Source organism: Simochromis diagramma, unplaced genomic scaffold, assembly GCF_900408965.1.
Source record: "Simochromis diagramma unplaced genomic scaffold, fSimDia1.1 OVJJ01000321.1, whole genome shotgun sequence".
Taxonomy (NCBI): Eukaryota; Metazoa; Chordata; class Actinopteri; order Cichliformes; family Cichlidae; genus Simochromis; species Simochromis diagramma.
This window is the reverse complement of record NW_024386772.1, coordinates 1,549,881-1,694,059: the sequence shown is the minus strand read 5'-3', so window position 1 is coordinate 1,694,059 and position 144,179 is coordinate 1,549,881. Positions and strand designations below refer to the sequence as shown.

The 144,179-nt window shown below is 41.9% G+C and overlaps 5 protein-coding genes across 6 annotated transcripts; 1 reads left to right on the top strand and 4 right to left on the bottom strand.

The window, feature by feature from the left end:
* Nucleotides 1-25,703: 25,703 nt before the first annotated feature.
* Nucleotides 25,704-96,879, bottom strand: tmem104 (transmembrane protein 104). Of its 2 annotated transcripts, none has more exons than XM_040042264.1 (10): nt 96,596-96,879; nt 95,885-95,958; nt 93,892-94,013; nt 91,641-91,722; nt 86,056-86,152; nt 85,135-85,215; nt 75,183-75,282; nt 72,859-72,955; nt 38,885-38,978; nt 25,704-26,643 (listed from the first exon to the last, which is right to left on the bottom strand). In XM_040042264.1, the coding sequence occupies exons 2-10, from the start codon at nt 95,927-95,929 to the stop codon at nt 25,880-25,882; spliced, it is 1,482 nt and encodes a 493-aa protein (XP_039898198.1). In that variant the 5' UTR covers nt 95,930-95,958; nt 96,596-96,879; the 3' UTR covers nt 25,704-25,879. The 2 variants fall into 2 exon arrangements, with proteins under 2 accessions (XP_039898198.1, XP_039898188.1); XM_040042254.1 differs by having other exon boundaries at nt 86,056-86,155; nt 96,596-96,878.
* Nucleotides 96,880-106,273: 9,394 nt separating this feature from the next.
* LOC120740116 (5-hydroxytryptamine receptor 3A-like) lies at nt 106,274-113,057 on the bottom strand. The gene is made up of 8 exons (XM_040042241.1): nt 112,450-113,057; nt 110,769-110,813; nt 110,491-110,600; nt 107,833-108,005; nt 107,608-107,753; nt 107,316-107,526; nt 107,072-107,221; nt 106,274-106,685 (listed from the first exon to the last, which is right to left on the bottom strand). The coding sequence occupies exons 1-8, from the start codon at nt 112,552-112,554 to the stop codon at nt 106,423-106,425; spliced, it is 1,203 nt and encodes a 400-aa protein (XP_039898175.1). The 5' UTR covers nt 112,555-113,057; the 3' UTR covers nt 106,274-106,422.
* A 2,291-nt stretch (nt 113,058-115,348) lies between these two features.
* Nucleotides 115,349-124,384, bottom strand: LOC120740106 (5-hydroxytryptamine receptor 3C-like). The gene is made up of 8 exons (XM_040042229.1): nt 122,929-124,384; nt 122,627-122,793; nt 121,990-122,320; nt 117,954-118,126; nt 117,707-117,861; nt 117,409-117,619; nt 117,023-117,178; nt 115,349-116,759 (listed from the first exon to the last, which is right to left on the bottom strand). The coding sequence occupies exons 3-8, from the start codon at nt 122,031-122,033 to the stop codon at nt 116,497-116,499; spliced, it is 1,002 nt and encodes a 333-aa protein (XP_039898163.1). The 5' UTR covers nt 122,034-122,320; nt 122,627-122,793; nt 122,929-124,384; the 3' UTR covers nt 115,349-116,496.
* Nucleotides 124,385-125,790: 1,406 nt separating this feature from the next.
* Nucleotides 125,791-133,744, bottom strand: tsen54 (TSEN54 tRNA splicing endonuclease subunit). Its single transcript, XM_040042145.1, has 12 exons — nt 133,626-133,744; nt 131,812-131,970; nt 131,156-131,219; nt 130,974-131,057; nt 130,786-130,884; nt 130,658-130,710; nt 130,381-130,506; nt 129,505-129,940; nt 129,291-129,426; nt 129,149-129,209; nt 127,969-128,082; nt 125,791-127,240 (listed from the first exon to the last, which is right to left on the bottom strand). The coding sequence occupies exons 1-12, from the start codon at nt 133,739-133,741 to the stop codon at nt 127,090-127,092; spliced, it is 1,599 nt and encodes a 532-aa protein (XP_039898079.1). The 5' UTR covers nt 133,742-133,744; the 3' UTR covers nt 125,791-127,089.
* Nucleotides 133,745-141,806: 8,062 nt separating this feature from the next.
* LOC120740086 (pentraxin fusion protein-like) lies at nt 141,807-143,697 on the top strand. The gene is made up of 4 exons (XM_040042207.1): nt 141,807-141,864; nt 141,986-142,051; nt 142,854-143,061; nt 143,158-143,697. Exons 2-4 carry the CDS (start codon nt 142,000-142,002, stop codon nt 143,561-143,563), a joined length of 666 nt encoding a protein of 221 aa, XP_039898141.1. The 5' UTR covers nt 141,807-141,864; nt 141,986-141,999; the 3' UTR covers nt 143,564-143,697.
* The last annotated feature ends 482 nt before the right edge of the window (nt 143,698-144,179 follow it).

The window sequence follows — 144,179 nt, the reverse complement described above, 5'->3', positions numbered from 1 at the left end:
TAGATTTCTGCACAAGTTCATCGGATCAGCGGGACGTTGGATGAGGAAGCAGAGCAGGTCGTTTGGTGGTTCGATCCCTGTTTCAAAGTATCATCGGACATAATAACGAACCCTGAGTTACTCCTGATATGTTCATGTAGTGTGAATGGGTCTCTCACAGAGGACGAGACGAGGGAAGTAAAACTAAAGCACAGGAAACCAGAAACTATCAAAATAAAAGTGGAACTAACTCAGAGATACAGACTAAGACAAACGAAAAGTTAAACACGGAGACAAGACTGACCTCACGAAAACGACACAAACACAGAGAAACAACGAAGTGAACTAATGAACTTAAAATCATCCACAACTAAACTAGAAAAACAAAAATAACAGAACTAGACTAAAAAAACAAAAACCCCGAAAAAAATTACAGAACTCAAAAACCCCACAACCCGGGAACTCTGATGGTTTATGTTTCCTAAAAATATGAAAAAAGATTTCATTTCTATCTTGAATATTTAATTTGTTCGCAGATGTCAAACTGTATCTGTTCTTTGAATTCTTGTGTTTTAATGATGCAAATAGATTAATACTCACTTTTAATTATTACATAAACTTAGGGTAAAAAACTGGGTTTACAAGAAATCATCACAGTTTTATTAAAAGTGGCCAAAGATGGAAAGTTGTCATCAGAGTGGGCGGAGCAATCCAAATATCGGTTGTATTGTTGCTAATGCTGACTGATACTGGCGCGATAGGATCGCTACATGTTTTATCTTCTACGTTTACTATGCAGATCGGTGATTCTGATACCTCAGCTGCTTGTGTTAGCTGTCAGGTCTCTTTCACTTACAGCCTACAGCACATTCAAACAGCAGACAGATTCATTTACAGTCCAGGTCTCCAGAAATAAACTATTTCAGAAGACATGAAAATCTGACGTTCTGTTGTGTTAACTAATTATTGTGGAAAGTAGAAATCACAGTGGTGGTGATGATGATTGGTCGGTGCTGGTATCAGCAGTAATGGCGCTGTGCTCACTAGGTATCAGATCGATAACTACAGGCCGGGTCGCCTCCACAGGGGTGTGTGTCTGTACTGAGCAGAGGCTCAGAAACTATTCAACAAACTAAGCTTTGAGAGATTTTTGCAGACAGTGAAGTTAACGTAAGAAACTTTGGAAATATTTGAAAGCCTGGATCTTCTTGTTTGCGTCATCATTTAGCAGCCAAAGTTCTCGGTCGGCATCTTCGGCTGACTTTTCGTCATTTGTTCAATAGACCAGCAAAAAATAAAAATGGTGTAAATAGGCGTGACCTTTACCCTTTCTTCTTTTTTAAAATGTTTTTGTTTTATACCTCTCTGTTATCTAAATATCATAATCACAGAGGTGACCATTGGGTTAATTCTCACACTCGTCAGCGTATCCTGATTAAACATCCTTGCTGACAAGTCATTTGGGTGAGAACAAAATTGGAGGCTGAGGCTGGCATTAGCGGACCGAAGTCTTAGAGAGATGATGGCGGGGCGGGATGGGTGAGATGAGAAACAAAGCACCTGGAGACTAATTAGATATGACATCCAAAGCCTGCTATCAATTTGTACCCTGCGCACACGAGCCCGGCCAGGACCGACCTCGACCAAGGGCGAGGCGGCGAGGTGAGAAAAGGAGAAGGAAGAAAAGCTCATTGAAGTGTAGAAGAGGAGGGACATTAATTACAGAGCAGCTCTACTCGGCTTTCTATGGGAAGTTAACTCTCCAAACTGAGGCAAAGCATGTTCAACATGGACTTTGAAAATAACAAAAGTAGTGCTGACATTATTAATTGATTAATCAGCAAGTCTGAGAGCTGATCGATCATCTTTTCAAACACTATTTGATCTGTGCCTAAATGTTTAGATGATCAAAAAATGTATACTCTTGTGTTTCGCACTCTGTGTCATTAATCAGCCGTTTTTCAGCAGATCATTAACATTTTGTCTCCTTCTTCTTCTGTGGTGTCTGATACCCACAGGGGGCAAATTAAAGGCCTGAGGTCGTTCGCTGTGGGAGCTGCTGCTGTTGTCCTGGCACACTCTGTCTTTGTCTTCAGGAGGAAGTGCGTGCTTTGCAGCCCAGTTCAAATGTAAAGGCACTACTTTTCACTTTTTAGCCAAATCTCAGCGTTGTTCGGACACGAGGCGAAGTCATCTCTAAGTTTGTCTCAACTTTTATCTGAAAACTTTAAATCTGTTTAAATCGAGAATAAAAAGTAGACCAACGATTTACAGCACCTGTCACACCACTCCTCTGAATTCCTCCGTTCACATTAATAAAATTGTGCATTCGGCTGAAAATGAGGCATATTATATATTTCTAAAGTGCTGACAATTTCATCCACACTTTTGTGACTTCAGGACTTGAAGATTGTAACTCATCCCTGAACATCGGCCTGACTCACCTGCAGATGCTTCAAACCTCTGCAGACTTTCTAACAAGGACGAAGTGCAGCACTTCACTCCAGTGCTGAGCCTCTCTCCGCTGGCAGCGAGTACGACCCAGAATTCAACATCAAATTTTGCTTTTTACTTATCAGTTTCTAAACGGTGGCGCTCCCGTCTGTATTTCACATTTTTGTCTGTATATTATCTAAAATCTCTTATTCTGGATAACCACCAGCTACTGATGTGCCTGGAGCTGTGCTGAAGAAGACACGCTGAACACTTTCCAAACTTTCCCAAGACACCAATTTTATCTTCACCCATGAGCTGGCACTTGCCTTCATTTCATTACCAGGGGATCGGTGTTGGCTTAATAACATCAGGCCTGAAATGTGCCCCTTTAACCCAAATCAAGGCAGCGCTGGGGCACGATACAGTCCATCTACTTTCCTAACAACATTTGGGATGGCATTCTCAGGAGGCTCCACTTATCTTCTGCGTGTGCATATCAGTCATTAGTTCAGCCTAAAATAGTCTGCAGGGGCCACATTAAAGAGGAATCGTTGGAAATGTAGCCTGAAGTTAACCTCAGGGAGTGAAAAGTCTCTGCAGAATCAGAGCGGCTGTTCCTCAACTGTTAGAGGTAGCTGGAGTCATGCTACCCATAACGCACCACATCTCATGGTTGAATAATGATCCCGGATGTTTGTACACACAGTGAGGTGCGTTTTTTGTAATGGCCAGCAGGGGGCGACTCCCCTGACAGGTAAAAGAATTCCTAATTGTCGGCAGGACGATCAGAAAATGACCCCACTTCTCGTTTAGTTAAAGACGTGATTAAACACACTCCTTGTCTTGAAATGTTCAATTATGGTCTCATGAAGAGCAAAGTAAAAGTCAGATTCAGTTTACTGTTATTGCAATGAAGGCAGCAAAACAACAGAATCACTGTGGGACCCACTGACGTGCAAAACTTAAAAATTAGTACAAAATGCAAATCATTTATATGATTGCACATAAAAATAAATATGTACAAAGATAAGAAAACTATAAAACACAGTTTAGACGTGCAGTTAACGATCATATGTGCAGTTTAACGATGTGACATTATCACACTTTTTTCTCATATTCAGGGTGACAAATACTGCAGATTTTAATGCTTCTGGCATCCTTTGACGCTGCTGCATTGACACATCAGATCATGACTGTGGTAAGACTTGTTTCACTCATATATCTTCACATATGAATGCTCCATGTCTCACTAAACCACTGGGTACATTTAAGCTTTTTTTTTTACAGTATGCAGGGTTAGTGTTGTTGGAGCATATGTGAACCCAAACCATGACCTTCTGTTGCACAAATCCAAGATTCTTTGGTGTCTAAGTCTTACAAACCATTGAGTAAAAGTAAAAACGAGAGAAAATGCAAAAAAACCCATAAAAATCACAAAGATGTGACACAAGCTCCTGACTCACAGATGTGTGTCCTTTCAGTGCCATCCCGTCTACCTTGAAGACAGTGCTCGGGTCCTTTGGCATGATTATTGTCACCATGTGCAACAAACTCACAATCTCCCTTTGAAAGGGTTTTTTTGATGAGCAGGTCTGCAACTCCCAGTAAGTTTCCATCTTCAAAGCAACTCTAAATAAGGACAAGATAAAAAGATAATAATAAAATAGATAATAAATAAATACTTTTCTGTAGCGTAATTTTATTGTTTGTCTGTTACTTTTTCACTGTAGTGTAGGATGCATGGCTGTGGGGGAAGTCTTTATCAGCAGCCAAAGATCTAAAATGTTAAAAGTCCAAAATCTATGCCCTCCTGCATGTTTTCTAAAATCCAGTATTCCAGGTTGGAGTCTTTGCTGGGCCGGTTCTGCCCCCACGGGCCTTATGTTTGACACCCATGACCTGGAGGTTGAGTGTCTTGCACAGTCAAACTCTGGGCGACGGGCTAATTACTGCACAGGGTCACCAAATGCTAAAAAATTCAATGCATTTACCCTGTTTATACTCTAGTGACTCTCAGCATCAAGTGTTTCCATAGACAGTGAGTGAAAGTCCAGACACCGCTGTGTGATTCCTGTGACGCCTCTGGGATGAGATCATGTCACAAAGCATGCACACTGGACACAGCAGATATCAAAGTTTGCATTAATAAATATTCAGAAGTAAAACAGAGCAGCAGAGAGGCACACGGACATGAGTCCCTGCTCCTCCAGTGTTTCCTGTCACATCACGGAGTGTGATGGAGCTAAACTGTGGCTGCGGAGCTAACCCAGAGAAACACGCTCATTCCCAACAAACCCAAATCAGAATGTGCGCACACGTGCACTTCTGGCCACAATTCAGGATGCGGCGGCGACAGATGGCTCCAGATGAAGGCGGCTGGGCAGGGTACAGTATGTCATCAATTCATTTGGACTGTGTCCTGAATCCCAAATGATGCTCCTGTACAATTTCAAAGATGCAGCAACAGATTGGAGCTGTGAGGGAGGAAAAAATAGTTTAATTGGGAGCGCTAACATGCAAATTCCTTGTAGCATCAAAGGCAGCAGCAGTTATTACAAACCTGTCTTTTCAGAGTATCTGTCAGGTATTACTGAGCGAATCAATCCAGACTTTGAGGAAGAAGTTCAATCTGACCCTGCAGCCAGAGGCGCAGCGATGATCTGTGAATAGACGCTTTTAACCTAACTGAACTTCACGACGACCAAATGAAAAGGTAATCAGCAGACACACAGAGTTTGTCTCCACTACGCTCTGCTGTCCTTGTGAGTTTTGTGATTAAGATTGCGAATCAGTCCGTGCCCTGTCAGCCGAGGCAGACGCGACCCGAGGCCATGGATTTGCAGCGTGGAGCAGATCGGTCACCGGGGGACTGCTGGAAAGTCTAAACTTGTACGACCGATACGCCGCAGAACATCTTAATCTTCTCTGAGAGCGGCGAGACGCCGGGATAAGCTGCATGATCTCGGGAATCTTCTCGGCTCAGTCGAGCATCCGGGCACACTCATGCATAAATCCACGTCTTAATACACAAACAAACTGTCTGAGGGAGCTTGATGCTGCTGGGTAAACTGGGTCACTGCACCAGTGGAACTACGACGACATGAGGTGAAGAACAGCAGAACATGAATGGATGGAAGCATGAATGAAGATTTGAGACATGCAGCGATGGCCCGGCTTTCGGGACAACGAATCAGGGCGTGTTTATGAAAAAGCAGGGGGGTTACAGAGTAGGCGTGGCCAAGAACACGCCACAGTTCAGATCGTCTCTGCTAAAAACTGCTCGGCTGTAGCTGCGATATCCTCTCTCACCACCACACGATCCTCGAAAAGAACTTTTATGTTTACGGTTGATGACTGACAGGCTGTCAACAGCAGACGTGCTGCCTGGAAAAGCCCGAGAAGATAAAACTGATATCAGAGAATATCAGACGACCCCTTTTTTGAGCAAGCACTTGGTGACAGTGGGAAGGAAAAACCTCCCGTTTAACAGGAAGAAACATTTGGTAGAACCAGGCTCAGGGAGGGGCGGGGCCATCTGCTGTGACCCAGCTTTAGTCTGTTTCTGCCACTTTTTAGTTTTATTTATTGTCTATTTTATTTCTGTGTTTCATATTTTACTGTCTATTGTTTTGTTTAATATGTTTTGTATGTTATTGCTGTCTTTTTACTAGAATGGGCCATGCTCCTCTTTTTTAAAGTGCTCTATAAATGGAGCGGGATTGGAACGTGGCCCACTTGTGTTAGAAGAAGCAGTGAGAGGTATGAGAGGGCATATCCACACTGTCATAAATCCAGCTGTTATGTAATGTGACACAAGCAGCCGTGTACATGACTGTGTGTTCGACGTCAGTGTGAAACTCGAGGGTTTTTTCCGTCAGCGCCGTGGCCTCGTGTCAAACCCGCTCGCTGTCCCACTGCGGCTGTTTCAGCATCATTGCTCTGCAGGGTTTAAGCTCCTGTCACTTTCACCATTTTGTATTCTGATGGCGAGTCCTAATGAGGATTATGGAGGTGACTCCGTGACCCCTCCCCAACCCCGCCGTCCACCCACGTCAATCCTAACTATGTCAATTAATCCTCGGCGGGCCGGCCCCTCCTGGAAAGAAGGGCAGTCGCTCACAATGCAGAAGTATCTCTGACCTTAGATTTACAGAGGAAACTGCCAGAAACAGCCGCTCAGGCAGGAACATGATACGCTTACATGATTCTGATGTTTTTTAAAGACTTTGTATGAGGTAAACTTATTTGAAATACATCTATACGGGAACATTAAGTAGGATTTGGGAATGAGTCTTCAGACTGAAAGGATCGGAAGAGGCTCACCGATCATTCTCACTGCAGGTTGAGCAGATTTATCGTGACATTTCTGCTGAAGCGAATGATCCATAAGGATGTATCGTTGTTTGATCCTCACAGAAACATATTTATTCATCCATCTGTACCACTGTTCACAGCCCAGGTCACAAACCTCTGGATCCCCTCCACCTCCAGATTTTCCAGGAAAGCACCGATGCTTCCCGAACCAGGCGAGAGACACGACCCCTCAGGTGTGTCCTGGGGTCTGATCCCAGTGAGACAAAAGACGTCCCATATGTCTGAACCACACATACACTGTATATTAAAGATGGACATGGCTTCTGGGTCTCAAAGGTGAAACTAATGAGGAAGCACGTTAGCAGGAGGTGACTCCCAGCGGGTGATCCTGTGGGAAAATGATCCTCTCATGCCGTGATGTGTGACTTCAGCAAACACTCTCCTGATGAGTTTGTGGTCAAACTTTCATTGTCTTATATCTTATTCGTTTATTTTAAATACTGCGTGCTCCTCCATCACTACGCCTCACTCTGAGGGAGAGTGGCCCTTTGGAAAAATCAGGTGAGTCATGAATCAGGCAGAAGTCAAGAGCGAGCCGAGGTGGTCCAATCACTAGCTGCCAAAAAGACTCAGACTCAGCCGCTGTGCCGGTAAATCCTGTCAGTCCACATCAGCTGATAGATCAGCTGATGCCCTGCCACTCATCCTTAGATATTCTCATATAGTGTGTACAATTTATTTTACAAATACCATCTAAACTAGAGTAAAACTAGTAAAACACTGGATCATTTTTTTAAAATTTGGAAACAAATTGTTGCAGCAACTGAGCTGAGCGTGCAACACCGTCAATATCTGGGCACCACTTTCAATCGCCCGGTGGGAGGCGACCTGTCTCCAACCTCAGAGCGACCGCAGTCGCTCTCAGACAGTCTGGCTGGTGTGGAAGTCACTGACTGTGGTTCTGAGCACTGGCTTTAAACGATGCAGTGTTAGGACATTAAATATTATCTTGGAGTTTATGTAGAATTTTACAGTAAACCACATGAACTGTTGAAGATTTGCCCTGTTTTTATGTCATGTAACATGGACACAGCAGCTGGAAAATGACCTTTTCATGACTCCAGAGGACAGTAATGGATTAGAGGCATTTGAATAAAAAGCTGAATGTGAAGTAGGAAACAGGGAGGTTGGTAAAATACCCCTAAATTTAAATTTCTAGCAGCATTGTTTTTTTTCACAATCCAATTATCTGAAAGCTCCTTTCACATTGATATTAAAGACACAACCCTCCCCACAGCTTTGTGCTCCTAATAGCTGATTTTTGTGGTTCGACACACAATTTCGAGGAAAACACTGGGAATGATGATTAGCAGTCACCTCTGCTGCCCCCAGGAGGGCAGCTAAATATTTAATAATTAACTCCGTTAACCTTCCCGTGGGTTTTCCACAGGTGTGGCGCCGATTTCACCCCCATGAACGCGCCGAGTCGTGGACGAGAATTTTAACGAGCTGATTCACGACAGAAACAAACCGGGATGTGCAGAACGTCCCGTGTACGCAGCGGCAGCTTTGATGGAGTGATTTTATGGGTGATTAACAGAAATTACATCCCTCCTGTTAACAGTAAGAACAACTCTTGTGCATTAACTGCATCTTCGCCCTGATTAATTCAAGATTTATAAGCACACAGGGGCCAAATGTTTTTCTTGGCCACTTTTAAGTGTCACCATAAATTGTCGATCCATGCAGGGAAGCACATAAAGTGTTTCCAAGACAGGCGAGGAGAAGCGGCTTCTGTTTTCTTATTTTAATTTTTTATGAAAAAGGAAAAGAACAACACTGCTGCACGCACTAATTATGAGCCCCCACCACCTCCGCCACTATTAAGGGCTTCACTTTGGTACAGTGGGAGGATGCGGTGAAGTGTCATCCATCTTTATATACAGACTTTGATTAGCAGACAGGCGCCTAGAATAACTAGGCTGTCCTCCCTCAGACGAGCAGATTATTATGGCCTACACTCGCCTTTTCAAAGTTAAGCAATCGTTAGCGGCGAGCATGGAGCATATCTGCTGCTGTCCTCGGCTTTAGAGGAAGCCTGGAAAACTGTTTCACATGCATTTAAACCCAAAGTCAAACAGTTTACAGCTTGACTGATACGCAGCAGGATTTCTAAACGTCTGATATTCTAATATGAGCAATAACTTGCTTTTTTTCTCTTTCAGACACAGGAAACAAACATAAATATGTATTAAATGCAGTTATTTGTCTACTCCAGGGGTGGGCAACTCCAGGCCGCGAGTGCCGGTGTCCTGTAGGTTTTAGATCTCACCCTGGGTCAACACACCTGAATCACATGATTAGTTCATTACTGGAGAACATTAAGACATGTTGAGGAGGTAATTTAGCCTTTTAAATCAAATGTGTTGGATCAAGGGCACATCTAAAACCTGCAGGACAAACCATCCTACTTTAGCAAAACGTCCCACCGTAAGTAGTTTATGCACATTTCTGCTGTCACACAGTAATTCCAGCACAAACTTAAGTAGGTATGACAGTTTGCCACTTAACTTTGCCCGTTAAACTATGCTTGTAGGTCACATTCACAAAGGCAGGACGGTTTGCCACTTAATTTCGTCACGTGCGCATGCGCAGAAACAACGGGTAGGATGGATTCCCAGAATCAAGGCTGCTCAAAGTAGCAGAGTGACCTCTGGTGGACAACCTATGCCACGCCAGCACACATAAGACTGAAGGGTGTTTCTTCAGGACTGGTAGATTTGGTGCCCGAAACAAACCAAATGAGTGAATGGGAACACATGTTTCAGTGCCAGATGCTTGTATTAAACATGGTCAGAGCTTCAAGTAATGAGGTCAGTGCATGTAGACGTAATCCCTGCGAGCCAGTGGTCAGCAGACTGCTCCAAATGCTCAGAGAGGTGTTTATACTTTTTGAATGTGTAAATCATTGTTAGTGCATATCCCTAATATGGACATTAAGCCCCACCCCCTTGCTCTTTAAACCTCCAGTTTATGAAGGACAGCCAATCAGGAGAAAGATGGTTTAAAAGAGGAGTGGTAAAAACAAGAGCACCAGTAACCTCTATGTAAAACGTGTAGTAGTTGCCACGTCTGGCTTCAGAGTTTAAACCATGATTTTTAAGGCAGAAGACACATTTCAGCTGAGTTAAAACCTCAACATTTGTTTTTGAGATGTTTCATAGATAGCAGAAGCAGCAGTTTGCAGGTACATATGTATGTGACATATGCAGGGATGTAATTCAGTGAGTCTGGCATGTAGCGCGCATCGCAGCATCGTGATGGATGACGAGGCTTCAGACAGCTTGGAGGGATGAAGCAGAGTCTTATCTCTCACATCAGACTCACAGCTTGCCTGGAAAACACACCATCTCTGTGTCATCCCACTGACAGAGACTAATGCTGCTCTTTCTTCTCATGCAAATTCACAAAATGTGCAAAGAGAGAAGACACAAACTGCGGCCTCTGCAGGGGTTAAGGGATGTTTGATTGCAACATGATTGCCTTCAAGTCTTCATGAGCCAGTTATGTAAAATAAAAACTACTGTGCAACAATCCCTCCCAGTCTAGCACTGGCCTCGAGAAGTTAGTTTAGTTTGAACTATATGAATAGTTCAGTGAGTGTTATGCCATGAAACCACGAAGAAGCTAAAATGTTGCGCCTCTTAATCGCACCTTTTTGAAGCCAAAGATTTCCATAAAATTACTGCTGTTTGCTGCCAGCTTGGTTTTTCTGTCACAGTGGGAGGAAAATGCCTCAGACACTATTTAACCCAAGCTCCACTTAAACTCTACAATGGCATAAAAACTGTCCAGTTTATCTTTTTGGAAAAGTTGCAAAGAATTTAGGACGTTAGCATATCTGCAACATTTTAGAGGCAATTTAGCACAGATGGGATATTCAGTCTCAGCCAAGACTGGATGAAGCCAGGCGGCACCTTATCCGCCCTGATGGTAGTTTTACTCTTTGTTTTACTACTCAGCAAATCTGACAAAAGACCCTGAACACAGCCTCAAGCCAGCTGCTTTATTTGGAAGACGAGAAGGAAGAGTTGGATGTCCTTTTCTGGACTGAGGTGTTTAGACAGCGTAACCTGCAGCGTGTGCTGATTAAATAAATGAATGTGCGAGTCCACACTGAAGCTGGGTAGAAGCTAATGCGAGTCCTTAAAATAATCAGTTAATTTTACATTTTTAGGGATTAGTATGTGTATATAAATCACCATCAGACATCTTTACTTACGTCACATGCACAGACTGTATATAAGAGATGGATGTAGCCACTGTGACGTCACCCACTGGTTTGCTCAGGCTTCAGTTCTGAAGCTTCAGCATGCTGAACAAGTGCAGTGCACAGATACCTGCTCAGTAACATCCAAACTTCTTGGATGGTACTTTAGCCCAACTAACCTCACAGAAACCAGATTATTTGTCAGATGTAATTTAAAAGTGCTTGAAAACCAACAGCACCGACATGGTCCAGAGCTCCAGTTCAGGGACTCTAAATAGCTGAGGTGAAGCGTAGCAGGCAGTGGCCATGTTGGAATTCAAACAGACCACGCCCCTAATAATGCAAATAACTGTCCTTTAATCAAATTCAAACAGGAGAATTATGCTAAAGATCTCAGAGGAACGAATAAACGTGTTGATTTCTACTGTGGAGTTTGACATTTAAACATGGGAGTCTATGGCAGCTGCACATACACAGTGGCTTTACCATTGCTGCTTGGGTACAAAGCATCTTGACCTCTCAGGTTACCTGTGCTAAGCTTCCTTAGTGTTCCCAGTATTACAACCAAGCACGACAAAGCAGCTTTAAGTTGACCCTAAATTCCTAAAACCTTCAGCTCATCAACTTCATTGTTTTCTGCATCTTTCCATTAAATTTACCGCCATGCTTTTATGAAGCACCTTGAATTGCCAAGTGTGTGAGTGGTGCATCACTCAAGTCACATCACTTGAGCCTATAGCGATCAGAGTGCAGAGGAAGTGGAGCGAGAAGGGCTTGTGTATTAGCACGTGTCAAATACTGTGTGTACATACGTGCAGAACTGGAATATATCTGCCTTATGTGACAGTCGAGTGTGGAACATACAGCCCAAAGTGCTCCAGCAATGCTGCAAAAGCAGTAACAGAAAGAGCATCGAGCTGTTGTTAGCTAATGTTGGAGCACATCACAGTGAGTTCTGGGCTTCCAAATAACTGGCAGGTTCACAAAGAAAGAGGCTGCAGAATGCTTTTCCAGGTTAAACTTTAGAAGAAAATACCCTAAAATCCCTAAGAAAACTGAGTTCCTGCCAAAACACGGGCCGTTTGCTTTTGTTCCCCAGACGGTGGGACAGTGAGAGAGTATATGAGCAGCAGGTACAAACATGGCAGCTCTGTCTCAGCGCCCTTTAACCGCTGAGGCTGGGTACACACAGGCCGGCAGCGCTGCCATCAGCGTCTGCAAACAGGCAGGAAGTGAAAGAAGCTGGGAACGTGAAGAGAAACACCTCACTCATCACCATCAAGCTGAAATATCTCACATCTTTAAAGCCACGGACGCTTTCTTGAAGTGGTGGTGTAATGTAAGAAAAACAGACTGTATTTAAAGATGGACGTAGACACCATGACATCACCCATTGGTTTACGGCTCCTCATTTTGAACTCTTAGCATTAGCATTCGGCTGATGTCGTGTTTAGCTAGCTTGGTTAGCAGGTTGTATCCACTGACTGTATGGATAGATCGTTAATTATGAGTGCAGCATAGAAACCAGAGACTATAGAAAGTGAATGATTTTCCACGACTTCAAACAACTATGGGTGCTGGTGACGAGAAGTGGGTGGGGCCAGAGACAAACATTTGTAAACCTACCAATAAGAGTGAAGAACACCCATGACTGATATATTACCTGGTAGTAAATGAACAAGTCAGCCAGAGCCTGGATCGTGACCGTGTGTACGCAGCTTTAGAGATAGGACAAGGAGCTCAGTTATTCAGAATTTATTCGTCCACATCGGAGCCGGTTCAGTGTCTGACTAGGATGCTTCCTGGACACCTCCTCAGTGAGGTGTTTGGGGTCCAGGACACGCTGGGAGGCTTATATCTTTTTGTTGGCTTGGGAATACCTCTGTGATATAATCCCCTGGAACAGTTTAGAAAAGCAGCGATGGATGGATGGACTTATTAAAGGTGTATCTTTTTAAAGGTGTAATTTCGATGATTGATAGTGTCTGGTCTGTGATCCTGCAGCTGCCTAATACAAGATGATTTCCTCCTGCAGGCCGGGAGTTTCAAATAACAATATCTGGACAAGAGGGTGGTTGCATTTCTGCACTGTATGGATGCACAGCAAAAACATAGATATGTTATTTGACAGATAATTACATGAAGATTCTCCAAAAAGCTCCAATAATTCCAGGTCAATGCCTCAGATTAGTGGCTCTGTCTGCACCCACCAGTGTTACGGTAAGACAAACATATCTTTGAAGGTTAACAGCAGCTGCAGAGACTGAATCTGTTCTCACTATCGGACCGTAAACATTTTTACTTCTCCAGAAGTGAGTCAGTCCCCTCGGACTCCTATGAAGAAATGCTTGTTTTTGTTTCACGTTACAGCAGGTAACTAAAACATTCTGCAGTTAATATTCAAGAATTTAAATAATAAGCACTCGGACCATATTTATCCACTCAAGCTGAACCAGCTGTTTCTCCACGTACTCCGCCATGCACAGTCAACTTCAAAGTGTCATCAGCAGCGCATAAAATATACGAACTTTAAAGAGTGGAGTTAATGTGCTTCTGGTTGAACTGCCAAACCTGCCCAGATTAAATATGTAATATGTAGCAGGAGCACGGCTATGATGTATCACTGCTGCCATCTGGTTACACTATAAATCTGCAGGCAGGAGATCACCTGGAGGGCTACAGAACAGGGTGGAGTCGTGTGTGAGTGTTTGTAAATGACAGCGAGGCTTCGCTGAGCGCCGTGTCATGGACCGAGTCTGTTAAGCAGACAGGTGTCAGAGTGTCCAGCTCCAGCAAAGAGCTTTCTCGGTGAAGCGGCGAGCTGACAGCAGAGAGCAGTGAGACGCTCGTTGACCCAACAGCTGCCTGAGACGCCATCCTGCAGACCTGTCATCCTGCAGAGACTCACGGGTGACGAGCTCGTTTTACATCAAGGAGAAATTCTTATTCTCGGAAAAGGAAGAGACGTTAGCTGCACAGATTTCTGCAAAGCTGTTTATTCATTTTTACCTTGTTTTCTCATTTAGCACTGAATTCCTGGAGGTGCCGCGCTGTAGCGCTCGGTGGATGAGGATTAGACCAATGTGGGGCTGAAACCGAAACTAACACTAAAGTATTTACGCATCCACATCTAACTGCCAAAAATCCAAGCATGCAGAGAGTTGGGTTTCCCTGATGGTAAAAAATAAAAGCATCAGACCACAGTGGCAGCTTGTTTAAGGTGGACTGACGGGACCCTTAACCATATAAAAACAAATAAGAGCCACTGAATGAAATTCCAGCTGGATTTTGAATGGAAAAGTGATCTGATGTAGGTTTAAGCCTGAACACAAACACGTGTGTGGCTGCTGAATGTAAAAATCATGTTAAAGTTCATCTGCACGCCGAGTGTGAGGATTATTAATCATGCACTGACACGCTGTCCAGACACGACAGCCGCAGAATATTCAACTACAGCGCCGGCCTTTGTGGCATCGTGTGGCCACGCCCCCCCCAAACAGTTTCTATAATACAAACCATTCAAGCTGTGCCGTTTGAGAATATAGTTAAACCAATAAAAACGGACTTTACTGTCCACTAAATCCTCATTCACTGCTCTGCAGACAGAACTCTGAAATAAAGGCAACGATAAAAATGCTTCACTGTTTTTGAGAATGACGCCTGAAAGTGTTGATCTAGTTTTTAGAAATGATGAAAAGGTTTTATAATATTATCCCTATCTGACCTTTGACCTCCTCTCTGACTTTGTTGACTTTCCCAGTATCAGCTAATCAGTAGTGCTGCAAAGAAAAATATCAAGCAAATATTTTTCATTTTCTTTCACTGCAGTTCTGCTTTTCCGGCTCTGTACTCTGCGTTTAATGTTTCATGTCCCTGTAACCACGGTGTCAGCAGGTGGGGTCAGACCACCTGTGACCGCCACCTGATCCACAAAGCGCTGACGCCCGACAGAACCTCCTGATGGCGTGGTACTCCTCCACATGGAGAGACGCCTCCTGCGCACCTCCTACAGTAGGTGAAGTGTTTCGGGCATGTCCCCCTTGCAGAGCTGAGGAGGTGGGTGGGGAGAGGCTGGTATGAGCGCCGTTTCCTCCTGTTACTTTATCATCATCAAGCCAAAGTCATCAACGCTTTAATCTTTTCAGGAGATTTGACCCCATTTAAATGCTCACCATGTCTGTGTCCCCGTGGCCACTGAAATGAAAATCATTTAGATACATTTTTAAAATAAGTGCCCCAAAAAACTGCCATTACCACGACGGCACTTAGTTCAACGTGGCTGTAATTTAAGAGGTAGAGTAGCATGTTTACCGACTGGAAGGCTTAGGATTAGACAAAAGGAGAGCAGCGAGAGTGAAAGGAAAGGACCTGTGATGTATGGTTGGGTCTGACACGGACATCGGGCAGGAGGAGGAGCTGAAGATGTTCAGATGTTCAATGGGAGTGAGCAGAAATGAGTCAAATTAGAGGCTGAGATGATGTGAGCTGAGGAGGGAGACTGGATATACTGGACAGAGGAGGATGAAGATGGAGCTGAGAGGCAGGATGATGCAGAGGAGGAGGATGCTGGGACAGGAAGAGATGGAGGCAGATGATCTGCTGTGGCAAATCCTAAAGGGAGCAGCTGAATAAAGAAGAGTATAATTATTATTATACTGACTGCTGTTGTAAAAGGATTTCCCACATTTGGGATGAGCAAATATCTCATGTTAAAACTGAAGTGAATCTCTTGCCCATGAGGTCACTCGTGGCTGCAGAAACACTCCCTCCCTCCCTCCCTCCTGTCTGGACGCTCGGTTTGAGGACGCAGCTCCTCACACAGTTATGCAGATGCTGTTAAAGTTTAAAGAGCGCCTCCCGTCAGCGCAGACAGACAACCCGCTCTGTCCTGCATGACGATCAGGCTGTCAGAGCAGCTCAGTCAGGGCTTGGCCAGCATCCCTAAAATGCTGTGACCCTAATCTCTCTCCAAGACTTCTGCTAAGCCCCGTTTGTGCTAATGAACCTCACAGCAGCGAGGCACGAGGGAGGGGAGCGAAAAAAGGCCATTTAAAAAAAGGGGAGCATCTGTCTGGAATTAAAAGAAAACCATCTGTCATTACAAGATGAGACTGCACCTGGCTGGGATTGAGCTCCAAACGGGCTAAAACCTCAGGCAGTTAAATTCAGACGTGAGCGATGATGAAACAAAAGGAGTTTGTAGATGGGGGCAGATTTCTACTTTTACAGTCCAAAATCAAACCCCTGGCTCTGCTCTGGTGCGTTCATGTCTTACCTTGTAACGACTGTGTTTGCTCCCATCGTCTGAAATGACTTCTATTAGTGAGGCAAGGTGAACTAAAGCTTTCAGCCATGCTGGCTGTACCACACGGCTGCAGACAGAAGAAACATGTGACCTGTTAATGAGCGGCGAGTGGCTTGAAACGGCACGCGGCGACTGATTTCCCTCCACAGCGGCCACAGCGCCCTGCCCGCTGCTGCTGACACTTAATAAGAGCTGCTGATAGAGTCATAATCGCCTCCACCGCCGGGGCTCACCTGAGGGGCCAAGCAGGGCTCGCAGAGGCACCTGACCCAGCCTCAGTAAATAAATCTAGTAATAAAGCTGTAGGCAAGAATAGATGCGACTGCAGATGGCACTGTGTGTGTGTGTGTGTGTGTGTGTGTGTGTGTGTGTGTGTGTGTGTGTCCTCACAAGGACAAATCTGGTCAGATTTCCACGACTATCAAAAGAGCTCAGCAAAGACACAGAGGGAATTTAACTGCAGAGAAATAATATCTGACAGAGCAAGAAAGAAGAACGTCATCGCAAAGAAGCGATGACGTAAACGTGCACGGAGGGAGATGATCGGCCTGCTGTGTCTCCTCCAGCATATCTGAAAGATTTCAAAGATGAGGTGAATGTCTGGATTCATAATCTGAGTTTGAATCTTCACAGTCGGCAGCGTCCTCGTGGAAAAATCCTCTGATAGAGAAACCTGGTCATTCGGTCTGTTCAGGTTGTCAGATGACCTCAGTTTGCTGAAGCTGACCGACAGAAGCAACCCCAGATCATAATGTGATGGTAGGAGCGATGCATGCTGGGTGCTGCCCGTCCTCCAGTGGAACAAAACGAGTAAATCTGGACTCTACGGACCAGGTGAGCCTTTTTTTTGTTGCTCCAGAGTCCAGTCTTCATGCACACTGAAGCCTCTGTGGTGTTTTTTGTGGTGCACAGGTGTGCACGAAGCCGCGAGTTCTGATTTTTTTTAGATTTGATTGAACTAAACCTTTAAATGAACATTTTTTCACTGCTTTGCTTCCAGGTTTGAACTGGTTTGGACAGTTTTAACCTCATCCTAGTTTCCCTTTCTCCTTATTGTTTCCATTGGAGGCCAATAATGCAGCAAAAACAGAACAACATCTTTCACACGACCACAGGATACCACAAGTGTTCCAGTGTAGTTGTTGAAGAGATGAGAAGCTAATCGTTAATCAGTTAGCACTAAATAACCCAGAGCCAGCCGAACAATATTAATAACTGCAGTAATCAAGCAGTGGAAGCACATATTTGCTTATGTAAGAAAGCTTCTTTTGGGCCACTCGGTATAAATAACATATCATAAATAATACGTTGATGTAAAGGTTTAATTTTTACATTTTAAAGTCTCATCAAATAAACCTTATTCGCTTACAGGCTGACCTTCACTCAGCAACACTGAGGTTTGTGCCAAACGAGACACATCGAAGAAAGATGCCGGCATGATGGGAATGTGATAGCGTGGATCGGATCCATACAGACATTGGTAATGATCGCCGGTCCCAAACTAACGCGAGCTTGTTTGGCTGTTACCTGTGCAGCATCACAACAGAAAAGTGTTTTTCAGGGAACTTTTAACCCTTTGATTCTCTGGGAAACATGATGTCTGCGTGAGATTTAAAGGTGATCCTTAAATGAAGCATAATCGTCAAAGTCATCGTGGAACTAAAAGGAAGAAGTCCAGAAATCCCCAAATGTGTTCAGGACTTTGAATCAGTCCATTCTTACAGAGCGAATGTTAAAGCTCTTTATTACCTTTGACTACCAACTAGATTTTGGCATTATGTCATCATAGTTTTCTTAATATTAAGAGAAAATCTGTCTGGCATGAGATTTTCAGTGAGAACAATCAGGTTCATGTGTGAGAACAAAGCCCTGCAAAGACACGTGTTTGTTCTCTGGAGTTTGTTAAAGTTCAGGAGAGAAAAACATACTCGGCAGGTCTAATAAAAGACTGTAGTGCGTTAAAATAAACCATTTCAAGCACGGTAACGGGTCACGTCCCAAATTGGTGGAACTTTTACAAACATTTTCACTGTGAGAGGTCAGCTTCTTACCCAGCAGCCTTCAAAAATCCAAACGTTTCCGAGTTAATTCCAGCTGCCTGGAGCCAAAATAATATTTTTAATTCGTATTTCTTTAAAAAATAAATGAATAAATAAATAAAAATCTTGTATGTGTAAAATTGAAAAGCGTGGCACTTTTACTAACATGATACTTTAACGTTAATTCAAAGTGAAGTGAGACAAAACTGTTTTTAAAGGATGTAGAAAATTCATCAAAATCGGGTTTTTAATGAGAGACGGGAGTTTAATTCTGCAGATTATCTGACGCTTCAGCGGAGAAGAGAGCAGGTTCGAGGTTTTTGATTAGTTCTGATGAAGCCAGCAGTTAAATATCTCCAATATCACCCCAGGTGATCAAATATTTGCAGGCGTGAGGCAGCCAGTACGTGCGCTCTCTTCACGCCGCCGTGCTGAATAAACCATGCAGCAATTAAAAACGCTGTGAATTAATTAAGTTTGCATTTCCAATTAAAGCTCTGCCCCCAAACATGCAGGCACATCCCACATACATAAAAGGACAGAGGGTAAATTAAATTACACCGGAGCAGCGCTGCTGGGATTGGAATTCAGAGGGGGAGGCTTGCTTCGATAATAAAAACAGCCATCTCGAGTATCAATAAAAAAAAAATAAAAAAATGGCGGCATGCTTCAGGGAAGATCGAGGTGAAGAGGGCTGGAAAAAAAGGAGATGCCAATTACCTGCAGAGCAGATACAAATACAGCCAACGGTGAGTGTGTGGAAGTATGAATGAACGTGGTATGAGACTGATTCATGCATCCAATTCCAGGGAATGACTCTTAGAGTCGGGAGAATGTGTCATGTTTTTGTACTTTTAGGACCCTGACAGGGCGGCACAGCGATGCGGTCGCCGTCGTCCACAGCAGGAAGGTTTGAATCCAGTCGAGGCCTCTCTGCGTAGAGTTTGCATGTTCTTCACGTGCCTGCGGGATCTCTCAGGGTTACCTGGCTTCCTCCCACGGTCCAAAGACGTGCACGGGGTGTACTGGTGAATCTAAAGTGGCCCTTGGTATGAAAGCGTGTTTGTAATTTATGTGTTGGCCATGAGACAGACTGATGGCCCCGCCTCTCACCCTGTAACGACTGAGACAGATTCCAGCAACCCTGAGTTAGAAAAGCAGAAGAAAATGTATGTATGGCTGATTCTGTGAACGGGACGAACTCTTGTAATTAGATTGACTCTTACAGGAGGATTTGATCATTTTGGAGAATCGGTTATGGTTTAGTAGTTTTTGCTACTCTGCTGGTTAAAATGCTTTAATCGCTTCTAAGATTTTCCACTGTTTTAGAGTCGAGTCAAAAGACACCACGTTGGCAATCTGTTACCTGGTTTCCTCAAACACGCCGGTGGATGAAACCTCTGAACACCATCTCAGGAAAATCTTCCACCCTGGCTGTCTTCTCCTTGCTCAGTCTTCAATATGAAATAAATAAAGACCTGTAATAAAGAAATGTAAACAATAGAAAACATCTGGCCTATCACGGTGCTGTTTGTGCTGTGTTAGCTTGGTTTACTCTAAAATGTCCTGCAGCGGCTCCTCTTATTTGGTTTGAATTTTCAGCGATGGTGCCGTTACGGTTTTTAGTTTTGGCAGAAATGCATGAAACAGGTTCTGGACTGGTGTCCTGTCGGTGGGCCACCTCAACACCGACAGGAGCTACTCCACCTGTGACGCCTACGTCATGAAGCTCCTGGCACACAGTTTTTGTGCTGATGTTAATGCCAGAGGTTGTTTGCAGTTGGTCCCTTTCATGCATTCAGTGCCCCCTCTGAGGGTTTTTCACTCTGTGGCTGAGTTGCTGTGGTTCCTAAACACTTCCACTGTGATATAATCCACTCACAGCTGATCGTGGAATATCTCGGAGACAAGACGCTGCACAAACTGACATGATGCAATGATGGTATTCGCTCACATGGCGTAACCGCGGGCTGTATAAAAGGTGGACGCAGTAGAAGCAGAACGCAGATGTAACGTCTGCTCCTATAGAAGGTCTGTGGAAACCTTTCATGAGTTTATGGGCTCAGGCATCGTATTCGGATCAACTTCGCACATTTTCGTCATTCTAAATGTAAGAAAGCCAGAGATTTCAGTCCGATCCGTCCCTCGTCATCAAAACCCCGAGAAAAATATGATTTTTGTTTTCCATTAACAAACTCGATCAGTTTTGAAGTAACAGTCGATACAGTACGTCAACCTGATCCTCCACCAGGGACAGAAAATGGAAATCAGCTTCCAAGTTTTTATCACAAATTGAGAAACACAACAGAGCTGATGCTGTAGCACAAAAGAGAAAGTTATCTTGAGCCACTTTGTTCATGTGGTCATGCAGCGTATCTCAGCGGTTAATAGAATATGACGGTACAATAGAGACCAGATTAGTTTGAGCCCTAAATGTTTGACAAAAGGCTGAAGTCACCGAGGGTTAGGAAAGCAGAGTTTTCCTTCAAGGCTGATGCACTTCAGATGAATATAAATCATTTATTTCATTTATTTCACTTTCTTGTGAGTCATAAAAACCAAATAATAAAAAAAAACAGAAAAAGAAAAGAAACAGAATATCAATTAAAGCAGAAACATTACAGCCAGATCTCTGTAAACAAACACAAGATGTAAACTTATGGAAGAAAAACAAAGAAATGAAACACAAAGAAAAGGAAAACATGCAGGTTTCTTTTTGGCAAACACAGATTGTCATTTTTAAAGAAAAGGATTAATGCTGATGATGTCGGGCACGCTGCTCTTCAGATGATAAGGAGGAAGTTGAGGGCTGTTCTTTAAAAAAAGGCACGTTTCGTAACTGATCTGCTCGCACACATACGTTGAGTCTGGCTTCAGGTGAAGTATCAAACATCTTTTCAGGGTTCACGTGTTCGTATCATTCGCTTCACTTCAGGCCATTGCAAACATGTAAATGGCTTCTAAACATCACCGCTCCTCCCTCAACCCAGACCGAAGCTGGCGGGCGTCACACCAGCGAGACCCACCGCCGATATTTGCAGTCGATTCGATTATTGACGATGGATCTTGTTAAAGACGGGCGCGTCCTGCTGACGCCACAGACGCCGTCACCCCTGTAACCTTCAGCAGTGCTGGACTGACGCTGCAGTGCCTTAAAAACACTCGAGTCGCAGCACATTACCTTTCAATTTAAACTGCATTACGGCGGTTGATGAAAAAGCTGCGGCGCCTTTGGAACCACTGCTCAACCCGCTGAACCCTCCCAACACCCTCAAACTGCGTTTGCATGTAAATTGACCACAACTGTTAATTCTTCTACAGGCTGAGAACAACAGCAACAATTAAAACCCGGAAGAAAATACTTTCCCACAGTCTCGTGTAATCATCCTGTACACGCTGCATATACTGTAGGACGTTTTAACTGTGCTTTGGACTAACAGTGTGGATGTCTTTGCTGGGTCAGCTGACCTGTCCGTTCTTCCTTTGACAGACAGATGCTCAGTTTAACCATAAACATAACCTGGATCTTTATTCTGAGATGTAAACAAAAACAATGTGAGACAATGTAGGAATGTTATGAAGTCCACAGACAAAAAAAAGCTGTTTTTACACAGTAAAGGTGCAGAAAATCCTTGTAAACCAAAACTATTTCCCCACTGGAAATACTTCCAGACCATCTGATGTTCAATCAGGCTGACTGGGACTTTTACATACTTCAGCTTCAAACCAAATAAAAGCTCCATTTACCTCACATGTTACCATCACCAGAAAGCAGTAGAAATCTGTACTTGTCCTCATTTTCCATTTGTTCCAAACACTCTGAGGTGTGGAGCCTCAGACACTAATAATCTGAAATTAAAATCCACGGGAGAATTTCAGAGCCGTACAGAGGAGCACGCATCCGGGCGGAGATAACCTTTAGGTGGTTTTTATTAAACTTGACCTGTGACTCTTTATATGCGGTTTTAATGCTGATCTGAATCCACTGAAATTACATTTATTTAAATAATTATTTATTTTATCCAAACAACTGGGCAAAGACTTCGAGAAGTCACGATTTAAGCATCTCAAAGTCAAAGCCTTACATAAAGGGAAGTAGTGCTAACCTAGAGTTTATTATTAGACTGGCAAGTCCTCTACATCCGACAGAGGGGCTGAAGCAGCAGATGGAAAGGGCTGCCTCCGTGAGCCCATAACCCCGTTAAGTGGTAGAAAATGGACGGATGGAACCAAACTACATCAGCCAAGCAGGAATCTGTATCTCTGTTATAAAGCAACACCTCCCAGCTCTACTTTCTTGCGCTTCTTAAATGCTGACTTTTGTCTTTGGTGGTTGCAAACAGTCACAAAATCATATTCAACAAAAAGAACAAAAGAACTCCTAACAGCTCCAACACACTAAAGCAAAAATAGAAAAGCGACTGAAGATCGGTGAAGGATTGCAAATAATCCCAGACTGATTCATAAACAGTCTGAGTCGGTCTGCACTGATGTGTCTCTACGCAGCAGGTACTTCACTCAGCTGGTGGCATTCTGGTTACGTTGTTACATAAAAACAAAGGCTGCTTATATTAACGTGCAGTTAAGTTGCCGTCCTGCAGCAACTACGTTGCTATCAGATGAGGGACTTCTGTTCTGTTCTAGATGCCAGACTGAATGTAAAATGCCAACTTGACCCTGTCCAATGGCACACTGTCTTGCTGCCTTTTTATTTCCATTTATTTCCAGAGCTGTTTGTCTCCAAAGGCTGAAAGTTCATTGCCCATGATTGCATTCATCTTTGCCGCGTTGTGATCTCAACTGTTTTCCTTAAAGCAGCGTTTTGTTCACCGTGCTTCGCTTTGCGCCTGAACCTGTCATATGTCAAAGTTACTCTATGCTGTGACAGCTCAGCTCACAGTTCAGGTAAATTTAATTTGGGATCTGCCCGCTTTGTACTGCTGCTAGTTTCTCACTCTGGTCACCACGCTGCTGGAGGTCACTGCTGCTTGGGCTCTGAGCACCACCTACATTTGCCTGCAAACCTGTGTGCGACACTATAAGTCGAGCATGAAGGTTTTTCTGGTTGTTGTTAGTCTGAACTGAAGTATTTCCAGATGATTTCCACTGTAATGTGAAAATCACACAGACAGAATCGTGCAACGGGTCAAAGATGGAAGTGTAAGGGCGATAATGAAGTTGGAAGAAGCTGCCAAGTGTCAGTGAAGTTACCATTGGTGTACAGTACAGCGTGCACTTTATGAAGCTGTGCAGTTGGCTCCCTTCGCTTTTGGCTGCGGATGCCTTCGTCACAGCCAGAGCTGAAGCACTGTAGATCTCCATTATCCTGTCAGGTGCAGCTGCGTGATGGATACAGCTCGAGGCTGACAGAGTCATGAATGGGTGCTGAGGAGTAGACGACGGGAAGACATGCCCTGTGTGTGAACTACAGGCGCGAGTGTCAGGTGATAAACAGAGATGGAGCTCCTCCTGGAAGCCTATCTGTCAGTGGATCTGTCACGGACGGAGCTTCATTGTTCACCAGGGGGAGGCGAGGAGATTGGAGGCAGCCGCCGCTGAGGAATGGATGCACGTCAGACATGAAAGAGTGATCGTCCCCGATCCCTTCGTTTTTCTTCTTCTGTTGGTTCCTGTTCCAATCTCATTATCAAGTTTTGCAACAGAGCACAAGTCTGAATGTGACAGGCTCTTTTTCATGTCTGCTCTTCTGCTTGCTTTAATATATTTTTACTGGAACATTCTGCCCTCGAGGTCCGTCGGATCTTTTCTATAGTTTGGAATATGAATGAGGCAAACTTTAAGAGCAACCCACAGAGCTGTTAAGCAGCACGGCGTGTTAAGTAGCATGTTAGAGTACTCAGATTACCAATGAGAGCATATGTTGCTGCAGATCAAAAACAGCACATTGTTGTTGAGCCAGCGTGATGACAGAGCAGACGCCCTTCACACTGTGGAATAATTCATATTCTTGTGTATCAGGGTGATGCTACGTGTCAGCTGCTACTTCAGAAGCACCATTACTGCTGAAGAGGTGGACTGAATAAAACCTGCTCTGCGATAGAGTCGCAGCTAAATCCCCAGTAGTCTACAAATCCTCCAGATAACAACATGATCGAGCTAACTGCAAAGGAAAAACTCATTTTTCCACGTTGTAGCATTCAGAACTACTTTGTTGCTCGTAATGTTGTTGTTGTAATGTGAGTCACACAACCCGACTCTAATCTTACGCCATACGCTTGCTTTAAATGAAGCGTTTGCTGGAAGAACGCTCTCCAGTGATGGTTGCGTTGACAATTTTGTCCGATACTTGGACAACAATCCTGGCGGGTGATAAAAAAGGTTTAAACATCTTTCTCTTCTGTCGGATACATTTTTAAAAAAGTGCAAAACTTTGTGAAAAACTCAAACTGTCTGGTGTTTATTGACAAAAAACCCTATTAATAAATTCCCTTTAACTCTCATGCACTGCTCCAGCTTTAGTTTTGTGGAACATGAAACATGTGACATTTGGTCCCTTTTGACCAGGACATGTCCTTCAACGCACATATTAAACAAATATGTAAGACTGCTTTCTTCCATTTGTGCAACATCTCTAAAGTTAGAAATATCCTGTCTCAGAGTGACGCTGAAAAACTAGTTCATGCATTTATTACTTCCAGGCTGGACGACTGTAATGAACTGTAAAAAAAATCCTGCTCCTCACATACAAGGTCTTAAATAATCAGGCCCCATCTTATCTTAATGACCTTGTAGTACCATATCACCCTATTAGAGCGCTTCGCTCTCGCTCTGCAGGCCTACTTGTTGTTCCTAGAGTATTTAAAAGTAGAATGGGAGGCAGAGCCTTCAGTTTTCAGGCCCCTCTTCTGTGGAACCAGCTTCCAGTTTGGATTCGGGAGACAGACACTATCTCTACTTTCAAGATTAGGCTTCAAACTTTCCTTTTTGTTAAAGCATATAGTTAGGGCTGGACCAGGTGACCCTGAATCCTCCCTTAGTTATGCTGCAATAGACGTAGGCTGCCGGGGGATTCCCATGATGCATTGAGTTTTTCCTTTCCAGTCACCTTTCTCACTCACTATGTGTTAACAGACCTCTCTGCATTGAATCATATCTGTTATTAACCTCGGTCTCTCTTCCACAGCATGTCTTTATCCTGTCTTCCTTCTCTCACCCCAACCAATCACAGCAGATGGCCCCGCCCCTCCCTGAGCCTGGTTCTGCTGGAGGTTTCTTCCTGTTAAAAAGGGAGTTTTTCCTTCCCACTGTTGCCAAAGTGCTTGCTCACAGGGGGTCATATGATTGTTGGGCTTTTCTCTGTATCTGCTGTACAATATAAAGCGCCTTGAGACGACTTTTATTGTGATTTGGCGCTATATAAACAAAACTGAATTGAATTTTCAAAAAATATTTGATAAATTACTCTTAATTACATTTAATTGACCCAACAAACGTTCAAAAAAAGGCACACTGCCCAACCAGCAGCAATAAGGCTTCCTGTACGGGAACCACAAACTGAAACACAGATACGAGTTCTCACTTCTTGGTGTCAGTCAGGATGATGTTGGCTGTGACAAACATGAGGCTGAAGGCAGCCCACAGCAAAACGAACCACACCCAGAAGCTGTGGCGGAAGGGTGACCGGTGCTTGTTGATGGCATCTCTGCCCATCACAGGCTCCAGGTGGCGCCTGGCGTAAAAGACAAGGAAGGCTGGGACAATGTACTGGATCCCTGTACCGGCATAGGACCCTGTGATTCCCACCAAGGATTCCAAGTTGTGTGTACAGAAGGCAACCACGATGGGGGGCACGAGTGTAATGAGGGGAAATACCACTCGGTCCACCACCCACGGGTAGGTACCTCCGTCTCGGTGGAACAGGGTCTTCCAGTTGTTTCGAAGCGTGACGGCGATGATGGGGAAGTTGGTGCTGATGGTGAAGACGGGGAACAAGCCGAGGAAGTAGCGCAGCACCGGGATGTCTAAGACGTCGCAGTTGTCTGTGAAGTTCAGGGTGTACATGTCGTAGAGCAGCGAGCTATCGAAGCAGAAGATGGCGGTGAACGAGAGGAGCACGTAGAAGCCGAGGATGAGGATGTAGTCGAAAAGCACCAGCGAGCCGACGCGCTTCTTGTTAGAGATGGGCGTCACCAGGGACGGCAGCGAGTGTTGGCACATGAAGGAGTAGACGCACACCCCGAACAGGTTGGGGACCCCAGACAAGGAGGCGACAGGTGGGTGTCCCGCGCCGTGGTCTTTACCGATGCGAATTACTGCCAAGATGATCATCATGGTGAAAGCTGGAGGGACAAAAACAAAACAGGAAATAGATTTTAAAAACCCACTGATGGCAGAAAAGCTATAATACTATTGTACATTTGACCATCCTGGTAGAAAGGAGAACTATTCTGCTCGTTTTCAGCTCCACTTTATTTTTCTTGAGTAGCTATGAAAGAAGTTAAAGTTCAAAACAAGCCTGCTTTCTTCCAACTGACTGCACCCCACAAACAGAGGATTTAAATCAGCGGGCCAGTGGGGCGTCAGCACCGTGTGCCTCAAATGACCCCCAAAGACCAATGGGTGATTCCTCGGCAACCTCCAGTCAGTAGGGAAAGATGTGTATTCCTCAACCAGTTGGTGAGTGCTTGTTGAGTTTGCGGACTGAAATCTGTTGCCGAGAGGATCCTCCACCAAAAACCTCCCTGTGATTGCTTTGGCTGCTAACAGATCGCTGAGGTTCCCACAGTTTACACGAAAGACCCTGACGAGCAAACACTTGCCAACTAACCACCGAACAGTAGCGCGCCATATGGCATTTTTCAAAGGGCCCAGCTTTTACTTTGACAGTGAACAGTCTCTATTTCCAGTTTGCATAACACTTTTCACAGTTTTACTGCTTTTACTAAGAAGGCCTAGTTGGCAAATTCAATTAAGTTCAGTTTTATTTATACACACCGCCAAATGACAACAACAGTTGCCTTAAGGCGCTTTATTGTGTAAGGTAAAAACCCTACAATAATACAAAGAAAACAGAGAAAATCTCAACAATCATATGACCCCCGTATGAGCAAGTGCTTTGGCAACAGCAGTAAGGAAAAACTTCCATTTAACAGGAAGAAACCTCCAGCACAGGGGTCCCCAACTCCAGGCCTCAAGGGCCTGCAGCGTTAGATGTGTCCTTGAACCAACAGCTGATTCAAAGGCTAAATTTCCTCCTCAACATGTCTTGAAGTTCTCCAGAGGCCTGCTAATGAACTCATCATTTGATTCAGGTGTGTAGACCCAGGGTGAGATCTAAAACCTGCAGGACATCAGCCCTCGAGGCCTGGAGTCGGAGACCCCTGCTCTAGCAGAACAAGGCTCAGGGAGGGATGGCCGCCTGCCTTGACTGATTTGGGTGGGGGTGGATGGGTGTTGGTGGGTGGGTTGGGGGACACACAAATATTTGCAGACAAGTTGGAGTCCTCAATGCAACTTGCGGGTGACTGTAGAAATCTGCAAAGAACTTAAACAATCATAGGGAGGTTTTCAGTAGTACCCATATAACTCTGTGCAACTAAGTAGTAACAGGAAGCACTTGGCAACAGGAAAATACCCGTTTTCCCTTAGTGATCGGTGGTTACTATGGGGTGCTTGACCGGTCTCTATGGTTGTGTGACTGCAGCCTCAGCGTGGTGGCTGACAGGAGTAAAAGGGAAATGTTGACCATTACACTAAATGAATCATTTCTCTGGGTTTAAATACAGAAATGTAAGTCAAATGAATCAAATAAACTATATAGTTCTTGCAGATTATATTTTTTAAAGATGTTTAACTTCAAACTTCTGCAAACTATTACAGTAAATGTACTTTTTACACATTTTCAATTAAGTTATTTTAAAGATATCATGATCTGGTCATCTGGCCTTCAGTGTTGCGCAACTGCAGCTCAAAAAAAATCTAATTTAGTTAAATATCAGTCACATCACTCTAACATTAGTTACTAACATCCACAGGGTTAAATCTTGTAATGTTCTAAGTGTTATCAAAGGTATTTAGTTTGAATCTTGTGTTTGTGAGTGCAGGACTGCGTTAGTGTGAGGGAGCTGAACTTCCTGTACATTATTTATCAACTTTACAAATAACAAATAAAAGAGATGATAAATAGTAAAGAGGGAGGGTTTAAGCCAGCGTTTTTCTGATGGTCTCACTTGATTTTAATGTTCTTGTAAAACAGCAAAGTGTACCCAGTGTGCATGACGATGAGAGCTGGAACAGCCGTGGGTCAGCTCGGGCTCAAATGATGAAACGATCCTTTTTGTTGCTCCTCCCTAATCCAACCGGCTTTTGTTCCTTTACATCCTCGACTAATTTTGCCTTTTACTGAAAGAGATAAGTACACCTTTTAATGAAACCCTTGTTTCAGTGCTAATCACTGACAGATTAATGTGGTATTTTGTTGCCTTTGTGCAATCACAATGGAGCCGTCGAGATAAATTAACACCCTCCATCTTCACAATATTCCCGGCTAAACTGGGAACACCAAGCTGCTTTTTGCTCTCTCTCCCTGGTTTTGGATCAAAATCTCTGAATGTTTTTCAGCACGAGCCCCATGTTTGATCATTTGGCATCAGGCTAACTGTTTCCAGTTGGATTAAACCTCTGCAGGTCAAAGTTCACCCAGTCTATAACTATTACTTTGGTTTAAATCCAGGCTTTATAGCGTCAGTTTAATTCAACTTTTTTTAAAAGAAGTATTTGGTGCATATAATCCACTCAACTCCAAACTGGTTATCAGATTATTATTATATAAAAATAAAATATAAACGTGAAAATATCAGAAATAATTGCGTCTCCACCTTTTTTGTGCTTTTATTTTGAATTAAACTGGGCTGCCAAAACACACCATACATAAAGTTGAAGGTGAATTTGACTGATTTCTATAGTTATAGAGTGAATTCTCTCAAAAGATCAACGAGGTGAAAACCTGATATGGTGACCACATTGTAGTCCGGTCTCAGTTCTCTCAGAGTTTAACCTCACGTGGATAAAGATGGCAGTGCTGAACTGCCTTCCAGCTGTTTGTTCCAGAAACATCAGGCGTAAAAAACAAACCAGCGATCGTTTCACGGCCCAGTATAAAACCGTCCTGCGGTTCCCACTGCAGCTCCAATTGATTTCAGGAGGCGCATCGTTGGCAGCTGTGTCTAAAGGAGACTCCTGAGAGCCGCATGCAGTCCTGTTACAGGCTAACGGTCAGCAAGCCATCTCTCCTCCAAATGCACACACACAAACACAGACACACACACACTCTCAATCAACCCGTGACACCAGGAGTTAGTCATAGCCCAGGCCAGGAGCCAGCTCCTCAGCTTTCATTATCAGCTGTCCTTTAAACACTCGGTGACATTTAGGAAGTGTCACTCGGACCATTATATGCCTCATATCTGCAGTGAAATAATTCTATACCTTAAACTCTGACATCACTCTATAAGACTGAGACTCACGCGGTCTTTGATGGGAATATCTAACATCTGCAGACCAGCAGCTAAACTGTAGGGATGCAATATGCCACAAGGCAAGCTTTGTTCATCTACACTGTACAAGAGGCAAAATAACTGCTGACCAAAGAAGAACCAGGAAAAAAAGCTCATTTTGCCTTTGTTTTAGTGTTTCAGTGTTTCAGTGTGGATGTAGAGCTTTACAAAAGAGCAATCGGATCTCTGAAAAAGAATATTCACTTTTATTCACTTGCTTAAATTTACCTGCATGGATAAAGAACGAAATCAGCACTGATTTCAGTATAACTTGGTATATATTTTATATCGTGCACAATTTTAAAAAAGGCAACGACACGACACTGCAAGCTCATAAGGTACCGACTCATCTATCACAAAGCAGCGACACTTTAAAGCGCGCCGTCCTTTATCGTCTGTTTTACTCAGAAAGTGACGATCGTGTAACAGAGAAACATGGCGCTCATCAGGAGCGTTTTCACTGAGGTCATACGTCAAAGGACAAGTGAGCTAATTTTGTCATAGACCTCGATTCAAACAGGCTTCTTTGCAGAACCAGAAAGGTCGCCCCCTACTGGCCACGTCAAAAGAAAGCAACTCCATTAGACCCAGAAGCTGTGTCCATCGTTTAGCTTTCTCCAAAACTCGGGCCATTGTCTCCAGAGGCTAAACTCATGGGATTATAACTGATGGGCCGCCTGATTGAACACTTGCTGAAAATGTAGCCGTGTCAGGAAAACACAACACAGCTACATTTCGCACCCTTGTTTCACGCTTGCCTTGAATTTCACATGTAAGCACAAACTCTGTGAAACCTGTTTCACGACTGTTCAATATTGAATGCATCTTTGGCTTAGGCCCAATGTAATCTGTGGCTCCGGGGAAAGCTCTGCGACTCCCCGCTACAACCTCAACCCTCTTACACAGAGATGTCAAACGAATGGGCAACACACCAGCTTTCAAGGACGATGACACGCAAAAAAGTCCCTTAATTTATCTGTGCTGTATAGATACTCTTTCTGAATTGCTCCTCTTCCTACAAAACATCTGCAATGTGTGAAAGAGTCATTGCCAAAACCATCTGTCTGCCCCCTTTGCTCCGCCTGTCTTCTTTCTCCTTCAAACTCTCATCTTTTTCCGCCTTTCTGTCTGCACGAAGCTATGTGTGAAATAGCTGGCAACTAAACCCGTCTGCCTGCGGTACACCAGGGAGACGAAGGTGCAGGGGAAGAGAAAGAAGGCTTTTCTCCATCTTGACACCAACACTCACAGGCTGCACAGGAAGGAAACTAGCACGGGGCTTTTAATTAAGAGTGCCTCAGGGTGGTTGGGCACGGTTACATTACCTAAAGCACCTTTTTCCAAGTCTGGCCAAGATTAAGATGCTGCAGGAGAGCCTGCAAGGACAACGGGGCTGGTTGTACTGGGAAGCTCCCAGTCAAATCTTATTGAAGCTTAAAAATGAAATATAACTCCAAATGCTTTTAAATTGAAAAGAATCGATTGGAAAACATTTCTTTGGCCCACAATTAGAACGTTTTTATGCTGATCAGAGACAAAGCACTCATTTATCCCACTAAAGTCACAGGAACCAACTCATTATAATTCAAAGTAACTGAAAGTCAATCAGATGGTAGAGAGGAGCTGAGCACTAGATTGAAGCCTTTCATAATGTGCTCATTTGTCACCGGCCCTCGCCTGCATAATGCTACACGAGGTGGGCAAATCACGTCCGGCCATGACAATTTTATCGCGCTCATTGCACCTATAAGCCATGAATCTCAATGCTGGAGTACTGTACAGCCGTGAAATGAAAGCATATTAGCTTTGATCACCTTAACTGAGTCTAGAGGTTTATTTACATAGTAAATTCAGTAAGGCCTCATCATTCTCTGGACTGACGTAAGAGACGAGCATAAGGGGCATTCATTACTCCTTAAAAGGCATTATTCAGTGACAAATTACAGAGAGCCGGGTAGTGCGTACACACGACTCTGCGTTAATCTAAACTCATCACGTCTTCTTGTAGCCATTAATGCTCCTGTCTTCTTCTGTGGTTTTTATTTGCTCACCGGAAACATTTCACACATAAACCTCAAATGATTTCAGGAGAATTAGACCCAAAGATAATTTTACCAAGTATGTGAGCGAGTAAAGGCGTAGATGTTTAAACTAAACAGTATTATTTTATTGCTCGATTGTAGTCTTAGCCAATCCTAAGACCTAAAAATGCCAAACCAGTTAACTGGTTAACCTAAATTAGGTGTCACAAACATCGATGTAGTCCACACTTGCTAGTATACACAACAGGAAATGCTGTGCGCCCTGCTGAAATGACTCCTTTTGGTTTAGGTGATGGATTGAGTGTGCAAAAGGCACTGGAGCTGTTAATGCTACTATTCGCACGTTGATGCAATCTGACATCTCATGGACTTCATCATAGGAGTGACTAATGTCTGATCTGACTGTATACTTGCATATCTACCAGTCATCAGCCATCTTTGGCCCGTGGGAGCTTATTTGGGCAGTTATACTGAAATCACAGGTTATAAATGCTTGAAATTAAACTTTCACAATCACCTTCATGGACTAGATTTCAGTGCCACGTCTGTGCAGTGCACATGTGGAAACGTGAAAACAACACCCATCTTTCAAAGCCCCTGCACAACATACCATCACAGACAGGATGAGCCATTACCCCTGCACCTACCCGTCGAGATATGCTAATTCAATGCGCCTTCACATAGACACACTGAGCCCAACCAATACTCTCCACCGCACTTGACGTGCGACAACAAGAGCCGAGTAAATTGAGCAGCCACGTATCCCAATCCCCACGACTAGGCCCGTCCATCTCTTTGAGCCAGTGATTTATATTACCTGGATGGGAACGCCATTGACCTTGTGAGGAATGCTTCAACTTAACGACCCTCCAGAGCAAGCTCGTACGGCTGTGTTGTCTCTAGTAGCAAACATAGCAGACGCGGTTAGAGCCAAGGCTGGCAGACTCTCTCAATGCTCCAAGAAGTCATCGACTGCCTTGAGAGAAAGACTCCCAGATGCTATCGGAGAAGAGATGGGAATCCTGAACTCAATCAATGAGGAGAAAATGGTAGAAGGTGAGAGGTGATCAATCTCATGTGCAGTGGTGCACAGGAAAGCTGAAAGTTGGGAGGCCCTGCTCTTTGCATGGAACAACGCGAGTACTTAAGTGTGAGCAATTCACTGATGACTGCAGGAAGGTCAAGGACTTCTGCGCTGTGCTTTGATGCTTAAAAAAGCAGCCGTGCTGAAGAGGAAATGCTGCGCGCTCGAATGTAACACGAGGTTCTGGTGATGCTGCTTGTTTTCTTGTCACGTTGGCCAATTTAAGCATCCCCCCTCTGGCAGTTTTAACGCACAGCAATCTTGCCATCCCTAATTAAGAGAGGTACTCCTTGAGCACTCTTGGATAATCTCTGCAGTAATTAGTAGCTCCGGCTCTTTGCCCAGGTCTCACCGGGGTTTCAGGAATTCTCACTGTGCCGAGCCTCCATCACGTCAAGCCTATCAGGAACAGAGGTAGCGAGCTGCTGGGGCTGTTGAATTACTCGTATTTGTTGGGTGATAAGTGGCTTCCTCGCCTCCTGACGTGCTCTGTGATGTTGGATAGGGCTTTCTCTATACATGGCACAAAGCAGCGCAGCAGTTGGCTGCACCGTTTAGCACCCCATGCTGCAGCTGAGGTTCACAGACACGAGCCAGCCAAACCTCTGTTTCACTGATTTAAATGCTTTGATAAAGATGCTGAATTTCATTTTATTTATATTGCAACAAACTCACAACATCAGTTGCCTCAAGGTGCTTTATAAAAAAGGAAACAAACAATGTAAAGAAGTGGTTTATTCTTCATTTAAAAAAAGGTTAGGACTAAAAAAAATAACATTTCTCTGGCTCATTCTACTTTCTCAAAAGAAATTATTAGATTTTTATACTTATTCTATGACTTAAATATGTTGATTTTAAATGACTGTGATGCTTTTTTAAATTGTCCGTGTCTAAAGTAACTTATAAAATAGACTGTCAGGACTTTCCCAGTAAAATGGTTTCCAGGGGAAGAACTACGAATAAATGTTAAACATCACGAGTTTAACATGCAGTCATGTGTCATCTTCGAAACAACTCTGGTGCATCAATAAAGTGATAAAACGGCAATCAGAGGAAGTCCGTCTGCTATCAGTTTCCAACTGAAAGGAGCCAAACTGGTAATGACATGCGAACTGTGATAGCACAGCAATTAGCTGTGACACGTCAGGGAAAATCTGCATGAACAGATATTAACTCGCATTAAGAGCCCAGCCAATTGTCAGAGTTTTGAAAAAACAAAAGCGCAGCTCCTGTAGGACAGCAATCAACCACAAAATGAAAAAGGTGCTCAGATTATTAATAAACAGAATAAAACCAGTTGAGCCGAGTTGCAAAAAGACATCGCAGAGTGCGAAAAATTCAGCAAAGGTTTTATCTCCTAGCTCAACACAAACTCAATGTTTGGGAAAAATCCATGGAGGATTTTATACTGACGTTTAGCTGCTACGTTGGATATGAAGCACTTAATACAGTGTAACTAATGAAGCCCCTCTTACCAAACAGGAATTTGAGCATCGGGGGAAGAGCACAGTCAAACTGTCATCAGATTCATGGAAGGATCTCTCCTCTGGATAATGTTAGCTAATGCAAGTATCCATGTTAATATATGAAAAATATAGACAAGGTCTGTTAATTGACCCTCAATGCTGGTCTATAAACTCCACGAAGCATTTTCATGTTATTTCACCAGCTAATGTTACAAACTAACCATCACCAGATTCCTGCAGTGTAGCTAGGTTACAGCTACCTGCTTGCTAACATTGTACATCCTGCTATTAGCTGCTTTGTCATGTCCAACCCAACTTTCTGTAAGTATACAGTATATATACTGGTTTCCCAGTTGTTACCCAGCAGTGAGTGCGTGCAGTGGACAGTGTCAGCCATTTACATTTTAATCAATGTTTTTAAAAAAGCCTACAAAACATAATTCTAATATTACGCCTAATTAAGGTCAAATGTCAAATAAATGACGACCACAATGCTAAGTGGATTAAGCATTAACGATTTTTTTAACAGATGGCTGAAGCTGCAGCATTACTTTTTAATCACTTTAATCAAATCTTTCTGTGTAATGACACCGCCTCTGAGGTAAACAAAGACCTGAGGTCAGTGTCTCTAATTAAAAGCTTAGCTAGTGGATACAGTTGTATTGGATCGTGATTCCTGAACCACCTCAAAACCATCTCTGCAGAAAATCAAAGTGGCCATCACACAAAGGAACATCAATGCTAAGCAGCGAAGCCAAGCAGGCAGTAAAAACACTGAAAGTGGTCGTGATCATGTAAATGTTTAGACGCAAAAAAAGAAAAGGTTCTTTGCCCCTGACAGCACAAATGTCACTGAAAGCCAGAACAGGACTGATGCTCATCAGCTGGACTTGAAACGTAATTTTTCAGGACCTCTGAACTGTGATTCTGGCTGCTGCTCACTTCATTAAGACCGGCTCATAATTCACCCCTCGCTCTGAATGAGCAGAACCTTTCCAGTCAACAAGCCACCAGAGTCCCCCTGACCTTCAAAAACAATCTCTCAATCCCACGGCCATTTAAAATGGCAGTGGGCAGCTGTGAGCATCCCTGCGGGGAGTTTCTTGGCTCTTTACATTATGTTGTTGTAAACTAAGAACATTAGATGGATGGAGAGACCTGCGGCTCGCTGAAACTTACAGCATTTGACTTACAGCAAAAGCTATTTAATGAAAGATGAACTCAGGACAAAATCTTAAAGATTTAAAGTGTTTTAAATGAATTACACTGAAATCAAAAAGTACTATTTTATTGGACAAACTAAAGTCACTCCATCGCAGCCATATCCTGCTGCCAGCCAGTAAATCTATGTTTTCATTTTTCCCAATAATGGGAGATGGGAGTTTCCTGATCGAGGACTGTTTCAGCCACAAACATCGAGTACAAATGTTTAAAGGCTTTCCTGCTAAGTAAGTCTGATGGCTGTTTTTCAGGAGCCCTGAGATCCACATGGCACCGACCTACTGATAAACTCAGACAGCAGCCCCTCTACACATCTATCCACACGTCTCAGGAGAGATGGCTGGCAGTAATTAATACTTATTTACTGAGCGGACAGGCTGTTAACTTTTTCCCTTTGTCTCATATGACTCAATAACAATTAGAGAAGCTGTGTACTCCTGTAAGTGTTTGGAAAGTGTCCTTCTGCAGCACCAGTAATGATCCACTCTGCTGACAGCGGGCAGGAAGAGGCCGGCTGCAACAGGTTACAGCAATGTCTGCCTTTACCTTATATTTATTAAGATCAATGTGGAAAAAAACAACAACTAAATAAGGTGAAGACACTCCAACTACATCTAACTGCAGCTACAACGCATCGTGTATACATACACTGAATATTCATATACAAGCTGTGCACTGCGGTTCCTTCTCTGTCTCCTTGTCCTTCACCAACATGTGAGGTACTTCTGCTGTGAGACACAGTTATCGCAGAGATGCAGATGGCCCTGATGACGTCCTTTATTAGTGACTATAAAGCATTAATTTAGATTTATATGTCACCGCTGCAAACAAGGTGACTAAATGACTGCAGCTAGGAATTCTGGGTTGTATAAAAGGTGTCGCGCTGACCCAGGCTAATGGCGACTCTGCTGAATATCCCAGCATGTCACCGACAGCCGAGCAGCAGGCAGGTACACCATCACTCATGTTTGGTGTAAAAATCGGGGCTCTCTGGACAACGAGGTGACTACAGTTGAGTGGCAACAACTGTGACAAGGCCGGAGCCGAGGGCGGCGGGCGGGGCACCGACGCACCGGCCAGCTGCTACCCCTGACATCAAACGCACCCCGTCCTCGCTCAGGGCAGCACATGTGACTGCAGGTGCATCCGGGGTCTGGTGAGTAATGGTCAGGAGGGGAGGCAGGGTCTCCTGTCTCATGTGGTCAGTGTCAGCGCCTTCAAATAAAGCGGATACCAACACCCAGGGACACAATATAAAAAACAACTACACAACATACATTTTCCAGATGGTAGAATTACAAAATATGGGGCTACGAGTACGAGCGCCCCAGCTCGCAAACAAGCTTCTTATCGTTCATTTGTTCATATTTGTTCATATTCTGCATGCAGCCTATTTGCTCCAGCACGTTGACTCGTCCTCAAGACGCAGCTCATGCAGAAATACTCCAACAAGCAATCTACAACTCAGACTGTCTTTACACACTGGGAAGGCTGCTTGCTGCTCTGCACCAAAAACAAAGATGCACAACTGGACAGAGCAAAGAAAAGGATCCAGGCCGATAATAAGGATCGATGGTGTGATGGACAAAGTAGGCCACGACGAGGGCCAAGACATCTGTGCACAGGTCAGCACTTGGACTCTGAGTGTTACAGAAGGTTATTAAGTCCTCATTTTAACGTGTAACAAAGTGGAAACTGCTGGATGTAAAACAGGACGTGAAAGAGTCGACACGAAACACAAAAATGTTTTGAAACAGCGCCGACGCTTTAGCTGTCGTCTCTCGTAAAGAGGTCGACTTGCTTCTGGATTGTTGTGGAGCGCTTTTATGTCTGAGAACAGTACTGACCTTTACAGACACTGACTGAATGTGTGCTGTTTGTGTAGTTGACTAAATGTATGCCACTGACAGAGCTGCTTGGTGTGAATGTCACTACAGGAGAAGTGTTAATTGATCATAGAAGATAATTTCCAGACAAAAGGAAAGACTGGGAATTTTGATATGCTTCACTAGTTAAATGTGCTGCAGGACTGTATATGTTCAGCTGATAACCGGCCTCTTCCCCCAGTGTATCCGTCTGTTTATAGCTTTGAAGGGTTTTTAGCTTTTAGCAGGTCGTATCAGTATTTATCCCATACTGGTAATATGGGCAGCTGAGAGGCCCGTGCAGCTATATTTAACTACTAACTACTACATTTTTATCCCTCTAAGAGCCGGTCAATAACATGATCACTTTACTAGTGAATAATTCATTCACTCTAATGTTCAGTAATCAGCTAGCCTGATCTATTTCAGCTGCTTCAGCCCAGCAAGGTGACGCAGAAATTCATCCACAGGACGAGAGACTCACTGGAGACGCAGCTGATTTTGATGCTCACGTTCAGAGAGGATTATTTAATAGTTAGTTTAATAAGCACGTCTGCTTCTCTTCTCTGCCAAAACTCGACCTAAAGTACAGCAGACCAAGAACAAAATAAGTACGACAAGTTTATCTTTGGCTTTTATCAACAACTTCAAAGTAATTTCGATGGTTTAACCCCCGCCCTACAAGAAAAACAGGCTGGTTTTTCTTTTTTAACGATTTGCTGTTCCAGTATCTTCGCTTGTCCACTGGAGCCGTTTTAAATCATTATCCCGTGTTGTTTGGAGCCCTGCAAAAGTGACACGACCAATCAATTGCAGAGCCAGGGGACGCTGAGACGAGGAAGAGGGAAGGATGCAGCTAAAACCCGCGTGTTATTTAGTCAGACGATGGACAGAGCGCGAACGCTGTTGTGTCTGCGTGCGTTTACGTGAGCGAGCGTGCGGTCGCAGGAGGGCGGCGGGACTGCCGTGATTCAGTGGTGTTGTGATTTTAACAGTGGACCCAGGACGGGCGGTTTATTTTCATCCGTCGCCATGTGAGTGACGGTCCAATCAAGCTTGGGACGGGCTGTCAAGCCTGTCAGGCTGAGGAATGAGAGGAGATGGGAGTCAAAGACACAGAGCAGGACCAAACCATGATGGACGGACCTTAAACGCAGCAGCCACACAGGCAGGTGAAGGCAGGAGGGAGGGATGAAAGAAACTCTGAGGGAGACGCCGATAAAATGGAAATATGCGTGTGTGGAAAAAGAGGCTGCAGAAACGGAGAGGTCACAGAAAGCGAGGGGAGAAAATAGTGAAAAGAAAAACAGCACGTTATGAGGGAATACTGCAGGAATGTTTTCTTACCAATCCATCGCATGAGTGAGGTGAGAATCTGGAGATACTTTGTCTTCTGGGCGTTGAAGAAGGTGAACGGGCCCAACAACACAGTGAACACGCTCTGTGGGAACAGCAAAGGGGAAAGCACATTTAGCTAGCTGAAGAAGGCACATTAATTAATGAAGAAGTGCTTTACATTTCTTAATTAGGTCAGAAATCAATCACAGTCATGTAAAAGCTGCCTTTGAGTGCTTCACTGTGAGAATGTAGACAGAAGCACTTTTTATTAACCTCCAAAATTGGGAAAATAGCCACAGAAAAACCACCTATGCAAACTAAAACGGCCCATTACAGTAAAATCGCTCAATAAAAATAAATATGTCAGAGGAAAAAATGAAATGAAATGACTCAGAAAAGTAACAAAAGCTCAATAAACTAGAAAAAATACATCAATAAGGAAAGTGTTTTTATAAAAAAAATACAATTGTTCTAATGAAAGTGTCCAATATATTGTGCAGAGTAACACAAACAGTGCAGGATCCTGAAACTAAACCAAGAGATTAACAGTAAAGTTTCCTGTGTTACATGAATAATAACCTGTCAGTCAATCTGTTAAATGAAAGAAAACTTCCAACGTGACGTTCTGCTCGTCTGTATTACTGGATCGGACTGTGAAGCTACTGTAAAGTATCTCTTGTGTTCTCACACTGGGCCACAGTTCACCTTCTGTCTGATACAGGTCGTTTTAGCCCCTCCCCCTTTAATCAACAACATTCTGATCGGCTGTCACTCATCAACATGTTTGGGCTTCTCTGCTCACAGGAATTACCTGCGCATACACTGACCCCATTATTTGAAACTGTGGCCACCATTATAACGAGACATGTCAGGGGTTTCTTGTATATGAAAAGCAAAAATACACTTTTAATTTTCAAATGACCAAAAAGAACTATCTCCCCATTTTAAGCCAGAAAAATATCCCATATGACAACAGAAAGGAACGAAAAAACATAACTGGAAAAACACTTTCTGGCTTCAGCATCGCAGCTTTTCCCAACTCCTGAGTTGGACTGATCCTGCAGACTTTAGCCAGCAACTCTTTTTTTGTCTTGCAGTTGTGACACTGACATGCAATTCTGAAACGCTATCGAAGACGCAACGTTCCTCAAGTGCTGTCAAAATCCCATCAGCGCTCTCAAAGATGGGTGAAAAGATGAGGAGGTGGCCCAATCCATAGTACAACAAAAATTTCAAATCCTCCCAGGCCACAGCTCTGATTGCCTATCAGATACTTTCTTTATCAAGAGCTGCAATCAGACGCAGCTCAGCTACTGTAGCTCCATTCCCATCACTCCCATCACTCCCTCTCCCCCACGCCTGCAAACGTATTCCCTTCATCCGTCTCTTCCATATCCCCGCTCTCTGACACTCTCAGGTCTGACTGCACAGTTTGAGTGGCATGTGATCTCCGAGGCAGTCGCTTGTGTGCTTTTTCATCTGAAGAGCAGCCTGCAGGCTTTCAAAGAGAGGACCTCGCCCTCCCATCAAACGCATGAGGACAGACACACACTGACACACACACACCTCTGCAAGAGCGCAGGATTTCAGCCCAGCAATGGAGGTGCACAAACACGCTGCTTAACACCTTCCAAAGTACTTGAAAAATAAAAAGAATGAGGCGAATTTAGCACTTTTAAAATTTTGATGAAGAAAACACCGAGTGCCACCAGTGTATCCTTGAACGAGGACTTCAACGGCACAAAATCAAATAATACCAGAGTTTGTATAAAAGGGTGGGTGGATGGTAACACAAAGGTGCTTTTATAATGTTTGAAGACATCGATGGAACTGCTACAAATGGGTTTCTCGTTTTTTCTTTTTAAATTTTCAGACCTTTACTGTCCCCAAACGATGGGTAATAATGACTTCAGTGCTATTCTTTTACAGCAACACAAGTTTATATTAGTTTTTTCTCCACACGTATAAAAAGTCTCAGGAACTATGTGATGGATTTGTTCAGACACTGAGAAGGAATACAACAACGTGGCCTGTCCACATCCTATTGATCCAAATGTACTAAAACTGGCTGCAGTCCAGGAGCACCTGCAGTCCTCAACGGCGTGAACGAAGCTGAAACACTTTACATCTGCTGCTAAACATAAAAAACTCAGTTTATTTTAGTTTTCACAAATTTAACATGACTGCGTGTGCAATTTTGTAAAAACAATGTTAGCATCCTGCTAATGCATGCTAACTGGTTGGTTAAAGACTCATCACTCCTTTGATGGTAACTGTTTCCAACTACAGACGCTAAGCAGGATGGTTAAATCAAACATAAAGTCACATGTGTGTATAAGGAGTGTGAGTCTTCTTTGGGAGCTTCAGCATCCCTAAAACCTTTTCTAACACTAAAAGCTGATGAAAGAAGGCAAACAGTTATGGACCTCCTGTGTTGACCCCCTCCATCAAAAACACAATAAAATGAAAACACACTTGGTATATTTAACCCTCTTAAGGCAGGCGTTGCCGATTTGCAACAGTTAAAAACTAACAACCTGATTACCCCACATACATATTTTATGAGGTTTTTTTACTCAGAAGTGGAACTTGGTGGTTCAAAGGTTCCCCACGAGACCTTCAGCCGGTGTATCAAACTCATTTTACATCATAAAAGGAGTTTGAGTAAAAAGGCAGTGTAAAGAACTTTAACCATAAATTTAATCCCTGAGATATTTTAATATAAGGAAAAGAAGCAATTTCAGCAGCACATGTTGGTTTTTCTACACGATCAAGAAATGATGCTGTAGTAATGAAAGTGTGTCAGCGCGACTCTTCATCCGGAAACTGTAAGAAATTTAAACTGAAAGAATGTGTAAAATGACAAACAAAAGTTCTGGTAGCTCATCGTCCCGAGTGTCCTATAAGAATAAAATGAAAGGTTTTTCAATTTGTTTGAATTTGTTTTGGTTTTTTTGTTCCACTGTGAAGCTACTGTAAACAAATTTCTATAGTAGATAGTGGAAAAACAGAAACTTTGTGTTATTTAATTGTTTATCTGTTATTTACACTGGGATAGTATGAATGACCACTGGTTTGGTCTTCAGGAGAAAACCTGCGAAGCTGATGAAAATACAGTTGGAAACTTATAAAATACACCTAAAAGTTGCACCTTAAGAGGCTGTAAGCGACTGCAGCTTTCAACCAGGTGTCGTCAGGTGGTGTCCAAATATCCTCAGGCATTTCGACCCTGAACCAAAACGCCCTCAGGTCGGCAGTGATGACCAGTCACATACCTGAGCCACTTGCGGAGGTGTTTGTTTACTTGCCTCTCGATACCGATCATTTATGTCCTACTTCACATTTTCCAAAGCAGCTCAGTGGCCCAGGTTGGAGCCTTTGGCAGGCCGATTCTGGCCCCCGGGCCTTAATTTTGACACCCCAGCCTTACAGAGTTTTTCCAAAGTTGAAATCAATGAATGAGGAAACAAAGGAGCAATTTTAGACACAATAAGAGCTCAAAAGATGTTAAAAAGGACAGCTGGGCTATCTGTGAGTTTGACAGAACCCCCCCCAACAGCTTTTAATCCTGCTGAATAATGATGATGCCTATGTCTCTATATATTAAAGTATTACCAGCTGTCCCCTTGGCAAAGTGCAGTCTAAGCTCGGGCTGAGCCAAAGCATAAATCTGCAACAGCCATTGGAGGTAATGAATGAACCATTATGAAGAGAGATGTGTCTGAAGAAGAAAGTGAAATTAATGGCAGCCGGCTGACAGAAAGCTGTATTTCAACCCTTAAGCATGGCCGGCCGCTCTCCTGTTCCTTTATTTTCTGTCTAAAGATCACTTTGCAACCTACAGAATGACAATGTGAGGTCTAATTTCAGACTGAATTCATCTACGGTGTGTTTGTCGCGCTGGACGACAAAGGCTGGTTCGTATCTATCTTAATCTTTTTCTTTGGATTTTGTGGTGCCAATGATGAAACTGTGCTTAGCCTAGTTTGCATATTAATAGGCACAAAGTTCACCAATCATGTGTGCAATCTGTACAAAGTATACCAGCATGATTAATTATAAGTGACTTTGCATGGGCTTAATATTCTTCTATGATTTTAAATTGAAAGTGTAAACGTAACGTTTCTGTTAAAGAGGTTCTTTGATTGTAACACTTGGGTTCAGATACAATAAAACTTCATCCAGGCATAAAAAAGTATTCATCTACAAATCCTCTATATTATGTGTTTGGCTGATTGCATCCATCTAGTCAACTAACTCTGACTAAGTTTGATTTATTTCGATTATTTATTCCTCAGATGTCTTTGAGCCTGAAGAATCCTGTAGCGCTGAAGTGCCTCCAAACCAAATTCAAATAAGAATTTTAGAAGCTGCATGATTGCAAACAAACTCCGTGGGAAGTGTAATCGGACAGTTTGGCCAGGACGTCATGAAGCTCCATCATTAACATAAAATCATGCATAATAATAATAATAATGGATTGGATTTATATAGCGCTTTTCAAGGCACCCAAAGCGCTTTACAATCCCACTATTCATTCACTCTCACATTCACACACTGGTGGAGGCAGCTACAGTTGTAGCCACAGCTGCCCTGGGGCAGACTGACAGAAGCGAGGCTGCCATATCGCGCCATCGGCCCCTCTGGCCATCACCAGTAGGCGGTAGGGTAAAGTGTCTTGCCCAAGGACACAACGACCAGGACAGAGAGCCCGGGGATCGAACCGGCGACCTTCCGGTTACAGATGCGATTCCCATCCTAACTTTCCAGACAAGATGTATCGAGAGAATACACCCAGAAATCAGTGAAACAGGTGATGATGCCTTCATAGGATCAACAAAGAAAATACTAGACATGTACGGTGGCAATGGCCAACATTTGTTTGTATAACATCGATTATTTTCAAAGCTAAATAAATTTCACATTGTACTGAGAGACGATGGGGGTCACAATAGCTCATTAAGGTGCATTTCACCAAGTCATGTGATTATTTTTCCACACAAAACAGACCAATCAATCACCGCCTGCTTCAGTCAGAGGACCTGGTCACAGAGAGTTGTGAAGAATAGGGGTCGTTTTAAAGAAGACCGCCCCCTATTAGGGCTCTAAAACTTTAAACATTGATCTCTAAAAAAATGCCAAACCTTCCAAATATAAATGCTGCGCTTGAAATCATCACCAGACCTTTAACCTGCTTATTTTATAACAAAATAAGTAAGAGTAGCCTTGTACCTGTAGAAAAACAGCTGTTCTCATTGGTCAGTGTCTAGTCCTGTACTATGAGTCCCTGTGATCTTACATTTGTAACTTGGATATTTTTGGTAAAGAGATAAAACAGAAAGTGTGTCAGCGTCCAAAAATGTGTAATGTACTCCCTCAGGTGAGAATCTATATCTGTCTTAGTGATGACAACATCTGAACGTGACCTCCTTCAAGGCAGTTCAGATGTGCAGCATCAGTTACCGTGGCGATCGAGCCAGGTACAAGCAGAGCCACCTTTGTGACTCTGGCTTTAGGCAAAACGTGTCTTCATAACCCATTAATTTCACTTTGCAGTGCATCCCTCGAATGTGGCACAGATTCAGGTAATATCCCTGAGGCTGCGTGTTGTCTGCGTGGGACTCTCAGCAGTTTTTGGACTGATCGTGAATCAAGACTGCACCTCCAACAGCCTGAGGACACCGGACTCCACTCAACTGGGCCTCAGCTACAAGAGTACTACAAGAAAACAGTCCAAAAATGAAGAACTGCAACACATCTTTACTGGGGTTTCCATCAGCTCAGCAACAGACACAATAACGCGGCAGCTAAGGTTTGGACTTGCATCTGTGTTTTGATATTTGGTGGTTTTTATCCCACACTGACCATAACCTTCAAAACATTGGTCCGAATTTATGTTCATCTGTTTAAAATAAAAGGAGAGAAGAAAAAGAAAGAATGAGTGCATAACTGGACAAAAATGACGAACCTACGTCGACACAATAACAAGCTCTTGATTCTGGCAGATTTGAGATCAGGAAACAGAAGACTGGAAAGATGACAGGATGTCAGGGAGCGAGAGAGCATGGGAATGGAGCAGGAGAAAAGTGAGTGGGCGAAGAATCAGATGCCATGTGTTTGTGAGTGAGTCAGACCCACAGAGCTGGCATGACCCACCCAAAAGGAGAGAAACTGGTAGGGTCACACTTCACAGTTCCACTTTAAATAACACCAATCCAACCATGCACTTTATCAGTTTACCTGTAACATTAGCAAATATGTCTGAGCAGACCTTCCTGTTTTATGAATGGACTTCATGACATTGATGCCATTTGGTTTTCAGTCCGTTTTAAAGCGCCCACATGTCACACAGAGATACTCCGAGCTCTCCTAACTGCTCCGGCTTTTCTGGCATTTTTTAAGAAAACTGAAACATTGATGTTTCTAATGAAAAGCTAAACAGCAGCTCACAGGCCCTGACCTTCTGCTACTCAAACAAACAAGTTAAAATGATTCATTCAGTGATTTACACAGGAGAAACTTAACATCAGAGTGCTTTACAAGGCCGATACACAGCACATAACTCAAAAGAATTAAAAGCAACACATTACTGAAAGACTGAAATTAAGGTAACACAAAAAGAACTAAAAACACACAAAAAAGAAACAAAAAAGAAAGGTGAAAGCAGCTCAAGCACAAACTACAAAGCCAACCTGGTGTATGAACATAATGCAAATTCATGTTGACAGAAACATGTCCTTAGTGACAGCCTCACAAGCTTGTACACCCAGGTTCTCTGATGCCACACATATTGTGCTGTTTGGTTGGTGTTTTACTGTCATTACAAACAGTGATCAAAATGTTCCAGGAAGAGAAAAGGTCCACAAAATAAACAATCTTAAAGCTTTTAAATGTTTTCATTACAAAGTCATCTCGTCATGCACGCGCCGACAGACTCACTCTGCTCGACCCGAAGAATAACGAAACAAAAAACAGCATTCTCCATGTTCGCAGGCCTTACCGACCACAGACCATCGAATGACCGGGTCACTTTGAAACAGAACTTGATGTCAAAAAAAAAACCTGAAAATCGTTTTTGCTTTTTTAACATATATTTCTAGTTAGAGAAATTTCAGAGGCTTATCCCTCAAAACTGTAAATACAAAAAAGTTGCACAAAATAGTTTCCAAACAAATTTATTTTGAGTGTCTTCATAGTTTTATTTTTGAGATACACAAATTTTTATATACTGCAGGAATAATGAAAATAAATATTATAATGCAAATTTGCAAAAAAGCAGCATGTGCATCAAGATAAACTATTTCCAACAGTGCAATTTGAGTTCTAAGCATCCCAGAAATGATACAGACAAGCATGAAGTCAAACGTGACTTTTAAAAACACCAGTATAGGCTCATGAGGCCCTGAAGGTAAAAGAAAACCTACATTTCCGCAAAAATGACGTCACTTCCAATTTCGGGCAGGTAATGGCGGACATGCGATAGTTCGCGGTGACCTATATTCCAAATAGGAAGTGTTATGAACAGCTGATCGGATCGGCAAAGCGTGTTTCTGGAATATTATGTTGTTGTTGCTGCAAGTGCTTTTTATGCAATTTTTGCAAAGCTATGTGTGAAAGGAAACCGTGACCTGGGACAAGCTGATGGCATAAGATGTAAGTACAACTCCTCATATGCAAAACAAATTATTGCGCTAGCTTATGTGGTTGCAGTTCTACACAGATTTAAAAATAGTTATGCAAAACGGAGCGTGCCTGCTCTGACCGGTGTTATAGGGTTAATGATATATTTTATGTCATAATTATAAAATTAGGTTAGAAACGATAGAAGACGAATGACACGATAGACACTTTTCTATCGTCCACACGATATATATCGCCCAGCACTACACCTTATATAGCAGATAAAACCGAAGCTGCACACTGAAGTCATCACTCATTTTCCTCTGATTGTGTTCTCTCCAAACAGCAGTAACTGCTTTCAGATCAGACCGAACAGCCTCGGTGTCGTTGGAGTGAACATGGCCTGCTTTAGCTGGAAATGCCCACCAGAAAAAACAAAACTGCCAGACAGCAACAGATTAATATTACCAGGATTTCATAACGCAGACAGATTGAATGACACTTGCTTCCAATGCATTTATTCATTTAATACTCTGTTTGGGCTGCTCTTGCAATTTCCTCCGGCTCCTGTTCGTAGGGCCGGTCTACAGATTCTGACGGTGTTTTTGCTTTCTCGCCACAGAAACTGCTTACATTTCACGCTCACTTTAATAAATGTCGCAATAAACAAAAACAAATGCTGTCAGGAGAAAAGTGGCACGAATCAATTTAGTCTGGACGCTCACCTCACCCGTCCCACACCCCTGCGTTCCCTCCTTTTTGGCAGGCCGATGGGCTTTGCTCCTCCGCAGCAGCACACCCGTCAACTGTGAGCGATTCAGGTTTGACGACAAAGACGTTCTTAAAAATCGTCCATTTCTCCTCCTCAGCACGACACTCTCAGCCACCTAGGCTGGCTGCAATCACACACTTCAGTGAAATGCAGTAAACAGCAAGTCTGAGATGAGAAACTGCAAAGGTGACCAAAGCGACGACTGACACAAACACCGAGATCGGTCCCATTATGTCTCAGGGGAGAATACTGAGTGACGGTGCATGACTAAACACTCAGGAAAAACTGTTCAACAACCTGAACGCACAAATGTGGGGTCGAAGCAACTGTAATGGTAAAAATTCTAGGGGGGGGGGGCTATTTTATTTCTGTTTTTGCTGTATTACATCTCCTGTTTCAGTGCTGGATTCTCATTTAAGCAAAATGTACAAGGATGAGCCAGATGTTCACTCAGTTTATCACATCTTTTTTCTGCTCTTGACTCTGTATGATGTCAAAGAGAGGGGATATGCCTAATATGGTCATGTTTTGTGTATGGGGGGCAGCTTGTTTCAGACAGAGGATGAACTGATGGGGTGGAATAAGAAGGAGATGAAGACTGAGAAGATGATGAAGAAGTAGTAGTAGCAATAGCAGCAGTTGGAATGAGCACATTTTACAATAAAACTTTCTCGTGCGATTAGTTACATGAAAATGATTTTCATTGTTGGATTAAGTGAAGATCCAAATTCTCTTTTTCTTATTCACATTCAGAGAATCACACACGTTCACTGATGCAGCACTTATGTAAACAAGGTGGAAAGTGGGTATGTAAGTTGATACTGAGTACGCAAAAAAGTTATTAAGAGAATTTAAAGTCAATTTACCAAGGAAGCTTGGTAGCTGATTAAACAGATTACCAGAAAGACGCCTGTTGTTGAAGTTTTCCTTTAAATATTTTTTTACCAGCGAGTCACTATTTTTTCTGCAGTTTGGACTTCATTAGATCAAGCTGTAAGAAAAGTGAATTTGTGTGGTCCCTGCACTGTGAATGAGGCACTGTTTTTTTTTATAAGAATTAAAAAATGATTGTGATGAACCTTTAATAGTCCTTTTATAGTGAGGTGCTTTGCTTTTGTGTTTTTCTCTCCCCACAATCAATATTTAATTTTCACAGTAAATAGTCTAAATTTTTTTAGCCATCTTTTGATGATATAATCAGATTTATAGCATCCGCTGACACTGAGCATGCTCAGTCAGACCACCTCACAGCTCGTCTTGTCCGCTTTCAAAACACCAGCAGCGAAACAGCAGCTCAGCTTAAAGCTTTTTTAGCAGGACTTCACTAACCAACAGGTGGAGTTATGGTGACTACATCATCCATCAGACTCGCACTGTGATGCAAACATACATCAACAACACGCATGTTGCCATTCCTCATCCTTGCACCAAGGTAAACCACAGGGATCGGAGGGACCTACAGCCTGATGCCTCCTGTTTTCTTAAACTTTTTGCATGGCAGTCTCTGTCAGATAACAGAACGCTTGCAAATCTGATCCAGGAAGAAAGCCTCACTTAAAAAATAAATAAATAACTAAAACAGGAGCATACCAGCCGCCTTGTACTTTATGATACTGACCATGTGACCACAGCAGCTGTGATGGACCCTGACCGGAGGTGTGCGTTGCACATCGTCCCCCTTCTCCGTTCTTTCTGTTCAACAAAGTACGAAACTTTTAAAAGTGGAAAAAAACCCACTTTTGATGCACTTTGTGTTGTGCCACGAAACAAAGTTATAATTTGGAAGGAGGAGATTAACGGGGCTTAGATATGGTGAATGATCTCGGTAATGGCGAAAACCCGCCACCAACTGGCAAACCAGACGATAGCTGTCAATCACTTTGTTTTGGATTTGTGTGGCTGAGAGAGCGCAGGGACTATGAAAAGGCATTTAATTGGCGGTAGATTGCGTAACTCTGAGCTCACGAGCCGTTCCACTGGTCTCTTTTAATCACCGCATATGTGAGCGCCTCTCCTGAGCCACGTGTCACGTGGGCTCTTCATCCATCACAGTTGGGCCATAAGTCAACCCCTGACCGTCCACCCCATTTAAGTAATTAATCAGCCAAACACTCGTGGCACAGATGTCCTTAAGCTCTCTGATGTCACTGTGGCTGGATTCATACCCAGAAGAGCCACACGACTGCTTTGTTCACGACTGCCACGCCGTCGGGGATTGGGTAACTGCAGATATTGCGTGATAAATAATATTGGCGGGCACCTCGTCATACTCAAAGCGGGTCAGGGGGAAAATACCCCGATGACTAGCAGTGATCACCTCAGGGAGAAAGTCCAGCAGTGAAAATCCTAAGTGCCCTGATGGTCCAGCCTGGGCACTCATAATCCCCCCCCACCCACGCACACAATCAGAGGAAGAAGGATTATGATTCTCTGCCCCCAGAGTCCCGAGCTCCCAGGCCATTTGTGTCTGATGTTAATCTTTGTTCTGAACAGATTTCAAACAGAAAGCGCTGGCACCGAACGTCACCACTCATCCACACTTTTATTATTATTGTTTAGTTGTTTTTTTAAATCAGGGATGCAAACACAAAGTTAAAAAACACCCACGTGAGGAACACCTGTGCTAAGGTCAAACCTTTACTTACTTTCTATAATTTGTAGATTCAGACAACGCTTAAAGTGACGACGTGAGCGTATGTAAAAGTAATCCTGCTGCTGCTCTGAAAACTCTGATTTTTCTATGCTGTCAAAGTGAGCTTGAATAAAACGGACAGAGACAGAACAGCAGCAGAGTATGGTATCGAGTTATCACACCTGAAAACGTGGCTTTCCACGCCGCCCGCCCACCCAGCAGGTTCACAGGAAGCTCCAGTGTCCACCTTTAAAAATCAGGTGTTCCTGTTCCCAGTTGCAGCTAGTTGTGCTCTGTGCAGTCGCACGCTGCTGCTGCTGCTGACAGGGGAAAGATGTTAGTGTTGTTTCTGCATGAAACTCAAGTTTATCGTCCTCTCAAACATCCCCACCTGCTTTTGATTGATTGAGCCATTCCCTCTCAGTTTCTTTGCCTCTACCCACACACAGCTGCCCCGATTAATGAAAGCAAAGTGAACGTCTTAAGTGATTGATTAATGATTGTCATGTGTTGGGCAAAGCCAGACAGGCCCATCTCATCTCATTATTATGAGGTTTATTATGACCTCAATCAACATGTAATGCATACCAATGCATATACTTTTTGATGTATGCACATATGTTAAGGTGAGGCAGCATTACACACTGCGCTGCACAACTGTGATCTATTTCCTCAATCTGACTGCAGAGTTACAAGAACAATGAATATTATACTGTAATTAATGCCTCCTGCACGGAGACTCTAGCACTAACTAACACAAATATCTGTATTTTTTCCACACTAAGACTAACTTTATCTTTAAAGGAATATAAGGACAGATTTATATTTATTCCCATCTGTAAACAAGATCCCCTTGCTCTTATTTTGAAAGTTTGACAGCTAACCAGCTTGCTGCTGTTTTGGTGGTCCTCGGAAATCATTCAGCAGCCTCCCAAGAGACTCTTCAGTTATCCTGCAGTTAATTTTGACTCAATTGTTGTGATCTGCAGCTGGAAATCGTAGTCTTTGTTCTGTTTCTGCTGTGAGCTGGAGGGTCACGCACTTGGAGCAGGTGAAGAAAGGACATCTGCAGCTGCAGTTTGAGTTCATTCATAGGATGAGGACGTTTCTTGAGAGGCAGCTGACTGTTGCTCCATTATTTACAGTCTCCTATCTCCATCAGTCTGGCCCACACGGTGGCTTTGTAACACGTGAAAACGCTAAAATGCACAGATTTTCATGATGTGATGATGCCAGCACTTGTCTTCTAAACACAAATGGAAATGTAAGAGAAATAAGATAAGTTGTCTGAATCAAGATGTAAAATAATGTCAGTGTTTAGTTTTAAAAACATCTTTTTTGTTATGATCTGTAAATTATCACGTACATCTAATAGCAGCAGACTCCATGAATTTGGAGGATTGTTCAAACTGTACTTATGGTCTCTTAACACATCTTACGTCTCTGTTTTTGTCCCACTGAGAGCAAAAACAACTAGCACCTCCTTCCTTTATAAGGAAGGAGGTGCTAGTTACTCTGAACAAGTTTGTCTCATTCCTAGATACCTGCCTTAAGAAATGCATGAAATATTATTCTTTGGTTCATATTTTCAAAGTGTAACACTTGAAATGCCAGCTTGAATTAATTACAAGATGCATTTCACAACAAACACAGTTAAATAGCTGCAATGCAGACAACTCAACAGTGTTTGAAATAGAGCTAAGCTGCTTCCTCTGCAAAACTGCAATTATTTAAGACCTCAACAACTGCAAGCATCATTTAACTTTAATTAAGACCTTGAGTTGAGACCTTGAACGTTTAAATTTAAGAGTTTTTTTCCAACCCTCTGACAGAAATTAAGACATTGCTCACATTCACTGTGCGAATGAAGCAGTTTTCTTTCCGTTATGGCTGACTGAAATTAATCAGCAATAAAAAAAACGATTCAATTATTCAACATATGTTTAAATAGCTCGACATGCTTTGTATGTTCATGACATGAATGAAAGCAAAGAAAGAAAGATTGTTGCTTCCCGGCGATATTTAACCTTAATGATGCACCAGAGAGTAAACCACTCCGTGACTGAATGATGCTGGAAACACCACTATGACTGCATCTTACATACAGACCACGAAGAAAAATGTATCATTGCTACGATTCTGACATGTATGATATAAGACGTGAGGATACCCCGGCAGCAGGGAGTAGAAATGGCCTGAAATAGTCCATAAAAGCCCAAAACATACATGCAAATCCTCGTGATAGCAATAACAAGGCGACTGATTTGCTGAATATACGAGAAGCGAGGAGGAGGAGAGGCAAGTAAGACAAAGTGTTCGAAGATGATTATGGTGGAAGTGGTCGAGGGAGAAACAGAAAATACAGATGGAGCATGAAAGAAAGCACTTTATAAGAGTGTTCGTTCAGCACCATTAATCACCTGAAAACATCCCCGTCAAGCAAACCTAACTGACATTTATACGCATGTTTCATCACATTAAACTCAACGTGCTTTACATACAAAACAGTGGATAACATGAGAAAATGGATAAAACGGACACTCAATCAGAAAATAAATGCACAAATAAATAAATGCACAAATAAATAAATGAAGCTGACCTGATACAGTGTGTTTACACAGACATACGTTTGTATTGCTTAACCCATTATTATACACCATCTTCTTTCTTTTTAACACAAATGAAGTGACAACGAAAGGATTCATTTAAAATCAGATTCCCTTAAAAAAAAAAAAATCACAGACTGTATACAAAAGATGTAAGCATGTAGCCCATTAAGTGCTAACAGGTCATAACGGGGTTCATGATTTTATGCATCCTTTAACTATTTGAAATCATGATTTTCACACAACTAGCTTGTTGTCATAGCACTGCAGCCATGACCAAATGAGCCACGCCCATCAACCATCGCCGCCTGCTGAGCTCAAACCACGAGCACACTTGTTAACCAAACTAAACTTTGAGGAGTCAAATTGCATATATGTGTGTGAAAGTATGGACCGCTTCTAACAATTACACTGAGAGGAACTGGATGTACATTAGAGAACTAGAGTTTATTATCATTATTAATATTAGTATCATTATGAGGATAACTGCCTGTGTTGAGCCTGAGAGAGTAGATAAACCTTGTAAATTCAACACACACACACAAAAAACACACTGAGGAATGAAATGGGTTCAAATTCTGCAGGAAAACATTCCCAAAGTATACAAGTAACACTTTCTGTCAATCTAAACATAAATATTATTTTAAAAAAAAGCAACGTTGTGCTAATTCCTCATTCTGTGTGTTCATATTTGTGTTTTGTTAGAGAGGAATTTTTTTTTTTAAAAAGTGCTTTTTTACTGAAAGCAGAAGCCTCTCCATTTGTCTCATGTGACTGTCTCCATCAGCCCTGGATGCTCCTTTCACCCCTCTGAGTCTTTGGGCCACCATTTGGCTTCATATATTTAACGAGACATTCTGCACCAACACAGAGAGTATTGTTGAATATCGAAATATATCATTGTGTCTTTCTCTGAACGCGTTTTACAAAAGCAGGCTTCAGGAAGTCGGTGAACAGGCCTCTGTCAGGGGAAGTAGGAATGTGTCTGCTATGATTAATGAACCTAGAACATCGAATATTGTGTATCAATAATGTTGTGTATCAATAAGATTACAGTGAAGAAAGGAACTACTTAACACCATCTATGCTCCTCAGTAAAGGTCTTTTTTAATGCTGCTTTGCTTAGACTGTGTTACTTTGTGTTGCAGAACATGTTGTCCGCTTATGCTAATCGAGGCCTTGCCTCAAGAAGGAGCGACTTGGCCCAGGTTAGATTTGGAGTCACGTCTTCAAAATCACTCAAACAGGAACATGAAAAACGAGGAAACATTATTTTGATGTTCTTAAAAATCCCACAAGCAACTCCAGATTTCCAGATATCTGTCAGAATCCAGGAGTCAGTTCATGCATGATGTAGAGGGGATTTACAGCCTCAGACTGCTGGTTAGAGACACGCCCTGGAGACCGCCGTGCATATACAATTAAAGACAGGACGACAAGGCGGCGGAGAAGTGAGGACAGAGACAAGGAGAATGGCTGATGGCGTTTCCTGCGACAGCACTGCAGAGCGGGTCATTATATTTTAAAGAGTACGTGAATATGCAGCTCAAGATAAAGTTCAGGAACAAAAACAAAGAGTGCCTGGTTTGGGATGTGATTCTGACCGTGGAGAGAGGGTAACGCCGTCTCAAGTTTGGATGATATCGCCCAACAAAAAAGTGGGAAGATTAACTATGTGGCATTCAAGTTCAGACCGCAGAGCCAACCTGATGGAACACTGTAGAGCAGAGGCACCTTTATTTCACTGCAGTGCTCCTAAATCACACAGATCTCATCACTGTCAAACAACGACTGTTGCAATATGCAAGCGCAGTAAACGAGCTGGCTGGACCGTTTGTGGCAGAACTCGTGTGTAAAAGTTAATCACACATCGGTCATCTGCAGAGTGATTTAGAAGGTGATTAGGATGTTCCACTTCCACGATTTCAATAACAACAAAAGGTCTTTCGACAGACAGAGTTTACCTTCGGGTAATGGGGTCACATTTTCCTTGCATTCCACTCAAACTTATAATGAAAACTAAACAAAGACAAAAACAAACGCTCCCATTAACACGGAGCATCTCTGAGGCTGTACGTCAGAAAGTGATTATAGCAGTTCCCCAACATTACACATCTGGCCAATCACCAAGTAGTAAATGTTAGATTGTTGGTTTCAATTAGAAAAAAAATCATAACATCAGTTATGACATTAGAAAAATGTAGAAGGAGAGAGTTACGGGTGTTGCACAACCATCCAGCAAGCACTTCTATTGGAATATGCTGCCATCTTTGGCCTTATTATTACTGTAGAGCCAAAGACATGTTTCTTAAATGCCTCCAGTCATCATAAAGATGGCTTAAATTGCTCAGAAGTGTCAACTGAGTACAGAGATAAAAACCATAAAACGGAGCCATCTGAAAACAGAATCAATCTACAAGCAGAATAAATCAGAACAAACAACAGCAACGGGAAACAGAAAACAAACACTTTCCAGCAGTAAAACGAACATGAATGAAGAATAATTAGTGTAGAAAGTTTTTAGCCTTCAAGACTTCACATTGTTTTATCATCAGTAGTGCTTGTTCCAGTCTACAACCTCGGTGATCTCTGCTTATGCAACAGGCACAGAACACAGTGGTTTGAGATTGCAGCACAAATCAATGTGACTATATGCAGTGCACTCAATCTTACTGCCTTTGAAACAGGTGCTTTAACCAGGTCTGCAACCACTTGCAGCCTGTCTTAAGTCCATAAAGATGTCACTAAAACAGCAGCAAGATGAAGTCAGTCTGCTGTGAGTCAATCTGGCAATTAAAATGCACCCTGTTTGTCATCAGTCTGTTCAGAGTCAAGCCAGGACCATCATCATGATTTTTTGGAGATAGGCTTCCTGCTGTGTGATCAAAATAGGCCTGCCACGATACTAGTCACGATTACGTCGACGATTAAGATCCCAAAAGACGCAGGAATAAGTAGCAGGATTTAAGAGTGTAATAACGGACTGAAACAGAAGATGGCAGCACTGCATGTACAAGGATGCCAGCTGCCGTTAAACCCCGAAGAAGAAGAAGCTGTGTCCCAGAATTCATAGCGCGGCCCAGCTCAGTTTCCAACAATGGCGGCAGCTAGTTAGTTTTAATATTACTCTTATTATTCTTTCTGGGTCACAAAATAAACGTTTAACATATTTTCAGGCGAGAATGTAGCTGTGTAAACCTCAAATATCTGCTCAGTTTATCAGGACACCACATATTTTCAAAAGCGCTCCGATGTTTTCGGAGACGTCTGTTACCCACTAGCTCGATAGCGAGCCGGGGGCTAGGCTAACTAGAGCTGTGAGAACACCGGACTCCCGGCAAATCGTTTTCAAACCCACCGCCGTCTTTCGTTACTCAGGTTAAACATGATATATAAGTCACTTAGATAACTTCAAAATGTTATTGTTTGCTTTTTTTTTTAGTATTTTATTGGTTCCTGAGTAAATCGGTTTGGCTGAGATTAAAGTTATAGTTTTTACACAGCTGAATAAACGTCAAGCAGACAGCTGATTATCAGAAGTGTGAGATGCTGGAGAATATACTCCGGTGTCCTGTTATATTTTAGATAGCAAGGAGTTTATTAAACTTCACCGAAACAATCTGCAAATTTCATTAAAATTGAATAAACTATCATCTTGTCTTTATTTTTAGTTAGCACATACCTTAAACACTTAAAGCTGTAAGCTAATGATAGTTATATAAGAGCAGATGCTGCTGGTGCAATAAGCTGTACGTTTTACATCCAATGGATGATGATCTGATTAGTGACTAATCGCCAAAATAATCGGTGACTAGTCGACTATCAAAATAATCGTTTGTGGCAGCCCTAGATCAAAATGTGGTCACTACCAATACTTGCAATCATTTGGTGAATGTGGAAAAAATGAAATGCAATTACCAGATAACCCCAACCAAGAACAGCAAAGTGATGGAGTTGGTGCATGTCCCAGAGCAGGACAAACTTTTTTATATTTGTTTTTTGTGAAAATTTGATCAGTTCACTTGTTCTAAACCGGGTTATTTAAATGCTAAGATTTAAGGTATGAGTCAAACAGGTAAAAAGACTATAATTGCTGATGAAATATAACACAAAGGACGCCAGCAAGATGAGTTTCTTCTGGAAAAACTGTGTTGGGGAGTCATCTTTGCTTTCTTCTGGATTATTTTTGGAGGCAATGAGTTGGTTTACTTGACAAAATATTTCAGTTACCCAGGACACAGTTTCTGCCCATCCGTGGGATTATGAGAAGTGGCGAGGAGTAGAAAAAACAATAAAAATAAAAGATGCATTTACAGCAAATACTTTTGGCAGCAGCCAAAGAAGTAATATTGCTGGTTTAAAAAAATCCTCCACTCTCAGTATATGGAAGTCAGCAGTTACAGGAAAACACACAAAGGACAAGATAACTTTTCAGCTGAGTCTGGAAAATATGCAATTCAAAGAGTGATGTTATCCTGGTTAGAAGTGATGAGAGAGATCGAGCTCGTCATAGATGGGAAACTTTCACGTCGTATCGATTTACAAGATTGGGCGAGTTAATGGTGAAAGAACAGATAACTGTGTCTGTGCAAGTCAGCGTTTGGTTATGATGCTGATACGATTCTTGGTGTGTGAGGTCGAATTTTTCTGGTGCAGGATTTGAGTTTTTATTCGTTTGTTTTCTCGCTTTGCTTTTTGTGCAGTAGAGCTCAAGGAGAAAATGGAGGTTATTGGAATATGTCTCTGATATTTTAACAGTCTGCTCTCAGCATTGTCATTTCCAACCATCAATCCACGAGAGGAAGGAAGCAGAGCAGAGACACAAGGAGACGACACTGAATGGGCTTCATCCAAAGTTTAAATTAGGCAAAGGTTTTAATTCTTCTAGAAAAAGCTTCAAACTTTTAATCACTCCTCATTAATGCTGTGGGGAAAAAGCTCAGAAAAGCAACAGCAAGTGTAAATAATTTTATAATCTCGCTGGCACCACTTGCCTTTATGAACACTCATCCGTCATTACAGAAATATTAACATTTCACACATCAGGCAGTGTTGGAAATAACTCTCAGAGGAATAATTGCTCTTTTGTCCCATAATACTCCTTTCTACCGTCAAACCTGTTTGTATTCAAAAACATCAGGTCATTCATTGTGAAAGCAAAGAAAATTACAGTAAAGAGTGACGTATTTGCTACAGACTTTTACAGCTTTGAAGAAGTTGCTGTTTTGGAGACATTTTCCTAATTAAAACCTACAAAATGCAAAACCGTCTCTCAAGAAAGACGCCGTTAAACACCTACCAAGGTAAAAATAACAAGCAGCAGGGCACAGTGAAGATTTATGATGGGCTTGAGACATATCTGGGGGGACATGAGAAATGATTATTTGCTGCTGGTTTATTAGGACGACGACCATTTCCCTCCTGCCATCACGAGTATTGGAAAAATGAGAGCAAAGAGAAGGATTCAGAAGCAGGGATAAAACAAGTTGCCTCCAATATGATAGACAGATGGAAACAATCAGAATAAATGAAAAAAATAAAGCCTTACGTGGATTTTTCTTAATTGAAAAAGACAATTGCTCATTGTTTTATTTAGTGAAGGGCATTATGGGTCAGTGGACAGCATTTAAACAGATGCTAGAGAGAGCACCGTGACCCAACTACCCAATCAATTCAGGACACTGGAATGAACTGCGGTCTTCAGTACACGAGCGCCCAAAAGAAGCAGCAGGACACGTAATGAGCTCAAGGTTATACCGGGTCTCAGTGTAGACAGCTATTGTTAACCTGTCTGCATTTTAATTGCAGCCAAGTACTCCTGTATGTTTGATGTAAATCACATTCATTTGCCTTCAGATCCCTCTGAAACGTCCTTGTACCAGATAACCGGCTTTGCACTCCTCGCATTCTGCATGTCGATTTCCTTCCACTTCACATGGAATACAGCTCGAGGAAGCAGTAAGAGAAAAAACAAAGTATATACAGAGGTTCTCATGTGATGTCACGCACACTTTGCCCAACAATACGGCTCCTATGTATATTCCTGACTGGCTGGCAATGGTTGCTGGATGTTGGTGGGTAAAAACTTTGCTAGACCAAAGGAAAAAAAAGGCCTACTGATCGCTTTGGGTGCAACTAGATTCCCTCAGTTGCCTGTAGTTGTTTTTCTAGCTTTGTGATAGTAAAACTTGAAGTTATGATGCAAACCAGAGACGGACAAGGTTCACCTTCAAAGTAAACGTTGTCCCTCGGCGCTGAAGCAAACAGGCGAACAGGTTCTTTTTCTACAGCTCAGAGGGAAGTTGGGCAATGTTTGTCGAGAAGTCAGTTTTTACTATTCAAACTGCAACTAGCTATATGGTAGCAACCAAAGCAATCACAAGTTCCAACATTTTCCCCGAGCAACCAGAGCCGCCCATCAACCTCCACCAACCACTGGCAACCAGCTGGGGAATACTCATTTGTCTCTTAACAACTGATGGTTGTGGACGAGTCTCTAGGTCTGTGCAACTTTATTTAATTCACTTCACTTCAGTGAAATTTTATTTCTATTGTGCCAAAGTACTTGCTTTAATGCTCTATATATCAGAGGATAAAGACCCTACGATAAAACAGAGGACCAAAAAAAACAAAATCTGACGACCTATGAGCAAACACTTGGTGACAGCGGCAAGGAGAAACAGTTTTAACAGGAAGAAACCTCAAGCAGAACCATGTTCAAGAAGTGGCAGCTATCTACTGTGACCTGCTGAGGGTACTTGATTGTGCATTGTTACCAAGACTGTGATAGTTTCAAAATGGTTAGTGGTCACATGATTAACATCACACGGTTAGTGGTCACATGATTAACATCACACGGTTAGTGGTCATGTGCCTATAAAAGCTCAGAAGAAACAATTGCACCACATGGGGACACCATATATGACTAATTTTTTCCTTTTATGCATTTATTTTCCATCCATCTGCAAATATTTACCATTTACTGCTCTATGCAATAAGAAACAAGAATCAAACTGCAACATTTTGTTGAACCACTTGATATTGTTGTGATTTTACGACACATTCCATCCTTGCTTAAACCTAAACTTGTGACTTTTTTGCATTTACTGAAACGAATGACGCTGATTCTGGGAGGACAGTCTCATCAGGTGCCCCACCCTCACAATGCCCTTGAACATGCTACTGCTTAATAAAGGCATGATGCATGAGTGTACAGTACATTATCTCTCCTAAACAACTCCCCATTATTAATCATTCTGTTTATCAGCCTACACGAAAATGGCCTGAATAACTATCTGAACCTAATTTTTAAAACTTTAAAAAGGTCCATCAGTTATTCCTCAATGACCTCTACGTCTCCTTGATAACTGCTCCCTCCTCTCCAGTCTCCACCATTTAAACAGCACCATGCTTTCCCCCCTCCCCGCTCTGATACGGCTTCCCTGCTGTTGCATGGAGTGGACTCCCCCCCGTGGATCGTAGCTCCAACACTTCATCCCGCTGCGATAATCCCCATTAAACCATCTGCACTGTCGTTTCCCCGCTGCTCTGGCCCTGACTGGGATAGCCACTGCCATTACATACAGCATATATCTGCACTGTACAAATCAAACATGACTGCTTCAGTCATGTGCAGCAGATCAGCAGGATGGAAACTGCTCTTAAATACTAGGCTCCAATATAGAAATGACATGAGCTGTCAAACTTCAAGGATAAGGAAAAATGAGCTCAGACACTGTAAAAAACATCCGCTTTTCATCAAGTTCAAGTACACACTATGTGTCCTTTAGAGGTTTATCTGGGGTGAGTTCACAGGGATCAGAACCAGCCCACTGAAAAATGTAAACAAGAGCTAAAACTGGGAACTTTTAACTGGAATAACATCATAAGAGTCTAAACTCTAAGCTTTGCAGACTTCTTACAAAGCCTCCATCTCACACAGAGTAAATAAGCAATAGATGAACAAATAAAATGAATATTCACAGTTAGTCTTCCACTGAATAACAGAGGTTTTAGATTTTTTTATTGCACGTTCACCGTTAAATTATTTAAAACTCAACATTTTTGGTGAATTCATAGAAAATATCCTCTCTCTTTTTTTAAATCACAGGAGAAAGTGTGAGTAATACTTTTTCTGTAATTTTAGGGATTTATTTCTCAGAGTTTAAGCCCGAGGAGGCACGCCGACGGCTTCCTTTGATTTACTACAGCACCATTTTCTGTAATGGCATTAAACTGAATGAATGTGGAAAAACTGAGACGCATTATTTTTCTTAAGACATCTCAGGGTGTTCATCATCACTTTGTTAAGGTGAACTTTTAAAAAAAATACATTTAAAACTTCTTTATCCTGAAAGAAAAGCGGTCTGGCCCACATTAGATCAAACTGAGGTGTTTAAAACGAGCTGCTTTTAATGCAGCATTCGACTCCATGTAAAACTTGTTTTCAGTGTCGGGATAATTAACTGCCGCTAAAACCGTTCAACAGAGCAAAGAAAACCAACAGTCAGATGATTACACGAGCTTTAAACAAACCAACAAACTGTGGCACACAAATGTTTTTAGAAGAGAACAAATGCATAAAAGCTAAAAACATCCCCCAAACCGTGCACAACAATCTGTCTACAGAACTGCAGCCCAATAATAAACTGACGACAACTAATGTCTGAATGAAGTGATTTAGATTGTCAGGATAGCATGAGCCTGTTTACACGCACTCAGTTATCCCACTACTTTTTCACATCCTGCTGTTTTGCCAGACGTACCGAATAAACGTATAAAAAGTACACAGGTCCAAATTTCGTTTTAATTAAAGTCAAACCTTTTCTCACCACTTTGAAGGACAACCACAAAGAATGGTATACAGAACTGTGTAGAAAAACCTCAGGTCTGCAGAGACTCCAGGCTGCTCTAATGGTTTTCTGCATGACTTTATCAGGATCTCACATTATCACAGATCTGGACTTTGGATCATTGCAGAACCTTCATTCTTTTCTTTTTCAATAATTCAGTGGGAGGTTTGCTGCTTGGGATCATTGTCCTATTGATGACCCAGGTTGGGCCGAGATTTAACGTTAACATTTCACTGTAGAATACTTTGGAGTTCATCAATGAGCACAAGGTGCCCAAACCACCATCCCTCCACAATCATGTTGACAGTCGGTTTGAGATGTTTGCGCTGATATGGTGTATTTGGTTTTCTCCAAACACAGTGCTGTGCACGATGGACAAACATCTCCTCTTTTGTCTAATGTTCAAAAGACATCGTTTCAGACGTTTTTTGGTTAGCTGCAAACATTAGCTGTGCTGCTATATTCTTTGTAGAGAGCCACTCAAGCCATCTTTGGTATTCATTTCATCTGAACAAGCCCTAAAAAGAACAGTCAGTGATGACTGTCGGCCTCCCTCTGTTTTTATTACCACTGTTTAGGGCTGTTCGATATAACGATATATATCGGATGATGATATAAAAACGTCTGTCGTTGCATTTTACGCTATCGTTTGTTTCGTGGTGTTGCAAAATAAACTGTTTACGGTAATATTTGTTCATGGTTTTGATGTCACTGTAGTGGCTATATTAATTTCTTAAAGTTCTCTCTTTCTCTTATATGTAATATAACCACACTATGGATGGACAACCGCCTGTTTTTATGCGTTGTCGTTAACAACAACGACGGTAACACCATTGCGTGTCCGCTTGTTTATGTTCCACATAAACCTTTCACAATAAAGCTCAAGATCCTGTTGAGGCTTTTCAAAATAAACTGAATCACGTGAAAGAGCAGATTATTTACGGATGAGAAGTAAAAAAGAGCCGCCAGGTGCTAAAAAATAAACCTTAGACTCAAACGTTAGAACAGGCTTTTCCCCGCAGCACGCCGTGTAATAAATACAAAGAAAACGGCGCCGTTACAACTTATGTCTAAAGATGTATCGTTTCATGCATCGGTTAAAACACTCGACTCCAGCTACATGACGCGCAGCTGGTAACACTTCACGCAAGTCGAGCTGCCCCAGATTCACAGAATTTACAGAAAATGTTACATTTTTGTGATTTGCAGAATGAAACTTTTTTTGGTTTTTTTTTTTTTTTTTTTAATGACGTTATTCCAAGTTATTCCCACACATAAGATACTGTTGTTGGTTATATTTGTTTCCAGTAGTTTGTTGGCGTTGTCACCATTTTCTGTAGTTTGTACTACCAAAACCAACCAGTTTTTCCTTTGATTAACAGCATTATTATTTAATTTCAGATTTGTGCTTTGAACAATTATGAAAACAAGATCGCTGGAATAAAACTAATTTAGCTTTTTTCACTACACTGCTTGCTACAGTGCATTTCCACCTCTCCGTGAAAGCTCACACTCATTCACAGTTCAGTGCAGCTCGATTAGATTGAGATTACTAATAGAGAGCCTGTCATTAACTGTATCTATGCAGACAAAGTAAAACTCAACAAGTTTGAATATGAAGAATATAATTTCTCTAAAAGCAATAATTAAGAGTCATATGATAAACCAATGCTGTCCTTTATTTCACTATAACTTGAAGTGGATTCACAATTAATTCTAAATAAAATAGAGACGGGTGTGGAGCAGCTGACTTTATTTTTTTTTTTGTGAATAATTGCGTGATAGAAAAAGAAGCCACGGCTTAAAGGCAGGATGAAGGAAACATCTTGTTTCAGAGAGAAGATGAACTGAGGGGCTAGACCAAGGCCATGTATAAGAGAGGGATTATTTTGAAGTGTGAATCATGCAAAGCTCTCTAGTAAAAGTTACGCATAAATGGCTTGTTTCAGGCCGTAACAGGCTAAAGTACTGCAGTAACAACAAGGTGCGCGGCCTTCAAGGGGAACAGCACTCAAGGTCACTGAAACTCCTCTTAGAATAAATCTTTATTAGTCAGTTAATTAATCAATCAGGTCTGTATTGAGGAAAGTGGCAGGTTGGGTCATTTCTGAAGCTGTGGGGGAAAGGAGAGTTAAAATTAACTTTATTTCAACACATGAAACTGTGCGTGGCTTAATAGTCACGCAGTGTAATTGAAATATCTGCATGACGATAAGCCGTGAACAATGCAGCGCAAGCATAAACTGCCTCTGAGCTCATATACGGCATCGATTTTCCATCACTTCCCACATACTGGGAGAACAATAAATCAGCCATTTAAAATGTACTGGCCGTCCAGCAGGGTGGGGTGTACCAACCACTGCTTGGCTAGTCAGTGTGACACAGACCCTGTGGTGAAATTCAAAAAGAAAACTTATCTGGGGACAATCAAGGACAGAGAAGTTTAATCGAGGTCTCGGGAATCTCTGCTGGAGCTCAAGCAAAAAGCCAGAAACACCCGGCTCTTTCACGGCCGCTTAATCTTTTCAATCAAAGCTGTGTAAAGGGCCAGGATCAACACTGTGATCAACTCTGTTATGCAATGGCCTCTATCGTCTCCCCTTCACACCCTGGAGCCAACAAATACTGCCAGGAAGGGGAAAAAGAAAATAACCCATTCAGCCATCCATTTATCCATTTGGGTGGTGAACATGAGAATCAATCAGCAGGAGAGCAGATCTCAGTCAACCGATCTTTGTAAGAGCTTTCAGAAGTTGAAGATCACGTCACACCCACAGCTGATAGTGCTGATGCGCGAAGCCGATGCTGATTAAGGAAAAGATGTGACCTGATGAATTATCAACCCGGGCTGCTTTTAGGCCTTATTATTGTGAAGTAATTATTCTGTCTCTTTGTGAATTCTTCATTAAAATGGGAGGTTAATGCACAATAAAATATTCACATCACACTTAAGTGGCTTGTGGCTGAGTGAAACTAAATATGACAATGCAAGATCACAGGCAGCGTGCAGCTAATTTAACTCTGTGCACTCGACAAACATCACCCATCATCTCCCTGTGGGGAGATGATGGGTGATGTTTGTCATCTGTCAGTCACTCTGTTTGGGTGACTGACAGATGGTTGGAGAGCAGGCCTAAGGTGAGGCGCTAAAAACAAACCATAGGGCCTGAAACTCCAGGGGGGAAGAAAGAAAGGAACTCTGAATCAAACAGGTTAAATTCTGACCCGTTTGATCACAAATGCTGCCAAAGCTCAAAAACCGGATCAAAACAGGTGTCATCCTTAATGTTTTTCTCATCCCTGCTCATCTCTACAGCGCTGCTGGTAAAGGTCTAATCATCTGCACGGGGACAGCTGCTGTCAAACCTAAAAATAACCCACAATCTGTTGTCCGCTGCGAACAAAGCACCCCGAGTGCTGCAGACTGTCCGTCTGGGGGGAAAAAATCTGCCAAAACTGCTCAACAGATTCACACATAAAAATCTAACAATGCAGCGCCGGGCAGACGAGACGCGGCCAAACAAACCGAACAAAGTGAAGTGACGTTAGAAGCCCAGCTGCTAAACTGGTCTCAAAGATAAGATGGAGTAAAGTCTATTAATCAAACGGTAAAATTACACATCCAATATTCAGATTCCTGTTTATGGTAATCTGAATACTACTTAATGTAACTCCCTTTTAAATAATTCAAATGTCTTTATTCTGCTGACATGGCATTATAATAACCTTCGACTTTCTGTTCATCGACAACGAGCGTCCCACTGCTGATGTGCTAACAATGGAAGCCTTAAAACGTGGACACGGTTTAGTAGTCTAGAAGGGTGTTAACAAACACACATGTCAGAAAGCATTGTCCTTTTAGCAGACAATGTTTGTCAAATTTCCAGGAGGGACGTGATTAGTAATGCGTATATCAGAGGGACAGCTCAGGCAGCGATGGACAGTGCAGAGGGAGAGCTGATATATTGGGCAAAGGATGGTGAAGGTGGAGCTGCCAGGCATGGATGTGGTGGAGAAAGAAAAGCAGGTGGTTGGTGTGACAGAAGATGACAGAGATAGGGTGAGATGGAGGCCGGTGATAGGCTGTGGCAAGCAGCCAAAAAAAAGAAAAAATGAAGATTCGTTAAACTTGAGTTTAAATCAAAATTCAAAACGAGCACACTTATAACTGTGCAAAGCACTCATTACATTCTCAGGTTAAATGTGACCATGAAAGGAGAATAAACACATTATAAATGTTATTTAACAGAAAGTACCTTGGAGTTAGTTGGTTTTGTTTTCATGCATTACCTGCAAAGAGCAAAATAATATGAATCTCGTAAATGCAGCTCCTGAAGCGCTCTTTATCCTCAAAGCTGTTTATGCTGCTTTAAGTACATGATGACCATTTTATCCTGTTTCTGTCTAATCCTGTATATCGTGCAGTGGAACAAAAGATCAGAACTGTTGTTTTTTCCCCCAATATTTCTTTGTTACAGTTATTTTAAGTACTTTCAAATAATGTGTAACGCTTCAGACAGAAACACGTAATGGTACATTACAACAAAGAAATAATTATACTGTAATTATATTATAAGTAACTTTAAGGAATACATCATTTTTTCTATGTATTGCAAAACTTAAGGTATTATACAGGAAAGAAGAAATAATTAATTTTTAAGTAAATGTGAAAACAAAAGTAAACTATGAAAATTATATAAGTAATTTAAGTAGCGCTTAAACTCCTGGTAATTTTGCAGAAAAACAATGTTTCTCCATCTTACACTGTACGTAGATATAATACTGGAAAATATTGTTGAATTATGATTGAAATTCCATTTATTTACGAGGCAGTTACGCTCTTAGTCAGAGGTTGTATAATAAAGTCCTACCAGCTTCTCTATTATTCGTTTTCTAAGATGTCAGTGGGACCAGTATCAATATCACTTCAGCCAATCAGGAGACGGTTAGCTTCGAGGTAGAGTAACGGGACCTAAAACGGCTCGTTTCACTCAGCGGATCAGCTGCAGGGCCTGTGGTATTAAGCATTTTTTAAAAAGAAATGCTTTGAGCGGTGAATCGTACAAAGCCACTCAAGCTCCAAAGGTACAAATGTGGCAGTGGAAATGAGCAGAACAGGGCTCCTTTAAGAGTGTGAGACGAGAACGTCCTTGAAGCTGGTCTGGCTTTAGTTAAGTATTATCTTTAAAACATCAAGGTTACAGAAAGATTCATTTAAATGCACAACTTAGGTATTTTAAGGTGTGTCGTTTGATGCCAGTTTCAATTTAAGAGAATATCTGTCCTCTAAAAAAGTAGATTAAAAAAAAGTGTGACCCATTAGGGTGGATGTGTGCAGGCGGATTGGAAATGCTTTTTAAAAAACATACAGCTGGAAGAGGATATTTCTACGATGAATAAAGGTGAGACGTGTATATTTATCATAAAGTTCGGCCTTTCAGATAGCAATTTTGAGCATGGCTTCCTGGGCGACCTGTCCTAAACTTTGCAACTGAGTGAAAGTGGTGGGTCCCAGAAATAAACTCCCAGTTCAACACAATGGAAGAAGAAGGGCAACTGAGCTCCCAATGCAACACTGAAAAAGACTTCTGGTTCTGTGTGGGGCTGGCTTTGATGGTCCCCCTGCAGGCAAAAGAAGAGCTGATAAGAAAGAGTCAATTATTTAGAGTGATCGGTCTGGGTAGTAACTTTAGGCTAGAGCCTCTGACCCCACACAGACCCCAGTGAAGACGCAGGCCAGCCACTGTGAGCCGACCACAGGAGTGTTTTATCCCCCCTAACAGAATTATGACTTATTGAAGATATGAAAGAAAGATCTGATGGACAAAAATACTGTTAAAATTATATTCCTAATAAAAAACAAATAAAAATGTAACAAATTATTACTTGTCAGCTGTAAGCTGATTATGATAAAGATCATATTATTTCTAGTTATTAACACAGTGAAAAATCGAACGCGAGGGGTGTAAGTTTAACTCATTTAGATCAGTGTAATGAACAATAATTACATTTGTGTCATTACATAGATTTATATACAGTTCTCTGTTCCTCTTCATTTCTTCAAAGTGCAACTTTTTGCTATACAAGACTTATTCACATAATCCCATGCATGCCTGCACACACGCACGCACGCGGCATTGGCAGGTATAATTACGTGAAACTTTATTGCCACTTCAAATTAAATTTTGATAGAAATAAACGTTAAAAGTTAAATCTACTCTTTCGCTGTAAGAACCCTGATGTCAGTTCAAAGCGCTGTAACCGATTTTGTCTTCATCGGGCGGTGACCTCGAGCTCGCGCTGAGATGGTTTGCAGCCAAGTGTGAAGTGGCTTGGATTGTGAATTAGCACCTCTGAGTTTGAAGCTACGGGTCTGGAAAAGGGCGGAGGGCCCGCTCGGGGTTGGGAATGAAGTGCTGCCCCAGGTGGAAGAGTCCTCGTCACAGGTGGGGTGAGAGCAGAGCGGGAGACTGACAGATGCAGCATCTGCAGTCATTGTCTACAGTGGTGTGGACGCTGTAACGTCCTACTTCAGTAAAGAGACACCTGAGCATGAAAGTGAATGTGTTAAGTATTAATTAATCTATGTCTCTACCCTCAACAACGGCCACAAGCTGTGTGCAGTGACCAAATTGTAGGTTGGCGGATAAAATGTGGCAGAAACGGGCTCCCTCTGAAGGTTGGCTGGGCTCAGTCTTAGAGATAAGAGGAGCTCAGGATAAAGCTGCCACTCCTACAAAAGAGCCAAGTGGACGGCTTTTGGTATCCGAGGATGAAACCTCCTGAACACCACCTAGCTGAGCACTTTCCAACTGCGGCGGGACCTCGACGTACACAGCACTGCTGGAGAGATTGTATCTCTCAGCTGGCTTGGAAACAACTGCTTGCACGGTTAGTTTGGTTTAGTTTGGTTTGGTGGTTGGACAGCATGTTTCACGCCTTTCCTAAACAATACTCCATTGTTGCAAGTTTGAAATACGTCCACAGACAGCACGGTTTTCTTTTCAAGCATTTCAAAGGAACGGACAAAACCGCAGAGTAGCTGTTATTAGTTAATGAGAGTCTTATAATTTATATACATATTTCTGTTATTACTTAGCCATAAAAATCTTTTTTTCTTGTCTCACATAATCATGATTGATTCTAACGAAACTGTTAAATTAGTCTGCAAAACTGCAACTGTAAACGAAAAGTCCGGAGATCACAAATCAGCATTATTTAAATTAGTTTTATATAATAAGAAGCTTCACCCCAAAGGAGACAAAGGAGAGAAAAGTTCATTTATTAGGAAATTATTTTGTCTGCTCGTTCTGTTAAATATAAGCAAGGACTGGACGAAGAGCGAGAGAGAGAGGAGAGAGGCGAGGCTCCGAAATTATTCAGGAGAAGATCAGCACATCGATCACTGTCTCAGTGCAAAGTTAAAGCTCGAGTGGAAATCACAGTTAAGACTTCAAGGACACAAAACACTTCCTGTGGGCAGCCGAGGTGGGGGTGTGTAGGGTGTCGGGGGAAGTTTGAGTGAAGAAGAGAACAGAAAATGTTGTTAAGATCAGAGTCTGACAGAAATGGAGGCTGGGCACATTACGCCTTGTTCTTATGGGAGATAAAAATATCCATGCAGGGTGTACGAACATGGGCTGCTTGGGCCAAAAGAATATTTTTATCCGGTGCCCAGTGAAGTCATCACTGTGGAATACTGTTCCCTGGAAAACATGCTGTACTTGCACGGCTGAACAAACCGTTTCTATTCAAACCTCTTGTACTGTCTTTGCTTTTTATGCTGGAAACAAACAACAAAGTCCACAAACTCTCACTGACACCTGTTTTTTCCTCGCATGTGGTTCCCACATTTAACCACGGTCATGCTGTTTGTAAATGCGACTTGACTGAGACACATCGAGCTGAACAGAACCTGAGGGGACCATGAACTAAGGGGTTAGCAGGAAATTTGGGGCTTGTTAGTATCTCAAATGTCCAGAGCTGCAGTTTTAACTCCATAGGAAATACAAAATCGTCACATATTATTGTAATAAAGAGTTAATGAATAAACAAAGTTGTGTAGGAAATGCAAACTATATGCAACACATTGCATGTGATGCAGAAAATCCATAAATATATTTTTATGTTTACTGATAAAAAGCTGCAGCAATTAGAAAATGGATCAGTTAATCTGTAGACCATTTTCCAAGAATATTCAATCCAAATAATTAATTTCGCTTTGATCTGGCCACAAATTGATTTCCACATCTCCTTCATTAGGGTATGAGACAGACCTGAACGCACTCACTAGCCTGTCCTGTGTAAATAAATGAGACACAAACCAGCCCTGAGAAAGTCCTGAATTAATCCATGAATTCAGAAGACTGCTGATTTTCTGCAAACATTGTTCTCTTGATTTGCTCTGGGTCTTTTTTTTTTCTATGACTGAAACAAGCGGCATGCATTTTGTGCAAAGGAAGAGTCAAGTATCTGCTTTTTATGTTACAGCCTGAAGCAGAAAGCCTGACCACAGGACAGCTGCCTCCTTCATCAAAGACCCACCTCCAACATGGTCTGTTCACACTTCTACCCTCGTGTGGAGGTATGAAAGTGTGAAATCTAAGATCTGCAGACTAAAGAACTCTTTCTTCCTGCTGCCATTAAACAGAAGTTAATCTTGGCCTACTTTCATCTGCTACTGTCTGCATTTCTCACTTTGCACACTCACAGCTGTCTACTGCACATACAGCTTATCAAGTACTCCAAACTATCCACTATCCACAATATGCACATAACTCATGGGAGGTCAGATTCTTTCATTTTATTTCTATAGTTCTATTTTTTGCACATATGTGATTTTATAACCGTTTTTAATTATAATTTATTCCATTTATCTGTTTTATATGTGGATTTTGCTGTTTGCCATCTGTTGTGGACATCAGTGGAAGAATTGCACAATTGTACAGGGACTGGTAAATGGACTGGTTCTTATATAGCGCTTTTCTACTCTTCTGAGCACTCAAAGCGCTTTACACAACTTGTGCATTCACCCATTCACACCCATTCACACAAGCACATTTTTCCTAGGTGCTTTCTAACTGACATTCACACACATTCATACTCCGATGGACCCATCGGAGAGCAATTTGAGCTACAGCCACCCAGCGAAATGACAATAACACTTTGAAACCAAATTGAAAAGCCTGGTTAGGTTGAACCAACACAGCAAGATGTATTCTGTTGTTGCCAACTTTCTCAATTAGATTTTTAAAAACATGTTTAATATTTGCAAAAACCGCACAGGAGTCACACAGAGAAATGTGAAAGCTGTCCACTTCTGTGCACATTTCAGCCAGAAGACAAACCAAAAGAACAAAGTACTGCATGTCCACTGATCCAGAGGATACTTTCAGCTGCTATGAATACAGGCGTGGCTTTAAACTAGGGCTGGGCGATATATCAAAAATTTATCGTTACCGAAATTTATGACTCTCATCGACGTCATTTTGCCCATGTCGGTAAATTCGGTATTTTAAAAAAAAAAAATGAAAAGGCATGTGCAGGTTGGCGATGTTCATGTCCCTTTAAGACGCTGTGCTACGTTACAGACTTGACGGGGTGGAGTCACATGACTCTACTACCTGTTGGGCAGACACTGCGCGATTTTTTTCAGTCGCGCGATTCAGCTCCTGCTCAAACTGTACGATTGACTCGCAGGGGTTAGAAGTTCATAGGTCACGATGCAGGGTCTCACACTATATGGCCCGATGCTCTGATGCGACCTGAGTGCTCACACTGTGCGTACATAAAACGAAGGTTATAACAGAAATTCTGTCGCTCGCTCTCCCTCTCTGTCTTTCACTCACACAGACACGCACACCACCACCATCAACTTTGCTAAATTGCTAATGAAAAACATTGATCAGGCAGCTGTGATTGAGCAGCAATGTAAATCCAACTATTTTCACGGTTGTTGTGGTCGTGTTCATTTTGTGAGGCCACATCGAAAAGGCTCGGATGAGCTTTCCAAAGTTCTACAAGTTGTGCCTCAATCGCTTGTGTCCAGATCACACGCTGCACTGCCGTGCTGCGCCGTCTTTTTCGCTGACATTTGTGTTTGCGCGTGCGCAGTGTGACAAACTGCGGTGACACCCTCACGACGGTCGCGAGGATTTCAAACAGGTTTGAAATCCTCACGACCAAGCGATTGATGATCGGGAGCTCGTCGTGAGGTGTCAATCGCTTCTCGTTACCCCACGTATACTATACGATGCATGACGCACGATGAAGGCCAAAATCGGGCCGATCGCCAAAACGGTCGCACGACTCAAAAATCGGCTCAAAATGGGCCAAAAATCGCACAGTGTAAGCCCAGCATAACAAGACGAGACACGGGTGAACAAATTGAGGACGATTTAAATGTTGAAGCAGCAGCGACGGAGGTAGAGCTGGTGGAGGAGGAAGAGGAGACGCTTGTTAACAAAAAAAAAAAATGCATCATCAATCGTTTGGCAACATTTTGGATTCAACAAGGATGATATTGATCAAAAAATTGTTAAATGTAAACTCTGCAAAAAGACTGTTGCGTCAAGTCAAGGTAACACAACCAACCTCTTCCACCACCTGCAGCACAAGTTTTTGTTTAAGAGTTTATAGTTTTCACTAGTCACATGGCAGTGCTTAGTATTTATTATAGTTTTTTCTGTGTTCAATTGACATTTGTGTTTGTGACATTATTTGTTTACAAGTTATAGTACCTCAAGGCCTTAGCAGAGATAGGCCTTTGTCCATGATGGCATTACATTTGCACAATCATTGTTTACTTTGTGAATAGCCAATGTGAAACATATTTATTATTAAACTATTTTGTTTACAAGGGATACACATATTTTAGAGAGCATGGTTACATATTGTATCCTACACTTTTTATTTTGTTCAGTTAATAAATCTTAACCACTAAAAGGACTTACTACTATTGTCTTCATTTATTTTCAGTGACATTTTACAGTCCTTTAAAGTGGTAATAATATAATTTCAATGAATAGGTCTAGGGGGAATAATATTATCAAAATAACTGGAGGAACTATGCTGCCACAGCCCCATCAAATGAAAAAAAAAAAAAAAAAAAAAAAAAACGTTTGTTTTTTTTGGCACTTGGGGTGGTTATCGTCCATTTATCGTTATCGAGGTTAACTGCTCAATTTATCGTGATATTGATTTTAGGCCATATCGCCCAGCCCGACTTTAAACTGTCACACCTTTTTGGTGTGTCCCGAACAAAAAACCCTATAAATGAATCTTTAGTTGGTAGCTTGCACTGGTTAGTTGGATGTTGGAGGGATTTGTCAGAGCAGCTACAGTCTGCCAGCTCACCACAGTTTGGCCTTGGTCCTAACATTTTGAGGTCAACTGACTGTGGCTGCAGAACTGGGCTAAGTTCCACTTCCTGAGGCTTGAAAAGTGACCGTTAGCTGGAAACTGATAAAAGTAGGTTAAAAATTGAATAAATAAACACTTACCAGAAACACCCGGTACGCATCTTTCCTCGTGACAGAGCCCCAGCACGGATCTGTGTCGTTGTACTTGACACTTCCAGCGCTGCAGGAGTGGTTTCCACTGCAGGCAATCACAAAAAAAGAGCTTCATGTTAAACCCCGTCACCTGTCGGCTGTGTGAAACAAACAAACTGTCACCGCAGCTCTAACTCTGACGCACAAACTTGTATCAAAGGTTTAATTTAAAATGTCTGTGTTTACACAGACGAAGATTTCCACTGAAGGAAAAGCTTTAGAGCGTATCGCTTAAGAGCGATCACTAAGCCTGTCATTGTTGCGTAACAAAGCAAGCGTTAGGAAAATCATCTAGTTCTGTCAGTGTTACTCGGAGGTCTCCAGTTTGTGCCTTCAGGCGAGGCAAACTGCCTCTGAAGTCTCAGTTACAGCTCACATTTGTTCTAGCTGGAAGGTTTGCAAGGTTGGCACCAGAGTGAGGAGAATTTAATACAATGAGACAGCATCAGCATGCCACACCCCTGGACAGGATGGAGAGGTCAGTTTTGTCATAACACCAATTAGAAGAGGAAAGGACACATTAAATACGAGGGGGGGGCATCCCTTATATGGTCACGAGGAGAAGCCATGAACTTAAAGCGAGAAAGATGGGAGATAGAACGACTTTTTCAGACAGATGAACGGAGGCGCTGCACCAAGGCCCAGTTTAAGAGAAACAAGGAACATTTTGAACAGGAAATCATGCAAAGCTACCCTAGCAGAGTCAAAGAACAAAGACATGGAGCTGAAAATGAGAACCACAGGTCCCCTTTAAGCACATGTAGCATGTTTTTCCTTCTGCTTCTATTTTGGCTTGTGTTTTAAAGCCACCACACCTGTTTCCTCTACAGTGGCCCTTTTTTGCCCCTCTCTAAAAGCCTGAATGTTTACCAAGGGTTGGATTGTTCCCCCATTAATAGACTGAGAATAGACTGCTCTCAGACAGCTCGGTTTTACACTGCTGCTGCTGCTGCTGCCATGTTGGTTTATTTCACTGAAATAAATCAGTTAATAAAGGACTGTGCATTATAGCTTCCTTAAAACTCCTTTGAAACTGCCTGAAACTATTAAAAACATCACTGTCAGAAACTGTCACAATCCACAAATAATAATAAAAAACACACTGAAGGCAGAATGACTATTTCTGTAATCTGGGCTCTGAAGGGCTGAGTCCACTATAACTATATATGAAATACCTCATTTTCACCCAGACACTCGCAATAAAAACCTTTCTGGAAGCAAATCAACACGACTCAGTCGCCAGCAGCACCGGTATGAGGTGAGCAGGCCTAAAGGTGAGAGCGAGGCTTTATTGTCTTAATCTCGGGTTCAGCAGGTCACAACAGGACTAAAGAGAAAGGACAGAGGAGCCAATGAGAAGACGGACGTGCTTCATTGTGCCAAAAGTAAAAGCACAAAGGTTATGAATACTTTTCATGAAGAATATGACAAGTAATCCCTAATTTTCAGCTTCGTATTTTTAAGCTTGGACTCTACTTGAGCAGCTTTGCCACTTTAGCCCCACCCCCTTTAAGGCTGCACCTCCTATTAGCCAACTTTGTGATTGGCTGCCCCTCAAAGAAATGTTCTGAATGCCAGGTGGGCGGGGTTTCTGCACTCAAAGTGGAACAAACGGTTTTTGCAAAATAATGTTTAATGAAGGAGTAATTTCAGCAAAATAGCTAAATATTTATTACACTGGCTCCTACACTACTGTCCAAATTAATCTGAGTAAATAAATTAATACAGTTTCAATAATACAATATTAAACTGAGTATTTATGCCCTTTCATTTTTGTTACAAAGTCAATACCCATAAAAGAACTGAGACTAATACTTATCAATAGTCCCGATAAGATTCTACAGCAGCACCCGTTTCCAAACAATAGGAACAAATTAGAAGTGAAGTTAAACCACAACAGAAATTTCCACGTGTTCACAAAAACAGGAGGCTGCTCCCAGGAAAATGCTTTGGAGCGCCTCACTTCATGTCTCAAAGCAAAATGGGGCTTGCAGCAGAGAGGGGCCTTGTTGCTCAATGTTAATTAATTCTGTATAACTTCACAAGCACCTCCTATGAACTGGCTCTATGAAGTCCAGCGAGTAGAAGCTCCTGAGTATTTATGAGTCTGACCGGAATGAAATCACTAAAGTGAGAAGAGATTACCTGTACATACACTGAGCTCTATGGTTGGAAACATTAGTCTCTATATTAATCATGGCTAAGGACAAGCAGAGTAGGTCTACTTCTAATATAATCTCGTTATTTCGAAATAAATCCAAAAATAATCCTACCAGGCAACTTCCATCAGCGATATCGGCACAGCTGCTGCGTAGATGGCCAGGTCTCCATAAAGATAGACTATGATGCAGATGTAGAACATATTGACGCCAACTGAAAGACAAAAACAAAGACATTAATATATTAGTGAGTCAGGGATGCATTGTACTCAGTGCTGAGAAAAGCTACGGACGTTAGTCGTGACCAAATTCTGACAAATGGTTTGGTCAACCCAATCAAAGGACCTTATCTTGGTCTCGTCTTGTAGTCTCAGACAAATGCTCAGAATGAAATGAGGATTAATTCAAATTTGATCCTTCAATCTGGATCTAGAGCCTCACTACAAGACATCCGTCCAGGTCCAAGTTTGAGTCAGGGGGCAGTGGTTTAAACAGAGTGTCAAGACCTCCCCCCTGCCCAACTTCTCCAGCTCTACCAGGAGACACTAAGGCAAGGGTGGGAAACTCCAGGCCTCAAAGACCGTTGTCCTGCAGGTTTAAGATCTCACCAAGAGTCACACCTGAATCAAATAATTAGTTCATTACCAGGCCTCTGCAGAACTTCAACACATGCTGAGGAGGTCATTTAGGCATTTAAATCAGCTGCGTTGGATCAAGGGCACGTCTAAAACGTGCAGGACACCGGCCCTTGAGGGCTGTAGTTGGACACCCCTGCACTAAGGCATTCCCTGTCAGCCAAGAGATCTTATCTCCTGAGTCTGCACCGGGGCCTCCCCCAGCAAGCATCATGGTCAACTGGCTCCTTGAAACTGAGCTGCTCCTAAAGGACCGAGCTCCTCACCCTCTCGCTAAGATGAGACATCCTTCAGAGGAAGCTCAGTTCCACCTCTTGTATCAGCATCTCATTCTTTCCCTAACCAAAGTGGATGGAGACTGACCTGTAAATCAACAACTCTGCTTTCATGGTCAGCTCTCCTTTCACAACAACAGACCAGTATGACATCCATGCACTGTGGAAACTACCTACAACTAAGGATACTCAAAACTGCCATAAATATACAGTCTACATGATGGGATATTTATGTTTGAGGACAGGAGTCTTTTTCAGAGTTTCACATAGAAGGGTAGTGCGTTGATGGACGGTTGGTTTCCAGGCTCGGTGAGGTGTTTAAGGACAACTTGGATCCAAACTGAGTGCAGATGGCAACTCCACCATCAGGGATTAACAGGCAGGCGGCAGACACGGGGACAGAGCCATCAGAGCCTGGTGTGGGTCACTCCTGTGTGTACGTACCACTCCCCATTAAAGCTTATAATTTGGTAATTACGTTTGTGTGACGCAGACAATCTTTACAGATCACCAAAGCACGGCTGGTTTCTCCACGTGAATAAAAACAAAGTAACACGAGATCAATAAGTGACAAGGAGACGCATTTTTCATTTTTAGCGTCCGTCTCAACATTTCATCATGAAATATGAGCGACGGACCACGAGTGTGAAACTTTGCCATCTCTATTAAAATGTACTCTCATCTACACCTCTGCTCATTACATCCCTCCATCCCTTTTCTGGGACAGCGGCCTGCACGGCATAGGCACGTCTTACTGGTTCAATGAAATATATTAATAGCGTTAATTAAAAAAAACTAATCGCTCCATGAAGGGAATTTTCCTCATCAGCCTTTACTCTTTACAAGTTCTTTAACCATCTGTCCTCCTCTCGCCATGCAGCCAAGATCGAGAGCTTTCACCAGCAGACACATCAACACGGTGCCCCACACATCCATCATCCTCTTGAATTCTTAGAAGGGGTTTCGACCGTCCAACCGGACCCCTCAGCTAATTCATTACTGCCAAGGAAATTAGAGCATACAGTCGATTAAAAAGAAATAAAAGTTGACAGATTTACGGCTTTAAGGGCTACACTGCTTCTTTTATGGCTGAGGGTGCCCATCAAACAGTTAAATTAAGCAGTGACAGAAGTTGAAAACACGAGGAAGTGGCAGCCTAATAAACAACCGTTCATCTCGTTGTAATTAAAGCTGTCAGCTGACTCACAACAGTCAGAATGCAACAGAGTCTGGAGCCCTAAAAGAGTAATCCGAGTCTAATTTAGCCCAGACTCTATTAGAGTGTGCTGGTTATTATCATTATAAGAAAATGAAACAATTAATCATGTGGTCAATACAGTGTCAAAATGGAACATACCCATTACATTACATTTTAACAGCATATGTACCACATATGTCATGGTGAACGGCTCGTTCTGTTAAGAACAAAGACGCAGACCCATGAAACATAAACAGGACTACAAAGGCCTGCACAAAGAACACCCTTACTGCAATTAAAAGGGGAGCAGCAGCCAGGTGCTGCTATCAAATGCACTTCATTAATTAATCACCAGTAAATGTGAGAACCTCTATAAAAGCTGTAGTTTTGGCAGCCAAAGATCTGACCGTGCAAAAAACCCAAGAACTGCATCTCAGACTTCACAGGCCTTAGTTAGCACGTTAAAGGTCAAAGTTCATGAAAGCACAATTAGAAAAGTCTGCACAAGTACGGCTTGTTTGAAAAAAAACATGGCAGTACGGACAAACCGCAAGACCTCTGGAACAATGTCCTTTAAAGAGATGAGACCGAATTGGAGACAACTAACGATAATGCACAGCACCACAATCAGAGGAAACCAAACACAGAACATCAATAACAACACCTCATACAAAGGTGATGGTTAGAGCACCTTGCAGCCACTGAGTCGCCCATAAACTCCTCAGTATACCAAAGTGTTAAAGCTTGGTCCAAACTGGATCATAAAACAGGACAATGATCTCAAGCACAAATCTACAGCAGAAAAGCTGAAAAAGAATAAAAGGTGCAGTCTTCCAAAGTCCAGACCTCAACCTGAGCTCCACAAAGCTGCAAACCTCTATGACCTGAAGCAGCGCTGTAAAGAAGAAGGATGTGACAGACTGATGAAGTCGTATAGAAAGCTGTTACTTCAAATCATTGCTGCTAAGTGTGGTTCTGCATGCTGCTGGAATATGGTGTGAGCTTAGACGTTAACCTGCTTGCTTTGTCTGCACTGAGTCTGGCTTTCACACCAAGGTCACTGCGCCTTCATATTCTAATACTACAGAAAGTACAGGTGCAGGAATTAAATGGCAGATATTTCCACACAGTCCCAAGTTCAGAGTCTGCTGCAAACTAACGACAGCACTGTGGTCAGCACCTCGCATTACGATGGCCTAAAAATGTCCGGGTTCAGACTGGACAGCCATTAATAATTTGATCATGGATGAGACTTATCATTGAGAAACAGGTAGCAGGGTATTCTGCTGCTGCAGTCGGTAAATGATAGAAAGGCGAGCGCTCCACATGACCACGGGCGTGCAGGCCTTCGCTGCACCGCAACTAATTTTTCCCAATTACTCCGAGCCGCAGGCACGCGGGCTACAAAATGGGCCTTCGTGTAGGAGCTGAGGACTCCGTGTAGCTGTGAAACACCGCCGCCATCCATCAGCACATTTCCTCTGACTGACAGCAGACATGAAAACCTGCCCGGGAGGAACTGAGAGAACAGCACAAAGACCACATTTAGTTAAGACTACAAGGAGACTTTGGAGGGATTTAATACCATTTAAGTCCTAAAAGGAATGGGATAATATTTTATTCGTACTCTAGTACTAAGCCACCTGTGGCCTGCTCTTTAAGGTGAAGCGGTTTGGTTTTGTGATGCCTGAAAATGAGCTGTCATCTTATGGAAAACCTCTGAAATAAAAGGAAGAAAGAGAATATTAACTTTTATTCTGACCTCAGTAGTCGCCCTCTCCTCAGATTCCAGTTCTATCAAAGGGAAATTCTGATGAACACAAACTACAAACAGTCGCTAATCAAACCGATGGACGGCTTGACATATTTATCATGTAGAAAAACTGAGACGTGCTGCTGAAATTGTATTTCTTTATCTTATATTAGTATACTTCAGGGATGAAAGTGTAGTTACCCGTCTTTACACTCACAGAAAGAGGAGTTTCACTCGTCCAGCTGTATGTGGCCATCGATGTGAAATGAGTTTGACATCCCAGCGCTAAACAATCACTAATCTCTCAGATTAACATCTGGAGAATATCTCCCTTCTAAGTCGGAGCAGAAGTTAGTCAGTTGCTGTGTCATTCTCGTGTAACCAGCGACACAATAACCAAAAACAGTAACTGCGATAATGAGTCCGTGTACATCAATGGATCCTAAATGCTTAAATGCATTTTAAATGGCACAAAATACAAAAGAAATGCTCTCACTAACAAAATGCACATTGATTATTATGTTTTGTAATAAAGTAAAACGTGATGCAAAAAAAGTTTTACTTATAATTTTTTTTGTCCAAACACAAAGAGACAAAATTCCCGAGAAGCTTCATTGTTTGGTCACTTCACCTGCATCAACACAACGCCATAAACGCTGACTCTCACCTCGAGGTGGTTTTCTAAATGATTGCCTACTAGGATATTCTGCAGTAACAGAAGTCGTAAAGTCCAGGAATGACATTAAACACTTGGCTTTCCATCAATCTGATTCCACGAGTCTGTCTTTCGCTCTCGCACCGATGGACGGTAGTTTGTCCGTTTCACAGATTGCAACAGCAGCGAGAGGGCTGGACAGCATCAGATCACGGGAGGAGACAGCTGAATGACAATGAAGACAACAAGACAGGAAGTGCTGGCACTAGCTAGTTAGCAAAATAAAAGTATTGCCTACTTGTGAATCTGCGTGGAAGGGGACTGCTTTATCACATGGATGAAAGCACTGCAAGTTACAAAGACAAAAGCATTCAGTAGTACAAGGGGGGATACAACAGAAGTAAAGCCTTCAGGGAGGAGACTGAACTTGTGCTGTTGACCTGCTGTGTTGATCACAACAAAACTTTAATTAAATCATCCTAAAACTGCTACAGGAAACAGGCGTGTGTGTGACTTATAGAAAAAGATCAGGAGCCATGCTGGAGCAAACGTGTCCCTTCATCTTCCCAGTGGCTCGGGCCCTGCTGGTTTTCATTTTGCCAGAGCTCTGCATGCACAAGTATGACATTTAAGTAAAAGTCACTCAAGTATTAAAAATGGATGTGCCCATGTTTGGCTCTCATTAAAGACAGAGGTCTGCGTTACGACAGATAAATCAGTATTCATGTCCACGGCCCTCCATATGTCAGGGGAAGGACGGCTTGCGTTGAAGAAACAAGCGTTCTGTTTGCAGAGCCGTGGACAAACGGCAAATCATATCAAAAGTATGAAACGCCGGGACGAGACGCTGATGCGAGGATGGCACTACTCCCGCTCGCCTCTCTCTCTGCCTTTGTGACTTTAGCCAAAGTCGTCTCCTAATCAACTTTCAAATCGTCAATGTGAAGGTTATAGTAGCACCTTTCCACAGAGGTGCAGATAAACCTGCCTCCATCAACATTCCTGTCAGTGGCTGCAGGTCAGGCTGATACGATATCCATGGCCTTATTCCAAGCCTGCTTTACCGCTGCTGCCACCGTCACATCAATTTCAGCCCAGGAGGAAGTCGAATGCCCTCTAAGAGTGCCTATTCAACAGCAGGAGAGATGCTTTTTAATTGCCTGCTACGGCGCGGGACAGGAAGACAGTGTGCAATCACGCCTGCAGGTCTTTGAAGAATTGAGGGCGGTGATAAAACTGTTTTAAAGTCCTGTAACTTTAGCACAGCGTGAAGGCGTTTGTTTGCCCCCATTCTTGTTAATAACGCATGAAGAGTGCTGAATGCGCCTGTCAGTAAAGACTGCAGTCTGCCCTCAGCTCATTTTGTTTTACTCGGCTTTCCAAGAAAAGACAACTGCCGGCTGTCAGATGTCAACATCTGTCTCCTCACGCCCATAATCCCTCACAATTTAGGGTTGGGGGTTTTTGGACTTGGTTTGGATTAAGTTGTCGCCTCTACAAAGAAACAAAACTGCTCAGCCCACACATTTCCATACAGACTATAAATAGACTGGCTGGGATTATTTTTAATTTTAGAAAACAACCCTCTAAATTCTGTATAAACACTAACTGACATACAGAACCAAAAAATAAAGACATATCTCAATTTTTCCCTCATTATCAGATTATCTGCTGATTATTTTCATCTATTATGGCCCAAAAAAATCAAAAATTTAATTTATAATCATATAAAACGACAAGAGACAAACACACTGTTCAGCACACCATGTGTGTACCTCAGTGACGAGTGTTTCCTAACAGTTATATCAGTCCTCAGGTGTTTGCATGAATTAGAATTAGAAAGCCTTGACCTGCAACCAGGGTGTGATCAGTGTGTACGTATGTCTACGATCAAAGTGCTGTATGTGTTTGTTTGAATGAGATTTTGACTTTTAAGCTGGGTTTAGACTCCATTACATTGAGTTCATGTTTCATTTCCCACAACAGTTTTCTCCCTTCTGTTATGCTGACTGGTTAGAGCAAACAGACGTCTGCTATCGGTGTCAGGGGTTAAGTTTTTGGTTTTTCTACCACTCAGTCCAGCCTGCTGTGTCTAGTTTACTTTTTTCAGGAAACTGGGAACACGCATTTGTGTCCTCATGTATTGATCATTGTAACTAGGGCTGGGTATCGTCACTGATTTCTAGAATCGATTCGATTCACAAGGTCCCGAATCGATCGGTTTTATTACAGACACAGCGTTTTGAATTTTGCATAATTTTAAAAAAATTAGGTTTTCTTTCCGGAAGCAAGTAAAAGGAAAAAACAGCAGAGGGAGGGAGGGAGGGGGAGAGAGACAGCTGTGCATGCAGTGTGATTTTATCGTGGTGGAAGTTCGGTCAATAATGTTTGGAGAGAGTTAAAACTAACAGCTTTAGAATCGGCGCAAAAAGGGCGTGAACACAAAGCTCGACCCGCCGACGCATCAGAATCAGCGAGCTGTCGGCTTTCAGCCCCGACCGTGTCCGTGCCGTTGGGTGAGAAAGGCGACATCTCACTGATTCTGATGCGTCGGCGGGTCGAGCTTTGTGTTTACGTCTTTGTGCAGAATCTGTGTTCCTGTTTGGTGGTTTTTTCGAAATTTTGTGAGGTTTAACCTGAGATTCTGGCGTTTCTGGCAAAATAAATTTATATTAAAAAAATCGATTCAGGATTTTAATGAATCGATATCACGTTATCCAAGCCAGAATCGATTTTAATCGATAAATCGATCATCAAAACCCACCCCTCGTAACGCTTTAAAATCAGGGGTGGGCAACTCCAGGCCCCGAGGGCCGGTGTCCTGCAGGTTTTAGATCTCACCCTGGGTCAGCACACCTGAATCACATGATTAGTTCGTTACCAGGCCTCTGGAGAACTGCAGGAGCTAATTTAGCCATTTAAATCAGCTGTGTTGGTTCAAGGACACATCTAAAACCTGCAGGGACACTGGCCCTCAAGGCCTGGAGTTGCCCACCCCTGCTTTAAATGGACTGGCACCTTCATACCTCTCCGACCTCTTACACCTTTATGTTCCATGCCGTGCTCTACGATCTCAGGACTCTGGCCAGAGCCAGAAAAAAAGACAGCTGGAGAGCTTTTTCTTTTCGTGTCCCGTTCTTGTGGAACAACCTCCCTCAAAATATTAGGCAGGCATGCTCTGTGGAGGTTTTTAAAACTAAGGTGAAGACACATTTCGTAATTCTTTGCCTTTTAGTTTTTAAATTCTTACCGTTTTTAACTTGTATTGTGTTTTACTTGTACTGCTATTTATCCCTTTTATTTATTCATCGTTTTAGTTTCAGATAGCTGTACAGCACTTTGTTTGAAAGTGCTTTATAAATAGTTATTACTACAACTCGACGCAGCAGCGCAGTGTCCCTGCAGCAGCAAAGAGCCAAACATTCAGAAGGTTTTATATTTATGATACCGATTTGGTGATTTAAGAATACGATATTATTATAGAATAGAATATTTCAGACACATTAAAGTTAAAGACATTTCTCCAGCTTTTGTTGTGTGCAGATTTTTATTTGTTTTTTGTCCGTGGGGAAGTTGCAGGTTGCCTTTTGGTGGCCTAACGATGCATCGTCAACACTCACAGCTCAGTTTAGTTTAAACTTTCATCTATCAGCTGTTATAAATGCAGACATCAACAGATTAGCAAACAGGGAATATTGGCTGATAAATAAAGCCTGCGCTGCACTTTTTCAGCCTTGGAAAAAAAACCTCCCACCTGACTCCATTAGCATCAGTTTTTCAGTGTGTTAAATGTAAAGTTTTACCTTCATTCTGAAAGATTATCTGAACCACACGCTGGGTTGGAGTTTGGATTTTTTATATTTGTATATCTTTCCAGCACCTTTGAGTGACTTCATGAATGAACATGAGATCCTAATGAAAAACATATTTCTAGATGCACACTGTTTAAAAAAAAGTGCAACCAAATTAACGTTTAAACATCGAGGCCCACTCCACAAATGCCACAATCCAACTATATTTTTCTATAAGCAAATTTGAGCATGAGTATAACAGGACATATCATCCGTTCAATAAAACGCACCAATTTAATGTCTTTGATGTGGAGGAACAGAAGCAAGCGTCAGTACTCTGGATGTTTAAAGCTGATCATTCATTGGAGAAACGGGAGGAGTCGATGCTTTTTTCAGGTTTGTTGCTTTGTTGTCTGTTAGTCTTGTGATGGACAAGCTATCAGCCAACGTGCACACCTTGGATGTGTGCTTGGACGCTTTCTCATGTCTTTGTGACCCAGAGGAGTCGCTCCCTACTGGCCATTAAACAGAATGCAGGTTTAAAGCCCTTTAAGACGTCTACAAGAAACAATGTTTGAATTTTTATTGACCCAAATATTAAAAAGTCAGTGCCTGCTTATTAAAACTGCATGACTGCAACAGACGAGAAGTGGATGAAGTGGACAGGAAGGTGGTGAGCAGGTAGAAGCTGAGCGGGTCGGTGTAATCGGGACAGAGAAAAGAGCTCCGTCTCTTTCCTCGACCAGCACGTGTTGGGCTAATTCGTTTCTGATTAGAGTGACCGGGCTGCTTCTCACCACATGAGGGAGAGAGAAGAGGAGAGAAAACTCATTTCCTTATTACCAGTCGATAGCTGCCCGTGTTTCACCTGCATGGAGTCGTTTCGTGGTGGGAAAGGTCGTCAGCCAGCCTCGTTTTTTTTTTTCTTTTAAGCACATTAACCAAGCAGAACAGGCGAGTGAGTGACGAGCAGACTGTACGGAGCGCACTGCAGCTTTAACAGCATGAGCTGCATGACAGCATGCATGAGTGCGTTCACACGTGTGGGTGTGAACATGAGCCGAGCGGATGTGTTACACTGAGCGTGTGCCAAGTGCTCCACCTGCTGCCGAAACGCTGAAGGACCGAGCGTGTCAGCGCAACGATGTTGTCGGAGCTTCGACCTTTTGCTGTTCCTTTACTCCTGCAACAACAGGGACGCTGGAGACTGTAGACGCACCCGCGCCGAGTGAAGAAGAGCTGGCTGGATTAATGCAAGCGGACAAGAGGAGAAAGGAGACGAGGAGAGGAGGAGACGAGAGCTCCGATATGAGCCTCGAGGCTTTGTCTGTCTCCGGTTGAAGGTGATTCTGCCTTTAATTCAACAGCAAAACTTCTCAGAGAACTCATTAGCCCCCAAATCATTCAGGAATTTGCCACAAGTGCAGGTTATACCCTCACTCACCTACTCACCCACCCACAAGCAAGGCAGAGAGATTAACAACCTTGATAGGGTCTCAAACAGGTAATTAAAACCAGAGGCAGTTTTTCCATTTATAATTACATCCAATTAAACTGCCAGCAGTCTTCCTTTTATAAATGTGAGCACCGGACATTAAAAAAATATCTCTCCCGAATTATCCCACACAACCCTCACTACTCCTCCATATAAATGTTACGCGTGGCTAATGATGGCGACGTCGAAAGTTAATTGAATAATGGCTGAATAATGGGCAGAGAGAGGAGGTGAAGAAGGAGCTGGAGGCGAGAAGATTATTACCTTTGTTGAAGAACATGGAGGCCATCTGACCCATCTCAACCCGCTCCATGATGTCAAAATGATCGGCCTGCCCTGATCTCTCTGTGAAGACAGGAAGCAGACGACGGGAGTAAAGACACCTCGTGCAAGGAGTCAGATAAGCCCAGACTGAGATATCCATCTATCTATCTATCAAAAAATATACACACACACACACACACGCACATATATATAATATATATAATCAAGTGTCTTTATACTTGATTTAAAATGTGCTACAAACTTACTACATTTATTTAAAGAATTCACATTAAAGCATTTTAACAAATTTAACTTCTTCTCAGGAAATGCCAGAAATGATGATAATTATACTCAGAGGCTGTTCCACCTCGTTTCATTTGCCAAATTGTGAAAATCTGAAAAATATTTAATATAAAATCGCATAAAACTGACAATTTTTTACATTTTTGTTTGATAAATGACAAAGTCTAAAATTCATGTCGTTAGCCAGTCATTGGAGCACTTGCTTGAGATGCCGTGTCTCTAATGTTTGATGTGAATATTAACTTGCTTGTAGCTGCACTGCTGTCATGTGACTTGCTGATTGGATAACTACATGAGTAAGAGGAGCCTGAGCCGGCACACCTCGACTTCAGAGCCTGGATCCGGAGCACGATGAATTTGTGATATATTAAGATGATGTCTCACAGTTCTTCATTTCTGAATTCTACGTGCATTCGTGAACACTTCCTGCAAAATGAGCAATTTTGCCCAATTGCTTAAAGGTAAACTGTGCTAAGCAAGCCATGCACATATAAAGCCCTGGGTGAGCGTATTTGTAGAGGTGAAACCTTACAGTGAGAGAGAAACCTGAACTAAGCGCGTGGTCTTGATGTAAGACTACATCTTCTTTCCTATTTCTCTAAAGAGAGCGACACTCACGAACAGACAAGATGGGCCTCGTCTCCGGCTCCGATCGACCCCGGCACGTGACCTCGTCGTCGTCTGAATACTCGGACGTGGAGTCGCTGTTCTCGACCTGCTGAGGACAACAGGAGGAAAGCGTGACTTCCTGTTTTCCTCATTTCTAAACACAAACAATCAGCAAACAGCTGCAGCAGAGGAAGGTAACATCTGGAAACTACAAGCAGCAGCTGGGAAACCCCGTGGAGGACGGAGGCAATCGCGTGCCCACAGAGTCTCTGCAGATTAGCGTCAATTAGGTGTCAATGATGAGGTGAGTGACATAGGGACAAAGATCGGACGAGGAGTGACAAACAGCAGCTACATGGTCCGCCTTACAGCGCCAATCACAGCTTAACTAAGAGTTCAACAAACACCAGACTGCAGGATGTGAACCCGCCTTTTAAAAGATGGTAAATTAGTTTCTTGGACTCCAACCTTGATTTTAGCCTCACCTCACAGGTTTTAGGCTGTTTTCACACCGACACACTTTGTTTGCTCAGGTTCAAATCAGGGATTTTTGTAAATTCGTTTTTCCTGTGGTTTCATTTGTTTTCATACAAAAAAAAAAAAAAAAAAAAAATCTCCAAGTAAGCCAAAATCTTCGGTACAAACCATCTGAGAACATTTAACGTGCCTATTGGTCAGATGTGTCAGAGGCAACAAGAGTAAATACAGGAAGGAGGACAGAAACCACCTCTTCTTCCACAGTCTGCACCCCAGTGTAATAACCGTGTTCACAGATTATAGCATCACTCGGACCACCTGACCCTCCTCCTGATGGCTCCCAGATCTTAAAATTAAAACAAGAGGGAGGGTCACATGTTTTTCGGTAACCACCTCAAAGCTTTTAAACATCCCACTGCTTCATAGCAAACAACGACCTATTCACTCAAACTGCAATTCAGATAAATTAAAGACAACCACAAACATAAAATGTACATAAAACAAAAGCAGACTGGATAAAAGGCATCCGTGTAATGGATAAAAACAGGTGCAGTCACAGTGCTAACTGTGCTGATTTAAAACGATTAAACGGGATCCGTTTCTCTAACTTGAACAGCTTCTGCAGATTGTGTAAAAAAGAATCTGTTTCAATATTAACCTGATGATTTTCAATAGTCAGGCCAAACATTTATTATCCTTCCTGAAACTCTGAACACTATGACATGTTAATTCAGTTACAGTCCTCCTAAAACACCAGCAGAGGGCAGTCATGGCTCCCTCCAGGCAGGCCTGTACGCCTCCCATACTAAACCAGATCACTCCTGCTGGGAGGGCTCCTCTTTAATACCTCAGGTAATGAAAAGTAATTGATTGATAACAGCTGGTGGTGTCTGACAGTTTTCTTTGCCTTGAAAATGAATCCCTTTGAATTCTTAAATGTTCAGACAAAAAAAATAAATTTAAAATGAAACCCTTTTGAGAGTTTCACAATTTAGCCTCCAGTGCACTGCCAGACTGCCAGAATCATTTTAAGCTTTGGTATTGAACTGGTATTTAATGGCAGTTGGTGGGAGCACAGGTAGATTCAAGCAACAACATTTTTGTGTGTAGCACCACAAAAGAGCCGTGTCCTCAAAAACTGTACTTCAAACTCAGTCCTTCTCAAATACATAAAACACTTTAACCCACAAAGTCACAGTGACGACAGGTGCTGCGTACGCGTCGTCATATTTCCTCGTCTTAGCTTTCGGGAGACGTTCGTTTGTCCCGTTATCGCTGTCTCTCTCCGCCTTTCTTTTCGTCACTGTTAAATATGTTTTTGAGAGTTTGTTTACTGCACTTTATCTCCTGCTCTGTGCTGTGTGTGTGCACGTGCTCAGTGCAAAAAACCCTGCCACCTACTGTAGCGGATGTGCAATCACACTCTATTCTAGTACAGCAAAGAAAGCATGCTCCCCGGGGTCACACGCTCCCCCTCTGGCATCGCACCCCACTGTTTGAGAAAGGCTGCAATAAGGGATCTGTGTTGACTTAAAGCTGGGAACGTATGGACTTTACACCTGCTGTTATCATTAACCCTCAAAAACATATAATATAAAGAGGTTAAACATATCACAGCTTATATCCATCCACCAATTATTTTTAGTGAAATCATTTAACAATATGTTAACTGGCACTCATTCTCTCTCCTTCCAAACCGGCTGACAAAGGTCAAAGGTATGTCCTGTGTTCAGTGTTAGAGTTTAAATACAGTGCACAAGACAGCTGAAGGATGGAAGCAAGAGTGAAAGGAGAGGTTTACAAGACGGAAGTGCGACCGGCTGTGATGTATGGTGTGGAGATGGTGGCACTGGGAGGAAGACGGGACACCGAGCTGAAGATGTTCACGTTCATTGGACTCAGCAGGATGGACAGGATTAGAAATGAGTCCATCAGAGGGACAGCTCAGAGTCAGAGAGGCTGAGAGGGTTTGGACATGTGCAGAGGAGGAGGGTGGACATACTGGACGAAGGATGCTGAGGATGGAGCTGCCAGGCAGGAGGAGAAGAGGAAGACCACAGAGAAGATTCATGGATGCAGTAAAGATGATGCAGAGGGTTGGTGTGACAGAGGAGGATGTGCGACCCCTGAGGGACTGAAAAATGAAGCTGATGCTAAAGAACAGTTTATATAAGCTTTCTGGAGTGTTTTTGAAGACAAAGATCTCCCTTGCTGTGTGCTCGGGTGGATGAACTTCATCAGTATTTAATTAGCGTGTTGCTTGGCACTAATTAGCAGGTGTCTGTTTGTGTCGGACATCCATAAGAACTGTTAGAGCGCCACCTCTCATTCAGATACGGTAACTTTCAAAAAACCAACGTGGTGGCGTCCAAATCAGTAGCGCCGAGTCCAAAATCAGTGGGTGACATTTACATATGTGATGCTAAAACATGACAAACATGCACCGGTGCAAACTAAAGAGCAGGTAATGGTGACTGACTGCTCTCTGGTTTTTGCTAAATAAACTCATTTTGAACCTGATGGGGTTTTTTTGTGTTTTTGTTTTAAAAAGCGTATATTGTTGTTAAGAGGCTTCACTCATGCAGAGGGAAATAAAGTGTTGAGCAGCTCTCCCGTTTCCATTAGATGGAGGGAAAATGCTGAGCAGTACAGCAGCCATGAATCACGGCTGAGTGTTTGAGGCTCAGTTCGAGCCGAGCTATTGTCCTCGGGCTCATAACTCCTCGACTGGAAACCCACAGGCATTAAGCAAGATGACTTCTGTACCCAGGGAGAAACAAAAAAGCAAAGGCCGAGCCATTTGGAGTACACCGAGATTTTTTTTTCTAAGGCAAAGTAAAAATGATTTAAGACTCTGTTGTTTCCTCTGGTAATCAGTATCGTTCTACACCGACGGCTTCATCCAAATTGGGTTTCTTATAGACGAGTGGCAAGAGGCGCATTTCACTTCTGCTAGGATTGGGCAATAAAACAACAAAAGCCCCCTAAATAAAAAAAATACAGCTTCCCTTTTAAAAGAGAGAACTTTCAGGCTTTAAGCTTTAAATATTCTACAGTCAAGTGATTTTTACTGGAAGTGAAATGAAGACAGTCACCGGATCTATAAAGAAGGTCCAAATGTCCGTGCGGTGATAAACTCAAATAAGGAAGACGTCAGTCGTGTTTAAAGGTTACAAACCTCTAAAGTCAGACTGTCGTTCTCATTCTCGAGTCAAATGACTGCACAGTACAGTGGACACTTTAATCTTCATAGCAGCGCTATAAGATGTGGTGAAGCTGTTTTCTCTGCATTTGGCATCACAGTTACAAATTTCACCTGTGTCTGCTCGAGTAGAGCCAAATCCTCAATCTAAAGAGAAGAGCAGGGTTCCTGCATCATGTCAAAAGTCTAAATGGATGCAAATACCCCGAAAAACACAAAACAGCACAGATTTCTGTCAAGGTGACAAAGCCTGAAGCTACAGTTACACTAAAGGAAAGAGTGGTTGCAGTCGTTGCTACGACCAAAATCACTGCAACCGCAATGACCTTGCAGTCTCGTTTCTTTTAAATGGGAGCAGAACACAACAATAACACAAAGCTGGTCTGCAGCCTTTCTGTAAAAATAATGCAATAAATGTAACAGGGGGAAAAGAAAAATCAGTGAAAAACGCAAATCTGTTGCCATAATCATGTCCGAGGCTACGTCCACATGCACACGGGTATTTTTGAAAACACAGATTCTTCTATGCATTCGGGATTTTCATCCGCACATAAACAACGTTTTGGGTCAATGAAACGGAGATTTTCAAAAATTCAGTTTTGGCGTTTAGGTGTGGACGAGGAAAACTGAGATTCATGCAACGTCTTATTCTTCTTCTAAATTTGATTAGCAGACTCGCGCAACGTCAAAGGCGTGTGCCGTTTTTGACATCACGCTTACATGTACACACAGCTACTGTCCTTCCATTTAAAAAGACGCAGGCATCAGGGTGAACTTCTACATTCAACACTCACAACCCAAATCCCAACGTCAGTTTTGAATAAAAATAATTTTTTAAATTAAATTGATGCATGCTGTTTGCATTTTGCTCATTCCTAAGTTGTGAGTCTGCACAACAGCCAAAATACTGTCTTTAGTTAATAACATCTGAAATGATGAACGCACTTGAAAAATAACACAAAATTAGCTGCCTGACCAGGAAAACAAAAACCTTTCAGCAGTACTTCAGGTTTAGTGGTGGCACAAACCCTCTTTACCCTTTTCCTCCCAGGCTTCTAGACTTCTGATTGGCCAACATTTAGTTTTTAGTGTTTACATGCGGACAGAGATATTTTTCCAAAACTGCACGTGTGGACGGGATTTAAAAAAAAAACAAAAACGGAAAATCTCTGTTTTCAAAAATACTCGTGCAAGTGTGGACGTAGCGTGACTGCACTCAGAGTCGCTGTAGTACGGTGGTCACACTGAAAAACGGCACAAACGCTCGCCAACCTTGCAATTATATGAGAACAACTAGAATAAAACAGCTGGTAGCCAGCTGAGTCCATTGAAATTAAAAGCGGTCGCTGAAGGTTTAAAGTATTTCTCAACTCAAACTCAGGCGGACAAACTGCAAAAAAATTCAACGTAATCACTGAGCAACCACCAATTTTTCCTAGTCGCTATGCAGTTCCCTCCTGATTTTACTCGATATGACTGAGACATTACTGGCTTTACATTATGCAGACCAAATGTGCAAGGAAGCGAATGCCTCCTCTGACTGCTGTTTTGTCTCTGGTGTCTTTCACTCTCAGTGTTTACTGTAAACATTTTACAACTTTATCGCTGTTCAAGTTCTGCTGCTTCAACGTGTCAGAACGAGACCTTAAGCAGACCTAAGCGCTCGAAACATCCCTGCACTGCTTTTAAACACTAAACATTACTTTCACCTTGCTGCAGGGTCGCAGCTCTGTTTGGCTAAGTGTCTTATTAAACTCCCCCTGACAGGGAGGAACATTTACTTCTTTAATATTTGGTTTGTCTGACACACATCCTCACAGCAAAGGGAGAGCGATCTGTCCAGCCCACATCTTATTAAAAAGGATATTTACATATAGAGTAAGAGCCTGCTCCTTCCGACACTTTATCATCTCACCTCTTCCTGCTCTCTCCTCTTCCAGCGCAGCTGAGCGTTGGCCGCTGCCATCGCCTCGATCACGAAAGTGGTGGTCATGTAGCTGTAGAGGAGATAATAATCGCGTTAACAGGTCATATTTTTAATGACAGGGAGAAAAAAAAAAGTCTGATCCATTATCAAATGGTGCTTTCACCAGCAGAAACCTTCATTTATTACGCCGCCGCAGGCTGGCGAAGAAAGGAAAGCACCAAGTTTCTGTGTATAACAAATGAGGGATTTGTGAAAGCTTCAGATTAGAATAAGTTTAATGAAAAATGGGTTTATAAAAAGGTTCATATTGTTAGGAAAAGCCTACACTGGGCCTTCCCTATAAACTTTCCATATTAGCAATGACAGATTGCAGAGTTTGGATGTAACATTCTCATATTTATGCTTGTTTGAGTGCAATCCCAACTCTGAAAAACTGATCCAGTATCAGTAACATTTCTTTGCTTCTTCCACATGAAGTCGAAGAAGCAAAGTTTTATATGCATTTATTTATTTATTTGATCCTTATTTGCCCGGTGCGCTCCCTATAATTAAAATCTCTTTTTCAAAGCACACTGCCAAGAAAGCAAAAGGTTGCAAAAGCTATAAAGTGAAGAGGCGCGATCAAGAAAATCAAAGCAAACAATTACAAAAAACCCCAAAACAAAGTCCAGCTCAGGGATAACGCGCTTGGAAACAGAGCTCTTCCAGGGAGATGAATGGACAGCTTTAGTGTGTTCTGCAGATTGCTCCATGACCAGGGTGCCGAGTGAGTTTGTTCTACCAAACAGTCACCAGAGAAATATATTAAATACATATACAACATGAACAACATGAAATATTCTATACTGGGAGTAAAAAATGTTCACAACAAAACAAACCAAGACAAAAATAAAGCGATTCCCTCTAAAACATACTTTGGTGATTATTGATTATGATCATTTCTTTTTATTTCTCCACTCGCTCCTCTCATGTGTGAGTAGGATCACTCAGCAAAGACTTCCTGTCACTCATTTATTAATAAATCCCAATTCAGTTAAGTTATCCTGAATTATTGCATTTCTGTTATTTATTATTATTAGTTGGGTAACCAAACCCTGATCCGACCTTGCATTATAAAGAATTACTTCCAGTGTATTCCTCACTTCCTAATTCCAGCTAACCGGAGGCTAGTTGGCACCAGAAGCTACACATCCAGGCCCAGTGTGCTGAACTATGAAAGCTCCCTCCTTTTTCAAATAAACTTCAGATCCCTGAGTTACTACCAACAACCACTGAAGCAATCTGTGCTCCACGCCACGACACTTTTGTTAATTAAATAGTCTTTATATATTTCTTAAATCAGATATTTTTCTACATAATAATCTGATTTTAGGGGTAAAATTTGGCAAGAAACACTCAGAACTACAAAAGAAATGTTCGTTTGAAAACTCGACATAACTGACCCTGCACATAGTGTGCCAATAAAGCCTGAATCATTTCAGCGCCTGAGCATGTCTTTAATAAACATTGCTGCAATCATTCGGCCGAGCTACTTCTCGCTGTGGGTTCACTGATAGGGACCAAAGGAAGTCCAGTGTCATGAAGTCATTTGAATGAGCACTTCTCATATTTCAGCTACAAGCCTCTCTCTCTTAAACTTAAATACCAACACGCATCTGAGATGTTTAGGCTACATCTGTAAACGGAAGATATATTTAAAAAACAAAACAGGGCTGCACAATTTCACTTGATTACAATTTTGGCTTGTCTCAGTTAAATCAAGATAACTGACTGAAGGTGAGTGCTATCACTGTCTTTAAATCTCCACCTGGTGATGTGCCTGCATGTGCCAATCACAGCTCCTCCCTGCACCGTGCAGTTTTATGTTTCCAGTAAACAGTCTGAACCTGTAACGCTACATTAAAAGACGATACAAACACCAGACAAGAAACAAATCCAGAGCTCGTTCCTGGAAGCAGCTCAATCCTTCAGATTCAGGGCCAGCGATGTTAACCACGAACAAATCACACCCGGCATAATCATGCAGTCCTAACAGAAAGTAACCTGGACACAATAGAGTTTTTAAAATGTGCCGTGTTATTAGTGAAAGAGGAAGTAAAAGAAGGCCTACTGGGTGGCAAATATCAACCAAAGAAAGAAACCCACGTTTACCTGTGAATCCCAGACAGGAAAAAAAAGGCAGAGGTGGAAGTCAATGACTATTATTATTTAACTAAGTTTGGATCAGAGCAACACTCACCTCATAAATCCTAAAAAGGTGATGAGGGCCAAGCTGACCACCCACCCAGCTTGAGCGAAGGCTTTGGGCATCGTCAGAGCTCCGGTCCCCACAATCAGGTTGAACATGTACACCAGCCCCACCTGGAGAGGAAACCACGGGAGGTAAAGACATGCACAGGCGTGCTCCTGATAAATATTAACATTTATCACCGCACAAGCTTTTCATTTCACCTCTGCTGACCCCATCTCTCCACAGACATCCAATATTTTTTACTATTGTATAATAATATTAGAAAATATTATTAGAAACTATTAATGATTTACTAAAAGCCTTTTTCCTCAAGTGCAAATCCTCAGGCACCACAGTATCAGGTGCTCCTTGGCACCCGGGCTGATACAGATCAAGCTACTTGGGTGGAAGAATGGGCCAGTGCCAAGGGAGACAGTAGGGCTTAATTGGGCAGCACTTACACTATCGGATAGCTGAGCGCTTTAATCATTCAAGGCTTTTACTTCCTGGAAAAAAAAAAAAAAAAAAAAAAAACAGAAAAACTTCTGACCAGCAGAGCTGACTCTTTGTGGGAAAGTCATGCTGAAGTAAGCAAAGTCAGGGTATGTACTGAGCTGTCGAACTGAGTAAAGACGCCTGACGTGACAAAAAGAAGAAAAGAGGATGTAGAAGGATCTTTTAAGCTTCCTCTTTATTTATCATTGCACTTTCACACACAAAACTTCTTTTTACAAGCAGACTTGATCAGCTGTTTTCACTAAAAGTCATCTCGAGACCCTTCGTTTGTAAGAATATTAGAGAGAGAACCCAAACAATGAAATGATCCCCTGCGAGCAGCACTTGGTGACTGTGGAGAGGAAGAACTCTATTTTAACATCAAGAGACAGCCAGTAGAAGCAGGATCAACCAAAGGGGGGAGAAAAACGTTGGATACAGTGAACATGAACAACAACTAGTAAATATAACTACAAGCCTGCAGTCTGAGAGTGAAGCTAGTACTCTCACTGTGGTATTTTCAATCAACTGAAGACTTTTCAGAGAGCTTTTAGGAAAGCCTGATAAAAAGGAAGCACAATAGTCGATCCTAAAAGTAACACGGATACATTTCTGAGGCAACTTGACACAGACGTGTCCTAACTTTATGAAGTATTTAACGTGGTTGTTCAGCTCACAGGGTTCCGGGTTTCTGAATGTCAGGGGTTCAATCTCAGGCCCTGTGACGAGGCTTTTAACCCTCTCTGCTTCAAGGAGCTTTGTTCAAACAAGTGCCAAGGTTGGCGATAAAGCAACAATACTGCAACTACAGCATTTTCAAAGAGGCCAGTCAGGTGGTTAAGCATGTGCCTGACCTTAAAAGGAGCTCTGACAAAGACGACAGCTGCGGCTTTTTAATCGGGATTTTAACCTCAGCAGTTTCAATCTGCTATTTTTTTTAAGCTAATTCTTCTAAAATTTGAAAGGTCATTGCTTTCCAGTCTTTGGTTCCTACAGTGACACCATCACACACTCTAATGTCCTCTAATTTTCTATCCAGGTCAAGTAAATCATTCCCTGGCCGTCACATAGCTGCTGTGTTACTCTTTCTTTGAAAACACTTTTAATTAAATTAAACTATCAGCACTGATTTTGTGTTTAGGTGTCCTCACAACCAGCACCATCTCTTAGCTCCTTTAGTGACTAAATGCATCAGCTGCTTTGGGACAGAAGTGACGACAGCACAGCCACGCTTGGAAGTCAAACAATTTCCTTCGATTTTCCTCTTTTCATTGACAGGAAAGCTGTGACTAACACACCGTCCTTTGTTTCCTTTAAACTACAAATTACAACCAAAAGCAGCACAGTGTGGCAGCCTTTAGAGGTCATAATGTGTTGAACATTAAACGCCCTTTCATGTGTTCGTAACAGTGTGCTTTAGTAGGAGAGGCTGTTTTAAACCAGCAATGGTGTGTTTTAAATATTCAAAGAGAGACTGGGAGATAACTCCTGCATGCTGGAAACTTACAAATGGAGAGTAGGGCTCTCCTGTGTCTGTAATTCCACCTGCCATGGTCGGTGACCCTGGTTCTCACCTCTCACCTGGACAGAAAGAAAAAGCAGTCAGGTAGCTTATGAAGCCTGTTGTGTTACTGCCATGATGATAACAATTATCTTTTCTTAAGTTTCAGGGGGAGTGTCATTCGAAGTGCTAAATCTTTTCTTACTTGCATGGAAACAAAAACCCGGTAACTTATCGTGCAATTTAGCATTTACCTTAACATTTCCATGACGTACAAGCACAAAATCCAACCTGGGACATTAATTAACTTTTAGGAGCTGCTCTTTAATTCGGCAGAAATATGACGCGTAAATCTGAAGGTTTGTGTTCAGTGTCACATGTCTTCTTCCAGCTGTCAGTGACAAAAACTGTACTGCCATATTTCCTTTGAGCCATGGCCACAAATATGACCTACTAAATGTTTTTAAACGTTAAGTATGTGTATCTTCGCTGGCCATTTTGCCTTCATTTAGTTGAGTTTATGTAATTTCAGAGAGCTGACATTTGCATGGCAACCGCTCATTCGGGAAGTATAACGTCAGACTAGCACATCTATCACGTTTGAATAACGGCATAAAATAATTACTAATAAAAATAGATAAATTCATCAAGTTATCCTGCAGATATCGAGCAGTCACAGAGCTGTCATTACTGGAAATGAAAGTAAACACTGCTCACCTCCCTCCTCTCTGGTTTGTGTTGCTAACTTAGCTGCTAAGCTAGCAGGATGCTCGGGACCAAATCCTCACTCACTAGCCGAAAAAAGCTCACTTTTCCAGTTCAGCCAGCACGGACTGGTTCGCCTTTATGTGGCAGCCTGGAAGTCGGTGTAAAGCGGGAAATAAAAACACATTTCCACAAAGAAATACGTCTCTAACACGGCGCTAACTTCAGCAGTAAACTAACCGAACCAGCTGCCTCAGCTGGTTCGGTCAACCAGTCAAAATAAAACTACCTCTGACGCAAGCACACATTTCCGTTACTGATTTTCAAAGTAAAGGCTTGTTTACCCTAGTTGCAAGGCAGCCCGTTGGCTGACCAAAGAAAGCTTTTATTTTGAACATTTTGCCCCATCTTATTATCGTTAACTTGACGACCCTACTGTAAAATCACGGTTGAAATTTGACTCCATGTTTTAGAGTTTAATATCACATATTAATTATATTTATTTTTTATGGTAACCTTTAGCTTATTCTGCCTCGCGTTTTACAAATACATTTGATAAATTTGTCTATTTGAATTAGCCACAATTTATTACCCGCCTTTTCGGACTGTCAGGGTTATCAATATGAACGACCCTTCTAGCGGCATGTACACGTGTACATGTCATATGACATATGTCATACCTGTCTGTGCCATAATAAAGCCGAGTCCCTGGGTCTTGGGCTCACACTGAAATCCCAGTGAATGAAATCCTTCTTTTATTGGCGTTTACAATTCTGGCATCAGACAAGTGAGATTTGGTGCAAAATTACCACGGATGCCAGCATGAACCAGCGCCTTTCTATAACAATCACATTTACTGGAGATGAGTTTATAAACGTGTCGCCTGACACAGTGAGCTGAACCGGCACTTCCCTCTCAGGCATTCAAACACACCCTCAGCTGCAGAGGTGTTCAATGAAAAACGGTTTTAATCCTTCAGATCCTCCTGTGAAGTCTGTTAAACTACAGCCAGCTTTCCTTCCAGCAATATGACAGATTTTATTAATATTGTAGCTCAAGTCTTTTCCATACTGCTGACCAAAGCATTTAAAATTCACACTCATTGTACAATCGTGACTGCACACTCCCACAGAGCTTTGGAAACACACACACACACACACACACACACACACACACACACACACACACACACACACACACACACACACACACACACACACACACACACACACACACACAGCTGCAGCTTTAACTGCTTTCAGTGTGTTATATGTGTCTAATACTCTTGATATTTTCTAATATTGTAGTTTTAATTTTCTTTATAAAGTCAATCTGCCACCAGTAGGCTCATCTGTGTTTCTGATTGGTCAGCTGCTCTCAGCTCCAACCATGTGAGCACTAAACTGATTAACCCTGAATCAGAATCAGAAAGGATTTTATTAAGATAAGATAAGATAAGATAAGATAAGATAACCTTTATTAGTCCCACACGTGGGAAATTTGTTTTGTCACAGCAGGAAGTGGACAGTGCAAAAGTTATGAGGCAAAATTTGAATACAATAAGAATAAATACAGTACACAACTGTACAGAATAGAATAAAATACTATATACAGTAGAATAAAATAAAGTAAATATACAATAAATATACAAATTGCCAAATGTTGAGCAGGTTTACAACATTAGGAAATTGCTGCGCTACTTAGTGCAAAAACGTACTGTCAGATAACGCTTAAATAAACATAAAAATTAAAATTGAAAGTGCTAAGTAGATAGATATATACATGAGTGCAGGTGGTGATCAGTGCAAAAATGGAATGATGCAGTGAACACAGCGTAGGGTCATGAGTTAGTGGTGGGAACAGTCATACGGTTATTGTTCATGTGTTCAACAGCAGAGGGGAAGAAACTGTTCTTATGGCGAGAGGTTCTGGTGCGAATGGACCGGAGCCTCCTGCCTGAGGGGAGCAGGTCAAACAGACTGTGTCCAGGGTGAGAAGGGTCAGCTGAGATCCAAGCTGCACGCCCCAGTGTCCTGGAGGTGTACAGGTCCTGCAGAGATGGGAGTCTGCAGCCAATCACCTTCTCAGCAGAGCGCACAACACGCTGCAGTCTCTGTTTGTCCCTGATAGTGGCTCCAGCGTACCACACGGTGATGGAGGAGGTGAGGATGGACTCGATGATTGCAGTGTAGAACTGCATCATCGTCCGTGTTGGCAGGTTGAATTTCTTCAGCTGCCTCAGGAAGTACATCCTCTGCTGGGCTTTCTTAATGACGGAGGTGATGGTGGGCTCCCACTTCAGGTCCTGGGTGATGGTGGTACCCAGGAAGCGGAATGAGTCCACAGAGGTGATGGGGGTGTCAGTCAGGATGATGGGGGGGAGTGGGGCTGTGTGCTTCCTGAAGTCCACAATAATCTCCACTGTCTTCTGGGCATTCAGCACCAGGTTGTTGTGGCTGCACCAGGACACCAGACGTTCAACCTCCCTCCTGTAGGCAGACTCATCCCCGTCCGAGATGAGTCCAATAACGGTGGTGTCATCTGCAAACTTGATTAGCTTGACAGACTGGTGGGTGGAGGTGCAGCAGTTGGTGTACAGGGAGAAGAGCAGAGGAGAAAGAACACAGCCCTGAGGGGAGCCGGTGCTGATGGTCCGGGAGTCTGAGACATTCTTTCCCAGCCTCACATGCTGCTTCCTGTCCGTCAGGAAGTCAGTGATCCACCGATGGGATCAGGCACATTCATCTGGGAAAGTTATCAAAAACCTGGGTTAAGTTATCAAGTTGATAACCTCTGCTTAGCCTTATTGAAATGAGAGTGACATGTGGGCGGATTCAAACCAACAAAGAACGTTTATTTGGTTGAAAGTACAAAAAACCCATAAGCCTGAAGATGGAAGCATAAGAAAAAGATTAATGACAGAAACAAACAAAAAAAGAAACTGAGAAGAGTTTACAAGTTACTGATGACTAACTTTGATATTTGTCTGTGGTCTGTTTAAGATTCAGTTCCAGGTTTAAGTCTGAGAATTTCACGTGACACTCACTGTGGTGGTGCAAACACGCAGTAGCATGGCTCAGCACCTCCTCCCTTTTTCACATTGGATGCTCGTCAGACGGCAGGTGGGTGGGGCTTCTGTGCCTGAGATTACCACATCAGACATCCCTTCTCTCTGACTTCATAACAAGCCGTGAGCAGTTAGAGCAGTCTGACCCCGTGGCTTTTGGCAATCAGGCATTACTTTGGGATTACTTTGGGGTCGTCTGCAACCATATGTTAAACAACAGGAATGAGAATTGGCGCCTCCAAGTCTGAGGCCAAGGTCAGAGGATGTAGTGTCAGGGTAGCAACTCTTCCCAGACCCAGGGAGGAATTTAAGTATCAGAGAGTAGTGCCAACGCTCCTCGGTGGCTCAGGCATCTGATAAGAATGCCTCCTGTGCTCCTTTTAGGTGAAGTCTTTCAGGCATGTGCAACCGGGAGGAGATCCCGGGGCAGACGCAGCACACACTGGAGAGACTCTCAGCTGCTTTGGTGGTCCCTGCAGTAGAGGTGGAGGAGGTGGCCAGGACAAGGAGGGCTGAACATGTGGTTAGTCTGCTGTCATGTGACAAAAACTTGGTTAAGTGGACGGCAAACAAAAAGGCACAAAAATACATATTTTTGATGAAGAATAATCAAAATTGATAATTATAAAGATTAACACATTCATTGTCTTTGTCTCGTCTTTCTTCTTGTTTTCGAGCTGCTTTCAGTTCAATCAGGGTTCATGTCAGCAGCTCACAGGCACGGCCAAGGTCCTCGTCCTGTGATTTCACCTGGACTTTCTCATCACTTTCATTAGACTCTGTACAGGAAATGGAAGAAATAAATAATCAGAAGTAAAAGAGTCATATATACAAGTTCATGTGAGTTCATGTGAGTTCATCTGTTCAAAGATTTTTCACCAGAACTCATTTTACCATTTAATCAGTCAGTTGTTTGGTTATTTTTAGTATGAATAAAATGGGAGTAAATGCAATAATTTCTCAGCGTAAACACATGTAACTCCTGCCAAGTGGAATCATGATGATAACAATACCAGAAATATGCAAATGCACAAAAGCTAAAGGAGAATTATTTCACTGAGTCTGTCAGTTTGTAACATTTAAGGCATTTTTCACCGAGGTCTGAGTGACACCAGAAGGGCTTATACACGTGGGTTTATACGTGTGTGGTGGAGGTGTGGTCCCTGCTGCAGGGGAGGGATGGTGCAGTGAGCTCAGGGGGGCAGTAGGCAGGTGAAGCCACAGATGGTGGCGATCTGACTAATGATTCTCTTCTCTTATAGTGAGGCGGGAGACCAGTGCAGTGCGCGTACTGAGACCAGCTCTGAGTGGAGACTGAGTGACATTATCTGCAGAAAATACCAATAAAATCTGCAACCGTGTGCACAACCACTGTGTGTCCATCTTTAGAATGTGTCTAAGGACAAATTTATAATAAACATGAACAGCAGTAGCATCTATGTCTTTGTTTGTTTTAAAAAACTGTGGATTACAATGTGTCAATACAAGGAGAAGTTTTGTTTCTTTCACTGCTGTTATCAATGTTTTTAACAGATTAACAACTCTGACATCTTACTGAGGTGGACAGCACTGGATTTTCTTGATAAATGCATCACATGTAACTGAACACTCAGGTAAATGTGATTAAATTCCTTCTCTACATAAAACCTGAACTGCAGTTTGATACCTCAAAGGAAAAAAAAACTTTATTCTTTTTGTAAATTAAGAGATTCATTAAGATAGTTATAGAAGTTTAACCCGCACAGCCTGGACGCTAAAGAGACCTACCACTTCTAAAATACCCAACAAAAACATGTCCAGGTAGTGGCACCGGTCCAGTTCTTCACCGGTCGCATGTTCTGCAGAGCAACATTAGAGTCAGTCAGGTTTAAGTGGTCCAGCAGACTGTAGTATGAACAGTCTGAGTGCTGGAAAACCCTGCTGGGAAGAAGAAACCCATATGAACAGTGCAAACACCTCAAACTTCATATAATCCAACAATATCTCAGAAAGGGTTTCATAACACGGGTGATCGTGGCTCAAGAGTTGGCAGTTCGTCTTGTAATCGGAAGATTGCCGGTTCAAGCCCCGGCTGCGACAGTCTCGGTCGTTGTGTCCTTGGGCAAAACAAAATGACTGAACGTAGTGTAAAGTGCTTTGGGGTCCTTAGGGACTAAGTAAAGCCCTATCCAAATACAGGCCATTTACCAATATCAGAATCCATTTAATCTTACAGCTCACCAGTTACAGAAAGACAAGCTAGAGTCTTTAGAGCAGCCATGGCAGTTTGCCTACCATAGTCTGAGTAAACTGTCTTACGCTGTGAAGCCGCTTGTATTAAACAGAATATAATAGCGTCAATATATTAAATCAAATGGCCTTTGTGCATCAGTATTGTTGGCTGGGAGCTGAAGCAAAAAGTAAACACACGAGATCTCATTATCAGACCAGGTGGGAGTGGAAAGGTTGTCAGTCAGTACAATGACCTTGAGATTGAGTACTCCTAAGCACAAACATCCTTCCAGCTGTCCAGCAAATTTCTCAACAGCATATCCAGCTCAGGCTCACAGAGGGGAGGGAGTGTGTAGCAGCTACCACAGGGTGAGAGGCAGCGTGCACCAAGAACAGGTCGCATCCATCCATGCATCCATCCATCCTAGCAATGTGCCCCCTGCATTTTAAAGAGGTATCCTCAATGAATGTGGAAAGTGAAAAATATTAGAAAAATTCTCACAATCCTCTTTAAAAATATTTCCTTTCTAAGATTGTGCTACCACAAAAGATTTAAACTTAAATACACAAGACTTCCACCTTTAATTCAGGCGGTTAAACAAACATTAAGTGAATTTCGGGGAATTGCAGCTATGTGTAGACACAGCCTCCTTTTGTTCAAATGTGATTTCATTTCATGGACAGGTGTGTGTGACTTCATTCAGCCCACACGCTGTGTAAACAGTTCTTTCACAGCTATCTGAAAAGTGAAAAAGACACCGGAGCTCAGTTTACATCACTTCAGCTACAACATTTCAAACCAGCTGTGCATCGCAGTAGAGCCAGTGATGAACAAACTGTGCTTTGATATTTTTATCTGAGCCCAGTTCAGCCTTCACATCAAGCAGATAATGACAACACACCTGAAATTCTCCTCTTCACAGGAGGAGAAGGCAGCAGCCCAATAATCCCTCCCACTGACCACCGAAATAGCAGGGCCATTTTATTTAGCTGTACATTAACTGTAGTATATTTAATAAAGTCATGTAAGATTTTATGTTCAAACTAGTCTGCCTCTTTAAGTCTCAGAACCATAATGTTCAGGAGTCCGACCACGGAGCCAGTGGTGGTGACGAAGCAGTTCAGGAGGCTGACCGCGGAGAAGACGGTGGCGATTGAGCAGGTTCAAAGGCTGTCTTTTCTGGTGAAGATGTCCAGTCAGCGTCCTGGACGGTGGCCGCCAACGCCAAACCAGACGTGGACGAGGTTGAGCAGGCTGAGCCGGACATGGACGAGGCAGGACCAGGCGACGGCAGGACCAGGCGATGGCGGGGAAGCCATGGGTGATGGACCAGGAGGTGGCGCTGAGCCTCCAGAACATGGGAAAAGCTGCTGGATGGGCTTAACTGAGCTGCCAGCAGAAACAGAAATGGGTGCAGGCTCTTGCTGGACACTAGCCACTCCCACGCGAGGAGTAGGAAAGGGTGCGGAGACCGACTGTGCCCTGGCAGGCCTCAACCTGGGAGCCGGAACAGGGATCCGCTGGACCTCTGCCTCCTTCACCCGAGGAACTGGTACAGGTCTAAAAGAAGCCCTAGCCGCCTTGGGCGCAGGGACAGATGGTGCAGAGCGGAGCTCAAGAGTATTTTCACTAACAGTCTCTGTATAAGCTGGTGAGTGGGACAGTCCAGGGGTGAAGCCACACCCAAAACAGTCTCTTGAGGTGCAGCTTGAACTGTGTTAACTTGGTCTTTCTCTAAAACATGGTGAATGTGTTTGAACATGGCTGGCTGTGGAACACAAAATTCAACTTGATTCATTAGCTCAGTGGCATCAAGTTCAAGTTTTTTAGCCAGTTTAACTATGGCAGGTGGCGTTCTGTTGTCATTAGTATTTACCAACTGAGGCGAAGAAAAAGTCACAGACTAAGAAATTGGTGGAGAAAAATCTCAGACGCAACAGCAGGTTCACAAGTGTCTGTGGGAGCTGGCTGGAAAACTAAACAGATCATAGAAGGAGCGTGATTTACAATCTTTTACAATTACAATAACTCACTTAGCTCAGCAGCAGGTTGTCCATAGTCACAATGCTCGGACTGAGTGAGCGAAAAACAGTCACCATCACTCACCGACAGGGCTTGCTCAGTAGGGATGGGTACCGGTATGGCACCGGTTCTGACATAAACGGTAGTAACCAGACCGAAAAGCAGCGCACATTTCGGTTCCTTTTTGTTTTCCTGAGCTGTGATACACTTTGGATTCTAGCCAATCATTTTACGTTTCTGAGGATAGTAGGCGGGCCCAGGTACGTACGTTCTTTTAGAGCAGAGCTACAGATTAAAAACACCCAAGGCGAAGCGGTCAAAAGTCTGGCTGTACTTCACAGCAAAAGATGCAAACTCAGCAGCAACAAGTGCTTTAAAGCATAGGTGTCAAACTCTGGCCCCTAATTACATTTGCCCCCTGAAGCCATACCAAATTACTATTAGAGCTGGCCTACTGGTATTATACAGCTAATATATATATTGTTTAGTATTAAGCTTCGCTTGTTCCATATTCAGTTTTCCAGCAAAATTTATTTGAGTCCATAAGAAAAGATTCATTCATAAATCTGGAGGAAGATTTTTTTTTCCAATAAATATTAATGTTAGCCCGCGACTTTGTTCAAGTTTTGAATTTTGGCCCACTGTGTATTTGAGTTTGACACCCCTGATTTAAGGTGATACTGTGCAAAGGAGGTAACTCCTCGAATCTGATGAAACACCTGGCGATGCATAGCATTTTTTTAAAAGCCGAGAAATGCGCCGTATTTGATAGCTTGCTGCGAGACCTCCCATCGAGCACATCTACTGCGGGTGTGGTGCCTGTTATCATACCCGGAGTTAGCAACATCCCCCAAGAACCCGAAGAGGAGAGTCCTGGCCCCTAGCCCTGCCAGTGTAGCAGAAATGATGAGGATGATGATGCAGCAGCAGCCGTTCTTCTCTGCATGAGCAGCTTAATGTTATTCGTGACATAAACTGGAAATAAATCACAAACTCTACAAAATTGTCGAAGTCGAACAGGGATAAAAAACAAAATCTTCATTTTTTTCCAAGTTATTTTCTATACCTAATTTTGGGTATCGATATGATGGGATATAGTGTCAAGTATTTAACTTTCTTAGAAATAATTTTATATAGTTGGAAAATCTGTTTTTGGTGCCACATTTGTGAGGAAAATGCATTTGTAGGTTGAGCATCTGAGTTGCGCTCATGAAAACATGAAGTATGATTATAACAAAGAAATAATCAACCGAACACAAAAAACTTTTTATGCTAAGGTTATTTGCTTTCCACTGGAGAAAACTTCAAAAAGCCCATTTCAAGGCTCATATCTCCATGTGAGAAGGTTGCTCTGGAAACCTGCTATGATATGAAACGTCTCCTTTTTATCTACATTTGATACCAGGCTCATCCTCTCGCCGTGGCTCCTTCTGTGTGAAAATAATTTTCCAGTATAGTCATGTTTTTATAACTAAGCAAACATTAAAATTTAGATTTCTTTTACTCAAGCATTTAAAATACAATAATAATGCATTTAAATATCATAATAATAACACTTCTGGTTAATGACGGCTTCCTTCCAAAACGTTGCAGTTCAGTCAGTGGAAATGTTTAGGCTGTAAATATCCTCGCACTGCTTCATGTCACACAAACATTCTGCATGACTAAGAAAAGGTTTCGGGCACTTTCAAGCAAACTTAACAAAATTAAAAAGTAATACGGCTTGGGAACCTTGACTTTTAATGAAGAAGCTTTATTTAAAATTTGCAGAAGTTAACAACAACAGTTATAAATGCAAATCAATAATCAATCAATAGTTAAATCAGTCTGTCTCTAAATAATCTATTCTTGATTCTGTGAGGTCTCATTAAGAAGAATCATTAAGCGCTGTCCTCCTGCACTGGCGTCCCAGCCGGGCTAGTTTCCATCTGAGCTGTGCTTTTATTGTATTTCTATTAACGACTTTCATGCACTAGAGACAAAGTAGCTTTAGCTTTAGCCGCGTCTTTACTGGAAACGATGTTTTGATTACCAATTACATGGAGTGGGGTGACTTTGACGTGATGAGACCCATGACACATGTGAGTTTTATAGTGACTGAGATAAAATCCCCTAAATGGGAGGTCACTTGGATCGATGTGTGTAAACTACACTTATTACATTAGATAAAAAAACAAAACCTTACTAAAACCTACAATCATATAGTACAGGGCGGGCCGTTTACATGGATACAGCGTAATAACATGGGAATGGTTGGTGATATATTAAAGTCCTGTTTGTGGCACATTAGTATATGTGAGGGGCAAACTCCTCAAGATGGGCGGTGACCATGGTGGCCATTTAGAAGTCGGCCATCTTGGATACAACTTTTGTTTTTTCAATAGGAAGAGGGCCATGTGACACATCACACTTCTTGGTAATGTCACAAGGAAAACAATGGTGTGCTTGGTTTCAACGTAACTGCTACACCGTATAAGCGTGCACTGGCAGATTATACACACACCGTGTAGGCTTGTAGGCAGGTGCAACAAATCTAACTCAAATAACCTTTGCAATCCACACTAAGTACATGAACGCCAGAAACAAAGCACAAGTACTAAAATATAAAACAAAGAACACATAATCTGTGATTTCAGCCAGTCTCCTGTAGCACCCACGCTTTTTATTCTCTTTGTACTGTCTTCCTGCTTCCCCTCGAACTGCCCTCACTTCATCCAGGATTAGTTTCAGCAGGTCACAGTACTCAGGAAGGTAACACCTGTCTTCTTTTACCTGGCCTGTCTCTTCGGCTTCAGCAGACTCTGAGTGGGAAATGAAAGAGATCATTTATTGAGCAAGCTGCAACAACGTTTCTGGTCTGGTTGACTTTTGCTGTTTTCAGTGAAAAAGCTTAAAAACACCACCATACTCCAGTGACGCACAAAAAACAAAAACAAAACAGAGATAACAAACAGAAGGAAAAGAGACAAACTGACAGGCGACAGGTGAAGAGTAAAGCTTGTTAATGCAGAGCAGATCGGGATAATCAAGGAATCAGATTTTGGAAAAATGGGGCAGGAAATAAAACCCCAGGAGAAATTAAGACCAGTTTCTAAAATAAAGACAGCAAAGCAGCTACAAGAAGTGTTTCTCCTCCTTATTGATCTCTGTGTTAGTTTCTTTGCAAAGAAAATCTACAAACACATACCTGTGACATCACCCGTTTGCAGCTGAATATCCTCATGGGCCTCATGGGCCTTCTTACCACAATAACAATCGAGATCGATTAAGAAGGTCACCAGCATGGCCTCCAGGACACTAATCCCCACCAGGGCGAAAACTCCAGCACAGTATGTGGCTAGAAGGTGCAGAGAAATTGCTTGTCGGTGTACTGTTACTAAAATCCCTCTACCTCATTAAAATCTCGATCTTAGATCTACGAGGCTGCTCACCGATCATTGGCAGGCTCTTTTCTGTGGAGGGCAACATGTCCTGAAGAATCAGCAGTAAGACGGAGATGGACAGGAGTATCGTCACTTTGAAGCTCAGCTTTTCACCTCTGGCCTCACTAATGAAGAATGATGCCAAATCCAGGATGAGGAAAAAGAAAAGCGGCACGATAAGATTTATGACATACAGCATTGGCTTCCTCTCCATTGTGACCTGTAAAACAGGCAGATTCATCAGACCTGGAGATAAAAAGCTGTCCACAAAAAAAAACCCATCACAAAAATATTTTCTTACCATGTATCTAAGTCTGTTTCTGGCTTTCGATCCATTAAAAGTTATCAAGCTTTTGAGTTCCCACTCTCCCATTGTAACCATGGCCTCTGCTGAGACTTTATTCAGCACGTTGTCACTGTTGAATGTTCCTAATTTTATCGTTTTCTCTATGGAGACAATAAAAAAAGGAATAAATTGTTACATCAATTGCTCTGGAGGTAATCTGACTCAATTTACAATATTTACCATTCGAGCTCATTGTTGAAAATGTGATGTTGCAGGATTGCGTATCAAAAGGAAACATCATGAGATCCAGACTGCAGGTGTAGGTCAGCCGCTGGCGTCCACTCGTGTACATCCAACCACTGGAATTCACGGTGACCAGAAGACTCTCCTGAATGCTCCCGGTATCGGAAACACTGAGGGGACAACAGCAGACGCAGGAGGAGAGTCAGAAATTAACTTTATTTTTCACTCTCACTGTTATAATTTCAAGTTTTGCACTGAGTGTGTAATAAAGTATTCATCTCCTGAGAACACCTCTATAAATGGTTTGGTAGCTCACTGTACACTTCAGGGTTGAACAAAAAAAAATGCATAAAAATATGAAGAACTAAAGCATGATTTTTTAACACAATCCCTTCATTTCAAAGTAAATGAATGGATTCTGCTGGAAAGTAATTGGACAAATTAAATAACTGAAAATAAAATATTCATTTCCAATAGTTGGTTGAAAGCTCTTTGCTGGCAATTATAGCCTGAAGCCTTGAACTCATGGACATCACCAAATGCTGGCTTTCCCCCTTTTTAATCCTCTGCCAGGCCTTACTGCAGCTGCCTTCAGTTGCTGTTTAAGTTGTTGGCCTTTCTTTAGTCTTTAGTCTTCAACATGTGAACTGCTCAGTTGGGTTAAGATCAGGTGACTGACTTGGCCATTCAAGAATATATCACTTCTTTGCTTTAATAAACTCCTGGCTTGCTTTGGCTGTATGTTTTGAGTCATTGTCCATCTGTCGTATGAAACACAGCCCAATCAATCTGACTGCATCTAGCTGGATTGGAGCAGAATTCATTCTGCTGCTTCTGTCCTGTGTCATATTAACAATAAACACTAGTGTCCCTGTCCCACTGGCAGCCATGTACACCCAAGCCATCACACTGCCTCCATCGTGCTTTACACATGATGTAGCATGCTTTGGATCATGAGCTGTTCTGCGCCTTCTCCATACTTTTTTCCTGCCATCATTCTGGTGGAGGTTGATCTTGGTTTCATATTTCCAAAGAAAGTTTTTAAAGAACTCTGCTGACTTTTTCAGATGTTTTCTGTCAGAGTCCAATCCTGCCTTTCTATTCTTGAGGCTTATGAGTGGCTTGCACCTTGCACTGAACCCTCTGTATTTACTTTCATGCACTCTTCTCTTTATGGTAGATTTGGATATCAACAAGCCCTCCTCCTGGAGAGTGGTGTTCACTTGCTTGGCTGTTGTGAGTGGGTTTCTCTTCACCATAGAAATGATTCTGTGATCATCCACCACTGTTGTCTTCTGTGGACGCAGGTCTTCACCAGTGCTTTCTTTCTTTCTCACGATGTACCAAACTGTAGATTAATAATAATATTGTAGCAATTTCTTGGATGGGTTTTTCTGTCTTCGCAGCTTAAGTATGGCTTGTTTCACCTGCACGGTTCCTTTGACTGCACGTCGTCTGTTCACAGCAAAATCTTACAAATGCAAGCACCGCACCTCAAATCAAGCCCAGGCTTTTCGTCTCCTTATTTGATAAGGACATAACGTAGGAACTACCCACACCTGCCCATAAAAAAGCCTTTGAGTCAACTTTCCAATTAAAAAGTTGGTGGCACATATTAAGGAACTGAAACTCCTAAACCCTCCATTCAATTTGAATGTGCATATCCTCAAATGAAGCTGAGTCTATACATTATGATATAATTGGAATATGTTTCAGTAAACAGGTAAAAACAAACTTGCGTCAGTGTCCAAATATGTATGGACCTAACTGTACATCTGAGAAGAATTCCAGGATACTCCCTCCATGCAGTCCTTATCATTGTCACTCCGGCAGCAGCTCACATCAGGGGACAGTGTTCCTGAATTTATGGATGCTGGATTGTGCCTTTGATACTCATTAGTTTCTGCCACGCTTTTTTCTTTTTGTTGGACTGTGCATTGTGAAAAGTTTTGACATCTGTGGCATGTCCTGTTTACTTCTCTATGGCCAGTTCGATATCTGATGGCTGGTAGGGCATGCATAATGGCAGCTTAAATCTGCTGAACTGGCTTTTGAGGATCTTTCTTTATCTTTTGGGGGTATTTGGTTTTGCTGACCATCTTCTGTCTTTCTCATGCTTCCTGTTGGCCTATGGGACACTCAGGTAGTTGTAGGTGTTCTGTATGTTTGCTGTTGCAACTTCTCCAACCCAAATGACATCCTGATGTCCTCGCTGCAGAGCCTAGTGAGGTGGATCCGTGAGTAAATGTTTTGCTCACTCCTGGAGTTCAGTTTGATGTCATTCATGTACTATAGGTATTACTCCAATAAAAAATCTATAATTTATATCCACTTGTTGTGATGGCCTGGGTGAGACCTGTGCAGGGTCTCAACCCCCAATTTTCAATTAACAAAATATCTTTGCAAATGTTCTGCGGACAAATGTTTCCTAGATGTCTGAACCCAGCTGTAGTCTACATAAGCTATGTCTACAGTGTTGTGTGTATATTTCACACTTGGACCAAAATTGAAGTTTCCGTATTGTTAATCAGGTATTCAAGCTAATGTAAGTCAGACTTTTTCCTGGGCAGCTTGCTTTCCTTGTAGGAATTACCCCAGAATAAAACTGTATATAAGCCCAAGTTATTTTGCACTTGTGTAATGAACAGTACTTACTCCTCATTGATTCTCACATCAGGGATCCACAGAAGTGATTTTGGAAGGGTTATCTCTTCTATCCCACAAAAGTCTGAAGAATTCCAAGTAAGGAACTCATTTGTCCAAGACTAGGAAACGTAAAAGCTTGGATTTAAAGATAATTCTGACTTAACACGAACTGTGTGAGAGTTAAAAGAGCCAAGAATGTCACTAAAGTTGATATATTTACTGATAACAGACAATGGTTTTTCAAACAGTAAACTCAAAATGACGACACTGCCAGTCCACATTCTTACCATGTAGAGCCAGATGTGAGTTGCGATAGTTTGAGACTTCTCCTCCTGCAGACAATCAGCAACACCAACATCAGTATTCACACTTTTCAGCTTGATTAAAATGCTGAACTCAGACGAATTATTATTATTATATGTATTAGGGGTGCAACGCTACACAAAATTCACGGTTGGGTTGGGTTCGATACTTTGGCTTACCATCATGGTCATGCTTCACATGAAGACCAAAATAGTTCCAAACGCCAGATCTGAATGAGGGTGGGGGAGGTTCAATTTCGGGTAGCGTTGAGGCAGTTGCCATGTTGCAACTAGCATAACTTCTGTCTCGCTAGCTTGCGCTGCTCAGTGGATCTGCGCTCAACAGTGCAGCCTAGGCGGAGTAGTCGAACGCAGATCCACTGAGCTCTCAACACAGACAGCATAAGATAAGTTGATCAAATAAATTAAAAATATTGTATTGTTCGATACATATGCGTACCGAACCGAAAGCACTGTAGCACTGTATCGAAGCGGGTTAATATCGATACACGTATTGTTGCACCCCTAATAGATAGATAGATAGATAGATAGATAGATAGATAGTTAGTTTCTGGCGTCATTTATTCTTTTAACAAATTTCTCTAAAAAATATGGGAATGAGGCAGCACAGAGGGAACTAACCAAATGCCACAACAACAAATACCTGAACCAATCTACTATGAGGACTAAGAGGCTCATAACAACTTATGGAAATCAACAGAAAACAGAGACTTAAATGGAAATATACATGAAACCAACATTCAAAATGCCCAAGGCTTGAGGTTACAGTACTCAATTTTAAATTCTTTCTGGTAATAATAATAATAATATAAACACATACGAGATATAATCAAGAGACAACCCAGACAAAGAACCCTGGGTAGATCATCATAACAAAAAGAAGACACCAAATATAAATAACATTAACAAGTATGATCAGGAATCAAAACTGTAACAAGGACCACAAACCACTTAAGTAAACCAATTAACTATTAACCAGTTAATAAGCCACTTAAGTGAATCATGGATATTTGACAACTTTTTTTTTTTTTAATTTATATTTTTTTTATTAAGGTTTCAAAAGCAGGCATTCACAGTATGTACATCATGTAAGCATACTTCTTGCTTAGGTTATCTGCCTTAGATACCGAAATAGTATTTTAATTTACATCCGAGTCATAAAGAGAGAATATTTACAACTATAGAAGCAATTGAAACAATCACATAATCCATTGACAACTTAGGTGTTGTGATGGACATTAGATGAGAAGAGAGCTGAAGATCTAGCTATCAAGCTGTCAATAAAGACTGTACACTTCTCCCCTTATACACTTGTAGTCAGACAGTAAGTTCCTTTTATGGACCTCCACACCTGGAAGTTATATTTACAGAGCTGTAGTACAAGATATTTCCCCTAAAACCTTTGAAGGACCAGGCCATAATTCCTTTTATGATGTGCATCTTTCCCCCAGAATGTTTGCAGACAAATCTGAGTTGGTTGGATAAAGTTTTACTTGTTTTTCAAATCTGATAAAGCGCAGTCCCTTGGATTTATTTTTGTGTAAACGTAGCTTTTAAATAAAGGTAACAGATTCATGAATATAATTCGATGTAAAAGTGCAGAAATCTGTGCAAAAAAAAAAAAAAGGAGTATGGAGACACTTACCACTTCTAAAATACCCAACAGAAACATGTCGAGCTGAACGAGTGTGGAGTTGGTCCAGCTTTTCACTGGTCTCATGATTTGCAGAACAGTATTTGATTCAGTCATGTTTAAGTAGTTCAGCAGATCATAGTATGAACAGTCTGAAGTCTGACTGGTGGAAAAACCTGCTGGCAAAAAAACACAAAATCGTAACTTACAGGCAAAATGTAAGACCTAAACATCAGAAACTGATCCAAGTAAAGTTCAGAAAAATAATTAAAATGTTCAAATCAAGGTCAAATTTAAAAACTCACCAATTAAAGAAAGAAAAGTTAGAGTCCTCAGAGCAGTCATGGCTGTCTGCCTTCAGTCCCAGTAAACGCTTTTAAACTGCACAGCTGCTTACATAGAACAGAGTCATACAATAGTGTGAAGGAGAAATTAATATATGTAAAAAATGAACTGTCAAGTATACTAAAATCCTTCTATTTGTTCCTGTGTGCTGTTGAAAGGGAAATAATACTAATCACCTCTGCATTCATGTCATTGGCTGGCAGCTGAGTCAAAAAGTCAACATGTAAGTATTAAACCAGGAGAGAGTAGAAAGGTTTTCAGCGAGCAAACTCTTCGCAGTGCCCAGAAATATTTAATGATAATTCAGTTTTACTTTGAAAAGTGACGCTCTAAGTCACTGATTATGAATTTATATTTTCAGGTATAATACAGAATGTAATTACCAGAGGTTTTATGCAATTATGTGTGAAATCTTCAGAAAGTTTAAGCACTGTTCAGAATGTAAAATTCAGCTATTCTTTAATTAACTCAGTTACTTGCAAAATACTTCAAAGACAACAGATCAAATACTGAAAGTGAGAAATAAAAGATTCTCAAATAAAATGTTTGATGAGAATATTCAAATAAAATAAAGGGATCCTGGTTTACTCAGCTTTCTCATAAAATGTTTGAACAATGGTAAAATATTCTTAATTTTGGCTGTGTATGGTTCGACAGTAGATTATACATTTAACACAGTTCAAGAGTTTAAAAAACATTTATAACCATTGATAAATTATAGCCATTTTTATGTATGACTACAACCTGTTTAAAATTCAATCCATGATCTACTTGGTGAGCCTGAGCCTGAGGATTAATCCATGTACAGTGGAAGCTCGGCTTACGAAGACCCCATTTAACAAAAAATTCAAGTTACGAAATAGATAAAATAGAAAATTTTTAAAAATTAAATTAAATTCCATAATGTTATATACATGTACACGTACGTATGTATGCTTTCTTCAATCTCCGCCACCTCCTCCTCCGCCAAGGACTTCGTCTTCAGCCAGCTCAAAAGGCGATGGGAAAAAGGTGCTTCGACTTACGAAAATTTTGACTTACCAAAGACCTTCTGGAACGAATAATTTCGTAAGTCGGGGTTCCACTGTAATTTATTAATCGTGATTGATGTTATGCCTGCAGTTGCCAGAAGGGGGAGCTCTGGCCTCCCTCCCAATAAAGCGGCGGAAAGAGAAGCATTGTGTCTGAGCATCGTTCTTCGTTTGTCTCCTCTTAGGTTTAAAATAAGGTTGGGCGATATGTAATTAAAGTTATAGTAAATTTTCCATATTTGCGCAGGTGACTTTTTGATGGGCGGAGCCATGTAACCCTGCATGGACTGATTTGCACATTTAGAATTTATAAGTTTTGTTTGGAGGGAATATTTTAACTTCGTTTCTTGTTTGTTTCCGTATATCTATCTATCTATCTATCTATCTATCTACTTTTTGGATTATTCATTCATTTATTTATTTATTTATTTGACATGTACCAAATCGCACAAAAGACTTAACATTGAGTCTGAGATTTTTTTTTAACATTTGACGGAAGAGACATTTTGATTTTTAACTTAGTTTTTGTTTAATTTTGTGTTTGTTGTTTGGTTGAGTGTGTAAGACAGATAAACTCTGTATCGGCCTGTAAACATAGTGGAAAAAAGAAGCCAGTTTTTCTTTGTTTCCATACCCACCATTATAGGTCTTTTTTTTTATTAAAATAAAATGTTTTTGTTTTTTCTGAACATAGCCTACTGTTCGAGTAAATGAATCGCTGCATTTGGGCGCACCATGAGGAGGGTGCATTTGCTTGCAGCTGGAAGAAGACACCGTTAAAAGAGCGCAATTATTTTTTCCGTTGGCTGGTTCTCTTAGTTTCAGACAAAATGATTAGGAAACTTATTCATACACAAATAAATAAATAACTCTTGTAAAAACAATCGGTAAAAGGCTAAGCCTATTGTCAATAGTCAATATAGTCATCCAATTGCCCAACCTTAGTATTAAATGAGCATTTCTGCTTTTGAACTGTAGAAATATATATGTTGAGATGTGCTGACTGCATTTGCAAATGTACCAATAGGATACTAGGATGTTTAGATGATTTATGTTTCCCTGTAATGTTAGGACACTGTTAAGCTTAGTGCTCTGCTGCTGGCTAGCATGGAGCACCATCCTGCCAGAGTGTGTATAAGACATACAGCATCATGTGCATTTTGGAAGATGCCTATTAATATTTTATATGAATGCTTTGTTTATTTTCAGTACTTTTAACTTTAATGATCTATTATGCTTATTGATTTATTAACCATTTTTGTAAATTCTCTGTGATTTTACATGAACTGTGACATAGCTGAGTTACAGTTCTTACCAGTTGCTCCACTTTGTTATAAATACAACTTGCTATCAACTACTCTCTGAGCTGTGATGAAGCAGCGTAAGTTGGAAACAGAGAGTAAAATTCTACATCTTGAAACATGGCAACACCAATGAGCACAACTTTTACTTTGAAGGCAAATATTCTGTTTCCAGTTTGCATCAGCCTTTTTTTTGTTTTGTTTTTTTACAAGTTCTGCTGAAGCACAGCAAATAGTTACCAATCATTTGCAGCATGTCAGCGTCTTCATTGGAAACTACAGGCAATCTCTTCATTCTGCTAGCCACCAAAACAATCACATGAATGGTTGGATAAGTTGTAACCATGCAAACTACTTGCAACTTGATTGTATCAAGTAACGATCACAAACATCCAAGAAACCCTTACCAACTTGTTTGGGAATAGCAACCACTGGTCGCAAGATAGTTGCCAACTCGTCTCTAGACTTATGTGACTGAAGTTGAAAATAGAACAGTTTTGAGTTACTGGATACTTTTATTATACAGCAAGAAAAAAATACAACAGACCTTATTCATCCCACAAGTTGGGAAATTCATGTGTTACAGCAACCAAAACATTAATTAACCCAAGACAAAAAGCTTGAACAATAATAGGTCAAATAAATAGAATCTCACCAAACGTCCGTAAGGTAAGAATTACACAGAAGAGTCATTACTGCTCCTGCATTCCTGTTGCAGAGGCCCATCCTCTAAGCTGTTGACCCTGGTCAGGAGTCTTCAACTGGACATAACCTGACACATGTTGAGATGTTTTTGATTCTGCTCACAGGCAGCTGACGAATGTGTCTTCAGAGAAACCATTCCTCAGAGATTTTGGTCCATATTGACATACAGTTGCACATCTATGATATGAGTCTCCCATTCCTATACATGCCAAAGGTGCTCTATTGGACTGAAAGTGACTGTTGAAACTATTTGAGTACACCAAATTCATTTCCATCTCCAAAAAACCCAAATTGAGATTGTTTGAGGTTTGTGACAAAACGTGTTTTCCTGCTGAGTGTAGCCATCAGAGGTTAAGAGGCCCGTTTGGACCATTCTCTGTAAACCCTGGAGATAGATGAGACTCAGACAGTACCCTTTGGCAACAAGAAACCTGAATTATTCTAGTTTTGTATTTTATAATTAGTCTTTGTTCTTATTTTGTTTTCACTTTCTTTTCAATGACCTTCCAGAGTGGGTTTCCTCAAGTTTTGAAAAAGACGTGCAGTAGTTATTAACATGTTTCATCCTGCACTGCATGCATTTACTAACATTGCATAGGTGATGTTTCACAACTAAAACATCTATTTTCATGCACTGATGGATTATACACACAACACGAAATCTACTCAAATTTAAATCAGATCATTTGTGGAATCCACTTTAAATATCCCAACACCACAAAAAGTGTGGAAGCAATCAAATATAAAACAAAGAACACACGATCTATGATTGCAGCCAGTCTCCTGTAGCTTTCTTGCTTTCCATTGACTTCGTCCTGTCTTCCAGTTTTGTCTTGAACTGCCTTCACTTCATCAAGGATTAACTTCAGAAGGTCACAGTCGCTGGGTAGGTCACTTCTTTTCGGTTTCCCCTCACCCTTTTTTAAAGTTTCAGCAGAATCTGTGCAGGAAATAAAGACAATAGCCAATATAATAATCAGTTACTATAATACTAATAATATGAATATGATGCTTGTCAGTTATTCCCAGTTGATTATTCCATGTCAGGGGAAAAAGCTTGGGATTGTCAACAAATTTCTATGTACATGGCCAGCGCCAGACAGCAGATGAACAAAAAGTGGTTCATAGAGACCAAACTTAAGGTCTCATCATGGGGACTAATGGTCTGTAATTTCATTTCCATATCTCAAAAAAAGAGCTTACCTTCCATGGGTTCCAGCTGAACATCAGTCTTGGCATTTTCACAGTTTTCAGCCTTCTTATAAAAACTAAAACCTTCAAAGTCCATTAAAAACATCACCAGCATGGTCTCCAGGACACTTACAGCCACCATTGTAAAGATGACCATGCAATAAATGGCTAGAAGTGAGATGTAGAGAGATTATGTGTCAGTGCTATTTTACAAAAGTCTGCCACAAAGAAAGATAAGATAAGAAATAAGATGATCTTTATTGTCACTGTTGCACAAACAATGAAAAATAGTTTAGCAGATCTTTGGTTTAGCAGCACAGATAGAGCAACAATAGAAATTTGTGGAAAAAATATATATACAACATAGTGCAAGTAAAATGTCTTATTTGAATCCTCACATATGATTGGCATGTGTTTTTCAGTGGACGGCAATATGTCCGCAAGAAGCAGCAGTAAGACAGAGATGGACAGAAGTATTGTCACTTTGAAGCTCAGCTTTTCCACTTTGGCCTCACTAATGAAGAATGAAGCCAAATCCATGATCAGGAAATAGAAGAGGGGTATGATGAAATCTATCACATAAAGCATGGGCTTCCTCAACATCAACACCTGTAAAAACAGAGTCATTAGAGACAAAGAGATATGGGCATGTGTGAAAGAGCTATTACTGAAATGTCATCCCAGATATCGTCTTACTCTGAAAGAAACGTAGCTTTTATTTTCAATGGTTTGGTTAGTTGAGTATATGTCGATGTGTTTGAGTTCCCACTGTCCCCTTGTAAGCATGACTGTATCAGAGACTTGAGTAAGGAATCTTTCGTCGCTGATCGTTCCAAATGTTATAGAGTCCACTATGAAGACAACAACAAATGACTCCAAATCATTTGCTCTGACAAAAAAGAGCAAGTCAACCAATTATTACAGTTAATCTGGTGTATTTTACCATCAGAGTTCAGAGATGAAAATGAGATGTAACACTTTTGCAAATCAAAGGGGAACAAGAAGAGATTTAAACGGCACGCAAAGGTCAGCCGCTGCTGAAAGTCTGCCTTCACTGAACCGTTGGAATACACAGTGACCAGTGGACTCATCCGCATGCTCCCATCATCAGAAACACTGCAGAGAGAAGAGGAAACGCATCAGTCATCTGCCAGTAAAGTAATTAAGGGGTTGGTTATTCATCATCAAAGCTTGCCCACAGCTGGCTGTTTCAGTTTCTTTCCTTTAACCTTAAAAAAATCCCTGCAGCCTGACAGCTCAGAGGAAGTGCAGGAATCTCCTTTCATTTCAGACTAAATACTTGCTGTATCGCAGTTCACAACAACAAACTCTCATTCTGTACAATGAATTTGTATTATTTTACATGAACATTCAATTCAGTTAAATTCTATTTTATTCATGTAGCGCCAAATCACAAAAACAGTTGCCTCAAGCTTCTTTGTTTGGGAAGGATAAGCTCCCTTTTAACAGGCCTGTGGTACTTAGCCAACTAATAGAGATAGGTTGATAATGTTTAAGATCGAAGCATTAATTAATGGCAGGACTTCTTTGAGTAGTCTTGTAGCAATGAGGTCTAAAAGACACGTTGACGGTTTGGAGGAAGCATTTACTGAAGATCAATTGGAGAAAAAGACGGTAAATGAATATCAGTGGTACTGAAAGTAGCCATATGCATCGTTGCGTCTGTGAGATGGTAATGAGTAATCTTTTTTCTAATGGTTCAAATTTTGCTTGTCATTACTAGTTAATGTTAAAGGAATGGTTTTTGTCAGCCTGGTTAAAGTGCTAAAGAGATACCTAGGGTTCTTCTTATTTTCTTCAATCAGTGATGAATAGTAAGATGTTCTAGCTTTTTTTTAGACAAGCAAACAGGCTAAATCATGATCTAAATTAGGGGGACGCCATTTCCTCTCCAGTTTACGAGTTATTTGCTTCAAGGTGCACATATGAGAGTTACCAGAGAGTCACGTACTTCTGATGTTAGGCTTTTTCAGAAGAGTTACAGTATCTAGAGCTGTACGCAGTGAAGAAGTGTGACGTCTTCCAGATAATCGATTATACGCCAGAAAAATGTGAGTTCCATTCTTCTTCTGTCACCTTTCTTGGGTAGATTCTGGAAGGGGGACAGATAAAGACCGATCCAGCGCAGATTCAAACTGTGAGCGAATCGCCCACTCCCACGTCACAAAAACACCTTCAATGATTCCTGGGCTTTGCCAATTTCTGATGACGTTTTATTCAGAATTACAGCCAGGTAACCACACCCCTCACTCACCTAGCCTCCACCAAGTTCCATTTGTCTGGTCCCCTGAAGTCGAAGCAGCCTTTGTTAGACTGAAACAACTGTTCACTTCTGCACATATTTTGTTCCACCCTAACACCACAGAACTATTCATCGTAGAAGCAGATGCCTCCAATTCTGGAGTCGGGGCCATACTCTTGTAACGTTCAAGGCCCCAAGTTAAACTGCAGCCCTGTAGCACCTTCTTGCATCATCACATCTCATGCCAAGCAGAATTATGATGTAGGTGACTGGGAACTGTTAGCAATTAAGCTAGCTCTAGAAGAATGCCGTCACCTGCTAGAAGGAGATGGGCAACTGTTTACCATTTGGACTGATCACAAAAACGTAACTTAACTAAGAACTGCTAAAAGACTTCACACCCACCAAGCTTGTTGGTCTCTGTTTTTGGGTACTTTAATTTCTCAATTTGATTTCATCCAGGTTCCAGGAATTTCAAGCCTGACGCCTTGTTGCTACAGTTCACCTCCAACGCTGATGAACCTGAGCCTGCAAATATGTTACCTGCCACCTGCAAGGTGGGCGCCATCACCTGGGACACTGACAACACCAAAGTTCTTCTGTCACCCCAGAGTAAGTAGGACTATCTCTTTACTTCTGGAAGTAAACTCTAGAAAACGATGTCAAGGATTATGTAGCTGTCTGTTCCACTTGTGCACAAAGCAATAATAGCACCAAATTACCATCAGATTTACTCCAACCGCTAATCACCCCTCACAGATCCTGGTCACACATAGTACTAGACCTTGTCACTGGCCTACCCATCTTCTCCGGGAAAACCGTAATCCTAATATGTTCTCCGAGTCAGCCCATTTCATTGCTTTAGATAAACTTCGTTCTGCCTCCAACACAGCCAAGCTCCTAAAGGTCCTCGGTTCACTTCACAGGTTTGGAAAACCTTCTGCTCTGTACTGGGAGCCAGGGTCAGCCTCAGCCTCGGGTACCACCCTAAACCCAATGAGCAAATCAAAAGGCCCAACCAGGAGCTGGAGTCGGCCCTCTGCTGAGTCACAGCGAGAAACCCTGCTACCTGATCTTTGCAACTTCCTTGTATACAGTACGCTCCTAATCAGCTTACCTTGTCTGCAACTGGTCGCTACCTTTTGAAGCCTCCCTAGGTTACCAACCACCCGTTCCAGGAACCCAAGACTGATCTCGCCGTTCCATCCGTCAAACACCACCTACATCTCTGTCGGTGCATACAGACCCAGATTTAGGAGGTGCTACTCAATAAGCACAAATAACCTTGTTAAAATCTTATTGCTGCTTCTGTGTGTGTCTCCATTTACTGGCTTCTGGGCCCTATTGACAAAACCAGTGTTTTTGCACCAACAAACTGATTCACAATGAGATGAAAACTTGCCATATCTCGCCATGGTGTGAAAATATAAAAATTAAGGAAACTGAAGAAATCGAGAACAAAATTGAACAGTAACTGAAAATCATGTTCTCAGGCAAAAGGAAAATAATCCAGCAGATGGATGCATTTGGACCATCATCTAATCCAGCTAAACCAGTTCACTTCAGCCTCAGTGGTGAGTGCTTGTTTCCCTGAGTGCTTGCTTCCTAAAGAACGGTTGTTTAGGAAGGGAAATTGGGAGGAAAGGCTGAAGTGTGGCAAATTACTCAAGAACTAGACTGAAAATCAGCAGCAACAGGTCTAATGCACTAAATCTATATTGGACATTTTTGGTTAATTTCTTTATTGAGGAGGTCAGTGAGTACAACACTGCCATCTGTAAAACACGATGGAGGCTCTGTCATGTTTGGGGCTGCATTTCAGCCAGTGGTGTTGGAGGTCTTAAAATTGATGAAATTATAAAAACAGAAAAGCACTGTTAGATTTTTAACCACTGTGCAGTACCGTGTGAAAAGCGTCTGGCAACAGCTTAGTTTTTCAGCATGACAACGATCTCAAACACACTCCCAATTCAGTAAAAGCAGACCTGGATAGAAAGACACAATTAAACTCTACCAACCATTGACTGGCCTCCTCAGAGCTTGGACCTCAACATTATTGAAGCAGTGTGGGATTCTCTTAAAGAGAACAGGACAAAAGAAAGAAACATCCAAGGAAGAGCCATAAGTGTCCTTCAAGAAGCCTGGAGAACTACTCCTGAAGACTATTTAAAGAAATTACAATAAAGATCGGTCATATCAAATAGTGTCTTCCAAGCTTGTTAGAATGATGTGAACTCCGTATAATCTTGTATGTTTGCACGTTACTGTCACGGTCCTGAGTCTGTGACCCAGTGTTTTGTGTTGTTTATTATTAATAGTCTTTGCTTTTGTGCTATTTAGAGTTCTTAGTCTCTTGGTTTCTCTGTCCTCCATGTTTGCTCTGTTTTACTTTGACAGTCTGCGTCCTAAGTTTATGTTTCTAGTTTTGCTTCCCTTGTCTCGTCCTGCCTAATCACTCCCAGCTGTGCTCTCCTCCTGTGCCTCATTCCCCTCGTTATCCCTCAGTGTGTTCTTTTTGAGTTTACTTTTCGTCTCTGCAAGTTTGCATTTGGGTCCTCTCCTGCCTGCACACAGCCAGTTTGTGACGGTTTAAATCACTGCACCCATTTCCCATTTTCCTAGCAAAATATGGCTCAAGACTTTTGCACAGTCCTGTACCCTTTTATATAAAATCCCTGCAAACAAAAACTACATTTCTGCAATGAACTATACTTACTCTTCAACAATGATTACATCAGGGAACCACAACATTGATTTCATAATGGACAGCTTTTCTATCCCACAAAACTCTGAAGAGTTCCAAGTCAGGAATTCATTTGTCCAACTCTGGAAAGAATGAAAAGCTGAGTTTTAAAAAGTGCCAGAAAAAATATGAATAATAGAAATAATGAATAAATCACGAGCCTACAGAGCTGGTGTTTATGTAACTGCTGATTGGTCCATTTGTCAGCATTGTTCAAAGTGATCATCTTGGTTTTTGAATGTGCCACACAGATTCTTACCATGTGGACCCTGATTTCATTTGTGAAAGTTTGAGACTTCTCATTCTGGAAACAGTAAACAGCAAAGAGATAAGTTATCGAGGGAATTTCCAAGGAACTGTGTTGTTCTCTCAAAAGGATCAGTATTTATTAATCCACATAGTCAGGGGTGTATTTCTTTATCCTCTAAGGTTCTGATGCTCTAAAACAATAATGCATCCAAAAAATGTTGTGCTGTGTAAAAAGTGAACCAAAATTATTTGCAAATCATCACAAGTCTGGTTGAAGATCAGACACATCCTAATGTATAATGTTTGAAATGCTTTTCTGCTTTTGTTCAGTCCATGCAAGAAGGACGATAAGGATGCTTACCGATTCTAAAATGCCCAACAAAAACAAGTCCACCTGAACAAAGGTGCTTCTGGTCCAGTTTTTCACTGGCCGCATGGTTTCCAGAGCAACATTTGATGAGGTCAGGTTCAAGTAGTCCAGTAGATTATAGTATGAGCACTCTGAAGTCAGACTGCAGGAAAACCCTGCTGGGAAGATGAAACATGTAGACAAGAAAAACATGTGGCCTGAAACTTCAGATCCTACACAACTACAGAGAGAACTTCTCTTTAACATTTGGTTCCCATCAAATGTTAAAATCAAAGTCTAATGTAAAAACTCACCAATTACAGAGATAAAAGCCAGAGTCTGTAGAGCAGCCATGGCCTTTTGCTCTCACCTCAGTCTGGGTAAACCCTTTTAAACTGTAGAGTCTTACACAAAACAAAGCAATACAAAATTGTGCATGAGACCTTTGCATTGTCTATTATAAACAAACTCCTATTTGTCCCTCTGTGTGATTGAACATGATACCAATCACCTGTACATTACTATTGTTGAGCTACAAATGAAGCACAAAGTCAACATAAGAAGATCTCATTATCACATCAAGTCTAAATGGAAAGGTTTCCCACTTCCACTTGACGTAACAGTGAATGATCCCACAAAGTATTTGGCCTCTAGTCAAATAGAAGCTTCACATGTGGCTATAAATCACTGTAATTAAAAATGCTGAAATGCGCACAAGAGGATTTTCAACAGTCGGGAAATTCAGGAGCCAATTCTGACCCTCCCATTTGAAAAGTCACAGCGGAAACTAAAACTCATCGGGCCAGGCAGCATATTTCCAATCTTCTGTTGTTCAGTTTAAACAGCTCAGTTTAAACAGCTGAGTGGTTATTTGAGTTGCTGTTTCCTCGCTATCAGCTTGAAGCAGTCCATCCATTCCCCCCTCACTTGTGACATCAATAAGCTACCTTTTCCCAGAGAACTGATGCTCACTGGACATTTTCTCTTGTTTGGAACATTCTCCTCTTGACTATATCCACATGGCTAAATGCACCGAGTGGCTGCCATGTGATTGGTTAAGTTAATGATTGTATTCATGAGCTGTTAAAGTTGAGTAGCAACTAACCAGTGAGCATGCAATAAATACATGTGCACAGAATAACTTTTCAAATCCCATTTTCAAAAAACTGAAGTTCTGTGTCAAAAGTATGAAAAAACTAATAAATAAAAATGTATAAAAAATCTTTTATATAATTTTTTACAGTTAGCTATGTATATATGTTCTAAGTGATGTAGATCAGTTCAGCTATATTAGAGCAATTCATCAACAATATCTTAATGCAGTTTAATAATTGTGTTTTATTTTTGTTTAAATGGGAGCTGATGCACTTACAAAACTTGGGATTAGCTCCATCAGTTCAGCACTTACTGTGATGACACCAGCTACTATGGTCTGAAAGCAAAACCGTTTCCAATTTTTTGTTGAAGCAGGATAAAACAGTTATGTGTTTGTTTTTATCCCATCCAAAGTTTCGCTGCTTCAGTCTATGTAAGTGCTAATGAGTAGGAACCCTGAGACAGAAAGTGTAATTTGCCCAGATCAGTTTCGCTCTCAGGTCTAAAGATTTTAGAAAAAAAAAATCTCTTCCAGTAAAATAGTATTTGTGTAGCCGTCCTAACAGGTGAAACCTCTTAGAGATCAAAGATGAGTCAGATCAGAAGTATCTTTAAAAAGCATCTTCTGAAAATGTACAGTAAAATTTAATCTTTCAGATCATCAAAGAAATGTGAATGTTATACAAGAATCATTTTTTCGCTTTTTTTTTTTTTTGCCTGTCCTGTTTGGATCTTTTGCCATCAGAATTATTGTCTAAAGGCGAAGAAAGATGCCCAACGGATTTACTTTACCAAATGGACCCAGTGACGTAAGTTTCATTATCCGATTGTTAGCGTGAGGGTCTGTGCAAACTGATGTGATTCAGTGGTGGCTTCCTATTACACAGACTTGTGTCTGTAAAGGCAGACTGCATGGCTAGTTGCTTCAATTCATACACCTGAATTCAAATATTAACAGGTGTGACCCAATAGACCAGATAGTGTAGCTAGCAAGCTCCAGTAGTTCGCTAAGGAGCGTGCAAAATGATGTTACTTAGAGCTTAATAATCCACACTGCAGGTACAAATCAGTGCTCAAAGAGATATAAGGTTTATGTTGAACAGAAGCCTTCTCTTTCTGAAAAAGTCCAGCAAGTGTAGACATCTAGGTGAAGATCGATTTGCATATCTTGTATACAACTTTCTTTTTCTTTTTTTTTTTTAAACATGATAATGTTAATTAGATAATTAGAACAGTAATAAATTAATGTCAATCCAAAATTAACATTGGATTAAAGTGTAAAATGGAAATAAAAACAATGGCGTTATTTGCATATCTCAAAGACCCATATTTTATTCCCAACAGAGCAAAGAAAACATGTACGATTTCATTAAAAAGAAAAAAAAGAATCAGCTCATTTTGAATTTCATGGCAGCAACGTGTGGAAAAAACTGAGATGAGGCATAAAAAGTAAACAGTATTAAAAAGAAACAGCTGGTTAACTGGCAGCAGGTCAGTAACATGATTGGGTTAAAAAAAAAAGAGCATCTTGGAGAGGCAGAGGTTCACCAATCTGCAAAAAAACGTTTCTACAAATTGTGGAACTTCAAAATGATGTTCCTCAATCTAAAACTGTCATCTAAGACTCTGACAGGAAACCTGTGGGTGCAAGGGACAAGGCTTGAATCAAGGCAGGGGCGACACTGAAGCAGACCCAGCCAAGAGCCGTGATCCCTCCGTGGGTCTCGGGCAGGGCCGGGTATCGTCACTACAATCGATTCGATTCTGATTCACATGGTCACAATTCGATCCACAATTTCAGTTCGATTCGGGGAAATTTTGACTCAGACAGTCAGAAATATTATAATTCTGATCCTTTATCAGTAAGGACACTCGTGAGACTTCATCTGAGGTGTGAGCATCACAGCAGATTCCTTTGTGTCAAAGTAACTGAGGATAAAACAGAAAAACATGAAGGAGATTTTCCTGGTCTGGGATTTTACAGCAGATGACCTTAAAAATATTCTGCAGTAGAACAAAAACGGGAAAAAACAAGAATCACCATCTGAACATTACCTGATGCTGCTGAAGTGACGCAGAGCAAAGGTACAAAGGTTTTATTAGAGACACAGCTGTTTTGCAATTTGGCATTATTTTAAAAAAGTTTACATTTCTTCGGTATCAAACAGCAGACATGAGGCTTTCTTGTTAGGAGGCATAAAATATAAGCAAGCCAATAAAGCAGAAATTTAGATTTTTAGATGAGAAACTGTTCTTAGAGTACAGAGAGAGAGATCTGCAGGAAGTGTCATTTTATCGTGGTGGAAACAAAACAGCAAAAGTAAGAGAGAATTCATGACGACGTTTATCTGAAGCGAAATGTGAAGCTTGGATCTTCTTTTGCTGCTGGCTCTCTCAGTTTTGTTTGGAGATGAAACCTGCAGCAACAGAATCAGCGCAAAAAGGACGTAAACGCAAAGCCGGCGCATCAGGGTCCGTGAGCTGTCGGCTTTCATGCCGTGTACGTGGGCGAGAAAGCCGACGGCCCACTGATTCAAACGTGTCGGATCCGCGCTTTGTGTTTAGTCTTTGTGCGGAACCCGTTTACCGTTTTAGCTGTTTGGTGGTTGTTGAAATAGTTTTGTGAGGTTTAACCTGAGTTTCTGGCAGAATACATTTATATTTAAAAATCGATTCAGGATTTTTAATGAATCAATGACGCTTTATTAAAGCCAAGATCGATTTTAATCGATTATTGAAACCCACCCCTAGTCTCAGATCTGCTCCAGAGCCTGTTCCCAGTCGGACATGCCTAAAAACCTCACCTGGAAGCGCCCAGGAGATCCTAGTCATATGAAGCCTTAACAGAGTCCTTTTAATGCGCCGGAGTAGCAGCTTTACTCAGAGCCCTTTGCCCCAGCGCTACAGGAGAGTCCCAACATGCCTCTGGAGGAAGTTTATTTCCGTCACTGGTTTCTGCAAACTCATTCATTCTGTTAGCACCCACGGCTAACCGAACACTTAGCTCTAAGTGAAATTCTTTGTACCTGAAGCCAGTTTAACCAGCCAGGGATCAAACTTCCACCTTTGGTGCCCACCAGGGGCTCTCAAAAGAACCCCTGCCCCAGTGGGCAGGTACCAGATGGGATGCTGGTGTCCATAATGTGGACAAAGTTTCCTGATCCCTTGTTTTCATCATCGTAAAGGACTTATGAGTCAAGATGATCAATAAAATTGTCTTTAGATGTAAACTGGAGCCAAATTGTATGCAAACATTTTCAGAACACACTTGTTCTTGTTTGTTTGTTTACTAAAACCATCTTTCCACCATAAATCACATAAAATGCAGCCAGTCCAGCAAACAGAGGTTTATTAAAAAGTCCCGGGTGGGTGGGCGGTTCTTAGGGGTAAACATCAGTCGGGAGCTGGAAGTCTTTGAAGGTGTAGAACGATATGTCTCCATAGTCCACCACAGCTATGACCACTGGGATATCTCCGCTCTGATAGGCCAGCAGCTTGATGGCTCGCAGGTCGGGCACGGGGTCATCGAAACTGGGACACAGCACAGAGGTGATCAATTCAAAGGTGTCAGTTTATGAGATCACTGCAAAGCGAATAGCAATCAATCAATGACCGAGTGGCCCCAGCTATAGTTGACTAATATATATATACACACACATATACATTTTGCATTGAACCGTGGCTGAAAGACCAACAGCAGAATGATTTGCTGCTGCAGAAGCTTCGAATTTTGAGTGTTCCTGCAGAAAAAGTTTGAACCATCACACATCTCCAAACAAAGACGCTCGCCAAAACACACGCACAAAAGTAACAAAGCAGGAAAAAACAGCCTGAGGATGTGAAGAGTGAGAATTTCACTGTGGTGTGGAAGAGATTTAATAAACATCTGATTTATAAGTCGTCACAGATTAGGGCTTTCTGCACAATTAGTGTTTTTTTTGTATAATATATATATAAATAAAATGTATATAAATATTTATAATTTTTTGTCTAAATGCCTAAAACCACAGTTAAGACTTTTAGACACTAAAATAACTCGATTGATGATCCAGCTTGAGAAATTCTGCTGCTTCATCACAGCTCTGAATAATTAAGCAGCTATTAGTGGTTAGAATCACACAAAGCAGGACGAGAGAAAGGCTCCGTTCATGTCCAGCCACCGGGACATTCATTTAATTTGAGTGAAGCATCTATTGTTTTTCCTTTAAACAAACTAATCCTGAATAAATACGCCGTCGGGCGGCGATGTGATTGCTGACCTGCACACACACATGCGTGAGTACGGTTTCCCCGGGTTGCTCTTCTTGAAGTCGGCCACCGTGTTGGGCTGGTAAACATTGAAACAAATCCTCCAACCGTCCGCATCTTTTAACCTGAGAGGACAAAGCACAAGGTCATCCTGAACGATGCTGACTGCATCAGCACAACGCCCACGGCCTTTATGGTCTGTAAATTAAAGACGGCAAAATGCGACACCAGCGAGACGAGTGAGCGATGACTTTGTTTCTTTTGAGTTCATGTTTTCTAATCACAGTAAACACACAGAGGCTGCACTCGTCACAGCTTATAATCAAGCCCACATGAAGTCCCAGCTCCAGAAACAGAAAACCAGAAAGCAGACTTGCAGCAGTGGCATAAATTTAGGCGTTTTTCAGAAAAGTTGACCTTGAGGTCTTATCTGAGATTTTCAGTAGGATCTGATGCATCTCTGTAGGGCTGTGCGATATGACCAAAATCTCATATCCCGATATCAGACATCTATCGTCCGATAACGATATAAATCACAAAAATGTAACCTTTTCTGTAAATTCTGTGAATCTCGGGCAGCTCGACTTGCGTGAAGTGTTTCCAGCTGCGCGTCATGTTTTCCATCATTTTTAGACATAAGTTGTAACGGCCGCCGTTTTCTTTGTGCGGGGAAAAGCCTGTTCTAACGTTTGAGTCTAAGGTTTCTTTTTTAGCACCTGGCGACTCTTTTTTGCTTCTCATCCGTAAATGATCTGCTCTTTCACGTGATTCAGTTTATTTTGAAAAGTCTCCACAGGATCTTGAGCTTTATTGTGAAAGGTTTATGTGGAAATAACGACAACGCATAAAAACAGGCGCTTGTCCGTCTGTAGTGTGGTTATATTAAACATAAGAGAAAGAGAGAACTTTATTAATAGCCACTACAGTGACCATCAAAACCATGAACAAATATTGCCGTAAACAGCTTATTTTGCGACACCACGAAACAAACGATAGCGTAAAATGCAATGATAGACGTTTTTATATCGTCATCCGATATATATCGTTATATCGAGCAGCCCTACATCTCTGGCATTAATTCTAAGATCCCACGTTGCCTTTACTGAGGGGTACAAACGTCCGACTGTGCACTGGATGTGCAGGGTTAAAAATAACACTTCTGCTCATGTGAGTAAAACAAATCGTGGATACCTGGACGCTCCCTCCAGCAAATGAGTCGGTTTAATCACGCTGATTTTTTCCAGCAGTTTTCCTGGAAAAAAAAACCTCAAATCACACAAAACAGTAAAAAACATTTTAAATTAAAATCTCCTTCACGGTCATGTGATCTCACCTGTGGCGATTGGCTGTGTCGGGTCATGTAACGGAGTAACTTCCCTGTTCCACAGGTGCGCTGGTCGACCTTCCCGCTTACCCTTCCGCCTCGCCATCAGCTCCTGATACTCCGCCCAGTTTCTGCACCGCCGTACCTTTAAGGAAGCCCGTATAAATTAAATTTGATCCTCAGCTCCTCCGATACCTTTAGTTTTTCTTTAGTCTTTACAAACCTCTCTGTTTTTGTTGACGTCCCACCGCCGCCTGTATTTCTCCCTCTTCTGCTCATTAGCTGACATCTTCACCTGCCGCAGGTTTATTTTCTGCCTCCAGGGGGCAATGTCACAGAAGCCCACCTTCAAATCCCCGGGCAGCAGAGAGGGGTCTGGAGGGGCCAGGTCACTGGGGAAGTGCTCCCTGGAGGTGGAGCCCAGGTCAGGGAAAGAGATGGAGCTGAAGTCCCAGCACGAGGAGCCAGATTTGGAGCCGTGACCGGAATCTTTGTCCGAGTCCCCGGGAACATCCATCATCCACCAGCTCCTGCCTCCGCCCTCGTCTGCTGAACTCTGGGCCTCCGGAGGCTCTGGAAGCTTTTTATCTTCCTCGCCTTCACTGCATTTATCCTCCTCCATCTTCTCAGTGGAGCATTCCTCCTGAGCTTCAGCACGGCTACACAGAAGAAAACTCTTATAAGACTTCTTACATTTTTGTTTTAACACACTGGGGTGAAATGTTAAGCTTAGAAACAAAAAAATCAACAGCGACTATAATCGGTCACCTAAATGCACCACGTTCATCACACTGAACTATAAGACAAACATTAGCAGCAACATCCATTTGAAGATTTTGGAGATCTCTCATTTGTGATATTTTGAAAGCAAAGGTAAATGTCAGCTCACACCAGCAGAGAGCAGCACAGACTCAGCTTTCATGTGCAGCTGCACGTGGAGGCATCCAGATTTCTTTTTGTAGCTACAGAAAAAACTAATATAGTATATAATAATAATAATATAATAATAAACGACTCATTTTTATTGTACAAGGCAATAGCTAAATAATAGCTTTTGTTACTAAGATGTAGTTTCACAGATTGCAAAGCAGCTCTTTACCTGCACGTCGCAGTGGGGGTGGAGGAAGGGGCGGGGCTGAGGCTGCGTTTCCTCTTCAGCTGTCTCCCTGCTCGGTCACGTGACTGCGGCAGGTTGAGCTGCCTCGCGTAGGACGATGACTCAGAACTGCGAGCACACAAACATCCACCTACGGAGGCTGTTCCCGCGCATACTTAACTTTTCAAGGCCGATTCATATTTTAATAGATACACTAACACTGTCATCTCTGACGCTCAATTATCTTTATCATCTTAAATGTCTGAGGGGTAAACGTTACCTGGGATCAAACCTGAGCACCACATAGCCGAGCCTCTTCAAATGCCCAAACACCTTTGGGATGAAACAGAGTCGTTAGCTCATTTCACAGGTGGCATTTTCACAGGTGTGCTGGAGTAAAGGTTGCACCTGATATTGCTGAAGGCTCACGGTGTTCGCAGACAGAAACTTCTCGTACCCGTCCTGGATGGAGAGTGGCAGGTCCTGATGAAACACCTGCAGGTTTCCCTGTTCCCATAACAACACAGACACAGGACTAATTATGTGCTCCGAGGAGGAAAACCGCACCGAGCAACAGGTTTTATCTGCAGACTCACACACTCCATCAGGTACAGAGCCTCCTCGGGGAGCAGGCACTGCTTCCCGTTTGCGGAAAAGCCCATCGTCTGCCAGAACTTCCCCTGCGGAAAAATAAGAAAAGATCCAGCAAAGGAGCGACTGAAGATGAGCTAACGCAGCAGCTTTTTCTAGGTGGTGTTGTGACAGTGAAGCAACTCACAGCCGGAGATTGAAGCTCCACAATCTGCTTGCTGGGAATCCATTGGCCGTTCACGAGGTTTCCCCTGTGGATTAAAACAGATGGAAGCCATCTCACATCAGGACACACACAAAAACACAAACACACACACGTGTTTCTGTCCACCTGATGGATTTATAGCCAAGATTTGGGCTCATTTTTGAAAAACCTTTAAGATTTTAAACCCGAAAGACGTTAACGTTCACTCAGCACTGCAAAAGATTAAAAGTCAAATGTATTATTTTGCTGTTACCCAGTTTTTTTTCTTTAGGATTCGTGGTGCTTTGAAGGTTTTCTTGTCTGAAATCATGTTTCTATTTTTCATTTATTTTTCTGGACTTTTAAAAATCTGCTCACACAAACACAAGAAAAGCTGTTTAATCCATGACTGTGCACATTTACCTACTTTTATTTTGTGCAGCAAAGCTGTAAATAGTGGCTGCTTTCAGCTCCTTTCAATCACAGAAAGGTAGTAACATCGATGGTCACCCATCAATCTAAATGTTATTTTGTCTGAGCTAAGAATGGAGCTTGTGGATGTTGAAACTCAGGTGAATATTAGACACCCTCATATGTCTTATATGCACCACCAAAGCTGGGCCTGATGAGTAACCCCACGGGTAATGAGAGGTACTCACAGCCTCTCCACTCTCTCCTCTGAGAGGAGGCTCCAGTGTTCATTCAGGCTCTGCTCGAGTCGCTGCTTCTGCTCGTCGGAGTCATCGGGGAAGAAGTCCTTCTGTCCTCTGATGGGGATTTTGTGACTGCGGGAGCGGGCTGCGAACAGCTCCGACGGGCTGAAAGTTGTTAAAGAAAGACAACATCGTTCAGCTGTTTGATGCACACACGATCACAGTTACTGCCACTGAAACACTGAGAAGGAAAACCACTGCACTGCTTTTAGATTTCATAACACAGCCTGAAACAAAATGTGCTGGAGGTGTTTGAGGAGGGCTGGCTTTCAAGAGCAAGAATTTTTTCTGTGAAAAAACGTGTCCTCCTCCATTATGTTGGAAGTTTCCTGCTAGAACACAGTAAACGTGTGAATAACTGTCAGCTGACAGTCTTTTCTTGTCTCAGTTTGAAAAACAACTTTAAATAAATGCTCTGCCGGGGAAGAGGAAGGCGGTGTACAGCAAGTGTTTCATATTTTCCTTTTAACAAAATGCAATAAAAAAAAAAACATTCTTGATCAGCAGAAGAGGAAGAAACTCCAGAAAAATATTCAACACAAGGAGAATCAGACTAAACCTCCCACTCTGGAGTCCCTCTTTTATCTTCTTGCTTGTTGTTCAGAGCAATCACTGACTCAGATCTTAGCGTGAGGGTCATGTGAGGTCTGTCACTAAATCTGGATTTTATCACATGAAAAACATAAGCAAACTTTTCTCTCTCAGTAACTCAGAAGATGAGCCGCTGCAATGGTCCTTAAAGGGAGCAACCGGAAGAAGAAGAAGAAGCTGAGGCTCGACTCTTGTAATGCTCCGTTGTCTGGTCTATGCAAAAATGTCTCACATCAACAACAACTGATTCAAAACTGCAGCCAGACCAGTTTTAAAACACTCTGGTTGCTAGTTTGTGCACCGACTTTAAAATCCTTTTAGCTGTTTTTAAGGCACTTCTTAGTCTCTGTACATCATATTCGTCTCACGTGGTGGCAGGTAACGAATCACTAAAGCCAGGTTTCTCATTGTTTTAGTTTATTTGTGTTTCATATAACTAAAATGATTTTTCTAGCCCATATTCAGTTCATATCTGAGCTTTAGGCAACTGTAAAATCTTTCTAGCAAAGCTGCATCGGTGTGAAAGATTGTCATGACAAGAAAGCAGCAGTCCCCAAGTTACTGGCATACTTTCCAGGCTTTGCATGTTGGTGTATAACGTTAGTATCACTTATGAAGTCCATCTGCGTGTAATTAAAGTGCCATCATGAGTCATAAAGTCGTGACTCAGTGCCATGGGACCTCGCCCAGACTTGTTTTAAAAGGACTCCACCCTGATGCTTTGTCTGTGTGCAGAAAAACAAAAACAGCAGACTTCCAAAAATTATTTTACTGTTAATTAATTCCTAACTTTCCAAATGCTTTCTTTCTCCCACGGCTGTTTTTCACCAAAACACACAACAGAGGGTGTCAGAGAGCCGAATACAGAGTGTCACTATTTCAGAAAACGTGTCCAGATAATATTTCAGTAACAGTGTTTCTCTGGAAACAACTGTGCAGCTTCATCGGTGCGTTTTAATGAAACTATAGGCGTTTTCTCTTCAGCACGTATTCACGTTTAAGCTAACAGTTAGCTTTAAACTAACCCGTGCTACCATGTGCAGAAGAAGTCTGAGAGTTCCGTCCACAGTGATTCAATGACAAACAGCCGCTGAGGGAGAACACAAGACAAAGTACCGCTACCCTGCGAACAAGCCCGCTCACAGGTACCGTTAAAGGTAAAAACGCACCTTAAAATTTCACTGTAGAACTTCCCTTTATCGTCTGTGTTGTTTTGATCCGCCATGATGCCGGGTCTGCCTGCTACTGCGGCTCTCCTCTGGGTCCTGGTGACCGTCAAATTCATCACTTATAATCGTGGCCATCAGAGGGCGCCAAAGGGCACAGTTTAAAATCAGGGAAGGGTTTTTCCAGAATATTTGATTTGTTCCAGCCAAAACAAACCAAAGGGTCCCACAAGAAGGCAGAAAACTGGATCAGGCAAAAATACAGGGTAGAAAATTAGTGCAGAAAATGTTGGTCATGATTTTCAGGTTCATTCTACTAACAGCATCTAACGATTATCCCCCAAAATTGATTCTGTTCATCTGGATGTAGTGTTTTTTAGTAAATGACTGTTTTGCAAGTTGAAAGCTTCTTTCTTTTCATGATAAATGAAGGAGACATAAAATCTTAATTTTATTTAAAGGGTTAAATGTCTATTTTATAGCCTTCACTGAAATTTCGATGTCATTGTAAATATGAGTCTCAACAATGGTGCATTGTTAAAAAGAAAGAATAAGCTGGTCAGCTCAGCAACTCCAAATTACGCTGCAACGCTGGAATGCTGCAAATCTTTGGATTGATCCAATACCAAGTAAATACAGGGCTGGTGTTCTGACAAACCATCCTACTTTGGCAAAACGTCCTACCGTATGCACATTTCTGCTGTCACAGAGTAATTCCAGCACATATTTAAGTAGGTATGACGGTTTGCCACTAAACTGTGCCCTTCAGAGTATGCTTGTAGCTCATATTCATAAAGCCAGGATGGTTTGCTACTTAATATTACCCGTCAGAGTATGTTTCTAGCTCTTATTAACCAAGGTAGGATGATTTGCCACTGAATGTTAGCTGTTAAAGTATGCTTCTAAGCAGTTTTGGTCAAGTTACTTGAAAAAAGTAATCAGTAACTAATTACTGGTCATATTCACAAAGGTAGAATTGTTTGGCACTGAATTTTACCAGAGTATTTTTGTAGTTAGGGTTAGATTGAAATTGTGACGTCATTTCCAGGGTAAAACCGCAAAGGATTGTAGGTACGAGTGGAAAGTGGTACGAATTGAATTCATTGTGCTATGCTGCTTTGTTCACTGTGGCTTTGCGGGCTAATATTTGTTGTGTTTTGTAGGAAAACCAGCCTACAAAATGCTGGAATGCGATCCAGACTGTGCACCCTCTACCAACCTGGGTCATACCGAGTTTAAAGCTGCTACCACAGCGAGATTTAATCGGTTAAGAGAGAGAGCGATATTAAAACAGCCACAAAAAGTCACGCATCTGCCACCAAGGAGTTGTAACTGCCTCAGTGACCTTGCCCCCAGAAATTAGCGGGTCACCCCCCCCTCATCCCCAGACTCTGCTTCCTCCCCGGAAGACGTGTCAGTGGGATTAAGGAGGTCCTCAAAGTATTCCTTCGAGGAATACTTACAGCCTGATAGGACTCCTTCTTCAGCCTGGTGGCTCCCTTCACCTCTGGTGTCCACCAGCCCACCGCCTCTCACCAGGGGCAACTCCAGACTGAGACAGAGTCCAGCCCCTCTCCAGAAGACTGGTTCCAGAGCCCAAGCTATGCGTAGAGGTGAGCCCGACTATATCGAGCCGGTACCTCTCAACCTCACTCAGGCTACTTCCCCACCAGAGAGGTGACATTCCATATCCAATTGCCAGTCCCGGTAGCCGGGGATCAGTCTGTCAGGGCCTCTTCTCCTGGCCGCCGCCCGGCACACAATGCACCCGACCCCTACACCCCTATGGCGCCACCTGCGGGTGGTGGGCCTGAGCGAGGATGGGCCCATGTCCCCTTTTCGGGCTGTGCCCGGCCGGGCGCCATGGACTAAAGCCCAGCCACCAGACGCTTGTCCTCGGGCACCCTCCCCGGGCCTGGCTCCAGGGCGGGGCCCCAGTAACCCTATCCCGGGCAGGGTAAACTGTTCCCTCAATGTTTTCCTCATAAGGGTCTTCTGAATTGCTCTTTGTCTGGTCCCTCACCCAGGACCAATTTGCCACGGGAGACCCTACCAGGGGGCAAAAAACCCCAGACAACATAGCCCTTGGGATCCCTGGGACACACAAACCCCTCCACCACGATAAGGTAGCGATTCACAGACAGGCTTGTGTGCATTAATCTTATTATAATTTAGTTTTGTCTTCCTGGAATTTTATATGTTAAATATTTTATTAGTTTGATATTTGTGTTATCATGTGTGTTTCTGTGTGTGTTGCCCTCCAACTTTTGCTGCTGTATGTGACAAATTCTTTAACATCTAACCTTGATATATGTTTATGCAACAGATGTTTGCTTTCTACAAATCTGTCTGTTACTGGATGTTGCTGGAAACATTGGCATTCATCCCTATTTTGGTTTGTTTGCCCTTTTGAACTCTGATATGACCCAGTCCTGCCAGTAAATCATGCAGCCCACTTCAAGCTACCGATCAAAGTCCTTGTACAGGGCATCAGGAAGCAAGTCTTGCAAGTTGATGCCATTTGGAAAATGAAACACTAGAGAGCTTTAACCTTGAAATGACCGGTGAAATCCTAACAAACTATTCAAAATATTTGGAAAATATTCTTCTATCCTTTGGAAAATTCTTCAGTGGATTTCTGCTCAGAAGTGTCTCCAAAGAAAAGAAGCCAATACATTTGTGCTTAATGTGTTTTTCTTTGTAAAGGTCATCAGGGGGCGAGTGTTAGCGAGCCCAGCAGGACTGAAGACTAAAAACTAGATAATTACTTTACTGCTCACTTTATATATGATCTCAGTAAACGTTGACTTTTTGAATTCATGGGCTTAATATCTAATTTGGGATCTTACTTAATACGACATAATGTTAATTTTGTAAGTCACAGTCTCACTAAGAGGAAAACAGGCAGACAAATTTTAAATAATAAAACAATACATTTGGTTAAAAATGACAGTAGCTCATTGTGTTACATAAGTCAATGACTTATGTAACACAATAATATTTTTGGGATTTTGCCTTTATTGGATAGAGACAGTGAAGATGGAAAGAGGTGAAGACATGCAGCAAAGGTCTGTAAGTTGAACTCAAACCCGGCCTCTGCTTTCTGCAGTAGATTGCCTGCTCACCGACCAAGCCATATGTGTGCCCAGGTAGTGTTAATTCAAATGAACTCCACTGACCACTGGGCTGCAAGACCAGACTGACCAACCTGTGCACCACCTGAATTGATTAGATGAAGGCCTAAGACTGGATGCCACAAGTGGATCCCGGAATACTAGAATTGTACAAGATCAACAGGACACTTGGAGCCTTCATCAGGAACTCAGTGGGGACATGGTGAACAACACTAGAGGCCAACTTCAAGCCTATAGCACATGTCACCATCAAGTGCGAGATCTACCGAGGAATAGCTCTGTCCCCACTGCTGTTCTGCATAGGCATGAACCTCCTCAGGGACATCATTGACAAGACTGGCTACAGATACCAACTACAGAATGGAGCAATCATCAGCCACATGGATGACATCAAGCTGTATGCCAAGAGTGAATGAGACATCGATTGAGGGAATTGAACTATATTCAAACTTATATATACTATAAGTACATAAGTGTCATGGTCTGGGTGAGTGCCAGTGTTTTTCCTCCGAGCCGGCAGTTTTGTTCTCTTACATTTGTTGTGGAAATAATAAACATTGTCACTTAAACGTTCTCTGTGCTGCTCTGCGTCCTGCATTTGAGTCCTATTCCTTTCGAGTCGGCCTCGGCCGTGACAATAACATTTAACATTTCTTTCTCTCTCCCTCTTGGTATGTGTGCTTATTGCTGTGTGTGTGTCTACTTACCCTGCTTTACCTTACAGGGTGAGAACACTGGTGGGATCTCTGCCCTCTCCCTGACACACCTGAAGCAAAACATCTAACAAACAGCTGACTATGCTGGGATCTGACATTCGGTCTTTACTTGAGCTCTGCCTCACTGTGGTAGCGATCTCCTTGTTGATCTGCACGTCATGGTCCTTGTTGTCATCACATAGATTTCTAATGTGTCTTGTCCTCTGTTTAAGACATCCCAGTGGTTCCCATCAGTTTTGGAAATGCTCCTTTGTTGGATTTGGTAAATAAGAGGCTTTTGAACTAAGAATTGCTGAAAGACTGTAAATAGCACAACCATCACCTGCATTATAAATAAATCTCTAAACTTGCACTACTGAGTTTAGCGTTTTAGTTTGACCAGACAGATCATGACAATCAGCTTTCTCCTATGAAGTAATTAAAGGCTAGAAAATGCTTCCAAAGAATGTAAAAATTTGAACAGATCATCATAACTTCTCTCACCATCTGAAAAAAATGATTTTAACTACTCAGTCTTGTGTGCATTAATCTTATTATAATTTTGTGTTGCCTTCTATGGAATTTTACATTTTTAATATTTTAATAGTTTGATATTTGTGTTATCATGTGTGTTTCTGTGTGTGTGTTGACCTCAAACTTTTGCTGCTGTATGTGACAAATTCTTTAACATCTAACCTTGATATATGTTTATGCAACAGATGTTTGCTTTCTACAAATCTGTCTGTTACTGGATGTTGCTGGAAACATTGGCATTCATCCCTATTTTGGTTTGTTTGCCCTTTTGAACTCTGATATGACCCAGTCCTGCCAGTAAATCATGCAGCCCACTTCAAGCTACCGATCAAAGTCCTTGTACAGGGCATCAGGAAGCAAGTCTTGCAAGTTGATGCCATTTGGAAAATGAAACACTAGAGAGCTTTAACCTTGAAATGATCAGCGTAATAATAATAATAATAATAATAATGGATTGGATTTATATCCGGTTGTTCAGTCTGACGTCACTAGCCGTGTCTGGACCTAAACTCCGCTGCAGGTCCATATATCAAACGATCACTATGGCATTACTGAGAGTTGAAAAACTGTCTAAAGTCTTTCATCTTTAATAAAATGATCAGCGTTCTGCTCTACCAGGTGTAACATCCAGGCATCCATGAAAACGGAATTTATGACATTTAACGGAGTTAGAAGTTAGCAGGGAGTTAGCTCGCTAGCTTCTATCTAAATACAATATAGCATGTCCTGACTGCGGGGTTTTGGAAACAAATTAAAACGTACAGCTCTGTTATCACTTCCAACATAAATGAAGACAGAAAAATAAACAGCAGTGACGTTTGTAGGGTTACTGAAGTTTGGCTAGCTGGTATATAATGGTGTGCTACGTGACCGCTAGCAACACAGCTATGTTAGCATAATATAAACAAGCTAACTTTTTTTCCACTAGATAAAAGTTAACGTGAGTGTTCTCAGTGGTCAGGAACAAATGTAATCGCATGGCAGGATGCTGTAAAAGGACCAAACTTCAGCCAGGAGAACAACTGAGATAATCCATCCACAATACGAGGTTAGTCATTCATATACTGCTGCATGGGCTGGGCTGTAGCTACATCCTAAGGTTTTAAAAACTGAGCTTAAATAAATGATTAGCGGTAATAAAAGCCGAGGGAGGTCAACAGTGATCACTGACTGTTTTAGGAGCTTTTTGAGATTAAATAGAAGAAAATACATAACATTAAACATGTTAACAACACAAAAGCCATATTAAACACAGACTACTTTAGGCCCGGAAGTAGGATTCGTCACGTCATCACTTAACAATCGGATAGCGCTTTTCAAGGCACCCAAAGCGCTTTACAATGCCACTATTCATTCACTCTCACAGTAGGCGGTAGGGTAAAGTGTCTTGCCCAAGGACACAATGACCAGGTAATCCTAACAAACTATTCAAATATTTGGAAAAGCAACCTCAAAATAAAATTTAAAACTCTTGATTTGTGCAATTATATTTTTCCATTATGTATTAGTACACTTTAACAACATTATATATTAATTAACTCTGACTCCTTCATGTTTGCCATGACAACAAGGCTAAAACTGCAGTGTGCGTCAGCTATGAACATTGGCTCATGTTTCCCACCCACCTCAACTGTTCTTCAGTGGATTTCTGCTCAGAAGTGTCTCCAAAGAAAAGAAGCCAATACATTTGTGCTTAATGTGTTTTTGGAAAGAAAAGCGCCTGGACTTCTTCCATGCAAGTGAAGAGAGAGACTACATCTAAGGACACCATGGTTTCGTCTGGTTCCAGGGTAAGTTTCTGGACCTTGTCGGTGAAGTCGGTGGAGTTCTTGATGTGGTGTGGGGTGTTCCCCACGAGTGGTGCTAGGATGGTTGCAAAGTGTTTCGAAATGTTGTAAGTGGCTGAGTTTATGCTACTGACAATGGGTCTGAGTGGGACCCTTTCACAATGAGCTCACCCGAAACCCTGGCTGATTGTGACCCATACCCGTTTTCACACCTTGGCTGATGTGATTAGGTAGAGGATCATCAGGGGGGCCTTTGTCCCTCTTTGGGGGGAAACTCCCACTGGATTTAAATCTGGGACTCTCCACCATTTGACCTTAGAACTGAAGAAGCTTCTCGGATGAGAGGTGAAATGTCTTCAAGCAACTTAAAGAAGTCCAGACGCTTTTCTTTGCAAGCTCCTTAGACTACGATGACCTGGATGACTGAGAACCTTCACAGACTTAATGTGTTTTTCTTTCTAAAGGTCAGCAGGAGGCGAGTGTTAGTGAGCCCAGCAGGACTGAAGACTAGAAATTAGATAATTACTTTACTGCTCACTTTATATGTGATATCAGGAAAAGTTGACCTTGTCATATGACTGTGATTGCCCCGCCCCTCCCTGAGCCTGGTTCTGCTGGAGGTTTCTTCCTGTTAAAAGGGAGTTTTTCCTTCCCACTGTCTCCAAAGTGCTGCTCATAGGGGGTCATATCATTGTTGGGTTTTATCTGTATCTATTATTGTAGGATCTACTGTACAATATAAAGCGCCTTGAGGCGACTTGTTGTGATTTGGGGCTGTATAAATAAAATCGAATTGAACCTTATAAGAATATACCACCTTACGTGGTTTATGCCTCCATCGTTCATATCTATAGGTAGGACGTTCTGATGGCCAAATCACACTTTTCAAAATGGGCTTCGTAACCCTTTTTTCGCACACAAGATCACTGTAGGATCAAATAATAGGCGTGTGTAGCGCCCCCTACTTAGTACTCCACTAATGCAGGGTACGCCCTGAGTTCTAATTACCTTAAACTTACCCAGTTGCCCTCAGTGCAAGCTCCCCCGAGTTACACACGTATAACACCTTTAATCTTACTCTGAACTGTATATAAGAAACGGTACAACACACAAGATCTTTCGTTTGAACTAAGCAGGTTCTTTTCTCAGGCTCTTTCTTTCTAGTCCCTGTCAGTTTTTACAGAATTTTGGATTAACTGAAGATTTTTCAAGGAACACTATACTGACAAGTACAGTCCACTGTGTCCACCGATGTGTGTTTGGAACAGTCAGTTTCAACTGTTTAGCTGTTGATTTGAGATGAATTTAAATAATTTGGAGGTAATACTCCTCTTCATTATGCCGTCCACTTTCTGGAATGTACCTAAAGGACCACTCTCACCCCAGCAATCAACTGTTTGAACTATTACCGTCAGGCCGACGGTACAGGTCACATAAAACCAGGACAAACAGATTCAGGGATAGCTTCTTTCCCAGAGCTATCACCGTAGTAAATAAGCACAAAAACAATTGAACCTATTCCATACCGTCACTGTCATTATATTATGCTGCTATTCATACTGTCATTATATTAGTGCTGCTATCCTGTATATATTGTACATACTATTGTTTGAGTACTTACGATTGTTTGTTTTTTTGGGGTTTTTTTTGTTTTTTATATATATATATATTTTTTTATATTTTACATTTATATTTATTATTGAAACTTGCACCAAGGGAGCGGCACTCCAATTTCGTTGTACTCTGTACAATGACAATAAAGGCTATTCTATTCTATTCTATTCTATTCTATTCTATTCTATTCTATTCTATACAACAAAGGAGCTTTCTTAAACAACCTCTTAAAATCTCCAAATAAAACTCAAAGATCCTCATTAGCATAAATGTTTTTATTTATACTGACTCAAAAAGGCTGGATTTGTGTTAAGTTTCTTTTCCCTAAGTCAACAGTTCATTTTGTCTGCCCTCTGAACCCTAATTACTCACTGTTTATCTTATTTCCTCACCAGGATTCTGCGGTGGGGGCGTTTGAAGATCTTGGTTATAAAACCACCCAGCTGACTGTCAGTAGAGAGGCATTCTCAGCAGCACAGTACGTATACAGCTTCATTTTTGTCTGCAAGTTCATATAACATTTTAATAATCATTGCTGTGTATAAATTAAGATTGTATCAAAACATGAAAAAGACTTGAGGGGGTCTGATTTTCTGCAGATCTGGGAGATAAAATGAGTCCAGCGGTCACCCTTTTTCTCATCGGCGTCTCCACGGCATTGGCCGGTAACTGTAACCTCTCCATGTTGCTTGTTTGTGTATACTTGTGCATGTTTTTCATTTTTTTATTATTTATTTAAATATTATATTTTATACTTTTCATTGTTTTCATAAAATGCATTTATTTGTAATTTAAGCTTTCAGTGAAGGAAAACATGGCATTTTAATAACCTTCAGTTTTAAGAAATTGAATTTGTGTGACATCATTTAAAATGCATAAATTACTAAATCACAACAATGCAACATAATTTTATGCATAAAAACTCAATTTTATGCCAAAGTTGTTTAGATTTTTATTTTATTTTGAAGTTTAATGTTTTTTCTTCATTGGGAAGACCTCAAAATGACCATGGATAATATTCTGGGTTATGCACTCCCAAACACCAGCCAAGTGATGTACCTTGGAAACATAAAGGAACTGGTACAAAAAGAGGACTTATATCTAGTAAAAATAATTCTAGCCACAAAAAAAAAAAAGCAATCACAAAGAAGTGGTGACACACAGACCCTCCCACTCAACAAGACTGGATTAGGATTGTAGAAGGTGTCTCAGAGATGGAAGAAATTACATTCAACATTAGACTAATGGGGTGTAAGCATGATAGACAATGGAGGAAATGGAAAGCATTCTTAAGTGGCACCAAAAACACAACATAAAAAGAAATTTGCATGTGATAGAAGGTGGGAAAAGAAAGGTAAACTCCAGACTGTTTGTTTGTAATTTTCTTTACTGTATCGTTTTCAGTAAAAACTAATAAAAATTAAAGTTGAAAAAAAAAAAAATAATGTTAATTTTCCTGCCTCTCAGGGAGTGTTACCATCAAGACCTTGGTTTTCTCCACTGAGACAAGCACCAATTATGTTGAGATGATCCCTCAGAAGAACCTGAACCTGAGGTCGTTCACTCTGTGCATGCGGGTGGCCACAGAGCTCAGCGGTAGACGAGAGGTCATCCTCTTTGCATACCGGACCAGAAACCATGACGAGCTGAATGTGTGGCGTGAACTGGATGGAAGGTAGGACATCTTCTGCGGGGGACAGGTGTTTTTTTTATTAAGCTGTCTGTGTGCAGACTCATAATGACTAAACATGCATGTTGTTTATGTGTGCAGACTGTCCTTTTATCTAGCTGGAGATGGTGTTTTATTTAAAGTCCCTGAGCTCGGAGCCCTGCAGACCCACCTGTGTGTCACCTGGGATTCCAGATCAGGTTTAGCTGCCCTCTTCCTGGACGGAAAGAGGAGCTTATCTAAAATCTACAGGAAGGGTCACACTGTCAGGGCAGGAGGCAGGGTTATCCTGGGACAAGATCCGGATTCTTTCCTGGGTTCTTTTGAATACGACCAGAGTTTTGTTGGTGAGATCTTTGATGTGAATATGTGGGACACTGTTCTGGCAGATAGTGTGATCCAAGGCATATTTGCAGGGAAGAGAGAACCAAGAGGAAATGTTTTTGACTGGGAAAGAACAGAGCTGAGAATTAACGGGGACGTCGAGGTCGTCACTCGTGAGCTGTAGCTATAATGTTTACCCACAGGAATAACCCCATTCTGCTGTATGAAATAAAGATACTTTATTGATCAAAATGTGCATCAGTATCACTGACATGACTTCAGATTACTGCTTTTTGAGGCCAAATAAAAATATCTGCTGAAATTGTCTGTGGTGAATTAATATATTACTCAACTCTGATGCATATTGTTCTACATTATTTGATACAATTAGTCTTCACTTAGGTCACAATTTTACTCAAGAAGCCTAGCAGTAAAAAGGTTTCATGTTTAAAACACTGAAATTACGAATGTTCCAATACTTTAGATTTAGATTTGTTTGTTGTCTTTTTTGTTTTCTTCTTATGATGTAATAAATTCTCAAGCACTGTTTTTCAGTGCTGTGAGAAAGTGTTTGCTCCCTTCATAATTTCATATATTTTGGGGGGTATACAAACCTGCATGGTCCTGTGTGAAAAAGTGATTCTCCACAATGCAGGAACTCCAGCAACACTTAAGGGAAGAGGAACAACTTTATTGACTGACTAACACGTTTCGGCTTGTGCCTTTCATCAGGGTCATAGTAAAATATTGTAGACGTTTGCTTAACTAAAAGACAGGAAACAGAAAAAAATTCAAAATAA

Excerpts from the sequence above, each read along its gene's own strand:
- tmem104 (XM_040042254.1), bottom strand. The coding sequence starts at position 95,929 with ATGGCAGGTGGAATTACAGACACAGGAGAGCCCTACTCTCCATTT. Across the intron at positions 85,216-86,055 it reads GAGGCCCATCTTGTCTGTTC|AGAGATCAGGGCAGGCCGAT; the intron begins GTGAGTGTCGCT and ends CTGTCTTCACAG. Across the intron at positions 72,956-75,182 it reads TCGCTGATGGAAGTTGCCTG|TGGAAACCACTCCTGCAGCG; the intron begins GTAGGATTATTT and ends GATTGCCTGCAG.
- LOC120740116 (XM_040042241.1), bottom strand. The coding sequence starts at position 112,554 with ATGACTGAATCAAATACTGTTCTGCAAATCATGAGACCAGTGAAAAGC. Across the intron at positions 110,601-110,768 it reads CTCACATCTGGCTCTACATG|TCTTGGACAAATGAGTTCCT; the intron begins GTAAGAATGTGG and ends TACGTTTCCTAG. Across the intron at positions 107,222-107,315 it reads AAAGAGCCTGCCAATGATCG|CCACATACTGTGCTGGAGTT; the intron begins GTGAGCAGCCTC and ends TGCACCTTCTAG.
- LOC120740106 (XM_040042229.1), bottom strand. The coding sequence starts at position 122,033 with ATGAAATCAATGTTGTGGTTCCCTGATGTAATCATTGTTGAAGA. Across the intron at positions 117,179-117,408 it reads AAAACACATGCCAATCATAT|CCATTTATTGCATGGTCATC; the intron begins GTGAGGATTCAA and ends TCTCACTTCTAG. Across the intron at positions 116,760-117,022 it reads TCAGCTGGAACCCATGGAAG|ATTCTGCTGAAACTTTAAAA; the intron begins GTAAGCTCTTTT and ends TTTCCTGCACAG.
- tsen54 (XM_040042145.1), bottom strand. The coding sequence starts at position 133,741 with ATGAATTTGACGGTCACCAGGACCCAGAGGAGAGCCGCAGTAGCAGGC. Across the intron at positions 129,941-130,380 it reads ACCCCCACTGCGACGTGCAG|CCGTGCTGAAGCTCAGGAGG; the intron begins GTAAAGAGCTGC and ends TCTTCTGTGTAG. Across the intron at positions 128,083-129,148 it reads TTGCTGGAGGGAGCGTCCAG|GTTAAAAGATGCGGACGGTT; the intron begins GTATCCACGATT and ends TTGTCCTCTCAG.
- LOC120740086 (XM_040042207.1), top strand. The coding sequence starts at position 142,000 with ATGAGTCCAGCGGTCACCCTTTTTCTCATCGGCGTCTCCACGGCATTG. Across the intron at positions 142,052-142,853 it reads CGTCTCCACGGCATTGGCCG|GGAGTGTTACCATCAAGACC; the intron begins GTAACTGTAACC and ends CCTGCCTCTCAG. Across the intron at positions 143,062-143,157 it reads TGGCGTGAACTGGATGGAAG|ACTGTCCTTTTATCTAGCTG; the intron begins GTAGGACATCTT and ends TTATGTGTGCAG.